Raw genomic sequence first — 144179 nt, forward strand, 5'->3', positions numbered from 1 at the left:
TCAATCAAAATTTGAATTGCCTTATAAGTATCGAAAGTAATATGTTGTACTTAAACGCTATAAACAATTTGAATTTTTTAAAATATATTTGAATATGTACAACTCATAACTTTCCGATATTAGATTTCGGGCTATTACGTAACGAAAAAAAATTCAAAACAAGATTTTGGATCATTTGAGAAATCAATAGTTGAATTGTAATAATTATTATCTCGGATATCTATATCAGCAACAATTTGGAAATATGGTATAATTGCAACTCATCTGAGAATGAAGTTACACAGAAGTTTATTAACTTATTTGGAATGTGTTACTAGATTGGAATTACAAGAGCTCGCTCTTCCTTTTAATAAAATTACGTCAAGCTCACGATAGATTATTATTCTATAATATTAACGTTGCTTAAAACTTTAATAATAATTACATTAATAAAAAATATGAAGATCCTGTTAATATTGTTGCAGACTAATGTTGAAATTAGTATTTTTAATAGAAATTAACATTTTTTATTATAAGTACTAGATATATTTTTGTTTTAGCAATGATCATTGTATATTAAATATAAAAAAGCTCATTATTCTTAACAAAACACCATACATTATTGCATTTATTTTTATTTTAAATTAACATCTTCGTTAATAATGAAAGTGGCATATCCGTTAATATTCAAAACTCCTGGTATACAATTTCAGCAGCCCCAAACAATGACTTTTACATATGCGTTATGGGCGCCAAAGATCCCGATTTCACTGAATTCTGCGACAAAATGAAACGCTGCCTTTCTATAGATTGGGACAGAATGTGATAATCAATTCACTTATATAAAATTGCTCCAGTTCAGATTATGTACTGTATCCCGACTAAATTGACTGCGTCATTCCATATGGCGATTCTTGAGGGAAAGCCGTAGAGGCGCAAATATGCCCCACGTTTGACGGTCCGGTCTCTTGCATACCTGATGACGAACCTTAAGGAATAGAGGACGTGACACAAATACGCTCCACGTTTGATGGCCCGGTGGGCTGTATACCAGATGGCGATACTTCAGGGAAAGTGATGGTGCCGCAAGCCCCACAACCACCCTTAATATATGGCTGTTGCATCGTATCACAACGAGCGTAAAATACACCGCCATATTTATGCTGATAGGGGCTGGGAACGACTATCGTGTTTCTGTTGGAACTAAGTTCAAAAGTCGATGTCGCTCTATCAGAATGACTAGCCGACAATATACGCGACATTTCCAGTTGTCTTGCTTTTTTGCGCCTCGGTCTGTATTTATCATTCGGGTTTTCCCTCAAATGTATAACCCACAATCGTTTCGCTTCATCGATAAATAGTTTTTTCTCAATTTGACTAAATGATTTCCACTTGGCACCGAGCTTTTTTTCTATAAGATCTTCCTTCGTTCTCCCGTGGACCAAATCATAAAAGTGTTCATAGGTCTCTTAGAACGCTCTATATTTTTGGGTTTATAATTGGTCATCATATTTTGATTCTGAGACAGCTGGTACATAGGTTCTTGGCCCAGATTGTTACTCAGAAAACTGGTATAGGGAAGCCAATTGTTGGCTCTGATACCTTCGTAGTTCGATTCCATACAGAGGCAATACATATAAACTGATATTAGACCAAAAAGAGGACAAAAAGGTAATATTAATCATAAAAAATTAATTGTTGTTATAAAACGATATACCTGCAGCATAGGGTAGAAATTGAATATACAGGTAAATAAAGGTAGATATAATATTGGAAACAAAATAAAAATGTTATATTATATAACTGCAAATAATATATATGAATTTTATTTGTATTTTTATATTATTGTACATTATTAAGTAAAAGGTCTGTAATATATTTTAATACTATGTTTATAACTAGTTTAACAATTCCGGTTACTAAAATGATAATCTGAAATTTTCATAATTAAATAAGTAATACGTACTCGAGCACTTACATGAGTTTGGCCAAGTGTTCAATTTAAATAACAGTCCTGCCGAGACCCAAGAAGCATAAAATAAAAGCAGAGTTATTTGGAAACTTTTCTTGTCTATTTCTGTATATATTTTATGTTTTGCCTCATATATTTTATTAGAAAAACATAGATAATTGTATATAAAATCCGACAAGGAAAATATCCTAGTCATGCCAGTTACTAAGCTGGGTAAGACCGAAGATCTTTTAGAATAATTTCTAAGTTCACTTATCAATTGGCTTAATGCCTATGTGTAAAATATGGAAACAATTTTAGACTTAATCAAAAATGTTTGGATCTCTACACAGGACGCTATACAGGAATTGCTACAACGCGGGATACTTCCCCAAGGTATGGAAAAAGGCGAAACTATGCTGGTTAAACAAAAGCGACGGAGGGGAATGACCCATCCGCATCCTATCAACTCTAGGAAAAGTACTAGACAAAAACTAGACAAAATGCTTAACCACAGACTTCAGGCAATGGCGGAGAAAATGGAGTTACACGATACAAGGCAGTAAGGTTTCAGGAAAAACAGGTCAACCGTACAAGCCGTGAGTGATCTACTAGAATGGAGCAACACCGAATAAAATGGCAAGGTCCATAGCCAGCTTCATGACGGAAAGGACAGTAATCAACAACCAGGTGATGATGGAATTTGACAAGGGCTCTCCGCAAGGGTCAAGGTTGGGGCCGACGCTCTGGCTACTGGGTATGAACAGCTGGTTCCGCAAAGTCTCTAAATAGGAAGTAGGGGAGTGTGGAATAAGAATTCAGGCCTTCGCGGACAATCAAGAGATTGCTCTCAGCAATAAAAACATCAGAAATAGACTGGACCTTGCATAGAACAACTGTTGGGGAAATTGCCAAAGATGGGTAGACGAGGCAGGAGCAGAGTACAATAAGGAAAAGACTGAGGCCTGCTGGTTGAAGAGCAAGAAAAATAGCAGGCCACCAACGGTCAAACTCGGTGAAGATATCATCCATGTCAAAGATACAATAAACTATCTGGGTTTAACAATCGATAGGAAATAGCAGTATGTAAAGCACATACAGCTGTTAAGGAGGAAAACGGAAAAGGTGATGAGCCAGCTCTGGGGCACATTGCGTAGAGGAAGCAACCCCAGAGCGTCAGAGGTCATGCGTCAAATATGCGACAGTGTTATAAAATTATATGGCGTAGAAATATGGGGATACATGGCATCGATGGGAAGAGTCAGGCCGGCGCTCGCAGCAGCACAAACAACCGGATTACTATACTTACCTAGGCTTAGATAGGCCTAGTTTATTTAGGAGAGTCAAATATATTTTTAAGTGATCTTGGGTGTAAAACTATTTTTTTCTAAATCTTGTTCCAAGGTCTATAACATTTTTGCTAGAAGTATCCCTTGAATTGGATTCCGTAGAGCTAAAGGGGTAATTGATTTATACAACAATATCTAATTGTCTAAATATCATTTCGATTTGCGTTTTACGAGCCAATACATTTGGTTTAATTAATTCCATGTTGTTTTCGTTCAGCAGCTATGTGCTCCTGTAGAGTAAGCATTTGACCTAGATAAAACCCAAATTGTTTCGCATCCTCTGCCTAAGATACTACTTTTTAAAATCAACTATATGATATCTCAAGGGTAAATTTTACTTAGAGTAATTATTAACACTTTAGCAAAGACAATAAAATATCTCATTAAAGGTCCATTTAACATTTAAAAGTAGCTAATTTAGATTTCAAAAGTTTCTTGTCAGTACTTATCAAATTAATATTTAATAATCCAGTGAGTCACCAATACGGAGATCATTTTATATGCATTAATTCGTCTTTGACTATATTGTTGCTAAATTAATATTAATGGCATACCAAGAGTTGCTAAATAATTTAGATTAAAACAAATAAATGTATTTATTAACACTTTATTGTAAGAACAGTTATTTAATATAGAAAAGTCAAGCACAATAGGCCCTTTACAATACGTTGCTACAGACGAAATCAATTGACTTAAAAATTTATTGTCGAAATCAAGTTCATGACAACCATAGTTTCTTTCAGTTTAATTAATAACGAAACAACAAAAATAAATCAATGCTGAGAACCATTTTAAATATTGCTAATATGGTGAATTCGTTGTAAAAACTTTTTATAAACTTAAAATAAATCTAAATATAAGCTAGGTATTAATTAACGAATACACTATTTTAACACGTTTAGTATAAAAGCTTCCTTTTTTATATTATTTAAAGTATTCTATAGTTTAAATTTTTGTTTTCAAGTAGTTTTGTTTAAATTGTTTTTTAAATAGTGATGAATAATCTAATAATAATCATATTTACAATAGAGATGAGACAGATCTCTATTCTGTAGAAACATCCAATATCTGGTCTATCTGGCCTGCTGGTAAACCTAAGCAAATTATATCAATAAATTAAAGTTTTTTTTAATAAAATCATTCAATTTATCATTGCTCCAAGTAAATGTAATGTAAATGTAAAAATAGTTGTATGAACACTAGTTTCTCGACACTGACAAAACATTAGACAGTTGCTCATTTTTATAAACAATACCAACTTTTAGTAGTTTTTTTGTAGATGCTGCTACAAAGATCGGAATGGAAAATATGACATTTTGTTCAATATAGATATTGTTTCGTATCAATTAGCCACCAAATATCATAGTCACCATCATGTTGCAACTATCTTCACATAAATAATATTCACTTGCCTTTTATTTCGTTTTTCTTACTTCTAATAAAAACTATTTTCATTTACCATATCATTGGAACAGTACAGAAAGAATGACTTCCATAAATAACTGAAACCAAGGACTTGGGCTAAAACAACTTTCGGTGAATATATAATGTAATATGTGGTAAATCAAGTGTTCTTTGAGCTATTTCTTATTTTTTCGTTGCGTAATATAAATGCAGGTAAAACCGGATCCCAATGTTCGACCTAGAATCTTAATTAAATTACCCTACTCACTTCATCTCTAATTTACAACAATGTCGCTTTTATTATTTTATTTTATTTTAGGTTTTCTGTTAATTGTTAACCTTAAAATTGCACAGTTGTATAAATGAATACAACGTGAGTATCATCATTATTAATCTCAGCAATGATTATTTTCTAGAATTAACGTATATTTCTTTAAAACTTATTTTATTGGAAAACATTAGAGATGACCATTGTTTAGTCATGAGCATTTTACAATAATATCTATTGATTTCCTACACAAGTAAATACTTGGTTATATTTACATTTATTTAGCTAAACTTACATAGCAACCTACAAAATTAGAAAACAATTTAATGCCACAGAATAACCAGTTATAATTTATATAAAAATTGTACTATTTATTGGCAAATAAACCGGTTTCGTAATAATTATTTCGTTTCATCTAAAAAAGTATAACATCCCTGTACATGCATTATTTATCACAAATAACAAAGAAAGGATATTCCACGTTAAAAAAATACGTAAAAATGTTAAATGTATTGAAGTATCAAAGATCGCAGTCGAATTATCATCTTTTGCGTTTCTCTGGTGCTGCTGTTTGATAAATTGCATCATAAACTTTTTCTTGGACGTTTTTAATTTTAATCCGCATTTCATTAGTAAACGGATCAAAATTTAGCACACGTTTTTTCCTCCTAAAAATAAAATAATATTTCCATTAAATAACATGTATATTTTACAGTAATAAGCATTATATTATTAATTAAGATTCAGCAATAACGTCTTATAATGAAAGATAAAATATAAAATTACTACCTCTTATATAGTGCGATCGAATACGGCGTTGAATATTCTAATAAATGTGATGAGATATTTCTTTGCATTATATGGGTCTCGTTTACTTTAGATTATACTGTATATGTTGTCGTCAGTACTGTTTGTTCGGTAGCTCCAGTAATTCGCAACTTATTTCCGTAAAATAAAATTGACTTAAAGTAAATAGGTTTTAAAAGTGTTGGTTTAAACCCTATACGTTATGTCAACATGTTAGATTTTTTAGTGATTTTTTGCTTATTGTGATTTCCAAACCGGGACTACGTTAATCGAATCTGAAATGGTAATGCTTATCTCCTATATGCCTAGTAAAAGGTAACTGAGAAGTTGAATCTAAAAAGAAAAATGGCTCACGGAGAATTTACTTTAATTTAAGAATTTAATGAAGAATTTTAATTAAAGAATTTAATCCTCATATAGTCTGCATGACTTGTATCGTACAAAACTTTTTAAATCCACACAGATTCGATTAATTGCTGCGTCACCTCACTAAGCTGCATCCCATTTTTCACCTGGCCTTAAGCGACAGAGCGACGTGTCGCCTTAACCACTATGGCTACTCAACCGGCTAATTAATTATAGATAGTTAATCTATTAATTCTTTAAAAAGATACAGTAAATCGTACATGTTAAGTAAGTGATAAATCTACTGAATTACTTTTTAAAGTTTAAATATCACCATTGATTTTAAACAGAAAGTAACATAATCAAGAAATGTTTGATGAAAATGAATGATGAAAAAATATAGTCACTACTTGCTTGGAATAATAAAATATCGACACAATAGACTTAATATTAAAAAGTTTACTTATATTGAAAACTTCATAAACCTATGTCAAATTGTCTTTTATTCGGGCGTATATTTTCTTAAGTGTTGTCTAGTGGTGGGTACAGATATGAATAAAGCGAATGGTTCGAACTCTGCGCGAGACCAAATAATACAAGAGCTGGCAACGTTTTTGTGAGATAATTTTAGGTAAGCTGACCTTTTGACATATGATCTCTTTCACTCTCTCTAATATATTCAATTTTTAAATTAATTAAAAATGGATAATTTTTAATTATTTTTAATAGGATTAACTAAAATATCTCATTAATTGCCAGACATTATTAAACCAAAAATTGATGAAAAGAGAAAACCGCGAAAAACATGGCAACAAGTTAGAACAGCAGAAAATGAAAAAAAATTCAACAAGGCAGCAAAATAGCTGAAAGAGCTTATAAATATCGAACAAAATCAAGAAATTTAAAAATATTTAGAAACTTAACGCCAACTGATGCAACTAAATATTCTCGCTGGAAAATAACAAACAACATTAAAAATCCTCACAACATAATCCATCTATTAAAATTGATAACACTACCTTGGCTAGAAATAATAAAGATAAAGCGGAAGTTTTCTCTAAACACTTAAAAACAGTATTTAATCCGTACCCGTCTGAAATGTCCGCAACAGAAGAAAATAACATAGTTGACTTTCTTAAGAAATATTATTAGATTAGTCAACAACATTAATAAAAACCTAAAATGGTAAAAAATATTGCTCCGTTGCACTTCTCGATATATCTCAAACCTTCGACAAGGTGTGGCACACTGGACTGGATGATAACATGAAAAAGCTTTTGCCCCGTATGCACTTTCAACTACTGATCATAACTCACATTTCATTGAGTATTGGTGGCGAATACACTTACCTACATCCAATATATTCCTGCTTTCCACAGGGCAGTGATCTTGGCCCATTGTTAACTATATCTATTGAATACAGCTGACCAACCAACCTCAAGTAATAATACTGTTGCAACATATGCTAAGGATACAGCGGTTTTATCATCACACGAGGATCCAATACCAGCCACAAGAAACCTCCAACTTCATCTTAACAATGTCGAATTGTGGTTGAACACGTGGCGTATCAAAGCAAATGAGACAAAATGTACCCATGTGACATTCACCCTTTGTAGAAGAACTTGTCCCTCAGTAAAAATGAATAATTATAAACTCCCCCAGCAGACAACGTTAAATATCTGGGAATGCATTTTGATCGACGTTTAATATGGAAAGAACATATAGTGACAAAAGGCAAAGAACTTGGGCTTAAACTAAACCAAATGTATTAGATAACAAGGTATTGCTGTATAAGTCAATACTTAGACCCATTTGGACCTATGGTATTATACTGCAGGGTACTGATAACAAATCTAACATAGTTTTCCTTGAGAGGTTCCAGAAAAAAGTGTAGCGAGTCATCGCCGATGCCCCATATTACGTCTTCAACAAACTGATTCAGCGCGATATCCCCTTGGAAACCATAACGAGTGTAATTCGAAGTGTTAATGCGAAGTGCTCTGAAAAATTGTGAGTACATCCCACTGCACTCACCAAACAGTTAAATATGCGCGATGAAAGTGTGCGTAGGCTCAAACGCATACTACTATACGAACTGATTAATAGACAAATAGAATGAGATATAATTATCTGTAGAATAAGTTAGAATAGACTTTCGAATAAATTAGAATAGTATCTAGAGCAAGATTTAGAATATAAGTTTGTACAGCAGATCACTTACTGAAGCGATCTTCTACATATCAGGATAGATTGTGTAACGAAAATCATATAATAATACTTATTGCCCATGGGCAGATTGTTGAAGTCTTAAGAGATTAATTTTAAAAAATTGTCACATATTTTTATAATTTTTTATTTTTTAAAAGATATTTAAATTATTTCAGTATGGCAATAATTTTTATATGATATTATTAAGTATCAAAATGTCTAAAATTAATTTACCTTTCGGAAAGACTCGTTTCGTTTTCATCGTTTGGTTCGGAAGCACGTATTATTTAGTTTATACCCATAATTTTCAGGCACAATATACCGAAATACTATAATATATCAATAAGATTGAAATCCAATTCGATGAGGATTATGCTATAATATCTCATAAAACTTTTATATTTACACAACTTTAGTATTATATATATATATATATATATATATATATATATATATATATATATATATTATATAGATCTCTGAATAAATTTCAAACATCAAAAGATATATTCTGGTCAAAGGGAAAAGGATGTGAAATATATGTGGAAATTTCACCATGAGATAGACATAATAAAACCATAAATTAAAAATATTGCTTCTATTTGGTGGCACAAACTTTGTAAATGGAATCATCAAGTAATTTATCCACCAACAATAGAAGCAATTAATATAATACAAATTATACAGATAGTTACGAATTTATATTTTCTGCGTGATATATGGTTATATTCTGGTAATTTTATTACTATTTTGAAGATGAAATGTTTGTTAACAGTGTTGTGCAACAGTGAGCACAAAATGATTTTCATAAAGCAGTCACAGTCCTTCTAAGAAATTCTTATGCTTATTTTTCTAAGTATTTTTTAAAATAATAAACTAACAAATAAACTTGCTAACAAACACATTAGGACATATGTTGGAAAATATTGGAAAAAAGGAATAACGTCAATAACATCCGCAATAATATGACAACAAATGTCTCAAGATTAATTATAAATGTTAGTGACGCTTTTCTAAAATTACTGTATTTAATGGGTTTAACTCTACACTTTCGGTAGAAAATATGGTAGTCACGAAAAATCTTTTTGACTAAATACCTTTTATAACCAGAAAGAATGAGAAAGAAGCTGAAAACACAATTATCAAATACAGTGTGGTTATTTTTACATGTTGGTGTGTCTGATATATTTTAAACGTTAAATTACGTAAATGTTAAATGTTTTTCTATGAGTTAAATAAAATTAGTAGTAATATGATATTATTGTATTGTTATAAACTTTTTTCGATTACCTTTCTTGCATTTACACAACTTTCATGTATGCTCCGAACAATAATATATTGAAAAATAATATTCCAACAACCTTTGGTAACCTTAATTTTTTATGTTATTAATAATTATTTTATATGACATTATTATTGAACATCTTTTTTTTCAACAGTTGTGAAGAGTTTCAATATATATAAAGAATACAAAATTATTTTTCATAAATACAATTCCCTTTGATTCAATGAAAAGTAAGAAAAACATAATTCATATTTTTAAGACATTATTTTATTTTTATAATAGGTTTAATTTTGTTGATATCTTTTGCAAAATAAAAATCTATTAAGTTAAATATTATGTCATATTTCAGAAACAAGGGTCTTGCAAGGAATATATAAATAATTTAATTTTAATTTTGACCTATTCCATAAGTTTTTATTTAATTATATGTATTATTAATCGTTATCATTGGATATTAAGCCAATATTTTGCATTCATAAACATCTTTGTAACAATAACTATATTACAAAGAAAAAATTGTGTTTTTCGAAATCAAAACCTATGTCACTCATAATCCCTTCAGTTTTTCCCATTCCCCTTCTAATTTGTTAACCCGGTTCGCGGCTCCCTGGACAAGATTCCGTTTGTCGCCAAGCACTGAAAGTCATGGGGCAAACATTGGAACTAAGCAAAATACTTACGGCTTAAACTGTTCGTCTAATACAATTCTGCTCGTGGGTATTTTGAATTTTCTATGCTAACGTGACCGAATATTCAGGTCTGTACCCACCATTATAGAACGGCATGGTGATGCTGATCTGACATATCCACATTATCGGTTTCATTGTCAGGTTTAGTTTCATTTCAATTCATTTATATAGATAGCAAGATTTATTGGACAAAAACCAAGCTCAAACTCTTAAAGGGTATTCAGAAAGCTTATCAAGTAATGATTCAACCCTTTAGACTTTTACGTGCTATGAGAAAAATCTAAAAAAGAGAAATGCCAACAAGAAGTAACTGTCATTTGTAAACAATAAATAATTTGAAGTAACTGTAATTGTAAATGTCATTTCTAACTGCCTTGGTTTCATAGATTTCCAGGCAAAACAGAAGAGCTTTCCAGAGTGTGTGACTGTGTGATGAAAAAAATCTACGACATCCCAAACGCAAAACTGATTATTTCAGGAGAACCATCTACATTCAGGCCAGTGTCTCGCATATCGGCATATAATATTGCTATACATTGGTGGAATCAGCAAAATGGAGTGTATTGCGAGCTGTTAAAGCCGAATGAAGCTATTACTGCATTATGAAAGGTAACAGAGAGAAAGTCATTCTCTTTTATGACCCACTAAAAATAAAAAATTAATCAAACTTATATTTTAACACAAAAAAAAATATTTTAAAATAAAATATGTACATAATAATCGTTGTAAAAACTAAATAAAAATAAACAAAAGCCTTATTTAACCTATGTACTACACATATTTTATATTCTACTATATACACACAATTTAGCTTAATATCTACCTAAACCTAATTATCTATTTACTAAATTATTTTAACTACCCAAACAATACAAAAATAATAATATAATTTTGTGACATATACCAAATTAATATAACTAGGTTCGGTTGGGTTTTCAAAATTAAATTGTGAACAAAACAAATCTAAATTGTTGCTCGGCATCGACTTCAAAATGATCTTTTTAGATCATATTGTGTAGTAAAATAATATTGTAAATAGATAAATAGATTATGGTAGTTATAAAGCTAAGTTGTGTGTATATAGTGGGTTATAAATAAGGCTTTTGTTTTTTTTTATTAGAACGATCATTATGTATATATTTTTTATATTTTTTTGTGTTAAAAATCTCGGTTTAATTTTTTTTTATTTTTAGAGTTCTTTATTTAATTTTTGAAGTCGGTTCAATTTTTTTGTTAAAATTATTTTATAATACGCTATGGTCATATTGGCAGTATCCTTGCTTTTAACTAATTGTTAATTCAGCATTTCAAACAAACTGGACCGTTTACATACGGTTATATAAAATTATTACAATTTCAGCCATTTTCGGAAAAATTTAATTGATAACAGAAATGTAATTCAACAAAATACAATTTAGAAAACGTCTTTTTGCATTGCTTTTTCAATAGTATATAATCACAATAAAAATATGTAAATATTCATTGCATTATCATTGAACCCGAGCTAGCAATTACTCTGATAAATGCCTAAATTATACCATTTCAAACGAACATGGGAGTTTGTCATACTAAAATCAATATCTCTATACCATACACAACAGTGATCAAAAATAATATTACTGGCTGTATGATAAAAAAACAAACAGATTATTTATGTTTCCAAATTTATTTTCTCCCCTTCAAAATAATCCTCCTTGAATACAAATGTCTATTTTAGTGTTCGAACCGTTAGGGAATTTCACTTTCATTTTCTTATTATTATTATTTTCAATGTTTTTCCGTCGATGATGAACAAAATTAAAATGATGTCCTCAAAACAGTTATTAAGTTTAGAGAACGGCCAAAAATCTGGCGGTGCTAAATCAGGCAAATGATATAAGTTAAATTCATAATGAAAAAGTCGCAAAGAACCAATGATTGTGCATTATAATGATAAAAATGTAAATTAATCGCCAATAAATCTTAAAATTATAGCATTTTGTTGGGATATTAGGAACTATAATTTTTGAGGGAAAAATATCAAATAAGCTAAGAAATAACATTTTTATAATATTTGAAATGTATTTAAACTCGATTTACCTGTAGATTCCCTCCTTTCTTTCAATGGCACAATTGAATTTTTTAGTAGGCACGTAAACCCCTAAAAAATTTATCACAGATTTTAATGTATGTTCGGTATTATGAACCAGCTGTTCGTAAAAAATCACATGTGTTGATCCACTGAAATTATAGAGCCAGTCCATATTTAGTTGTTGCCAACCTCGGAGTTTGTCATCAACAAATTGTTGCCAATCTAAAATAAATTTATATTGAAATATTTCTTTCTAATGCTTGCTTAGTATAATGCTAAAATTCCATAATACTCTCAGAGTAAATGAGATTCAACTTTATAATCAACTTCGGAGAAATGTTTCGCGACGCCCAATATCTAGATGACACTAAGTACCTTTTCTGTCAATTTTGTTGATTAAGTTGAATGTCTATGAAAAGTCCCGCAAAATCATTTGGTGGGTTCATTTCATTTCTATGGGCCGTTTTTTCAATAAAGTGTTGTGATTTTTTCAATTTTCAGAAATACGTTTAGCATTTTTCTGCGATTTCGTCAAATAATAATGATTAAAATTAGTTTGTTATAATGCATATTCCTTATAAGTAGTATTAAGTACCGGATGTACAGAATGGAAAAAAATCAACATATTCCTTTCAAGAAGTTTCCAGCTCTATTAAAGAAATAGGTAGATGATCGTCCCAGATCGTATCTAGAGTAAACATATGTGTTGTATGATTCAGCATTGTGTTTACCTCGTATGTATATAATTATATACACCGAACTTTTGTATATAAATAAACATAAACTGCTTTTTTTATGAAATTAACCTATTTTTCACATAGGTCAGGTTGTATACTTACTGACCAGAGCATGAGTATAACCCAAAGTGTGTTCAAAAGGAACAATGTAAAAATTATAAGTATAAATAACACTACACTATAAAAATATTTTATTCTAATTTTGATGTAGTCAATATTCGTATAGTGTCAAATTTTATTAGCCTTTTAAAAATATTTATTAAAATAGCATCAAATTTTTAATGTGGTAATATATTTAAGAAAATATGTTTTAGCAGACTATTCAAATAATTATGACATAATTATGAGGAATTTATATTCAATGTAATGAAACGAAAATAATTGAACCTCAATAGGTCCTATGGAATTCAAGGCACTCAAGACATGTGAAATCAATTGATAAAGAAGGGTTAATCATGTGATGATAACGGTAATATGATGGTAACGGATTTACGCACCTTTATGTCAAATATGTTTATAGCAAATAACTAAATATTTTTTTATAGGTGCTGATAATGAAAATTGAAACTAACCAATCAAATTACTCGCATAGCTGTAATTGTAATACCATCATTTACGAAACTTTTCTCTAAAGACACCTTTTGAATTGTCTCTCTATTGATGTATAATAAAAGGTTTTTTAATAAGGACGAATCGATATTGAAATGGTACAAAATAAGTGTGCGAGGTATTCATCGACTATCTGATAATCGATAAAACGCGCTATTCGTATCGAGCACAAAAATATTGTACAACTTACTATATCTATATACATACATTTTCCATTAGTTCTTCTATATCGATCTGGTGATGCAAAACCGATATGACCACCACTTTGCCTGTTAAATTCTGCATGAATTGCTTTTTCGGGCTCACGAACCAAAAGAATAGCTTTGGAAAACATTTTTCTGGCATTTACACCCCATTCATGAGTTTTCACAACCAAAACAGAAGCATTGGTGATACTTTCAGCGGGAAATCCATTTTTTAAAAGTCCATAGTCTTTATACACTGAACCAGTGTAATAACCTAAAATTATATTGAATAAATTATTTGTATAATTATTTTAAATAAATATATATATATATATATATATAGGTATACAGATGAAGGAAATACGCATGTATTTATCAATACCTATATATTAGACTTAGCGAAAACTTTTTTGATGGAAACATGGAAGCAAAGTCGGCTCTGCTAAGACTTAGACGGAGGAATAATTTATGGGCCTAACATTTTTGTGTAATATGCGTTAGAAGTAAGTAAATTCCAGTAAAACTAAAGTCGCACAAATTAAGCAGCCAGGAAACTGTCAGATCGGTGATACAAAACATATAAACAAATATTTTAGGCTCTAATTTAAATCGACCTGGCTGACGCCCTGCCATCTCCAGCTCTTACGCGGTGGATTATTCGCCGTTTCTGTTATACGTAAATCGGCCACTGATATGTAATTTTACATTACAACCTCAAATCTGATAGCGATGTACTGCAAAGTGCCGGCAGAGCAATTATAAATCGGACATTAAGACAAATATGCAGTATTGTTTAAGACTTTGTGTTACTTTTGGTTATTCCCTTTTTATTGAAACTATTATATATAGCTATAATCAGTTTGTATAAAAAATAAATAAGAATGGTATGATCATATTATTAATTTTACATTTTTGTATTCAGCTGTGAAAAAAAACATTCCATTTTGAATTTTAAAAAATGTCGATTACTTTGATATCTGGTGAATACAGAACAGCTAAGGAAAATGTTCCTGCTTAAGAAATTATCCTAATTGATATGGTACTGGAGACATAGTATCATTGTACCAAAGGTTATTTTAATAGTTATTAAGATTTTCCTATAAATTTTATTGGTATTAAATTATAATCATTTGTAAGCTTTATCAGAAAATGGATTTCGTAATAAAACACTAACCATGCAATTTTATTTAAAAATTTTGGCAAAGAAATTATTCTTTATCAAATGAACTTATTATAATTATTGTTTTTCAATGTATATTTTAAATAAGAAATATGGGCTTTATGATAAATGAATGAAGTTACTAAAATATGCAGAAACTACAAGCATACTATGTAATTTCCATATTGACAATAATTTGATCAATATTTTAAACATTATATACATTTTAATTACATAATTTATAGACCTAAGTTTTGAAAAGTTATAGTTGATTTATAAATTGATAGTCATAGTTGAGAGAGATTATTGGTTGTAGTACCTAATTGAGTTCTTTATTGTGATATACATGCTAGAGTAATGCAACGAGTAATTTTAAAATTGTATTATTTATGTATTAAGAAAAAATAATAATTTAAAATTAAACATGATGCTGATTAACCAAATTGTATTAAATATATTAGTTAACACAATGAATTATACAGCTATTTTATATATGTCATTTTACTCTGTTAACTTTTTTAATTATTTATTAATAAATTATAGACAATTTAATGGTCGCCTTCTTTTGATTTTTATATTAATTATAGACAAGACTACTAATTATATTTTTAGTGAAAACTCGGACTGGAGTGGAAAAAGTTTGATAGGAAAACCTGTGGTTCTTGAAAAACTGTATTAATCTCTATTAAGATTTCTACACTCCTGGTATATGTAATACTTATATGGTATGTTAGTGTATATTATTTATCATTTCTAGCGTTGATATTCTTGGGTTGTTTTTCGATATCAATAGCTTCTCTTATAATCCTTTTTTATGCATCATATTAGCTATTATTTTTGTATTGTACAATTCAATCCTACGTGAAGTAATTCTTACATGTTGTGTAAGAATCGATGTTTTCTCATTTTTAATAAGCTGCATTGCAATTTTCCTCTCTTGGTGCGCCTATATTTTTAAGTGTTTGTCCTATGTAGACATTTCCACAGTCGTAATAGGTAATAATAACCTTTGTTTTTGGGGTTGGTAGAATTTCAGTAATCTTTTTATTGATTTAGCACCAAACTAAACAAATATTTCAGTATATATATTAAGCTATTTATTAAAATAACTTAATTGTAATCTTTTTTTGTAAAACTATGTTCGCTGTAATACTTTTATTTATTCCCTTAATCAGTCAATATTTATAATCAATTAGATATGTCAAATTAGTAAGTGATATGTAATGATGTATATGTCAAATATGTCAAAACTATATGCTAGCAGTAATTTCTATTCTTATACTAATTGTGATCGACTTATGGTAAAGTATATTTTGTAAATGTATTTCACATATATTATTATTTAGTCACAAATTTAATGCTCGAAAACTTTCTTTACTTTTAATATAGACATCAATGTCAACTAGAAGACTTAGATCGTCGAATTCAGTCAAATTTACAATCAGCCACCTCAAGTGCTAATCGCACTGATAACCCGCGAAAGACAAAAAAAATATCATTGGTGTATGACAATTGCAAGCAACAAGAGCAAACAAGAGCACGACACAATGAGGAAAAGTAACATTGGCATAATTGGTCCTAGATCTACAAACCAGAATATCAACATGTTTATAAGAAAACATGATCAAACAAAATATCTATTCAATAAGAAAACAGGATTAACTCCAAAAAGAAGACGAAATAATACGACATGTTATGTGATACATTGTTATGTTAATACTGAAAAATATTTAAGGCCGACATTGTAAATAAAAATATTTAGTTCTTAACTTTAAATTTTATATCGTTTACTATATTGTGTATAAACATAATGATAAATATATTATAAACAATTTAATATAAAAATAATTATATTATAAATCTATAAATAATGTTCCTGTTTAAAAAAAATTACTGTTTAAAAAATAATTATATACATGTTGTAACATATATATTACATTTATGATATTTATGATAGGTTGACTTACGTTTTTTGTTTTTTCGTATACAATACAAAAGTCATGTTTCTAAAACAAAAGTACAAAAGTAATCCTGGATTTGATGTTTTTTTAAGGGAACCTTCACTATCAATAATAACGAATAGATATGAACTTAAATGTAAATATTTATGACTAAAAAATAATTGTATTGTAACGTGTTTTTAAATATTTTTTATAGTTATTATCTATAGTTACATATTAATAAATGTTAATGTTTTTTAAGCAATGAGAAGTATTAATTAATTAATAATTAATAATACGCAACAATAATTATTATGCACTTCGGCAACATATAGATACAAAACATGGAATAATTCTTACCTGTAGCTTGCTGCAAGAGATATCGTAACCATGTATTTCCACTACCCGGAAAACTAACTAAAGCTACTGGTTTCTTGTCAAGCTGTAAATCATCATCAGAGTGTATGTATTTGAGCTCAGAACACCATTGGATTTTAGATTTCTTAAGAACTGGACGAAATGCGCCAGCACTGTAATCGAAGTTATATCTGGAATCGCGTCCAGCTATTGGTTTGGTTTGGTGGTTTATTGATCTTTCAAATCCAGACTAAAACAGTTTATTTTAACAGTTATAAATAAGCATATTTTTCACAAATAGCTTGACTATACTATTTCGAAGGGCTTCTGTCTCTTCAGCATCCGAATAAGACCTCTATTGTTAAATAGTAGTAGGGTTTCGATGTTTATGTTCATGAAATCTCACCTCTTTGTAGATTTTTGCTATACTATACAGCATTGACAATGTTCCGAGGAATTTTATTTTGATAAGTTGGGATTAAAACATTTAACACAAAATTTACAGAAAGGATTAAAGGATTTTTGTTAGATTTTAAATTATCCTTTTTAATGACCACGGTTTATCTGGGTTGGACCTATTGTTGGTTAACGTGGATTCCAAACCACAGTCAATCCTTCGATAATTCCAGAAAACATCCGGTCTTACCGCGCCTGGTTACTGGTGTGACTGTTATAATTTTTCTTTTCATATTTTGCACCTTTATCTTTTGGACAATCACAATTAGAACTAATCACAAACATAAATGTACGCCCATGCCCCAGTAGGATTCGAACAGCAACTATCGCAGCAGTAGGAGGACAGTTCTATCGCTTCAACTTTGAATGAAAACTGTGAAATATATTTTCTATATGTTGAATGAAAAGAAAAAAACAAAGGATGTAAATTTTCTTATAAAAATTGATATAATAGGAGAGACCTAGATACAAAACTAGATAAAGAATAACTAGATAGCCATAAAGCCAAATTAAACGGATTTATTGTAATTTGGTAAAATCATAACAAACACTACGAGCGACAAATAATAACAAGTTATAGGCATAACAAGTTGTTAAAATATGCTTAGAAGGGTTATAAAGACTATATTCCACATATTTTATGTACAGGTTATTCAGTTCTGTCTGAAAGATTACTTTTCTATGAAAAGTATCAAATTTTAAGTTTAAGTAAATGGGTCTTCCAAGAAACATAATTCCGCCTAAAGAAATTTCTTAAATTCATTACTGTAAAATGGGCGAAGAGTATAACTTCAAATGTCATAAGATTTCTAAAGATCTGATGAATACTAAATTAAAATTGAGAAAAATAATTATTTAAGATTTAATAGAATTACACTGCTTAAGATGTTTAGGGTATTTTACGAGAAAATGTAATAATAGATCGTATATAATATACAAATATAAACAACATAATAATAAATATGCACTAAATATGGTTTAATATTTACCTTGATTCCTTGACCATAATTCGTCTTTTTAAAACCATGTAAAGAAACAGCTGATAATATTACAATTCCAACTATATAGCATAACAATAAACTTGCCAAGAGCCAAAATTTAAATCTTGTAATAAGGAGCATTTGGCCATGTTCTTACATTTATTATATCTTTTTTATGATTCACATTGTACCAATTGAAAATCTGCAATTAAAAATATTTATTAAATGAATTATCAATAATATCAAAATAAAAATAGTGTATAGTTTATAAAATTAAAACATTCTAGTATAAGATTCATGTTTAAGCACATACTAAAAACTGTATCGATTAACATGGACTTCAATGCATGCTAAGGATGCTTACAAAGTGCTGCCCAACACTATATTTTTATTTGGCTAGATTGCATATTTCCCAAAATTCCCTCAATTGCTCCCTTATCCCTAAAAATATATTTCATCAACGTAGTATATTTAATGTAGTTTAAAATAGTAAATATTAGTGGATGAACTGTTAAAATACATATAAAATACAATTTCGGAAATTAAGCAACCATGAAATCAAAGAAAAATATAAAAATAAGTATAAATATTATAACTACTTATATAAATATAATAACTTATAAATGAACGGTTAACAATATTTAATACTGATTAACTACATTATTTACTAAGATTCATTTCAAATTGCAAATCAAAAGAATCGAGAAAATCTTACTAGACTCACTCTTTGGATATTACAAATACTCACAAAAATGTTTTGTTAAACTCTTTTTAACAGTAGTTTTTTTACACTTTAGGGAGAAATAGCACTATATAAATTAACGAAACTCGTATAAATTAAACAATTATAGTATTCATATTAATCCCTAATTATAAGTTAAAACACAATATGTAAAAACAAATAATAATAAATAACCTATTCGCAAAAATAGTATTTCATATACCAAATATAGACAAATGAAAATTATTTTTAATCATAATTTAATCAGTTTCCGGATATTAACTGTTCAGAAAGTTGACACAAAAAAGTTCTATAATAGAAATAATGTTTTAATTTTAATAACACATACATTATTTATAGCTTAAAAATATTTTACAAAAAAGTAAATTTTGTCAAAAATTAAATAAAATGGAAAAACTTAGTAATTTGTTAGTTTCTGAAGTGAACCAAAATGTATGTATATATAACTAAATACAAAAAAATCTAATAATACGTTAATAGTTTACATCAACCAAAATGCTCTTACTAAAATATTTTCTTTGCTATTTATTGGTATGCCTAAATAACCTATATTATATTAATTTATTGCACTTAATGTATAATACATTCACTTTTTGAGTGTTTGTTAAAACACCTTTGTAAACACGTATTATATAGTAGTTTGTAGGATCATCTCACATTAATCGTACCTTCAAAGCAAACTAGCTAAATCGAATCTGGGTTACGGGTGTGCGAGATATGCGCCGGTCCATTGCGACGCCCGACGTCGATGGCCAGTGGCGTAGATGATTTCGAATGAATCAGTGATTGTATTTTTAGTTTATTTTGTCTATTATGATTTTAATTATGAATCAAAAATGTAAAACAGATAATTCTATAATTTTTTACTCTTAATATATTATTACTAATTGTTGCTGACTATCACACAATTTGTCTCTGCAGCGATATAAAACTAAGTAATTATCTAAGAGTATTTTCTAAGTATTATCTCATTAACTTAATCTCTATTGAAATGAAATAAAATCAAAGTTAGCAGCATTTTTAGTACCTTTACCATTTAGTGCTCACTATACAACTACACAAGATCACAAGTTAGGCACAGTTTAGTCTGCGTTCTAATTTTATTCAAGATTATTCAAATGTAACAATATACAAGAGTTGTAGCATTTTAATATTAATATGTGTAATATAAATGAAGCCTTTCCTCATGCATTGTGGCCAATTTTTAATTTCCTTTATGACATTTGGAATAGGAATATCTCGGTGTAAGTAATTGTTCCTATAGTATCTGGGCTTTATTCTGAAATACTTGTATTATGTCGGTATAACTCCTTGTGGAACACCCTATAACTGAATGCTATAGATCCAGCGACTTATTATATACGGATAATGTATTACGAATATATTGGATACTGGATATTGATACGGATAATTTATTACGGATTATCTTTGCCAATAACCTATAATTTTTTTATATTCCATTTTAAATTCTTTTTTTTTAATATACCCCTTTCAACAAAGTTTTGTATCAATATTCATCCCAAAGCACTTAGTGTTGTTATTGTATGGGATAATAGTACTATTCGTATTTATTGATATATGAACTGCATGGTTGTAGGTGAACTCAATATATATTGTTTTATTACTAGACCTTTATTCTCCATGTCTTGGTGCAACTATTTGTCCAGTTATTACTTGCGTATTGCACTTTACAGGTTGGTTTTTTGCTAATGTCCCCAATAACAAGTATCGCTATGCCATCAGAAAATGTAGCTATGGTAACATATATTCTATTTGTGGAGAGCAACCTACAAGTTGTATTTACAATATTTTAAATCTAGTTATATATCTAGGAGGGCCCATAGATCCTAACGTAGGAAATAATCAGTTCTAGAATATAGTGGGTTATTATGACTCTTAGGACTTTGTTCTGAGAAAATTAACAAAACATATGATATTTTGCTTTTCATAGAAAAGCCTTAATAGAATTCCGTAGGTTTATACGGGTTTAAATATCTGCTTATATAATAGCATTTTATTATATACTAATAATTATAATATAATAATAATAAAAATAATTATAATAAAATAACTATAATTAAAAAAAATTATAATAAAAAAATATTTTGAATTAGTGCCTTACTATCAATGGGATTACTAGATTCTAGGTACTAAAATTCTAGATTGGGAGTCCATTAAATTCTACATATTCAAATAGATTACTAAGTTTAACATATAATTCTACTAAATTATTGATCCAAAATAAATGCCAAAACATGTTAGCGTCAGTTTCTTTAAATGCTAAAGGAATTATATTCTTGCATTACCTCCAAACTAGCAAACAAATAAAATAAGTTTGTTATTTAACCTTTTTAATTTGAATTCGTAAATTGCTTAATTTATAGTTGATCATAAATTGAATTTTTAAATTGATTGAAAAGAAAAAATAACTTTCAATCAAAATCCTTACAGCCATTTTTAAAATCAGTGAATATATGTACAAATTGGTTCAACATTCAGCTTATTGGCAAGATTTAGCTCTCTAGTTTGTGACTCTCCTCATAAATAACAAATATTAAGTAATTTTCATCAAAGGAAAAGGTGATACAGTCATCAAACAGTATTTCGATAGCCTTTCAGATTTTCAGAGCTTCTGAATTACAATTTGTGGGGCAGCCATTTTCGCTCCTTTTAGAATTTTCCCATTTCATGTAAATGCCTGAAGAGTTAATTCATCATTTACTAAGCTGTATGAAACATCTTTGATTTATTAAGTTTGATTTAATTAGCCTTACAATTCATTGTCTTCTTCTTGTTTTCCTGAATAACTCAATAATACTAACTAGAAAACTATTATTTTATCTAGAGAAACATCAAAACCGTTGAATTTAATAGTAATGTTAGGTAACTGTAGCTGTAATAAATTTATTATACCTTGTAATAATAATAATCTCATCAGGCCTATTTTTTGCCTACTTAACACTTATACATTATAGAAGTTCGTGTGATTTGATTCGGTTCAATCTTCTGATTTCCTGAGTGTTATACAGTGGCTGTATGGCTTTCACGTTGCTGTGATTTAGTAACTTTATTTAAGATGTTAATTTTAATCAATAGTAGAACCCATATTTACTACCCATAGGTCCAAATTGGCTTTATGATTGACTAATAAACCAATCTCTTTTTTGAGACTGGTTTTCTTTGTTTTGTATTTTGTTGTATCTTCTACAAACCAGTACAATTTTGAGTATGATCTGCTTAAAATTCAGTTGTTATCTAACATTATGTTTCCAATTTAGACTACCATCAAGATGGATGCCGAGGTATTATCTCATTCTGCTTGAGGAATCGCGTATCCTTCGAGTGACTTAATAAGGTTTTTCTTATTACGTTAGTTGACAATAGTTCCGCTGTAACAATTTGCTCAACTTGATATGGGATTAATCTAATCCCATATCTCGTGAAAAGTTTGTGAGACGTTCAAAAATATGACAGGACAAGAATTATTTGATTAAAATGTCTTCTTAACGACCGCGTTACTTTATGTACTTGGTTGATTGTTGAATAGTGATTTTGAAATTCAAACTGGAAATCTGGCATTTACATAAATTTTAACAGCAGCTCGTAATATTCAACTTGTTCCGTCGGTTTGTCAAATTTTATCAATCTTAAAACATTCGGGAACATGTTTCAGTTTCAAACAAGCATTAAATATATTTGTCAACATTATGAATGTTTTTTGTCGTATCTCCCTCAATAACCTAAGTGAAAAAATATCATCAGTTCCAATGGTCTCTTCTGGATTGTGGTTATTACATTTCCGTGTTAACTCCACTAGAGAAATCACATTTATAGCTATATCGAGCTGGCTAACAGGAGTTGTATCTATTATAAATTATCAGTAATTCTGGTATATCATTTGGTTGAAATACATTAGTTAAATGTTATGTGAATAATTGATCTATTTCGTCGTCTTATCGAACCTATTTCATTAATTTCGATAGGCACGATTAGAGTGAAATGACACTTGCCCTCTAATAATTGGTCTTTTAATCTTAGTAATCTAAGTAATCTTAATCTGCTTCCATGTTTCATTCACTTATATATTTTTCAAAGCAATTCTGTTAATATTCTTTAATCTTTTGATTTGTCTGATCATTAATTCTATTAATTATTGTTTTGTCTACAGCATTTCTAGTTCTATGATATAGTCTTCTAGCTCTTCGTCATTCTTCGTCGCTCTTTCATCAATTCCTTAATTTCGAGGGGCTAATTTACCTCATATTCCGATTTATCTCTTTATAAAGACTTTTGAAGCTACCTCAAACTTACTTTGTAGTTGAACGAATGTATTCGATTATAATTCGGGTTTCTTAAGTTCATTTGTACTTTTGAGTCTTACATTTAAACTGATTTGTTTCTATATTATTAGTATAGACTTGTCCAAGTTAGTAAATTTATTAATAAGATTAGGCCTTTTTGTTCTTTGCAATATTATCGCGTTCGGTGTTAACAATACTGGAGTAGTCTACTGGTACTAGTAGTTTACTGGAGTAGGTTCAGTAGTCTTTATTGTTATCGGTGCGTTCGCACTTTGAAGCATAATTATAAATTGTATATTAATTGCTATGGGTAATTCATTTTCTTTTCCAGGTGTTATTAATTGTGAATTCCAAACAGTCCGATTAACATTAAAGCATCCTCCAGTAATAAACCTTGAAACTAATTTTGAAAATAATTATTTTCTCATTTTGTGTTTTGATGGACAGTATATAGACGAAAATTATTTCACAGCAAGCATTCTTTTGATATCTGAGAACAGGAAATGGTCTCTGGGGGCCAGATTTGGAGAATACGGGGGATGAGGAAGCAACTCGAAGCCCAATCCGTGGATTTTTGACACGGTGTATTGTCTTTGTGAAGCAGCACTTTCTATTTCTTCTAATGCGGCCATTTCTCTACGATTTCGTCCTTCAAACGGTCCAATAACGCTATGTAATAGTCGCTGTTGATGGTCCTTCTTTTTTCAAAATACAGACGCCATTTGCCAGTCGACTGTTGCGTTTTCCCACGCTTTGGAGCGGGTTCATAGAGTGCAGTCCACTCGGATGACTGTCGATTGGACTTCGGAGTGAAATGATGCTCCGAATCATCAACTCCTCGTTGTTTGTAGTCAAAAGTGAGCAGGCGCGGCACCCACTTTGCACAGAGCTTTCTCATACCCAAATATTCGTGAATGATATGATGTACGCGTTCAGTTGATATATTTATAGCATCTGCTATTTCATTCTGTTTCAATTTACGGTCATTCGAAATCATTTTGAGGATTATTTTAATGTTTTTGTCTGTTTATGTCTTCGGTGCTCATTTCACCACGTCTAAACTTAACATACCAATCCTTGATGGTTGATTTTCCTGGGGCAGTATCCGGAAACTCAGCATCAAGCCAAATTTTTGTATCAACTGTATTTTTTCCCTTCAAAAAGCGATATTTTATCAACAGGCGAAATTCCTTTTTATCTATTTTTTCACAATAACAAAAGTTGCTTCACTCAAAATGCAATAATTTACAAAGTAATGATCCGACAGCTTTCAAATTTATACACGCATCTTTTGAGGGTTAGGACAAACTAAAATACATATGGATTTAATTCCATTAGCGCCATCTATATATTAGGCCTGTGACTTTTCAATTGATCTGTTAGTATTTCTTCTTTTTAATCTCGTCTTGTTGGAAATGCTGTATATTTTCTTTTAAATTAAGACTATTCCGCTGGGGCGTAGTGTCCAGTAGGCATCATAATCCCGTATTTTAAGGTAATTTTTTTTTAATGTGTCTCAGTATGAGAGCTAACACTATGTGATTTGTTGCCAAAATAGTTCTAGTTTCTAGAGCAACAGATTTAGTCCATTTGTTTTTCATGTTATAATTTTTAAAAGCGAATTATTCATTTTTCTTTTTCTTTTTCTTGTTTTAGGAAGTTCCGTATTTTCCCAATTTTTTTGCCCATTTTGCTAACTGATTGAAATTGTGTCGCATTTCGGTCTGAATATGCATATAAAGTTGTTTTAAGTGGTTAACGAAATATGATATTTACCACTTGTTGGACGGTTATGAAAACCATATGATTAGTTAAATCAAATGAGGTTAAATCATATGATTGTAGACACTTACAAGGCTCTCATTTAGTCATAATATATTAAGAAATAAAACCCTAATTTCTGTGTTATTTATTTTTAATTCCATTAGTAATGCTAAATGTGTTATGTTCTGCATAATACATAATACATTAACACCAAGAAATGAAGTAATATTATATTTCATTCAATATTACATTAGCAAAAAAGTCATGAAGACTCTCACTTAAGCGATGTTTAAGTGGTGTTATATTCAAAAGATAAAAATCTATTTTATAAACTTTCTTTAAAAAACACTTCTTTTTTACATATTATTTAACGATTTAATAATTAAGCATCCTGTTTGGTAGCCAGATAAGTGTTTTATATTTGTCGTCGTAATTGTGATTGTAAATTAACAAAAATATAACATTCAACAAGGACCAACCATCCTAATAATATCTATCATATCAATTATATCAACTATCCTATATTATATTAAAATGTTCATATATTTAATCAAATATGGAACATAACATCATTAAAATATCCGCCACAACTTGGAGAATCCGAATGGACTAATTTTCAATAAATCTGTGGCTTGGTAGTAGTTTTTTCTGGCAAAGTTCAATTGTTTTTTGTTTCTCTAATTATATATTTGTATTGGTAAATGAATAATATATACTTCTTCGTTTCAAGTGGTTTTCAAATAATATAGATTAACATACTAATAGAATGAACCATGTATTGGACACTACACTACACTTTGTTCCGACAGTCAATAGGTCAGGTCAGCAATTAATTCAGAAACATATGCACCATTAATAAAACAAAAGTTATTTGATCATAAGATATGATTACATAAGTTTTAAAATATTATTTGTTTTTGTCCTGGTCCAACATTTTGGCGAATAAGCAGAACAGATATTGATATTTAATTTTGTTTTTGTTCAAAATTTGCTTGCTCAAAAGGACCAAGAATTATAATACCATAATATAGGGTGGGGCAAAAGTTCCGCTACCATTTTCTCAGCTCAGTTTCGCTTTAACCATTATGTTGTGAAGACATCTAAATTGTATTATGTATAAATATACGACATAAGAACGAGCAGAAATAGTGACAATATTTATTGAAAATAATCGTTCCATTATTGCCATTCAGCGGAAATTGCGTCAATAGTAGCGGGACTTTTAGCTCACGTATTTAATTTCAGAATATGGCAAAAATTGTATTGTTATAACATTTATATACCTCTATAGTAAATTTCTATTTGTAGTCCACGACTTTCAGCAGAAGATTCCTTCTATCGAATTAGACAGGAAAGTCTGTGACATTTAAAGTTCTTGTAATCCAATATGAACGAGGCTGAGAAAGAAATAACCAACCTGTTTATAAATATTCTTTCTTTACGATTGATTCTGTAGCTTTTCCTAAGAAATTATCTTTTGTTAGAACATTATTATGTGAAAATATACTGACAAGAGTTTTTGCAGTAAGTTTTTTACGAAGTAATAGCTTGTTTTATCGCGCCATTCTTGCAGCAGTTACGATAAAAATTATATATCTAATGGTAAAAACGAAAAAATCATGTTTTATTCCAAGGTTATATCGAAATATTTTTTATATACCGTTATTTTTCTTGGCGCTCAACACCCCTAGTGACCTGGAGATGTCGGCCGCGGAGAATAATATTCATAGATCGTATAATAGATTATAGATTTTCAAAAAATATCAATTTATTGTAGAATTAAATATTTTGATACTTCTTTTTAAACAAATCGATATATTTTTAAATAAAATTGGAAAACAAATATATTAATATATCGGCTATTGATTAATAAAAGAATTTTTTTTCATTTTTAAATTTCTTGAATATGTCATTTTTTTTTCGTAAATAATAAAACAAAATTATCGATATTTTTTGAAAATAAATATTCATCCATCGATATATTTCGACATTCCTACTATGGACATAGAAAATTTGAATAAGCTAGGTTAGAGATAGGTAATTTGATTTAATAGGTTATGGCACAAAAGATAGAGATTCTCAATGTTTTGTGGGTTATGGTTCTAAAATATATAGGTTTTAAAAAATAAAGCATCTTAACATGAGCGCTGCGTTAGTTAAACAAGCTTTAGAAGTTGTCGATCCAGATTTCAAAACAAAAGGTAACTTATTATAGCATTGAGTTTATCATATGAATTAAATAATTTAGGTTCCAAGAATAAGAAGAAATCAGATGTTTTGGCGTTGTTACCTCAACATCATAAAACTATTGGAAAGTCATATAAGAAAGGAAAAAAAGGTAATAAAATGCTCATTTTAATTGAAGAAGTTAATTAATTTAGGTGTATTATATTTTATTAGAGAAAGTAGGACTAGCTTTTAAAAAAAAGCAAACTGTACAAGAGGCTAAGAAAGAATTAAAAACAAAAGGTCAAATTTTAAAAGAAAACTTGAGAAAATTGGAGTTAATTAAGAGGAATAGCATTATTATTTTAGACAAGAAACACACTCAAAATGTAAGTTACTTGAATTTCATTCAACTGCAAGTTTTCAAAAATAACATCTTTAGATTATTGAGAGGGGTAGGACAAAAAGACCTATAGAAAGAACCGAAGAGAAACGAAAAAAATCAAAAACTGTATTTACAGATGAAGATTTTGAAAAATTTGAGAAGGAATACTTTAGCTAATATGTGGACTGACCAGCATGTTGGCATCATAAAATTATCATTAAGTATTGTTTTATTGTTATATACCTTTTTTTTATTATTTATTTTGCCCTTATCACCTCTTGAAAACACTCTAATTATTGAACAAATTACTCCACCATCAAATATACTTCTGTTTTTTGGTTTGTTTGGATCAATTTTTATAGGTTTACTCCTTATATTTACACTATATATAATGTTTGAAAAATAAAAGATACATATTAATAGATTATAATTTTAATGTTCAATACTTCCAAATTATATATTTAAAAATAAGGGTTTCTTGTTAATGGGGCACCCCACCATGGTCTAAAATAAAGAAAAATTAATATAAGTATATTGTGTTTTTTAATGGTCTACCTACATTTGCCTATTATACTGCATGCTTCGTTCAGAGGTAACAAAGGCTCTTCCTCTGGATCCTCTTGCCATACGTGTAGAAGCTAATATCTCTCTACTTATTTTATTGTAACCTAGTAAAATAACTAACCTAGTTATAGTTATACATCATATATTTGAAAAATATCTATTTTCTAATACCTGTTGGTCCAGTTGGTTGAGCTCCACATGTTTCTAATGCAACAAAATCATCAACATGCAGTGATGGAGGCCTAGAAGTATTTGGTGGACGCGATCTAAATAAATCAGGCCTTTGTGGTGTGGTTCTAGGAAACCCTCGAGGACGCATCGGAGTAACTAAAATTAAATTCATGTCCTTGCAAGATTATTGATGTTAAAACGCTTATGTAAAAAAGGTGTTTGAATGTGTTATTATAAGGAGTGTGAATATTATGAGGAAGAATGTCAAGACACAGTTAAATAATAAATGAAATGAATGTTTTTCACAAAATCAGAAATATATGAATGTACTTACTAAATGGCTTTCTCGTTTTGGCTCGTTGTTCTTCATTTTGCTTATTAGTGACATCAGTGTTAGGGGTTTCTGTTCGTGAAATTCGACACAATTTCTCTACTTCTTTAATTAAATTAAATTCTGGTGGAAGCTGTCGGCATATTTCAAAGAGATCACATGGAACCTACAAAAAGTATTCATTTCATATAACTGAAGTAAAATAGATAGCATTACTTACTGTTTCTAGTTCACCTTCTCCTTCATCAGCTGGTATTGTTAACCAATAACGGTCCGTCAATCGTTCATCACACGCATCCGAAGAACTATATTGACATAAAATTGTTTGTAATAAAATCATATCTGAATAAAACTACAAAATTTACCTGCATATAATTCTACTCGCATATTGAGTTAAAAGTGATTCTGGTGGAGGTAAAAGAACTTCCTGCGGTATTTCGTTTTCAGATTCTTGATCCAAAGTTTGTAATTGTTTCAAAAAAAGAGATAATCCTTCTAGTATAGTTTCAAAACTTGTATTTTCTTCGGTCTCTTTCTAAAAATAATATTTCAATTGATCCTTCACCATGAAGTATTTAAATAACAATAACTCGAAAGATTGAATTTATAAAACGGAATATACCTTAAGTACCTCCTCAAGTTGCAAAAAAGGATGATTATTTCCTTCGCCGTCCACACTAGCATCTTCCCAACCCATTAAATTCTTCACTTCTTGAACTGTGAGTTTAATTGTCCTCGAAGAATACAGAAGTGTGGCATCATTTTCTTCAGTAATTAAGCATACTCTCAAAAATTCGACCAAAGTATTTAATGTCGACAAGCACTCTGCACTTGTCTTTGAAAAATTTTGAGACAATTTATTTAAGACTGTTAAAAACAACTTTTCTCTTTTTAACAAACGCTCTCTTAAATGGTAAAATCCATAATTATGTTCGGTTAATAACAGAAGAGTTCGTACAATGGGTAAATAAGTGACATAGGAATTGTCTGAAGTTAAATGATCCAATATCATATCAATGAATGTAAGCAAATGTTCTTTAATCGGCATAGCATTAGCTAAATACGTTTCCGAATTAATAGCTAATGTACCCTCGATGGGATTTTGCATTAAAGTAATCTCGACGTCGCAGAAACTTTGCAGTATACTAAGAATGCACTCTTGGGCCTGTATATGACTGGTTGAAGTTACATCACTTCTTTTTAGAATATTTGAAAAAGCTAATATTAAAGAAGAATACTTATTTTCTTGATTTCCTGTTACATTTGAATTCGTGTGCATTAAATGTAATACAGCACATTTAACAGTATTATGTGTCACTAAACATGCAAGAAAATTAAGCAATCGAGCAACATGGCTGGTGCAAGGGCCATCATCTTTAGTTAATAATGCTTTATATACAGCATCCAACATACCTCTGGCAATTATTAAAGCCGAATTTGCTGCTAAATCGGATATCTGAACACATATTCGACGAAGCAAATTAAGCAATTGCGGTTGTGTCGATATACAAATCCGGTTAACCATTTCTTGAATCGCATTGTTGTAGGGATATAAATGAGCCGACCAAAGTTTGCGTAAATTAATGGCCCATGTAATTTCACTTTTCGTCAATTCATCACGAGTTTGAATAGGTAATGGTAAGGGTAACAATTCTGATAAAATTAACAACCCGGAAACAAAAGTATAAGGTGCTGTAGTAATAAATTTTATCACTTCTCCACACATTTGAGACCACAATGTTTTATTCAAACTATCTTTTTCGTGTATTTCATCAGAAAGGGGTTGTGTATATACTAATAAAGTATCAATTATGGCTATTTGGCTCTTATTTGCTAATTCAGCGCCTATTGCTGTTATTGGATAACTGTTTAAAAAGTTATAAGTTTGAAGCAAAACCGGTATTGTAGTTAAATCTCTAAAATTAGTATTTCTACACTGCACAACATAAGCCAACATTTGTTTTAACAAAACAATACAAGGGTAAATAACACTGACAAGCAATAATCCATGATTAGATGCTAGTATTGAACTATGTAATCCGGGTTGTTCATAATGATTACAAATTTTTTGAAGAATTTTCACGAGTACAATTGTTCCATCTAATGAATATAATTGCAAAATAACATGCTTATATTTCAACTCAACATAATTAGTTAATGGATTTTCTAATAATATTATATCTTTATTTTGATAATTGGAAATTCCTAGATATTGAACTATTCTTAAAGCTGTAATCAATGGACCAGGATGAGAAATTACATTCTCCATTTGTTTTTCCATAATTTCAACAAAAGTAGAAATATTATCATAATTCAAAGAAACAGCCTGTTCTAGTGGGGTTAAATGCAACCTTATTTCATTAATCTTAAATGCATATTGATCATCATAAATAAGATTTAGAATATAATTTATGGTTTTGGTATTTTTTTCCAAAAATTTAATATTTGGAACCACAACGATAGTATAGTATAGTAAATCTAAAACATACCCAGTTCCAGATGACTTTTTGAGTTTTTGCAAATAAGATTCTGATTTCGGAACATTATCAAAGAATTGCAATAAACACCGTGCATTTTCGTTCATTCCTAGCATTTCACTGACGGAAATTTTACCGACTGGTGAAAAAGTTAAACAAAATAGACCATGTAATTGATCAATTATATCAAAGGCATCAATATCAAAAGAATTACTTTTGGCACTATCTAGTAAACACTCAATATGATATAAACATTGCAGTTTATAGGCAATTCTTAAACCTAAATTATGAGATTTCACTTCAATACAATCACTAAGGCTATATTGCATTTCTTCATCTGTTCTAAGAAGACACTTTAATAAAACATTGACAGTTGAACTATTTTCAGATAGATACTGCAAACCTTCTGTGTTGTCCAAAAGAGCTGACACGATTTCAAATATAGGCGTTTTTATTGGAGGTAAGTTCAAAGTGCTGGGATAAGTTAGTAATAATAAAAAGCATTGAAGAAGATTGAACATACCAAAATAATGAACTAATACATTCCTTGAATCTGCTCGCATAATTTCAAATTGCGCTGATACAGGAAGAAATCTTTTAGGCTGAGACATAGTAAAAGGACCACTATTACAATAACTCAAAATCTGGTTTAGAGACTTAGTAATCAAATTAATTTCTTCTGCTGATATATCATGTGATACATTTCTCAATTTAATAAGAATATTGTATATTTTGAATAAAACTTCATATAAATTGAGTTTTTTTAAAATAGAGCTTAAAGCAAATTTTATACGAACTAGAGGATTTTTATCAAGAGCTTCAATAATTATTTTATAACCATTACTCTGATTTGGCAACACAGTATCTGTATATCCATTCTGTACTGAATTACTTACAGAATTACTAATAAGAAATTTTTCAATAGCAAATTTATGTAAGAGATATGTGTCAAGAGCTTTAAGTATCATAAGTTTTATAGAAAGAGCCATAAATTCTTGACGATAAAGATCAAGAAGTTCTCTATGAAGATTATAATTTTTATTCCATATATACTGAATATATTCTTCGCTGTGGCATAACCAATCAGCCAACCTAAAAATTTAAATCGTTAGTAATTAATTTTTTCATTTGCTCATTACATTAGACACGTGAAAAAGTACGTGCATTATTAAACATCCAAAAACATATTTTGTTGCTTTCCTAATTACCTATTTATTTTGTATTGTAAATGTCTTTTTGAAAAACCAAAAATTTGACGATATTTTCATAAGAACCCAAGTTTCATGATTAAATTTACACTCTATTGGCTAAAGTTCTTTCGTGGCTATGGATGAAACTTGAAATAAGAGGCGAAATTAATATTCAGAAAGAAAAATCAGAAGAATTCGTCCAAGAATGTATTTTCGTAATATATTTTAACATATTAAATCAATTAGATGCGATAATATGTGAAAAACATCTTTGAGACTTTGAGCGAAAAGATGCGAATCATAGAAAGCGATCGCCAATAAATTTAGTGAAAAATATTGGCCTGCGGCACTAACAGCAACATATTGGTTGAGAAACAGATATTCCACGCGCGCCGACTCTGGTTGACGATGACAACTAACCAAATTAATAATCCGTCGTTCTGCTTTAAAAAATGCTTGAATCAAAGTTTGTCGGAAATATTAAAGGAAAGTTAATAATGAGGTCAAAAGCACGCAGGCCATTGGGTTGTATCTGTAATGATGGAAAAAAAAGATCTGTCCAATGCGTGCAAAGTGCGCACTTACCTTTGAATGACAAATGAAAGATTATCCCAATAGGTATTACATTAAATAACCTAACAACAAAAAAACAATTCACCTTACAATTGTGAATGTTTGGTTAGTAAGCAACAAATTAACTCTTTACTAACTGTTATAAAAATGTGGCAGACTCTCGAAGTTCCAAGGCAGAAGAGATTCTGCTTCTAACAAAATTGAAAGTTTATGTAATACAAATTGTTACCTCTTATAAACCACTACAATTAGAATATTGGTAAAAAGTTGTTATTTTCAGTGATGACTGCATTCTTGAACAAAAGTTATTTTGAAGTTATTAGTGTTTTATATTTAAATGTCAATAACATGGATTACTATTTCAAAGTCCTAACATTTTAGATCTTATAAATATCTAAAATATATTAATTGTAATTTACCTGACGCCACACTTGATATGTCGAATTTTATAAGCAGGCTGATCTTGCGCATTGGCCATATCATAATTTAAAGATATTTTTAACCAATCTGTAATTGTTTCGATAATAAAGTTTGTTTGATTGGCTAATTCTCGATCTTCGACACTCATTTTAGGTGTAATAAGAGATCTGACAACATTATGAACTTTCATTATATCAACAAATATTGGTGGTTCTCCAATCTATAATGAAAAAAATTACATAATTTATCTTAATATTTTAATTGCTAAAAAAATCTAAAAAGTAAAATTCTAAAACTTACTGTACAAATAAGTTTTTCGCACAAATGAACAAACTCTTCCTTGATTTCCGTGTTGTGCTTATTAAAATTATCCAGAACATATTTAGTTATGCTAGATTTCAAATAATCATCTGCTATTCCTATAATAGTTTTCAAACCCTCTTCAAGTTCAATTGAATTATCCCTGATAACATATTTTTTAGATTTAGAATATTTTTTAAGCTCAGTCACTCCTGCATAAATAGTAGTTTTAGTTTGGTATAAAATTAATAAAACTTATCAAACCTGGTATAAATAGCCTAATTATGTCATCATTATTTGTATATGCTGAATAATCATAATCTGAATCCTGGTAGTGCTCACCATCATCAACTATGTCTTCATCACTCAATATTGGTTCAAATTCTTCTACATCCATATGAGTAATTTCTTCATTAATTGGTGATTTAACCTACATAAAAAAGTATAAAAACAATATGTTACACATAGTAAATACAATATGAAGATATTAAAGAATCATAAACATATTGGGTTAAAAGTCCACAGATATATATGATTGCTCGCCTCTTTTGAATTGTCTATTTCCTCTTGAACATTTTCATCCTTTTTTATTATCTCTTCTTCACGTACATTAATATCTGTATGCCCATTTGGAGATAAAATATCTTTACTCTGTTCAATATGTGGTGGAGAATGTGGTTTTTTTGGGCTCATTTGCATAGGTGGTGTCCGTGGCCTTTTCCTTTCTTCGCGATCATCCCGATACCTTCAACGGTAGATATTTTTATAAATCATAAGAATTAAAATATTTCAAACCTTTCAGATCTCCGGTATCCGTCATCATGTCTTCTATCTCTTGTCCTTTCTCTATCATGTGTTCTATCCCTGTCTCTTTCAGACTCTTGCCATTCATGATCTATTCGGTCTCGCTCAGTTCTAAAATACTAAATATAAATAATTGATAAACAGCAAAAAGAAAACAAATTGCCTATAATCTGTTCTTTCATGCTCTCGATCATACCCATCTCTTTCTCTTGCAACTTCATGATAGTCCTTAATAGGCCTATCCCGATCTCTGCTTTCAGAACGGGAGTATCGTCTATCCCTTCGTTCATGATCCCTATCCTTGTTGAAAATTGAGTTAAAATAGTATTTAAAAAGATTATCATATAATATACTTGATACATGTCTCTGTTTCTCTCTCTATCACTGTCTCTATTTCTTCCTTTGTCCCACTCAGTCTCTGGAGTGTGATGATAACTTCTAGGGTCTTTGGGAACATCGTTATAGTATTCAGAAAATTCTTGGTGTTGATATGACTCTGGCTGATTATATTGTTGATAGTTTGTTGCCGCTTGATTAGGATATTCTGAAATTAAGGTAAACATAAAACAGATTTTTTAAACTAAAACATACCTAATGGTTGCGTTGAAATATTATCTTGAGACTATTCAGCATCAACTGAAGAACCAGATATTATCTGTTGAGCATCAGCAATTGTATTAGGTGGATTTGGAAGTGCTGGATTAACTACAGGTTGAACAAGCTGCTCAGCAATATTATTTGTTAATGTACCATATACAGCTAATGTAATGGTGGTATACAGCCCTAAACAAACATTTCTTCATAACATACCTTGTAAAATGTATTTAATTTGCACCTTTTAAAACTAATCCATCAGTTGGTATTTTTCTCACTGAATCATCAGGAGTACATTCAAGATTAATTTTACCATTTTGATCATATTCAAATGCTCCTAATGTCTCAAATGTGCTAGCCCCAGGTTTACCTAAATCATTAACAAAAAATTCAATTTGAAACTGACTAGGATTTGTAGCTCCTAATCTAACTCCACCGGGAAAATCAGCTTGTACTCTAGCACCTAATGGTATTATTCGAACCTCAGTAACATACACTGGTTTAGGAAATTGTACCAAGTCTAAATTAATTTCCTAAAACATTCGTAATAACAAATTTAACTTAAAACTATATTTCAAGATGTTACCTCAGTATTATCATGGGCAAAAGTATCAAAGAATAAAAGTTCTACAATATTTTCAGTCATTCTCTAAGATATTTAACACCAATAATCCTTGTACATTTGGAAATCAGAATGATGATTCAATCAATATATACTATTAAATAAAACTTTTATTTGTTCGTAGGGTACGTAATAAACAACGAATATATACAAAAATTCTAGGTTAATTTCTGTTTTTGGCTATAAGTTTTTCTATAGCTATACAAATAGATCTATGGAATGCCAAAAATGTTAGTTTCCATGTCATTCTCCAGGTGTCACTTTTGAGTTTCAGATTTTACTGATAAAATAGTATTTTATAATACCGACGTTGGATTGGATTGTTTTCCTTGTGTCATTTTTGTCACCTTGTTCTTCTGTCTCAAAATGTCTGAAAAAACGGCGAAAGCAGAAAAAACTTTACCGGAAAAATCGGATATTAACAGTAAATTGGATGGCAATTTACCTAATCATGTTCAAAGCAAAAGGTAAAGAAAATATAACACGTTATAACTGATAGCTTAGTAGCCTATGAAAAATAATTATAGAAAAAAATAGATCAAAGGTGTAACCTTCATTTTTAAAACGAATTAAATTAACCCTAATCGATATTTTATTAGAAGTCTATATAAAGAGTAATTTTAGAATAATCAAGTCTGGATAATTCATACTAAAACACTTAGCATTTTATTTAAATGACTTTGCACAACTATTCTAACCTCATTTGTAGAATTAGTTTAAGATATGTTAATTTATTTCTAGTTAATTTAAAGTATGCCATTATTTAATATTGTTTATTTCATACTCTACCTAGTGCCAAAAAAAGACATCGCAATAAAAAGGGAAAAAATGAAGATAATCAGAATTTGAATAATGAGCAAAATTCAGATGAGTCTTTTGGTTTCTCTAATCCATTAAATACAATATCTATAAAAGATCTTAAAGCTGCAATGGAAGTATTTACATTATCTCAGAAACCAGCAAAAACTCCAGAGGAAGCCCTTAAAAAGTCCTATCAATTTTGGAGTACACAACCAGTTCCTAAAATGGGTATTTTGATCAACTATATAATTAGTATTATGTGTAATTTTTTTTTACTGTATAGATGAGAAGATTACTGTTAATGAAGCAATTGAGCCAGATAGATCAGTTAATGAAATTAGGGCTGAACCCTATTCGTTACCTGATGGATTTACTTGGGATACATTAAAACTTGATGAACCTTTAGTTTTAAAAGAACTGTACACCTTATTAAATGAAAATTATGTTGAAGATGACGATTCCATGTTCAGATTTGATTATCAACCTGAATTTTTAAAATGGTAATAATGTGTATATGTACAGGTATTCTTAATAAAGATAATAATTCCAGGGCTCTTCAGCCACCTGGATGGAAAAAAGAATGGCATTGTGGTGTTAGAGTAGTTAAAAGTGGTCGTTTAGTTGGTTTTATATCAGCAATTCCAGCAACTTTAAATATATATAAGAAGTAAGCAGATAAATCTAATATATTAATTTATATTTATATATTATTATGCTTAGGAGTCAAAAAATGGTGGAAATAAATTTCCTTTGCGTTCATAAAAAATTACGTTCAAAAAGAGTAGCTCCAGTTCTGATTAGAGAAATAACTAGACGTGTACATCTTACTGGTTTATTTCAAGCAGTGTATACAGCAGGAATTGTATTGCCAAAACCAGTTTCAACATGTACCTATTGGCATCGATCATTAAATCCAAAGAAATTAATAGAGGTTTGTATTTGTATTTATGTGAGACAGCTTAATTAATTTTTTATCAATTAATATTCTGTAGGTAAAATTTTCTCATTTATCTCGCAATATGACAATGCAAAGAACATTAAAACTCTACAAATTGCCTGAACATGCAAAAACCCCAGGTTTTAGAAAAATGAGACCAGGAGATATTGATGGTGCACATAAATTATTAATAGAGGTATAATCTTCAATAAATAAAAAAACAGGTTTAATCTTATTGATTTAATTTTTAGTATTTAAGTCGATTTGACTTAGCGCCATATTTCACCAAAGAGGACTTTATTCATTGGTTTGTACCACGTCCAAATATTATTGATAGTTTTGTGGTAGAAAATGGAGGAAACATTACAGATTTTGTCAGTTACTATACACTGCCAAGTAGTGTAATGCATCATCCAGTGCATAAAAGTTTGAAGGTATGAAATGCCTATTGTGTGTGTCCAATTTTAATAATATTTTATTTTAATTTAACACTAATATATTGTATTTTCATTTTAGGCCGCATATAGTTTTTATAATGTTAGTACAACAACTTCTTGGGTTGATCTCATGCAAGATGCTCTTATATCTGCTAAGCGATTGGGTTTTGATGTTTTTAATGCTTTGGACTTAATGGATAACTCTGAATTTCTTGAATCATTGAAATTTGGAATAGGAGATGGGAAGCTTCAATATTACCTTTATAATTGGAAGTGTCCATCTATGGGATGTAACAGAATTGGACTTGTCCTGCAGTAGACATTTGCACATCAAAATTGTATCAACAAAATTAGAATATTTTTGAAATTAATAATCTGAAATTTAGCTGAAAAAAAACAGTTGGTTGAATTATACTAATCTGTACTTTACTGACTATAGGTATTTATATTTGTCATAAATTGCCCCTGCATTATATGCATACATGTGTGTATAAAATGTGGTGCTGTAACATAATACTGAGTATGACTACAATATCACGAGATCTTTTTATAGCATGAAATAATTTATTATGAAACAATAAATTATTTGATGACTACTCTTACTTTATATTATATATATTTCTATACAGTTTTGTGGAACTTTATTACATAAAGCTAAATTTCAGATTATTCCCTTATTGACCTTATTTTAAAGTTAACTATATAACAGTTAATATTTGTTTTAATTAATGTCTCTAGTATAATATATATTCAACAAAAACCCAAAGACCACACCTTTTTTTCGAATCTAAAATATATAGAGTGCAAATTCTTTAATATATTATTCTTAGTAAGTGAAATGGTTTATTTAATTGTTTCTAATATTTCCGTTGATATTGGGGATGGGTATAAAAATGTATATTTGTTAATTATGATATACATTTCAATAGTATAAATAGTTTTAACATCAGTATAATTCTTGCATCAAATGTTATGTGTAATAAATCGACGTTGTGTTTTGTAATAGAATAAAATAGATCATAAAGGTATTAGGGAATAAAATATTCAAGCAGAAACACCAAACTACCTTATACAATAGAAAGTGTCTGTTATAAGCGCACTGTTGTGTGGAATTGGAAAATAACTTTATTATTTAAACATGTTCAGTTGTGTATCTTGTGAATAATAAATGTTAATTTTAAAACTATTATATATATACTATAATATTAATTATATGACTAAGCTAACCTCATCGTTTCTCTGTACCTACTTAATTGACGTTGAATAGCGTTATTCTAAAATGCTTAATAAATGAGAGGCCAAAGACAGCACAAAGTTCAATTTAATAGATATACATATATTTATTCTTAGTATCCTCATTTCTAGAAGTATTTTAACAAATGTATTATTCTTTGATTGAAAAAACTTTACTCTATGGTTATTGTTGCACTTAAATGGCAACAGAAACACATGTTAACTATTTCATAGAGGTTACGTATGTCTGGTGGTAGGATAGATAGGAATGTTCATTTAGTGGGTCGGTCGGTCGGAATATGTGGCTGTCGATCGGATTGTTTGTTCGAACACTCACTACGATTTTGCGGAAGGAATTTTCACGAGAACTGAAAACACTGGTAGCGCTGTTGAAATGATACTGTTACAAGGGGGTAGAGAAAAGAAAAGAGAGCGAAACCATGGCGCTTTCAGAGTTTGCCTGAAAAGTTTATTTTGGATTACCTGAAGCTTTTCCACTAGTTCCGGCCTGATAAACCGATACCAAGTTTTAGATCCATATAACATGACGGGTCTGATAAGTAGCTTGTAAAGCAAAACTTTAGTCATCGGGAACAATTTACTTTTTCTGCAGATGAGAGGGTTAAGCACTTGCGACACCGTAGCCTTTGGAGAGAGCCTTTTTAGATTTTAGATAAAAATAAATTATATATATATATATATATATATATATATAATACTGTATTATAAAATATATAAATTACATGATAATATTATAATATATATAATATAATAATAATAGATGAGTGTTACAAATGTTGTAGTAGGTCTGCGGTCTTTAGGCAATCAATCAGCAGGTTTATCTGCTCAGGTTTGGCCAATTGCTCCAATGTTCTCGGCATCTTCAGTTGTCTCCTCAGATCATCATACTTTTGACGCTAAGCTGAATCTGACATAGATCACACAAGGGTGGGCTCCGTCCCTTCAACAAATATTCATAAGTTAATTTACAGTACCCTATTTGTAGTCGTGCGAGGATGCGTGCCTTATGTCTACTGATATTATAATGTATGGGTTGATAGAAGATCCTCCTAATTTCCCTCAATTTGTTGTTTTTTTGTGAGAAGGTGCCAATCCAGTTGGGTCAACTGCCTATTGAGGTCCTTCATATAAACTTTGGCATCCGTTTTACTAAACAGATCGTTTAACCTGATTGACTCCTCTTCCCTACTTGCCAGGTGGTCGACTCTTTCATTACCGGATATTCCCTTATGAGAGAGGACCTAAAGGTATGTTATTCTTACAGCCCTATATTGTAGCTTTGTAGCTCTCTGATGTATGTGACCAGAGGGTGGGCTGTCCTTACCGATCTTAGGCTTTCTAGGGAACTCATATAATCCGATACTATTATTATCGATTCGCTGATAGGTGATTTTTCAGAGATGGAAGCCAAAGGTGACTCTCAAGTAGGCTAGACGTGTAAGTGGCACCCACAAAGTTCTTTCGTTTTGAACCATCTGTGTAGCTGACAAAATGGTTCGGATAGTTCTCTTTAATTATCTCTCTAAAAAGTCTTTTTATTGTAGAAGGACTAGCTGTTTCCTTATGCAGAGCCTTCATAGAGAGGTCTGTATGTATTTTTGAGAACTACCATGGTGGTATTGTAGTGATTCTACTGTTCGCATCTGGGATCGCAATCATTATTCGATTGCATATCCTCTGGAAAACTGATGAAGGGCTCAAGTGCCTCTTCTTTATATTGATCCAGTCTGTTTTCGGTGGGAAAAAGATAGGAAACTGGTTCAATTCTGGACGGAATTTGAGGGAACTTGCATAGTTTAGTAGCACAAGCTCTCGCCGTGACTCGAGTGATGAAATCTGTGCTTCACACTGTAAGATTTCAACTGTACTAGTGCGTAATGCTCCCAGTATGATTCTCATAGCGGCGTTTTGGACGGGATCCACGTTCTTCACGTATGAAGGGGGTGCGGTAATATAGCACTGGCTTCCATAGTCTAATTTGCTTCTGATCAGCGCCTGATAAGCCTATGTCTGCCAAACATTTATCCTTGATATAATTTGTGTGGGAGCCAATTGAGCCTATGATCAAATAGCAAGCCAAGGAAAATTCCTTGTTCACAAATGTGTTCTGGCTTATTTATCAGGTTCTTAACCTCCATCATTAGTGTTGCTATTCGCGAGCAGCTCCTCCGTCTACAGAAAGGAACACTCACGGATTTCTCTGCTGAGAACTTCAACCCATTACGTCCTGCCCACGTAGGCAATTCTGTAATAGGGATTGGCTATAGTTATGGTCTGTATGTTTGTGGTAAATAACCACGTCATCCGCATAGATTCGGGCTTTGATATAAGTGGGGATGACTTTGTTAATGGAGTTCATGGCAATAATGAATAGTAATGGGCTAATACATGAGCCCTCAGGTACACCGTTAGTTTGATAATATGTTGTTGATAGTACTCCATTAACCTTGACCCCAAAGTTTCTGTTAGCCATGAAGGAGGCAATGAAAAGGAACATTCCGCCCCCTATTTCCCAGTTAGATAGTTGTTTCAGGATGCTATCAATATTGATGGAGTCAAGGGCCTTTTCTAAATCAAGAAAAACCGCCGTTAAAGGCCTCACAAAGGTCCTCCTGAAACCCGATCAAGTGATCGAGTATAGAGTATCCTCTTATGAAGCCTTCCTGACGATTATTTAGTAGTCTCTGTTTTTCAATTATATATATCAGCCTATAGTAGATCATGCGCTCAAGTACTTTACATAGGTGGCTGGTTAGCGCGATGGGCCTGTATCTGGATACTGAATGCCGTGGTTTACCTGGCTTATATATAGGGACTAATAGCGACTGTTTCCACGACAAAGGCAGATGTCCCCTCATCCAAACTTCATTGTAGATATTAAGCAGATGGTAGTGTTGCGATTGGGTTAGATTTTTGATTAATGGGAAGCAAATGTTGTCTAGTCCGGATGATGTGTTTCTACCCCTGCTCATGGCCTTATTAAGCTCTTCATTTGTGAATGAAGTATTCAAAAAGTCATGTGCATTTTTGCTTGTCCCATCATTACTGTTGATCTCTTTCTCCTTATGTTTGTTTAGTATGGAATAATAGTGCGCTGTAAACATCTCAGTCATCTCACAGGGGTCTTCAATACGTCGACTTCCATCAACCATTACTGGTATTTTGGATTTTGGGGTGCCTTTTAGTATGCATATTTTCCTCCATATAGTATGGGATGAGGTTTGCGGGGTAAGGCTACTTGTAAATTTTCTCCAAGAGCTTAATCTTGCTTGCCGTATAGTTCTTCTCGAAATTGCCTTTAATCTTTTATAATTTTGGAAAAGTTCGGACGTTGAGTTTAATTTGAATCTATTAATGACCCTTTTCCTATCCTTTATCACCCTAGCACAGTCTTTATTCCACCACGGTACAGGTAATTTGTTTATTTTTGTGCCGTTGATGGGAGTGGATCTTCTAGCTGCATTGATAATGGAGTCTGTGAATTCTTTTACAACTGTGTCTGTATTTTCAGTGATTGGGGTGGTTTCAATCAGCGACCTGTATTGCTCCCAATCAATGCCTCTAATATTAAGTCGAATCGCTGTACGTGATATGCCAGATGAGTCAACCAGTGAATTCAACCAGAGTGGGAAAGTGATCGCTGTCATGCATATCAGCTATAGTTATCCATCTGGCCTGTCCAACCAATGAGGAAGAGCACAGGCTCAGGTCCAAGTGTGATAAAGTGCCTGACAAGGCCGATACAAATGTAGAAGATCCATCATTCATAAAACACGGACTGTGGCATTTAATCGAATTTGAAGTTTTCTCTGAGCGGCATGTACAGAATGAGAACTGGTGAAGAAAGCTATGTCATCCGCGTATTGGGCGGTTTCAACATTTTTCTTCATAAGACCGCGCAGAGCTTGTGCTTTTTCTTCATGGCGAAGTGAATTTCTGCGGCCAATCTAGTAGCCTGATGTGCACATGAATGTTTGGCTCTGAACCCGTGTTGTTCCTCCTGTATGATATGGTTCTGCTTAGTGAACCAGTTGAGTGCAAAAAGGATCGCTCTTTCATCAATCTTTAACATTGAACTAAGCAGGCTGATGGGCCTGTAGTCTGAAGGCGAAGAATCTGCTCCTTTTTTCTTTTTTTTTTTGGTCTGGTCTAAAACCAGGCGGTGGAATGCATGACGCATACCTGGTCGCGGAGACTTGCCTTGGAGTGACAAGTTGGACCGGTTTATGTGGGACTGCCTCTGGGCTTACCAATACACTAAACCGAAACCGCCTCACAGTTGACCCCTGTGGATCGCTACTGCTACTTTTTTTTGATACTTCATGAAGTCTGTAATTGTAGCAGTGAGAATTTCGATTCTTGATTGATTTTCTCCTTTAAGATCTTCGGAAGCCTTTTCGCTCTTTTCCGTCTGCTTGTTCAGGGCGTCTGTCTGTGCTTGAGCGAACATTTTCACTTCGGCTATCTGCTTTCGCAGGTCTTCATTCTGTTTTCTTAAATCTTCTATGAGCAAATCTCGGCTGTCTTCGGAAGATGGTCCATTAGAATTAGGAAAGCTGGGATAATGGTCAGGAGGCAACGTCGGCTCTGATGTACATGACGCCATTGCCTTGTCTGTAAATGCGCCTTTTCGGCGCTTACACGATCATATCAGCTATAGTTGTCCATCTGGCCTGTCCAACCAATGAGGAAGAGCATAGGCTCTGGTCCAAGTGTGATAAAGTGCCTGACAAGGCCGATACAAATGTAGAAGATCCATCATTCATAATACACGGGCTGTGGCATTTAATTGAATTTGAAGTTTTCTCTGAGCGGCATGTACAGAATGAGAACTGGTGAAGAAAGCTGTGTCATCCGCGTATTAGGCGGTTTCAACATTTTTCTTCATAAGACCGCGCAGAGCTTGTGCTTTTTCTTCATGGCGAAGTGAATTTCTGCGGCCAATCTAGTAGTCTGATGTGCACATGAATGTTTGGCTCTGAACCCGAGTTGTTTCTCTTGTATGATATGGTTCTGTTTAGTGAACCAGTTGAGTGCAAAAAGGATCGCTCTTTCATCAATCTTGGACATTGAACTAATCAGGCTCGGTCACGACCGTTCTCTTTGAGAGCTAGCACGGAACTGCCCCTTTTTTCGAAATCACGACTATGTGTGCATGTTTCGAAATTTTTGGGAAGTGTTACAGCCGCACGATGGAATTTATGATGTTGGTTAATTCCGAGAGCTGCTTGTGTGGGAGCTTTTTGAGTTGGAATACTGAAATTTCATCCTATCTAAGTGCCTTTTTGGGTTTAAGATTACTGATGATTTTTTGTAGAACCTTTGGTGAAACTAGATGGTTTTGGAGATAGTTTGAAGGCGCTACTTTCCCTAGATTGTGGGCCTCGCTGATGACTTTTTTGTTACGAGTGGCGCCACTTCCCTTTTTAAAAGGTAGGCATTCCATTTGTTTTTCGAACGATTCGGCCAAGAGATCGGCTTTTTTGCTGTCCGGGACTGCGAAGTTACCTGACCCTTCAGATTTCAGGTGGGAGATGTGTCTTTTTTGACTTTCCCAGAAAGCTTGTGCGATCTAACATCTGATCACACTCCAGTATTGTTAACACTGGGAGCGACAATCCTAAGAAAAGCAAAAAAGCCTAATTTTACCAACAAATATACTGACTGGGACAAATTCAGATTAATACTGCAGGAACAAATAAGTTTAAAAGTAGGACTTAAAACTATAGATGATCTAGAGCAACAAACCAAACATATAACTGAACAAATTCAGCTGCAAAAGATACTACCCCAATGGCAAGAGAGAAATCAAAATATGAAGTACTTTACCCCCTCGAAATTAGAGAAATGATAAAAGAAAGGCGAAAAGCTAGAAGAGTATGGCACAGAACCAGAAATGCTGCTCACAAAACTACTTTTAATAGAATTAGTAATCAGACGAATCAAAAGATCAAAGAATATAAACAGAATTGCTTTCAAAAGTATTGTAAATGAATTAAACCCACAAGCAGACAAAGATTATTCGCTATGGAAATCAACTCGAAGTTTTAAAAGACCAATTATTCGAGTACCGCCAATTAAAAATGATCGAAATGAATGGGTTCGACTTCGACAATGAAAAAGCTGAATTGTTCGCACTATACTTAGCTAACATATTTCGACCTAATGATATAGAATCTACCATGGATACATCTCCTGTTTCTCAACCCTATATAGATCTAAATCTAATTTCTCCACTGGAAGTTGGCACTGAAATTGATAACCTCAATCCTAAAAAGGCACCTGGTATAGATGACATTTCACCTGGATTATTGAAAGAACTGCCACGAAAAGCAATCATCATGTTGACATATATATTTAATGCCTGTTTAAGACTGAAGCATGTCCCGGAATGCTTTAAAGTTGCACAAATTATGCTCAAAATACCTGACAAACCTGCAGAACAAGTCGAATTTTACAGGCCTATTTCGCTACTACCTGCAATATCAAAGCTATTTGAGAAACTGATATTTAAACGTGTTAAACATTTGGTAACAATACCAGATTTCCAGTTTGGTTTTCGAAATCACCATTCAACAATCGATCAAGTGCACATAGTAACTGCGGCTATTGAAAGAGCGTTTGACGAAAATAAATACTACCCTGCAATATTCCTGGATGTCTCACAAGCTTTTGATCGGGTTTGGCATTTGGGATTAATCTGTAAAATGAGCAAATTGTTACCGCGTAACTATTGTCAATTGCTGGAGTCATATTTATTCGGAAGAAAATTTAGAGTATCGCACGAAATGGCGTTCTCGACATTTAAAAATATCTCGGCTGGAGCTCCAAGGTAACGTCTTAGGACCTCTCCTGTATCTGCTCTACACTGCTGACATTCCAAGAACAAAAGAAACACTTCTTGGAACCTTTGCTGACAACACAATTATTATGGCAAAAGATATATCTCTGCCTAGGGCAATAGAAAAATTACAAGTGGCAGTCAACGAAATCTACGAAACGAAAGAACTGGACGAAAGATTGGAAAATTCAACTTAATAGCTCAAAATCTATCCACGTTAATTTTGCATTGAGGCGAAATAATAAAAACTTAATTATATCACTCAATGGATGCCCGATTGCTCAAGCAGAATCAGCTAATTACCTTGGAATCCATCTTGACGGTAGATTAAATTGGAAGCATCACGTTAGACAAAAAGCAAAACATATTAGAACCAAAATAAAACGACTATATTGGTTAGTCGGAAGATACTCCCAACTTGAACTAAAATCAAAGAGGTTGATCTATAATATAATTATAAAGCCAATTTGGACCTATGGGGTGCAAATATGGGGTTGCACTAAAAATTCAAATCAACTAGTCATACAACGCTGTCAAAACAAGGTTCTTCGATTGATTACCAATGCCTATCGCTATGTAACCAATGAAGAACTGCACGATGACCTGGAAATCAAATGGATTTGCGAAGTTATCCAAGATTTCGCCTTGAAACACGAAAGAAGATTACTAAATCATACTAACGTGGAAGCAATACAACTGCTGGACAGCGCGCAGGATGTCAGGAGATTGAACTGAACAAAACCATACGAACTTATATAAAGTGTATACATTTAGTGTAAACTATAGTTATAAGTTAATAATTAATAAATAATTATAATTTTATAGTTGAGGAATACATACTGATGTATTTTCTCGCAGTCGTCTTGCTTGTTAATTAATCCAAGTACATAGGAAAAGTAAATAAGTGTAAATTAAAATTGTACTGAGCGTATCTAATAAAGATGTTAAAATAAAATAAAAATTTTCGTTGAAATTTAATTATTAGAAGCTCAATTGTAGCATAATGATAATATTTCCTATAAACACTATGTATTTTTGGGTAATATCAATACATTTTAATTAGTATGATACATACTGAGATTTTCAAAATAAACATTCAAAAAGCAGTTTTTCAAAGAACAGATTTTTTACCCTCAGATGAAAGAAATGTTACAAAGAGCAATAATATTCTTAACATAATTTTAAAGTTGTTATTACTTTAATTCAATATTGTCCAAAGTGACAGACCGTACAAATGTTTGAATAAATGAACATAAATAAAACCTAAAAATGTATAGTTTAGCTCAGTAAATTTAGAATATTTTGGGAATAATTCAAAATGGTAGTCCAATGTGATAATAATCTTGAAGGTAGTACTATTTATATTGAAAGTACAGTAACTGTATAGTTTATATTTTGTTACAAATATATAAAATAGCAAATGATAAAAATCAAATATTTTCTTCTTCTTCTCTTTCTTAAGTATCTTCACATTTCATTTGTCCAATTATCGATGAATTAATTAAATTAGTTAAATAATTGAGAATTAAACAAAACAAAAAGTTTTTATAACTTGAATTTTATCTAAGGTAAGCTGTTCCAAATTCTTTTAATATTGGTAATTTCCTGGAATGGAATATTATATAATTAATATAAAAAAGATAGCAGAACAATCTTCTTAAATCTAATGAATGTGCCAATTGTAGTTGTATGAATTTTGTATTCAGATATGGCTTGAGATTATTATCAGTTTAAAGGTTGTATCTTTGAAATATCTGATGCATGATTTTAACCTGAATTAACAACTTTGTGTTCGAGAAATCACGTACATTCGTCAATAATTCTCTAGGCATGGATATAATCACAAGTAAACGCTTACACTAGGTAAAATTTTGGAATTGTAAATTTAAAAATTGTAGTATATACATTCATTCTTCGTATATACATACATTCAATATAATTCGGTAACATTTATGATCGAAACGGAGGTAACATAACAATAACTTACAAAACTTTTGTTAAAAAGCAGTTAACTATTAAGAACATAGTGATGAAGAACAATAGTCATATGAAATCACACAAGTAAATAAGTAGATATATACAATTTAATTAAAAGGCAATAAGTATATATATATATATATATATATATATATATATATATATAATAATGTTGGATATATAAATAATTGGGTGGATGCGCCTACATGTCACGTCCACATGTATATATGTGTCGATATTAAAGTAGTTTCCTGTAAATTATAATGAACGCTACGACGCATGCTCCTATTAAAGCCACCCAGGCGGAATGGCTTTGACCGAGTTTCTTGTCGAAATAAATAGAGAGCGACTCTGGAATCCAGTATGTGGCGACCGCCACGACCCTTTAGGCCACCACCAATTCACCATCAACAACTACAAAGGTTGGCAACGCCGGTGGATTGGTACCATGCAAGTTCCAGGGTATAAAAGACCATCACGACGACGTCTCGCTCTCTTTCTTATTACCGTCCCCCTGTAACAGTACCACTTCCACAGCGCTACCGTACTTCCTTCACCTTAACCTAATATCCTGTCAATTATCCCATCGACCACATGTATCAATTAAAATTATCATATTATCAAGTTAAAATAAACAACTTTGATTCAACCAGTGTTTTTAGTTCCCGTGCAAATTCCTTCCAAAAATAGTAGTGAGTGTTCTGACAAATAATCGCAGCGGCAGTCACACATTTCGACCGATTGACCGACCCGACGAACATTCCTACAATTGGTGACCCCGACGTGATCAAAGTGCCTAACAGGTAAATCAACTCAACATAAGCCACTCGACAGGTGCTTGACACGTGCATGGAAGGATAGCACGAGGAACGGAACCCATCAACATCACGTGGTCGATGACATCCCACGAGACTAGCCTGATGGACGAAAACCACAGAAGCCCATCATGTATACCAGCAACACATGAGCACCCTCGCATCACGAAACGGGACACGTAACACATTTACAGGTACCTTCAAACAAAGCTAAACGCCTCAAGACGAACGACGTCCTGCTACAGCTCCGATGGCAGCTGATCCCGTAAAACTCCTCGCTCAGGTTGGGATCCCCATCTTATCAGCAGTCCCCGGGCGTTTGTTTGCGTGATTGCGGGTGCATTCCGGAACTTGCACCACATATAGGTACGTTCCATGGCTGTTCCACTAGGAGGGGAGTTATGTGGCGACCGCCACGACCCTTTAGGCCACCACCAATTCACCATCAACAACTACAAAGGTTGGCAACGCCAGTGGATTGGTACCATGCAAGTTCCAGGGTATAAAAGACCATCACGACGACGTCTCGCTCTCTTTCTTATCACCGTCCCCCTGTAACAGTACCACTTCCACAGCGCTACCGTACTTCCTTCACCTTAACCTAATATCCTGTCAATTATCCCATCGACCACATGTATCAATCGTAAGTTAAAATAAACAACTTTGATTCAACCAGTGTTTTTAGTTCCCGTGCAAATTCCTTCCAAAAATAGTAGTGAGTGTTCTGACAAATAATCGCAGCGGCAGTCACACATTCCGACCGATTGACCGACCCGACGAACATTCCTACAAGTATTTTAATTGCCCAAACACCTTCACCAAATCGATTGTACAAAATCGGTTCTAACAATTTATATTTTATAGATATATTTATTTTTCTATTATATTTATATTTTGTAGATAAATTTATACTAATTGTTATAGATTATATTTATATTTATCTATTTTTACAGATTATATTTATATTTATGTATTTTCAAATATATTTCTATTTAATTGAATTTTATTTAATAAATTTATTTCAGGAAAAAATGGTTTTTTGTTTGAATTTCATTGGTCCATTAAACATGACGTTAAGACTGTCACGTGCTAAACATTATTAATGAGACAATCAAATGTCTTCATAGTAAGATATTTTTCTTACAGGTGCCTATAATGGAGATTTAAATTGACCAATCAAATTACCTGAATGGCCTTTTATGGCGCCCTCTGGATGTTGGGCAAAGCAAAACTTTGCGCCAGAGTCCCCTATTGAGTTGCATCTATCGTATCAGCTGACGGCAAATGTGTATATCCCCCACTGTACTATTTTTCCCTATATGTAAATACTAATTTAACATGTCGGCAACGTAGCAGTCTATCTGACGTCATTTAAATTTATATATATATATATATATATATATATATATATATATATATATATATATATATATTTTTTTTTATCTGGGTTTATCTGGACTGGACCTACAGCTTAACTTGGGCCCGAATCACGGTGGTCCTCAGCATTAAGCAAACCTACCGACTGGCGAGTGATCAATTTATTAAATCATCCCAGAAGACATCCGGTCTTACCCAGCCTGATATTACTGGCGTGACTGCCATCGTTTCCCTTGTCGGATTTTATTAAACTCTTCTCGCATAAGAACAATCAAAAATTTTAAACAATCACAAACATAAATTTACACGTCCATGCCCTAGCAGGATTGGAACCCGCGGCTATCGCAACGGTAGGAGGACCGTCCTATCACCTTTACCACTGCGCCACCAAGCCGCCTTTTTAAAATTTTTAGTGAGTATTATTTATTTTTTGTCGTCGGTTCAATGTTTTGTTAAAAATATTTCATATTATATTATTTATATTATGTATATGAAATGTTTGTTATTATTTTTCTAATTTAACCGTTATTTAATAGTTGTATGAATAATATTAATGTTTATAGTCAAATTTACTATTAACCTAAGTTTTATTTTGTATATAAAAATATGATGTTAAAGGTAATTCCCATGATACTATAATCCGTAGAAAAATAGCAGAAACTGTTTTATGCTATTAATATATCAGGCATATAATAAAATATCAGCTAAAACACGAATATGTCACGTCTCGCTTTAAATATTCTTATTAAAACCCATTCATATAGTTCGATAAAATCTTTTTTCTTTTAGCCCTGTAATATAAATTTAGACTAATCAATCAAACACTACCACCTTTAATTACCAGATTTCAGTATCTCCTTCCAAAATTTAACCAAATTCTCTAATGTTATCTATCGAGATTTACTCTATGTTTATAGTACTGTTTCATTTAGTTTAACACTGTATTTTATGTGAATCATTCTCTGTTATGTGAAGAAATAAATGGGAGTTGGTACCATTCTCTTACTAGTTTATAATGAAAAACTGAAAAAACTGTCAAAAATCGTAACAAATGAATAGCGCCTATTTTTTCTTTAATTAGTCTTTAAAAATAAAAATTGGTAGTGATTCTAGTGTTATCTAAGACGTGATGGCCTAAGAAATTGTTTATGTACGAATCCGACACTGTTCTTTACTAGCAATTTCACATGATTTCTGATTAAAATTGGTCCATGTATATTTATTATTTCAATGTATTTTGGCTTGCATATGTTTACAAAAGTTCGACTATTGCGCAAAAGAGACCGCCTAACTCGTGCTTTGACAATAAACATCAGTTTCGGCCATATTGATTGACACAAGGTCAATTTATGTGTGTTATCTTATAGTGACTGAGTGGCATATTTATATTTATTATCTATCTTTATTATCTCATATAGTAGAAAATGAGTTTATCTCCATAAACAGTTTTTCCATAAAATTTAACATTAAAAAAAAATTAAAGTAAGTATAAATTTGACCACCACTTTCACCTATTGAATTTGACATTTCTATTGAATACATCCATCAAAAAATATTAAGTCTCCAGTACTTTGTTTCTGAATTCCATCTATTTTTATTATCTCTTACTTAGTAAATTTATCTAGATACTTATTTCGATTTGTATCTTTATGTCCTTTACGAATATATATATATATATATATATATATATATATATATATATATATATACATATATATATATATATATACATATATATATATATATATATATATATATATATATATATATATATACATATATATATATATATATATATATATATATATATATATATACATATACATATACATATACATATGCTAAATAGCTTTATCCTTGTCCCACTCTAATATGTAGTAAACATTTTTATTCAAAATATAATTTTACTAATTATTTAGCATATTCTATTTTGAAAAGATTATATATTTATTGTCAATCTAAAAAATTTTAATAATGATATATGTGTCTATTCAGAGTGAAATATAGATTTAAACAAACAAGGTAAACACATGAATTGCATTTTATTTGTTATGATTTTGATTTTGTGCCAAATCCGGCTTTGCCAAAAATTCAATACAATCAGTAACAGGGCAAGTTTTCCTTGCATTTGTAAAACTATGTTCTAAAACCTAAATTTTTATTGTTTATCATGTCTATAACCCCATTGTATATTTATTTTTTCTATTAATTACAGGAAAATGCACTCTGGTTATCTAATACATTATTTAATTTTCAATAAGCCTTTTCAAAGATATATATTGAACTTTAAACTTGTGTCACTGACCAGTAAATATTTTTCAATTAACTTTTCAATCTTTTTACTTTATTTTGGAAATGTCAACTGATTAAGAATAGAGCTATTTTTGTATTATTCTTTGTAAAATGGTACAGTTGAACTTAACATTTTAAATAGTTTATTTTGATATATTGGTTTTTATTTAGTGATGAGTATACAAATACCTTTACTAACCATTCATATTGACCATTCAACTTTTTATTTCAGAAAATGGACCCAACAGATCAGCCAAACTCAATATGTCACATACAATCTATTCACATGTATACTCTTCAGCCACATGATCCACAGAAAATTCCTCCTTTTATTTTATTAGATGGTGAAATGGTACTTCATATGGGCAGTTCAGTTGATGGGATTATAGTTATTACAAATTATAGACTATACATACAATGTGGAGAAAATCAATTTTATATTCCACTTGGATTAATTGAAATTGTTGAAATTAGAGAATTATTCTTTTTGCAGTTATTCTGTAAAGATGCAAGGACATATCGGTAAGTATATATATATGTATATATATATATATATATAGAGTTGTTATTTTGCTAGATGTACATTTGAAAATAATGAAAGTGCTCTTGAATGGTATGATAGAATATCTAAAGCTACAGAAATTAAACAAGGACAAATTCAACAAGTTTTTGCCTTTTATCATTGCATTTGGTCTAAAGAGAAAGGCGGTGCAGAGGTAGCGTTAAAAATAGAAAAACAAAGATGTTACACATTTGACAAGAATATATTTGAAAGTGAAGTAAGTATATGCAATACTGTTGCTTTTATATATTTGAATAATAGTTGCTTTGAAAAGTTACTATAAAAAATGTTTTTCTATATACTTTAGAAGTAATTTATCTTATATCCTAAATGTCATTTTATGGTATTTTTATGCTGTATATAATTGAACATATTAAAAATGTTTTTTAATTTTATATATGTTATTCTAATATTAATAACATTGATCTAGATGATTAGAATGCAGTTTCAAGGAGATTCATGGAGAATTAGCAAGGCTAATGAAAACTATAAATTATGTCCCACCTACCCACCTTATCTTTTAGTGCCCTCTTGCATTAATGATGAGATGTTAGAGAGTGTAGCGAAGTTTAGAAGTTCACGTAGAATACCTGCTGCTGTGTGGAGGTAAATAATATGACTTTATTATGTTAAATTTTTTGTATTTATTTAAATGAATGAAATCTTATGAACATCAACATATATTTTCCTAAATATTATTATAGGCATACAAAAAATGGAGCTATTATAGCAAGATGCAGCCAACCAGAAGTTGGTTGGCTTGGATGGAGATCAAGTGATGATGAAGATCTTTTAAAAGCTATATCTGAGGCATGTAATTTTGATAGAAATCCGCCTACAAATAGTTGTAGTGACAAAGATTCAGTTCTGTCGCATTCTCCTGGTTCATTACATTCTGATGAATCATTGCAGATAACTGGTGTAGTTGAAAAACATGAAAATAAGGTATATTTTATGATTTATTATTATATAAATTACTTATTTTTCCTTGAATTAGCTACTTATTATGGATGCAAGGTCATACACAACGGCTGTGGCTAATAGAGCTAGAGGAGGAGGATGTGAATATGATGAATATTATCCAAATTGTGAAATTACATTTATGAACTTGGCCAATATACATTCCATTAGAAAAAGCTTTCATGCACTCAGGCAACTATGCATGTCGTCGGCCGACCAACCCAAGTATGAATTATACATATATATGTAATGTATGTTTGTATTTGTATATTATATATGTTGCAGCTGGTACAGCCTTTTGGAAGGTACTCGTTGGCTGTTGCATATGTCAGGTCTTATTAAAGCGGCTGTAACATTAGCTACAGCAATAGAAAGAGATGGACGCCCGGTTTTGGTCCATTGTTCCGATGGCTGGGATAGAACACCTCAGATTGTAGCTTTGGGAGAGCTTTTATTAGATCCCTATTACCGTACAATGGATGGATTTAGGTTGTTTGTTTATTAATACATATTTACATATATACCTATTCTTTCTATTTTTTTAGAGTTTTAATTGAAAGAGAATGGTTGGCATTTGGTCATAAATTTGCAGATAGATGTGGCCATTCAGGTGGTAGCTATGATTTGAATGAAAGATGCCCTGTATTTCTTCAGGTAAATTTCTTCAGGTAAATTAATGTCTGCATACTGACTTTGAATGGTTATTCTATTACAGTGGTTAGACTGTATTCATCAACTTATGATACAATTTCCAGTGGCTTTTGAGTTTTCTCAAAATTATCTGGTAAAACTTGTTCAACATACATATTCGAACTTGTTTGGTACCTTTTTATGTAATACCCAAAACGAAAGAAGTGAAGTTGTGTTGGGGAGAACATTTTCAGCATGGGAATTTTTGAATTCACCATCATTTAAAAATCATCTCTACGCGCCACCGTCTGCTACTGGAACTAGCAAAGTGAGTTTAAATACGCTGTAGTATTGATGTAAATGTACTGTTACTATTATATTAAAGGTTCTATGGCCTAAAACAAACGTTCGTGAGCTTCACCTGTGGACCGAAGTGTATCTCGGATCAATGGAAGCAAATTTTACTCCAGGCGAAGGATCAGGAGGAGCTTGTCCAGGTCCTCCTGAGTTAAATGGTCATACCAGCATGCCTAAAACTCGTTCTTATGGAGACTTGAGGAATGCAGAAGTTTGTCATGAACATTATGGTGGCAGAAGAAGTAGTGATCCAAGCATAAATAGAGATCTGTAAGTAATTACAAATATTTTTACATTATTTTATATATTTATTGGGAGTACAAATAAGTCCACTCCATTTAATAAAATAAATTATATTATACCAGCAATTTATGTGTATTGGGAGATGGCCGTAGAGTTCTGTTATTGAGCTAACACAATTGTTTATTGAGTATTATAGGTTAATTCAATGCAGCAGTTTTCTTACTGGAAACAAACAACTTCAGAGCCTTGAAGATAAGTCTAGAGTAGCATAGATTTTTCTACGATTTCGGAATTCCTGCTAATTATTTTTGACAGCTCTATATTCTAAACAATTATGCACAAATTGTTCACACTACACTAGGATTTTCTACAGTTATCCGATATTAATTATAAATTCACATTAAGTTGTTTCCACTCTCAACGCCTTGTCTTAGTAATTATCAATATCGTATCATGATCTCACATTCCAAAAGTTTCATTCAGTCACGTGCCACTATTCAAGCCAATAACTAAACTGTTAAGTTCCAATCTATCTAATACATGTCCACGATTCCACCATTTGTCAATTTCTTCTTCTGTGAATTTAATTTATTCAGACTGAAGGTGTTATTGTAGACAATGCTTCTTTTTACATATTCACACAGTGTTTGCTTGTATGTTCTTCTGTACCTGCATGTCTCTTGTAGTAATTCTTTGCCACACCCCATATTGATTTGAATCGTTTTAATATGCCGTGATAGGGAGGAAGACAGTACTCTGTAGCTATATTGTTCAGGCATCCGTTCCACCGCGTTATTTCAGGCCCTTTTCTAAAAAGTTAATTACATAAAACGCAATTAAACATTTCATTTATATTTACCTTTGTCGATCCACCTGTTGGGATATTTTCCACCATTCTGCTATGATATGGTGCATTTTCTATAACAATAACTAATAGTTCCTCTAAGTTCTCTCAGTTTAACAGGTTAATTTTTCCATGGTTGTCACCTTGACCTTGAAAGAAAACAGTAACTCTGCTCTAGGAATAAAACCATTCATGTTTCTAGTAGGAAGAATGATATATCTGCAATGAATTATTATATATAAAATATTATGATTAACAAAACCTAAACCAAGTTCCAACATTTATCTTTTTTCATCAGCTTTTGTTGCCTTTACATACATTTTGATTAGCGTCTTGCCAAGAATGATGCACTGTCGAATAGATACACAAATCCAAATTAACAAATCTTCCGTATCAAAATCGTATTCTTTTAAAATAAATGCCTGGATGTTCCATTAGGCTTCTTTGTGGGCTATCTTTACATCATTTAAGTCCTGTTTTTTAACGGTGTATCAAGGGATGAAATTCATCCCTCAAAGAGCTGCATACTTCTTAAGTTTTTTGTAGATAGTTTTCATTAATAGTAACAGTTTTTTTAAATAATTGTATTAAATTATTTTTATGTCAAAAAATTATTTTTTTAGATTCGAATTTGATTTCGAATAGAGCTCTCTAACTCATTTTACTGACAAGAAAGGGCCCTACTATCATATTCCTGTTCGCATGGTTATGTTTTCACTTTATTGTTAATTTCTCCTATATAGTCGTGAACATTTACTGAAATTAAAAAAGAATAATAAAACGTTAGTTTGTTATTGGTAATCGAAAAATTAACAAATTATAATGAAGCTGATGCGACAAATTGAGGTTATAAATTTATATTAATCCCAGTAAGTATCTATTAATATACTGTATATATTACTGGAACAAAATTAATTCGAAAACAACTAAAACTAAACTATGCATGAAAACTATAGCCCGTTCAATAAATTAGTGAACTAACGTTATCTGAATTGATGACGTCAAAATGTCGCAATGTTGCCCCATCAATTCTGAGTTTTAGTTTATTTTGGCTTTGACATACAACAATATTCTAATTTAAATAAAATAATGAAACCAAAATACTATTGTCAAATACAATTTATTTTAAAAGAGCATAAATGTATGTATATTCTTGTATCCTTCGTTGCTGTTTCCTTGTCAAGTCATTTTGATATCATTGTATTTTTATTTCTTCTGTTACTACCTGTGTACACTGTCTTGGATAAAATTAATCACTGAATTATTCCTAATGCATTTACCATATCTACAAAACAGTTAGTATTCATCCTCTCCTCATACATTCTAACTTAATGCTCATGTATAATTCTGAACAATTACACACATATCTATGCAAATAAATCATTCACACTCTACAATACAACTTCCTACAATTATCGTATATTAATTATATATTTCCTATTCAAGTTTTTTTGTACATACGTCATCAAGGTGTTCCAGGTATTGCCTGTCGCAATTTCTAAATTCGTTTTAGAATCTGACAATATTTTGCTTCTCATTCTTTTCCAGTTAAAAAAGATACAGTGCTGTCTGATTAGTTCGAACACGTAAACGATGAGTCTGTCAAAGTCGTCCGATTGTCAGACGTATGCAAAATTCTTGCAAAAAATGCAAAAAAGCAATAGTGATAATAGAGTATAACTCTAACCTATAGTCCACTCAAAGTTTATTTGTATATGCGTTATAGAAATTTGTGACGTCAAAACGTCGCAATGTTGCCATCAACTCTGAGTTTTAGTTCAGTTTGACTTTGACATATAACAAAACTCTAATCTATATAAAATAATTAAACAAAAATACTGTTATCAAATATAATTTATTTTAACATTGTAGTACAACTCATGCATATACACAGGTATAATAGTTGGTAGGGTTAGAATTGTTTTATTATATTTACATTGAACTCTTTTCCACACCACCCATGAGGTAGAAGTTCTATGCGCTTTTTTATGTAGTGGTATCCCCACTGAATTCTGCCTAATGCATTTACCATATCTACAAAATAGTTAGTATTCATCCTCTCTTCATACATTATAACCTAATGCTCATGTTTAATTCCGAACAATTACAATCATATCTGTGCACACAAATCTTTCACGCCCTACAATATCATTTTCTACAGTTATATTCTACTAATTATGTGCATACCTTTAGTTGTTTCCACTCCCATCACTCTGTCTCTGGAATTTCAGCATTATCATATATCCTATCAAGTTTGCTTTAGTCACTTCCACTTTCCGAGTCACTGTCGAAGTCAATCGTTGAACTGTTAATTTCCAATCTGTCTAAAATATGTTCACGATCCACCATTTATCAATTACTTCTCGAGTTCATCCAAACCGAGGGTGTTATGGTTGACAATGCTTCCTTCCACATATCCCTAAACAGTTCTTGATGGAATATCCTTCGAGACCAGATGTCTATTATAATAAGTCTTTGCTACCCGTCATATCAACCCACAACAATTTGAAATAGTTCAGTTTTTAGCATAGTCTCTTCAAAACTCTATTCATGTTTTGAAAGCCATTCCATCACTATAGCCTTTGTTAATGTTGTTGTGCTAGGATATGTCCAAAATAATAACTGATGATTCTTCCAGATTTTTTAGCAATTGATTTTCAAACCATAACTTATTCTTATTCCCTGCATGAATATATCTGCAATTAATTATTAATAAATATGATCAACAAAACCTAATCAAATGCTATTGTAACTTTTACCTTTTTCCATCAATTTTTGTTATCTTTACACTTTTTTTTGTGACTGTCTTGCCAAGAGTGCTGCAATGAACCATTTTAAAATATCCAAGTTTCATCAAGTTACATAAATTCAAATAATTTATCTTCCTTGATTATATTGTACGCCTTTAAAAACTGAATTATTTTTAAGGCAATGTCTGGAAGTGTCATTAGACCTTGCATTCCTCAAAAAACTGCATGTCCCTAACTCTTTTATGTATACTTTCCAGACTAACAATTTTCTTTGAAATAATTTTTTTTTATCTTGTTTATGTCGATAAAATAGTTTGTGTACTCACTGTTCTTATACATTTCGTATATTTGATCTTGAATAGAGCCAATATCAAGATGGTCAAGTTTCGTTACCCACTTCAAGACGGGTTTTCTTGGTTGAATCTAACGCATAGTTCTTCATTTTGTAAGCGATGTTATTCACAGTGGCGACACTAATATTTAGCGCAGCAGCAACACGCTGAAAACATTTTCAATAAAATTGCAGCAACTATCCGTAAGCCGCAATCAATTTGTAATCCTAAAAGTGTTCCGGTTTATAACCTTTTGTAATTATAACTAATATTTCGAATAATTTTGGGTACGTCTGACAACCGGACTTTTACAGGCTAATTCGTTTACATGTTCGAACTAATCAGACAGCATTGTGCCTTTTTTTAACTAGAATAAAATGAGAAGGCAAGCAATACAATAAACATATTGATGACGCATATACAAATAAACTTTGAATAGACTATATAAAATATGGTGGCTGTATAATTAACTGTAGTTTTTAGATGTACTATAATGTTAAAGTAAATTATATTTAATAACATTTTTGTTGAATTATTTTATTTAGATTAGAATTTTGTTGTATGTCAAAACCAAACTGAACTAAAACTCAGAGTTAATGCGGCAACCTTTAATTACCTCACCTTTAATTATTTCAACTGTCACCACTCTGTCTTGAAAATTATCAGCATTGAGTCATAATCCCACATTCAGAAAGTTTAATTCAAGAAATAACTAAGCTGTTAATTTCCAAACCATCTAACATTTGATTCCACCAGTGGTCAATTCTTCTTCAATGTGTCTGATCGAGTTCATCCGAACCGAAGGGGTTATTAACCATTCCAGTTGCCAGTGTGAAGAACAATATATCTGCAATGAATTATTAATTAACGTTGTGACTAATAAAACCTAATCAATTATTATTCCAACATTTAATTTTTTCGATCAACTTTTGTTGTCGTAACACTATTTTTATTATCATCTTGCCATGAGTGACCATTGGATATATTGGGTCCCATTCTCAAACATTCACGTCTCATCTAAATACACATATTGAAATAATAAGTCTTCCTTGATTTTATTATATTTTTGAAAATTGTTTTGTTTTAGAAGCAATTCCTGGAAGTTTCATTAGACCTCTTTGTGAGTTATCTTTACACCTTTTAAATCCTATATTACTTAACAGTTTATAAAAGGATGCTCTGTATCCCTCAAAGAGCTGCATATCTCTAAGCTTTCTAATGGATACATTTCAGATTAACAAAATTTCCCCCGAAATTTTTTTTTTTTTTTTATTATTACTCTTCGTGAGTCCACAATCTGCCCTATTGGCAATAAGTATTTCTTCTGTTTATATTATATATACATGGCATGTAGAAAATCACTTCATTAAGCAATCTTCTGTATAAAATATTATCTTAATTAATTAGTCTTATTCTAATGCTTATTCTAAACTCTACATATGTCCAGTAATCAGATCAGATGGTGTTAAACGTTTTAGTCTACGCACTTCACTATCACGTCGCATATTTAGCTGATTAGCGAGTACATTGGGATGCACTGACACTCTTTCGAAGTACTTCACACAAACACGTTGGATTACACTCGTTATAGGTTCTAGAGGAATATCGCGTTGTATCACTTTATTTGAAATATAGTACGGAGCATCAACAATGGCACGCAACACCTTATTTTGGAACCGTTGAATGATGGATATATTGGATTTCCTAGCGGTACCCCATAGTTGAATTCCATATGTCCAAATGGGCTTGAGTATAGACTCATACAGCAATACCTTGTTATCTAATGATAACTTGGATTTGCGCCCAATGAGCCAATACATTTGATATAATTTTAGTCCTAGTTGTTTCCGTTTAGAGAGTATGTGCTTCTTCCAGGTTAGGCGTCGATCTAAATGCATACCAAGATATTTAACATGGTCTGCTTGGGGGAGTTGGCGATGATTGATATTTACTGGTGGACATGTTCTTCTACGCAGGGTAAACGTTATATGCGTGGATTTTGATTCATTGGCTTTAATGCGCCAGGTCCTCAACCATAATTGTATTTGCTCCAGGTGGGTCTGTAGGTTTATTGATGCTGTGACTGGATCTTCATGGGATGCTAAGATTGCTGTATCGTCTGCATATGTTGCCACAGTAGTTATTTTTGTGGTGGGCAGATCAGCCGTATACAGAAGATACAGTACTGGACCCAGTACACTACCTTGCGGAACTCCTGAATATATGGGATTTAATTCGGTATGTTCATCGCCTTGATTTACAATAAAATGTCTGTCAATGAGATACGATTTTAGTAGCTGATAGTCCGGATGAGGGAGAAGTTTCTTTAGTTTAACCTGCAAGCCCGTATGCCATACTTTGTCAAAAGCCTGAGATATGTCTAGGAAAGCAGCCGAACAATATCTTTTGGCATTTAGGTCAGCGTTTATTTGGTTTACAAGTCTATGCACTTGTTCTATAGTCCCATGCTTATTGCGAAAGCCAAACTGATGTTCTGGAATAATTTTTCTTTTTTCTATTATATAGTTTAGTTTTTTTATGTATAACTTCTCGAAAACTTTCGAGATTATTGGTAATAAACTTATAGGTCGGTAGGAGGTCACATCTTCTGGTATTTTTCCTGGTTTAAGTATCATTAATATTTTAGCTACTTTCCAGATACTAGGGAAGTAATTAATTCGTAGCATAGCATTAAATATATATGTTAATAGTTTTATAGCCTTTTCTGATAGTTCTTTTAAAATTTTGCCAGTAATTAAGTCATAACCAGGAGCTTTTTTAATATTAATCTCTCTCATTATTGTATGTTTAACTTTTTTGACCGTTAATTTCTCGTGCGGTAAATCCATTTGAAATGGCGAATCTAGAAAGCTAGTAATTTTATTTTCGTCATCTTTATGTAGCTGAGACTGGAAAGGTTTAAAAACATTTTTTAAGTGTTTTGAGAAAATGTCGGCCTTCTCTTTATTGCTTCTCGCCCAATTATTTTCGCTTGTTTTAATAGGTGGGTTATGCTGCTGGGATCTCCTAAGCTTTTTTGTTGCTTTCCACAACGAATAGTCTGTAGCCTCAGTTGATGTCAAGTTTTCTAGGTATTCTTGAATGCCTTGGTTCTGTTCGATTTGGATTAGATCTCTCAGCTCTTTTATGGCCCTATTAAATTTTCTTTTATTCTCTTCAGTCCTTTGCTGTTGCCAATTTCGTCGTAACCTTCTTTTTTCTGCTATCTTTTTCTGTATTGTACATGATATATGTGTATTTTTTCTTGGAAATGTTTCAATGTTGGGAGTCGCGGAATATGCTGCCTCCTGTATATTTTTTGTAAGATTTATTGCTGCTATTTCTATATCCATTTCAGTTTGTAACGGTAAGTTTAGAGAGATATTTTGGTCTAAGTTTTCTCTAAATGAGGGCCAGTTAGTTCTATTATTGCACAGAGAAGGGGGTTTATCTTTGATGGTAATTTTTGAAGAAATTGTTACTATTATTGGTGAATGATCAGAAGACAGGTCGAAACATGATTCTGCCTGACACTTTTTTGGATCAATATTTTTTGTAATACAGAAATCTATTGTATCTGGTTTTTTATTTCTGTCTGAAGGCCAATATGTTGGTTCACCAGTAGAGATATGTTGTAAGTTATCTATCCTTATGGCTTTGAGCAGTTCTCTACCTTTTGAGGTTATTATTCTTGAACCCCACATTAAATGTTTTGCATTATAATCTCCTCCTGCTATAAATCTATTACCTAGCGTACGGAAGAATTCTTGAAATTGTTCTGCCTTGTTGTTATGTTTGGGTGGGCAATAAATCGCAGAAATTGTTAATGGTCCATGGGCTTCCTCTATGGTTATACTGGTGGCTTGCAGGTAGTCTTTGCGGAATTTTTCTTTTTCGAAATGCTTTATATCATCTCGAATTATTATGGCTGTACCTCCATGTGCTTTATCATCAGGGTGATTTGTATGATAAAGCTTATATTTAGGAACTTTCAAATAATTTTTGTCCGTAAAGTGTGTTTCGGAAACCATCATAACGTCAATATTTTGTTCAATTACGAACATTTTTAGTTCCCTGGCATGTTGTTGGAGCCCATTGGCATTCCAGACGGCGATTTTGTAGCTATTGGTTTCAGGCATTAGGCAAGTTTGCTTACGACGGTTGTGAGTAGACCAAGCATCGTACTCATTTGATCCATTAGTTTGGCCATCATATTTTCTAATCTTGAGATGTTGCTAGTTTCAGTAGGTTGAGATATTGTCTCTCGTTTTTGTGCTGAACCATTTTCAACTATTTGGGCATAAGTTATGTCTGGTTGACTTGTTCTGGTGGGTAGTGGTAGATTGGTAGTAGTGGATTGTTTTTGTTGATGCCTTTTTTCCCTTAAGGCAGGATAGAGTTTCTGCTGTAGTTGCTTGTGAACTGCGCAACCCTTGTAGTTCGCTGGATGATTTCCGTTACAGTTGACACATTTCACTTTTTCATCGCGAACTTTACGAGTACAATCTCCTGTCTTATGTTCTCCTGCACATTTTACGCATCTATATGATTTGCGACAGTAAGTCTTTGTGTGCCCGTGCGCTTGACACCTTGTGCATTGTGGTATAATTCTTTTTATATGTGGTGGTTCGCATTTAATAATATTATTTTCCAATTTGGTGATTTCATACACCGCCTTATTGTTTCCATTAGGTTTTATGTCTATATAAAACATAGGCAGAGGTTTTTTTGTCGTGTGATGTCGTATATTGTGAATATTTACGACCTCGTGGCCTTTTTCAGCTAGTGCTACCTTGATGGTGTTAAAGTCCGTCCCGTGATGTAATCCTTTTAATACGAATTTAAATGTTCTCTCGGATTTTGGCCTGAATGTATGGTATTGGGTGTTTCTTTCATCTAATTCTTTTATAAGAACTTTAAAGTGATCCGCTTCGAACAATTGGATTTTAATTGTTTCATAGCTCACTGTTTTAATTGTGTAGTTCGTAGTAATGGTTTTTAATAAATCATGGATGTTTTTTATTATTCCTACCTTATAGACTGTTATTGGTGGTGGTTTGGGAACAACTTTTTCAGGGCTTGGTTGTATGTTCTCTTCAATTTCTTCCGACAGGTTGCTAAAACTGTTTTTTGTCTCTATCGGTTTCTGCAACCAATAGTCACTGATTCTTGTTTGTTTCCTCGCGATTTCTTCTTCTGGACTTCTCAATCGTTTTTTGTTAACGACTGTAGTCCATTCTGATGGTGGAGTTTGCGTTATTGCTGTTTGTTCTAATCTTATATCAAAGTGTGCAGGTGATTTGGTTGAATCGCTATTGTTTGCCATTTTTTAATTTTTAATATTTTATTTAATTTACTTCCAGAGGATAAAAAAAATAAAATAAATACATTGTTTATTTCACGCACTTCATTTTTCACTTACGTTATTTTAGCACTAGTTTTTTACTATAAATACAATAAATGAATTTCAAAAGGACTGTTGTAAAATAAGATGAAATTATTTTAAACACTAATAAAAATGAGATGCAGTCCTTTTGTCTGGTCACGTAAACACGTATTCACTACACTTTAGGTCCACTGAGAGACGGATAGCCGCATCTGTTATGCGTTTTTAACACTCAATTAAATAACCGTAATAAAATACTGGGTTTTTTTAAAGAAAGGTATCTTTTTATAGCTTGGACCGTATTGAAAATACGTCTTCACCCTACGAAGGTTGGAACTGAACTCCCCCCGAAATAATTACCTTAAATTATGTTTATATTGAAAACACTACTCACTGTTTTTATACATTTCATATATTTGATCTCCGATAGAGCTAACATCAAGCTGATCTTGATTCGTCACCCCCTTCGTATAAAAACGGTCTCCTTTGGGTTAATCCAACGTTATATTTCAAATTTTTCTAAGATATTCCAGGGACCGCGTCAATACTTACATTAAGTGCAGCTGCAACACGCTAAAAATATTTTTAATAAAAATCACAGCAAATTAATATTTAAGGGTAAAATTGCTTACCACTCTAACGAATTTTACCGGCTTGGTGGCGCAGTGGTAAAGGCGACAGGGCGGTCTTCCTACTGTTGCGATAATCGCAGGTTCGAATCCTGCTGTGACATGGTCGTAAAATTTATGTTTATGATTGGGAATCTGTTCTGTCTGGCTTCGGCACTTTCAATCAGATAATAATAAGCCGAAATTTATAATAACAAGCAAAGCGTTAAAACAACGTTTGTCGGTTTATAACCTGTAGTTATTATAATTAATATTTTGAAGAATTTTACAGATGTTTGACAAGCGGACGACTTTTATAGACTGATTAGGTTAGATGTTCAAACTGATCAGGCAGCATTCTATCTCCTTTTAGGTAGATTATAAAATGAGTAGAAAAATATTGTCGACTCTAAAACGAATTTACAATTTGCGGCAGACAAAGCATTAAACATATTGATGACTATATTGTTCACCGTTATTTTGAATAGATTTATATATTCTATATGTGACAATAGTAACAAAATTACCAGGATTGAGTTATCTCAAAGTCTACAATTATGCCATTAGGCAGATAATGTATAATGTATCATATATGCCATATCCTGGTTCCTGTTGTTTATTATTAAATAATATGATATGTGAGCATGTAAATTTGATATGAATATATAAGAGATATATAAGTATAAGGTGATACTATTGCTGACAATATCGTATATGTTGGAGTAGTATATAGCTGAGAAATAAATTTACAAGAGAAGAATCCAGATATACGAGAATATCCAAAATACTATGTATTTGACATCAATCGTATTTAACATCAACGTTGTTAACCGACTTCAAAAAAGGAGGAGGTTCTATGTTCAACTGTGTATTTTTTATGTATATTCACCGATTTATCCGTCAATTGTGGACCGCTTTTCAAAATTATTTTTTTATTCGAAAGAGTGCAGTTCTGAGGAGGTCCCATTGGAACCAAATTAAGATCTGATGGTGGAATCCGGGAAATCAAGGGAAATCTTCAAATTTCAAGAGCACGTACAATGTTTTCACATATTTTCTTGTCTAAAATTCTAAATTTGTGTATAATGTTATTGCTGAGATGGAAGACACAACTTCTCAACGGTTAGGAGTTAGTTGTATACTTTGAGTTGTATACTTTGAAGTTACTTAGTTTTTTTTTCTGGTCTAAAACCAGGCGGTGGAATGCATGATGCATATCTGATTGCGGAGACTTGTCATGGAGTAACAAGATGGACCGGGTTGTGTGGGACTGCATCTGGGCTTACCAATACACTAAACGGAAACCGCCTCACAGTTGACCCCTGTGAGTCGCTATTGCTACTGCATTAAATTTGGGGATATGGCATTCGCTAATCGGTAATCCTTATTCGGTCTGAGGACCCGGAGGAAAAACAGACTGAAACTAACTAGAGATTCGCGAACTTGAGTTAAGACATGGCTGGATGCGGTCGTATGGGGCAAAAGTTATGACTGCAGCGACGGATGAGGTCGTTTCAGCCTGGAAAAGGGGAGGTTAACGGTGACGTTTGTGGAAGGATTGAGATACGAAGTGCTTGATTTCTGACTTTAAGATTCTCCTGAGGAGCTTATTTTGGAAAACTTGAAGCCGTTTCACCTGGTTGTGTGTAACAAACTTGAGGTAGACATTACATCCGTAGAGGAGTAAGGACCGAATTAACATCTTGTAAAATAAGAATTTGATGGAGATGAGAAGTCTGCTAGAAGGGCAAATCAGAGAAGATAGCAGGTTTGCTATCCCCGAACCTTTCTGGATTTGGGAATGCGAACCGTACATCGGTCACGAAACACGCACAATGCATAACGTTTTTTATGGAAAATGATGGCCTGGGTTTTCAGGGAGATGATTTACAACCTTCAGAATTTCAACCACTTGACCGCATGATCGAGCTGCTTCTGCAAACGTTCTTGACTGGTAACCTCGAGCCTGGAGGCCATGAAGAAAGCAGTGTCGTCCGCCTAAAACGAGACGTCAATTTGCTCTTTTCTCGACAGATCTGAAATCAAGCCAAGAGGTTTAATGCCAGAATCGATTTGTTTTCGATTGGAAAGTGTTTTCCTGATCGTGACCTGGAAAGATCTGTCTGGTGGATAGGATTTGATGAGAGCGGTTAGGTCTTCTGGGAAGCGTAACTGCACGTATTTTGCGATCAAACCGTCGTACCAGACCTTGTCGAAAGCTTTGGTTAGGGTCAGGAGGATTGCTCCAAGTTTTTTAGGTTGGTCAAGAGCGTAATGGATGTGTGCGGCCAAGCGGGTGGCCTGATGGTCGGATGAATCAAGAGGTTTAATAAGCCAGAATCGATTTGTTTTCGATTGGAAAGTGTTTTCTTGATCTTGACCTGGAAAGATCTGTCTGGTGGATAGGATTTGATGAGAGCGGTTAGGTCTTATGGGAGGCGTAACTGCACGTATTTTGCGATCAAACCGTCGTGCCAGACCTTTTCGAAAGCTTTGGTTAGGGTCAGAAGGATTGCTCCAAGTTTTTTAGGTTGGTCAAGAGCGTAATGGATGTATGCGGCCAAGCGGGTGGCCTGATGGTCGGATGAATGGTGATTGCGAAAGCCGAATTATTCGTCAGGAATGATGTTGAAAGAGTTGGGAACGTAGAGTATTACCCTCTCGGCAAGCTTCGAGAAGGCATGACCCTGTAGTCTGATGGAGATGATTTTGTTCCTTTCTTGCCATAACCGCTATATGTGCCTGTTTCCAAGACGCCGGGAAATGTTACAGCTTCATGTTGGAGTTAATTATGTTTGCCAGTTCCGCGAGCTGCCTATGTGGGAGCTTTTTTAATTGGGTAATCGATATTCGGTCGAAACCCGGAGATTTTTTGGTTTGAAGTTTTCCGATCTTAGTCTGTAGAGACTTTGGTGACACGAGATGGTTGACAAGAAAGGCTGGGGTGACTGGCCTTTTAATGTAGTTGGATTCGTTGATAACAGTGTCGTTATCTTTAGGTTTGATGTTTTCTGCGGGAGGGAGGCATTTCATATGGGCCTCGTAGGTCTCTGCGAGGAGCTCGACTTTTTCTTGGTCAGCGACTGCGAAATTTCCTGTAACTGCTGACTTCAGGAGGGGATGACATTATGCGTCTTCCCCACGAGGCATCTAGAAACACGTCAGAAAGAAGGGGGACCGTCCAGTATTTGGTCCGCGAGAAATGAGTTCCATTTCATCGCTCGCCAGGTTGAGACAACCTCCCTGTTCCCCTTGCATGCTCTGTTCGTCTGCCTAGTGTCTGTAGCATCGAGGGTGAATCGTGCTAATCTGCAGAGACCATTTTTTATGCGAATTTTACGTTTAATAGAATTGGGAACGTTGTTTCCCCATGGTTGGTGTTGTGATGAAATTTCTTAGGTCTTTTTCTTGAATATTGTGAGTGGAACTTGAGTGGTGGCGCAGTTCCCGAGTTTGAGAAAGAGCGGACGATGGTCAGAGTCTAGTTCGCCAAGGACAGGAACTTCGGAAGGGCGATTTACGTCTTGAAGAATATCGTCTTGAATAAGAGATCGAGGACTCTTGTTGTGCCTTGAGAAGCTGAGCTGGAGTGATGCGTGAGTTCATCTGACAGGACAAGACCAGTTCTGCATTTAGATCTACGATGGCGTTCGCTCTGGAGCTCCCCCAGGTGGGATGGTGGGCGTTAAAGTCGCCACCTATTATTTTTGGTATTCTATATAGTTGAATGCAGAAGATTTCTTATGCAGTGATGTAATCACGAAGGGACGTTCTTGAGTATCAATTTTAATGGAGGTTGTTTCGAAGTTGTTTGCTGATAACGAGGGTATGAGCTCATGTTTGACTCCTTTTTTGACGAGAATGGCGGTTCCATCGCCTCGACCCGGGGTTCTGTCGTTTTTGTAGATAAAGAAGTGTTTTAAAGAGAGACGATACGAAGGTTTCAGGAAATTTCCCTGGATAAGGGCGATGTCGATATCGTAGAATGTCGTGACGTTTTCCAAATCTGCTTGCTTCCTGCGTAAGCTGTTTGCATTAGATGTCATCAGTACAAGAAATGTTGTCGGCAATGCGAGCGGGAGTGCCCGAAAAGGTGGCAAGTTGAAGCACTGCACTGGCTGGCCGTTTCCCCTCTGGATCTCGGCCTTCACCGTGATGATACCGAGTTTGGTTATGTAGACGATCTGTCGCTCTTCGCGAGGGACAACTTTGCACGAATTTGAGATGGAAGCCTTAATTGAAGAGAAGTTCACGTACCTCGTCAATGGAGAGTGATTCTGGAGTTGAGTTTTCTTTTAAGTTGGAAAACAGTCACGGAAGTGGTTGGCACTGTTTTTGTTGTGGAGGTTAAAATTTGGTTAGTGACTTGGCTACTTACCTGCGCAGGCTGGGTTGATCTGGTGGTGATTTGTTTCGGTGATGGCTGACCATCCTAGTAATCAGCTTGGTTTGCACTAGTCTGGTGGCGAATTTCGTTATAGAAGGCTGTACGTTAGTCTCTCGATTGGATGGATTGGGCGGCTGGCTTGGGTTTTGGTTTGGTTTGGAAGCAGTTGCCTGTTTCATCCTGTTGGCTGCCTTCGGCAGCTGTCTTTGCTGAGGTGGGATGATGGGCCTTTTTTCCACCAAGGTGAAGCCATCATCTGAGTCTTCAGTTTCATCCGACTGTTGTGCGCGTTTAGCTGGTGTCATCTGGGTGTCTGTGACAGCGGCAGTCTTCATTTCCATGACTTCTTTTTGAGATGATCTCATGAAATCTGTTACGATGGCGGTGAGGATTTTTCCAGCTTTTCTGTCTGTTTATGCAGGGCGTCGGTGTGTGCTTGGGCAAATATTTCCATTTCGGATATCGCAAAGTATATCTATTTGATTTCGAGGTCATCCTGCAGCTTTTCGTTGGTTATGTAGCGATAAGCATTGGCTGCGTTGGATTACTTGTTGGTTTAATGTTTTAACCCGTAGGTCCAACTTGGCTTTATGTTTGACTGATAAGCCAATCTCTTTAATTTTAGGTCAAATTGAGAGTATCTTCCGGCTCATCAGTACAGTTGCTTGACTTGTATCCATCAAGTGATATAATTAGGTTTTTGTGATTTCGCCGCAACGCAAAATTACCATGGACAGATCTGGAGCTTTTAAGCTGTATTTGCCAGTCTCTAGTCCACTTTAGATATTATTGAATGCTACTTGTGCTTACCGAAATAGGTTTAACTGTTGAGATGTCCCTTCATGCGACTACTTCACCTAAACTCTACTTCTACTTCGACTCATTTTCTTTTGGAAAGATATAATTTTAGCAGTCAATAATTCCGCGTTAGCAACGTGCTCATTTTGTAGATTAATCCCAATACCCGGTCAAAAGCTTGTGAGACGTCCAGAAATATTACAGGTCAGTATTTCTTTTCTTTGAATGCCTTTTCAACTACCGCTATTCTCTGTGCACTTGATCGATTGTCGAGTGGTTATTTCGAAACCCAAACTGGAAATTGCTATTTTTATAAATAGCCTATTATGTTTTAACAGTATTTTCTCAAATAAGTTTTATATCGTAGGTAGCGGCGAAGTAGGTCTGTAAGATCCAACTTCTTCTGTCAGTTTATCAGGTTTTTTAAGCATAATTATTTCAGCAACCTTAAAATATTCTGATGAAATATGATCAAGACCAGAAGCCTTTTTAGGACTGAGGTTGTTGTCAATTTCTGTGGCAACTTTCATTGAAACAGGATTTGTATCTATTGTAGATTCTATATCATTCAATTGGAACAGGTTAGCCAAATGTTCTGCGAATAATTCAGCTCTTCCATCGTTGCGTCGAACCCATTAATTTCGATCATTTTTAAGGGGCGGTACTATAATAATTGGTCTTTTAAATCTCCGAGTTGCTTTCCATATCAAGTAATCTTGGCTATCGGGCTTAATTCACAACGGCTAAATAACTTTAAGAAAGTTAAGTAAACACCGAAAAAACAATATGGCCGCGACTCGTCCTAATTGAATAACTCTATAACACGTGCGTATATGCTGTGTGTAGTATAGTTTAACCGATAGCATATGCAAACATTATTATTTTAAATGGTTTCATTATATATTCTTTTATTTTTCTAGGAAACTTTTGCCGCATGATCCATCTTCAGCAGTTATGCCATCTAATCATAAAAATAGTAATACGTTAAATAGAGGTTCAGATGTTGTACCAGATTTTTTACCAAGCGATCTTGAAGATAATCCTGTTGACTGTAATCAAGACTGCATTTTTAACACGCACATACATCCAACACCCAACCTTACTGATGATCAAATAGATGGTTTAGATTTTGTTGCTAATAATTGTCGGCGAGTTGAAAATGACAGTAGTGGATCCGAAGATGATGCACCGACATTTCACACAAATAGTACATTGACCTCTGAGATCCAGGTAAAAGCGGATTTTGGTCCTGAACCAAAGACAGGAGAGGCTGACGTGAAGACTGATCGAAGTATTTCGAAAGCAGAGGGAATATTGGAAAACAATAATAATTCAAATCGTAGCGATATAAGTAGTGCTAGTTCTCGGAGTATACACAGGGAACAGATTGAACAATTGTTGGATCTACAGAAATCAGTTGAAACGAGTACAGATACTTTAGTGTCAGAAAAATTAGTTAGTAGGTATGGTAAATCACTGAATTTATTTAGTGTTTGAAACCATTTTCATTCGTATAGAATTAAGATATTGCTTAATATTTGTACAAAAAGTATTATTTAATATGCTAGATACTTAATTTAGTATGACTTAATTTTTACAAATTTTTCAGTAATTTTATTTTCGTTTTATAGCGTTTTGAACCGTTTTTGCGTTAAGGCGTGGTGTATTGACCAGAACAAATGATAGAGGTTGTTTGCTTCTTTGCCCAGCAGTTAACAGGTTATATTTGATCAATACATGTAGAATTCCGCTAATTTTTTGATTTTCTCCATTTGATACAAACATTCGGAAATAGTTATTTGGGTGAGCTCTAGTTTGCAGCAGTTTGCCGGTTGAGCTTTCATCCAGAGGTTCAATTCCGCATATTTTTGATTCTGATTTCGTACAAGACGCGCTAAAACCGAAATTGCCACTTTTTGTCGCTACTTCTTAATATCTATATCCATAATTGCAGGTAAATCTTGTTACTGTGATCTTGTTCCTTGTTGTGATAAGACACAACTTTGTCATCGAGAACACTACTAATTGCAAAATCGTTTATACCGTCATGTAACCCATGTACATTTTTTGTTTGGGATTACGAAATCTTGCGTAATGAAAAACGAAAATTGCGAAAATACCTATATTACAAATATATATATGCAAAATCCAAAAAAAATGCAAAAGTTAAGTCATAAACCTAGTATATAGAGGTTAGGATAGGAAATGTAAATTTTGCATACTTGAAAATTCAGTAAGTTTTTATGTTATATTGTATATATATTGCATAATATTTTTAGTTCATCTCCAAGAGAATATAACGGTTTTGAAAAAATCCAGAACCCAAATGAATCTATAGAAAAGGCTCAGTGTAAAGTATGTTCTCAAAATATAAGGATTTTCAAGGATAATTGTAGGTAAGTGTAAGGTGTAACCATTATTAGTGCACTTTTAACATTGCCATTTTAAACTGGACCATTTTTAGTTCTAATTTTAACACAGCTTCCATTTTAAATGGAAGAAATATTTATAATCATGACCATATTCATGTATATAGAGAGCGACCCAATCTTTGTCAATTAGGAGAAGATGGCCTAATGGTTCTTAAATCACCCGTTCAGGAGAGATTGGATCAGATATTAGAAGCTCATAAAGTAAGTGTTTTGAATTAACAAAGACAAATTCTGTATTTTTGTATTTTCTAGTGGAAAGTGGAATTGTTGGAAAAAGAACTGCATGCCTCTAGGCAAATCTTAATAAAACAAGCTTGCCATAAGTGCCACATTATCGATAGTGAAAAACAGGATGATAGCGTAAGTGTTACAATGGAAACGGGATTATTTATTCAAAGCAGTTTAAGTTAAATTATTAGAAAAATATTATAATTAAATTAAAGATAATATAGAATATGGCAGATATATATTTATGTTCTGTATAGAAATAAGTTTCCTTCATTATGAAGAAGCCATCATTAATAGTGCCTATTTCGAAATTCGAGGTTTGTCAGTTACATGAGTTTTGAAAGTTGTGTGGATCGACCCAGAGTCGTTTTCATGATTTTGAAGGAAGATATTTGTCGTACGGTCGGCCGTTTTTTTGTAGCATTTTTCAATTTTCCTTGATTGTTATAAATTTCTATCAAACACAGTCCCAGGATGGCAATTTCTAGCTATTGAAGCTTTTCATTATTTATTTGCGTTCGCATATGCAGTGCGAACGTTTTTTGTGATTTTTATCAGAATATTATATATATTTGTAAAGATATATAAAGTTATATTTTATACTGTTGTTTTTTATTTCCCTCCAATAAGCAGAATAAAAAAAACACATGGAAACTTATTTATGTACCTAACAACATAGTAGGGTTTATGATCATTTTAACCTTTTATTATAATGCATAGGTTCTTAGTCGAATTCTAGTATTTAGTTTTAATCAGAAAAAATATTTTCTATGTATTAATACTATTGATATATTAAAACTGCTTTGTTTAAATATAATTGGTTATATGTACTAAATATATTAATGAAAGTTGCTCCATGAGTTGCTCTTCTTATAGATAATTATTTTTGTTTAGTGTAGTAGTTCAGTTACATCATCTTCAAGTAGGAGTTCATATTCTTCAAAACGTTCGCATCGAATTTTCATCCCCAGCCGAGCCGTAAGATCTAATTTTTTTTTCCCATCAACTAAAACGACAGCTTTTGGGTTTTAGGATTTTACTAATTCGTGTCGGCTTATATATTTTGACATTCTACTAATATGAAGTGTCATTTCTTTTTACGTAGTGCAGTAACTTATAAATGGTGCATGTTTGTAACTCCACATAAAATTTATATTCGAGAAAGAATGTAATTGTTAAATGTTGGTGGTCTGGAAGATTTTTGTCGTACCTACAAAGTGACAATATTTTCTGTCAAATTGCCATCGATGGTAGATATCCCAAAGAGTATGTTTTATAACAAAATCGTTTCAATTTAAAGTAAAAATTAATTCTATACAAACTAAATAATAAATCATGTAGTTGCCTTTTTCATTACAGAAATGTTGTTTATTTTGTTATCATTTAGCGTTGTTTAATGAGAGTGAGTTTTGTTTTACTGTTACTCCATAATTATTTATATTTATTATTATTAGTTAGTAATATTTTAATATATCATATATTAAAAAGCCAATAGTCTATTATTATTTCTGATTTAAAACATAATTCAAATATTTTTAATATACTCACTATGTTTCATTAAAAATTTAAATTGTACCTGTACAAAAAGAAATTTTTATTTTTATTCAGAACTTATTTACGTTATTTCTCCTTGATTTTATTATTGAATAAAAGTAGGAATAATGGAAAAAATGGGAAAGAGAGTAGCTTATTTAATAAGATATTTGTTACCTACTTTAGACGACACTCAACCTTATTTTCTATGTATTATACAAACAAGGAGATTCTACTTTTATACGTTTTCCAGTGTTCTGTAGTGGAATCGATAAATAGTGCAAGTGAAGGTCAAGCCTCGGGGGGCGAATCTCTTCGATCAGATTTATCTTGGGTAGAAGTAAAAGATGGCATATTAGCAGAATGTCAAGGTACGTTATGGGTACCTGATCATGCGGTGAGCAGATGTACAGGATGTGGAATTGAATTTTGGTTAGGAAAACGACGGCATCACTGCAGGTAATAATAATAAATAAATTTCTTACTTTTAATATTAGGGCCGACTTTCACTGTTATTTGTTGCAATAAATATGTAGATTAATAAAAAATTTTGACAGTCTAAATTTCATACTCAGTTGAATTATTATTTATTATGGTTATTACTTATTTATTGCTTGAATGAAAATTAAATTTAGAAGGTTAGATACAAAAAGTTAAGTAAAACCAAGTATTATTTTGTTTTGTATTCTGAATTTATTGTTTCAGGAAATGCGGCAAGATTTTCTGCGCAGATTGCTCCGAACACGCAACTCCGTTACCATCAGAACAGTTATATAATCCCGTTCGTGTGTGCAGTGGTTGCTACTCAGAATTAAGGCGGTCAGACCGTCCTTCTCCACCCAGTCATACCACCGAATCCCCCCCTGATCGGTGTAAACGTTTACCACAGGGTCCGCAAAGCAGTCAGCGCATCAACACTGAAATAACCGCCTCCAGCAATTAAAGCTTTTGATTATTGAGTTATGACCGTATAGGCGGACGTGCACTTGTGATTTTGAGTATTGAAGATGGTGTACCACCGAGAACATCATAGACTACAAGTATTATCAATAGAATTAGTGCACGGAAGTCGTTTGCTTGAGGGATTATTCACGAAATTTAAATAGATGTTACAAATGCAAAATTATCAAGGAAATAATTTAGTTTGCACTTAATAAATACATTTTTATGTTTTATGTGGGTGATGTTTTTTGTTTCAAGTCATAATTTATTATAGATATCTATATGGCTGTTAATTTTAAGTTATCTCAATTTACGAAATTAACACTTTATTTTATCAACATGTTTGAAAGTCCGTCCCCTATATACAATAATAGATTATAAGTAATCCAACTGAAATAATTATCTTTTCACATAATAAAATAGTGTATTCCAATATAGATTCTACAGTAATACAATCAGTTACTTCAATAGCGGAGTTATATATAATTTTGTAATATCGAGTTATTACACTTTATTGTAATATTGTCAAATGATTATTTAGCATTCATTATTCTGTTACTACAATATATTTATTTACGATGATTTGAATTTAAAAAAATCACCCAAAGCAATTTTTTACTAATTATTGTTTTAATGGCTTTGGCAAAATTGGCTACTAATATATACTGTATAGGCAAAACCATACTCTTCAGAGGTAAATAGGAAAACTTTAGGAATGGTTTAAAGTATACAAAAACTACACAAATCAGTTTTGGTGGATATGTGCCTTTATATGTAAGGAAACAAAATAAAAAGGGAAATTACAATAAACTTACATTTATATCTGAAAGATTGGTTACCAAAATGATTGTTGTATAAATATGGTTTATTATATTGTGAAAATATTAATTATTTTATAAACAGAAACAGCCCTCAGCAAAACATGTACACTGTGATTGAATGAGATTTTGAATAAAATCTAAAAAAATTATACATTATTTTTAATAATTAATTTGCAAATAAACTTTACGAATTTGTTTTATTATTATCAATAAAAACATAATATGTACAATTACCAATCTGATTATGTATATATATATATATATATATATATATATATATATATATATATATATATACATATATAATATATATATATATAGTTTGATTTTTAAAAGAACTTTTGATATGTTGATGACGTTGAGTTCAGCTTGTGTAACCCAAAGATTACACAAGCTGAACATGACATTGACATCAACGCATCAAAAGTTCTTTTAAAAATCAAACGCGGATGAAAGTCCATTGTAATATACCATTTGTAATTTGTAGATTGGTTGTAATATAAAGGAAGGATGGAAAATACAAAAATACTGTATCCAACACAGTGCTGTTTTTTTAAAATCTTATAACAGTTCCTTCAGCAGTTGTACATTTAAAAAAGGCTTATTAGATATGTTTTAATGAAAACCTTTCGCATTATTAGATCGTTTAGTTACTTTGTAAAAAATATCGGACAATATTTTATAATTATAGAATAGGCCCAATGGAAAGTGCGAAAGGATTTATCAAAAGCTATTCAATGATATGAATTTGTTTTATTTTTTTAGCAAATAAAAAAATAACAGTACACTTTGTTAACATCTAATTAGTGCATTTAAAATTTAAGCTATTCATAGGGTTATAATAATGATTGTACTTTATTTTAGTTGCAAAATAAAAAATATCTTTAATTAATGCGTAGTTTATTTAATCTCCTTAAACACATTTACTTGTTGAAAAATGTTTAGCAATATGTACATTATAAATAAACTTTCAAAAAGTCTTCACTAAATTCTAAAATTAAGCTTATCTAAAGTTGTCACTTTTTAGTGGATAATTTTTATTAGAAATACTTGTAAATTTGATTAAAAGAGGTACAATTATATAAATGCTAATATCAGTATTTCCTCATAAAAATAAATTTTAAAAATTGAATGATTACTTTTAGATTATATGTATGAATATGGTAAATATAAATAATAACACTTAAATAGTAGTCTATTCTTTAAAATAGTAACAACTGTTCAATGTTGTTAATTGAGCAGAAATATGTTATATTTTTATTTCTAGCTTTTTCTCTCTTCTGGTTCATTATTAGGTGACATCCATGATAATCTCTCTTCATAAAATTTTATAACAACTTGTGGACATTTAATTTGCTTGCTTAGCTGGCACTAAATCAGCTTCATCTGTACCAACCCATTTCATTAAAAACATAAGAGGACCTAAAAATAAGTTAGTTTGAATTATTGACGTATTTTTCATTTTGATTTTGAAGAAATACCTGATGTATCAGTAGCGCCAATAATTTTTTCAGGTTCTAAACCCCTATCAAAACCATGTGACTTTTTATCGTCTAATTTAAATTTTTTACTGCTTTTGGAATCAAGAGTTGGAGTACCTGTGCTTTTCCTTTTCTTACTTCGTTCAGCTTCTTTTGCTGCTCTATCTGCTTCAAAGGCCTTAATAAGACTAGGACAATCCAAATTACCTGAAAGAAATAGTTTTACATAAAATAATAACTACTATTTAATATAAAATCTATTGTTGGGTAATTTTTGTATATTACTTTCAGGCTCCCAGGTATTATCCTTATCATCATAACCTATCCATTTCAATAAATATTCCTTTACTCCACTTTTTATGCGACAATCAATTATTTTTTCCACAACATACTCTTCTGCAGGTTCATCTGGTTCAGAACTAGAAGAAGTCTTCTTTGAGGTCATATTTTTCAATTTGTTTACAATATTCAATCACTCTTCAGATTTAAAATCGCGGGAAAATCAATATAACCTTAAATTGGAGGTGTATGGTGGATTTTTAAATATATAGTAAAATGCTCATGCTATTTATAATAAAAATGCAATTATACTTCATAAATGATTTATTTCATAAAACTAGAAAATTTTGTTAAAATAATATATAACACATACATATCTTATTCGGTCCGCTGAAATTAATTCATTCTCTAGGTATGTCAATCTAGTGAAATTGCAGTAATAATTGTAAATACATGTTAATGAGCTCACATAATAAAATAGCAATGATTTTTAGAAATAATTATTTTCAATTTAAAAAGTTCCTGTTAATATAATTTTCCTTATGCATTAAATACTACAAGAATAGCAACATTTTCATATATAAATAAGATATTACACTATTACAAAATTGCTTTATTACCTTTCATATAAAAAAAAACTTTGGAGTACCAATCTATCCAAATAACACTAAATTAAAAATCCTTAGAAAAATAACTACACGGTACTTAAGAAACAGCTGGAACGTTAATTTTCCTTATTTTCATTGGTATTTTGTATTGGTGGGTGCCACCGAAGTCTACCTTCATAAAATTTTATAACTACTTGAGGACATTTTATGTTTGCCTGTTTAGCCGGTACTAGATCTGCTTCATCTGTACCATGCCATTTCATTAAAAACATTAATTGTCCTAAAACAAAATAAAATAAATGTTTAACAATAACTATACGGGAACTTCTTACCTGGACTATCAGTAGCTCCAATAATTGTATCGGGTTCAAGGCCTCTATCAAATCCTACACACTTTTTCTCATCTGCTTTCTTTTTTTTTGGTAATTTGCTATCATTTTCTTGAGTGGTTGAGTTCTGTCTCTTTCTTGATTCATTTTCTTTTTGTTTTTTTGCCTTTTTGGCTTCGTAAGCTGCTATTAACCCAGGACAGTCTAAATTTTCTTCTGGCTCCCAAGTATTATCTTTATCGTCATAACCAATCCATTTCAGATAGTATTCTTTCACACCATGTTCATTAATTCTACTGTCTATAATTTTTTCAACAACATACTCTTCTGGAGCGGTAGGTTCTGTTGGTGTTGGAGTTGGACTGCTTCTCTTACTCATAATTGCTAAACAATACAAATGCGATTTATTTTTATTCAGTTTGAATATACTTCATTCGTATTTTGGAAATGGATTTTATTTAATAACTTATTTGTTTGGTTTAACCCACCTTAAATATAAAGTTTTCATGCAAATACGAGAGTAACAAAAGCTTTCTCAAGTCAAGCTGCTGATAGTGGTTTAACACGCTTCCTAGAGATGGCACTTATCTGAATGGAATTTGTATAACTGATTTTTTTCTAGGCTAGGAAGGTATTCTACCAACAAATTATTATTTAAAAATTTAGAAATGCAACATTATTTAATCTAATTATTTAATTTTTAAATCGTATAATGTTATTATACATGATTATTATTGTTATTTTATTATGCAATTCTTTCATATAAATTAATTATTTATAATTATAATATAAACATTTTTGGTAGATAGCGGTCACTGTTATATCTTGACTTTATAGTCGATTTTTAATAGCGTTGGGAACTATCGACTGGAAACGACTATAGACTATTTAGTGATTGACTACTCTTGACTATCAACTGCTTCTTTAGCTATTTTTGGTTCGACTGATTTTATTATTTTTTACTATCGACTGTTTCAAACTGTACTTTTAGTTACTTTCGATCTAACTCTCTCGATTATTATTCAATTATCAAAAGTTCTTTCGTAAGATCTTAAAAACTAAATTTAAATTTGAAAGGTTCCATAAATTATACCGATTCCAAACGATTTGAAAAGTTGAAAATTTGAAAGTCTTTACAGTAGCAGTTGCTAAATTTTGTAAACAATATTAACGGTAAACAGTATTCATACTAAATATTTCTAATAAATTAATTTTCTGATAGAAAAACTCTTCTTTAACATACAACAATTTATTTCCATGGGCATTAAAAATAAAGAAGAAATACGTATAATGATATATCCCTGTAACTTATCGTACGGTTGGAACAAATATGCCCACAGAATACAGAAATAGAAGACTCTATATCCTATGAAATATGCCCATTCTAATAAAATATAACAGTCCTTAGTTTTTGAACTATCGACTGTTTCGACTATTTTCAGTCGATAGTTCCCAACGTTAATTTATAATAAAATTAAGTTGGTAACACAATACAAAGGATTATGAAAGATTTTTACAATATTTTGTGGTTGGGAATATAGAAAAAGTTGGCAAGTTCTTTTATGAAAAGACGCTTGTCTCTAGCTGCACGGAGTAGATATTTAAACACCTAAAATGACAAAACAAGGTGGAGTTATAGCTTTTGTTAAAGGGCTGTACTATGACGAATTTAAGTGGTACGCCTGAATATTATAACTAAGTAAGGTTAAGTGAAGTTTTTTTTTTGCGTAGGGCTTTAGTAAAAAGCATTGGAATATTCGCTCTTGGTATAAGAATAGCTCAAGAATGTCAGGGAATTGAACTAGTGCCGTCCCAGGTTTAAGAGATATATATATTATTATTTAATTGTAAATTGCATATGTAGTTTAAATTAAAGTGTTTTATCAATATGGAAAAAGGTGTTTTTGTTAAAACATTAATTATTTCATTTGCTTTAAATTGCTGTCTTTGTGATCGCATATCCCCAAATTTTGTTTATATTTTAACCGACGACCAAGACTTGATGCTAAATGGCTTGGTAAGTTTTTTTGTGCAATTGAACTTATCACCATTATGACTGTTTTAGATGTCCATGAAAAAATCTTTAAGCCTTATAGCTGATAGGGGGAAATTTTTCTTGAATGCGGTAAGGATGTATTTCTAAATAGTTGGTTTAATTTTTTTATTATCCAGTAAACATGTAGTTTTGATCTTATTTTTTGTTTCTAAAAAAATTTCTAAAGGTTTCTTTTTTAAACATGTTTATGACGAAAAGTGCAACATAATTAGCTACAAATTTTAATTATCATGTATTAACATGATTAGGTTAATATTTATGCAGTATGCTTTTTGCAGTTTGTAAATACACCACTTTGTTGTCCAAGCCGAAGTACAATCTTAACTGGGAAGTTTGCTCATAATTTAGGGGTTGTCAATAACTCAGTATCAGGAAATTGCAACAGTGAACAATGGCAAATAAATCATGAGCCTTATTCTATAGCAGCTCTCCTTCAAAGTCATGCCAATTACACTACATTTTATGCTGGAAAATATTTAAATCAGGTAGGTGGTATATTTACTTAGATCAAATATTTCTTAATTTTTAAATATTTCATGTTTCAGTATGGATCAAAATTTTCAGGTGGTACTAGTCATGTACCCAAAGGGTATGATTGGTGGATTGGTCTAAAAGGGAATTCAAAATATTACAATTACACGTTATCAGTAAATGGTACTGCTGTCAAAATACATAATCTTTATTTAACTGATTTGCTGGTAAGTATCATATAATGAGGAGGATTAAAGTAACTTTTTCTTGAATATATCCTCTAAATGTATTATCTTAGCATATTCATTATTTGTTCTAGAAGCAATTGTTTATATCTGAAAATTATTTTAGTATCTCTATACTTGAATTTGTGCAATTTTTGAAATTCTCCTATCTTTACATCATACTGAGTGCATTTAAGCTTCAACAAACTGTGGCATTAACACTAAATATTAAGGACTATATAGGCTATTGTGCATTATCATAAGGTCACAATAATTCTTTAAGTTTTTTTGACTTTTTTCCATACTATACTTGATAATACATATAAAAGTACTGAGATCACAACTGATTTTTTATCAATATGATATGTTAATCTTTAATAAATTAATAATTTCAACTGGATTTGATGTCTATTTTAAAATTAAACAAGAAAATTAATAGGCATGATGGCAGTAACAAAGAATTACTGAAACTTGTGATTGATATTTGACCACAATTTATTAAGTTAATCATGTTTCTCTCATAACTTAGTAAGGGAATACTATAAAAATGATGCATTACTGAAACTAGTTTTTACAGTAAAACTTTTACAACATAAGATCAGCAATGTATATTATTATTACATTACATTCAATTACTACACCAGTGAATGTTATAACAAAGTATTATAAGTTAGTTTTCTGTATATATATATAAAAATATATATAAATATATACTCTGTTTTAACATAAAAACATATTATGTTATATATATATATGTACAGTCGAACATAGAGCCTCCGCCTTTTTTGAAGTCGATTAACAATTTCGAAATTGTTATTAATTGTTAATAAGGAAGTCAAATAGGTAAATTATTTTTTACTATTTAGAGTTGTATGTATATTAAAGGAATGTACTTACAATTAATCAATTAACTATTGATTTTTCAAAATTTACATCTATAAAGTAATAATTACTGGTTGCTTGGTTTGGGCGTATTTTATTTTATTAGAATTTATTTGTAGCGCCTATTATATGAACACTTTAGATTTAAAAAATAAAATTTAAGTGTGCCAATTTTAAGGCCGCCACGTGCCCCAGTTTTCCTCAAAAAGGGGGACAAATTTGTCGCTAAGCCGATTAATATATAGAAGAGAGGATATATAGGTTAAAATAATTACTTGTGTTTAGATTACAAGTGCCATTATATTTATACCAAAGTTCCCATCAAAGGCCATCAGGTATCTATATATACCAAAATGTTCTTAACACAAGGGCTGAAAAATTCCGGACGTAACAAAGAAAACGTTTTTGTTTGTTCAAAATTGGCATTATTCATCAATGCAAAACCCCATCAAGAGCCATACAATAATTCCAGCGCCGCTCTAAAATTTTAATACCACTTTTGTAGAACGATGTATCTTTTGCCTCAAAATAAGCTTGTCACCAGTTGCTGCCTACTCACATGACGATGGTTTTGATTCTGGAGTGAAGTGATGGATCCATGTTTCATCCATTCTTACATATCGACGCAAAAATTCCGGTTTGTTACGGTTAAACATAACCAAACACAGAATCATCAACACGTTCTTATTTTCGGCCAATTGCGAGTAAACGCGGCACCCACTTTAAATATAGCTTTCTCATAGTCAAATGCTCATATAATATAAAACCAACACGCTCTTTTGATAACTTTACGATTTCGCTAATTCACGCAACTTCACTTTTCGATAATTCAAAACGATTTTGTTGATATTTTTGATGTTATCGGTATTACGACCTCATTTGGATGTCCACTGGGTTCTGCATCACTGGTGCCTCTACAACTACGTATGAAGTCAGTAAACCAAAGTTTTATAATTGTTTCTGATGGAGCGGAGTCCCTATAACACTTTTCAAGCCATTGCTTCGCTTGAGGGGCATTTTTTTCCATCAAGAAGCTGTGTAAAATTAAAACACGAAATTGTTTTTGATCCATTGTTTTCAAAATAACAAAAGTAGTGTCACTCTTAGCACAATAAAATAAAACAACAAACTTATGAGTAGAATATCATGAAATTTCTTTTGAAGGTTTTTACTAACTGAAAAAGCAGCGATTGCAATAAAACTAGCGCCATCTATGTGTTAGACCTGGGACTTTTCAGCCAATGTGCTAACAGAAATAAACTACCAATTTTTTTCTTTTTTTTCTTTATTAGAATTTTCTTCTTTAATTACAAATTTCTTCATTAGAATTTTTCTTTATCGATTTATTATTTCATAATTACTTCATAAATTTTGATGATCGTTCACAATACACAACTCTCAAGTATTTAGGAAATCACGATATTACACATATGTGTCATTCTTATTCTAGCGTTTTAAAAGTTTAAAAAAGTGTTACGCTATCTGTTGCAAAGGTACATTATATGGGAAGTCCTAGAAATATTCCAGGCAAGTGTTTCTATGGTGTAGTGGTAAAGTTTTGTGGGTGTTCATCTTGTTGACCTAACTGGTGATGCTCTCTCGATGATTCTGTTGTGGCCAGTCTTCATAAGGTTCGGCCTGGTATCGCTCCCCTTGATGGCGACTTAGTTACAGATAGTCATCGTAGTGGCTTCCTGGGTGATGCTCCCCCTGGTGATAGTTCGATGGTGGGCACTTATCGTAGTTTTCTGACTAGTACCCCCTTGTTGGTAATTGATCTTCTCAATGTTCCGTATTCTGAGACCAGTTCGAGGGTTCCTGTGCCGCAACCCAATGACATGTATCTTATAGAGGCTCTTGAGGCCTTATGCTGGGGTAGACTGGTCCGTTGGAGAGTCTCGGACTGCGATATGTGGCCGGATGGACGCCTACCCGGTCGCCTGGCCGACCGGCCTCGGGCGTCGATGTATCACCGACTGGAGCTCCTCGACCTGTCTGGTATGTGTCGTTGATTGGTAGACCTCGGGCTGCGGCCGCTGCGCTGGTTGGTTTCTTCTCAGCAGTCTTTTGAGTAATGGCGTACCTGTAATGGGTTGATTGGTCCCTGGTCGCAGTTGCTGCATCGCCTGGCATCTTTCGATCAACGATTGGCTGATTGGTACATCGCGGACTGGGGCCACGGTACCACATGGTGTTCTTCGATCGTCGGCGTACCTGGGATGGACTGATTTGTCTCCGGTTGCAGTAGCGGCATCATCTGGCGTCTCTCGATCGATGGCGTACCTGCGGGTTGGCACGTCGCGGACTGAGGCGATTGCATTACATGGCGTTCTGCAATTGTTGGCGTACCTGCTGGTGGGCACGCCACAGGCGGAGGTGGATTTTCTTCTTCCCCTTGTACCGCTAGCTAGTGTCCCCATTGGTGGCCTACCGGTTGGCGTCTTGTGCGTTTTCCGCCATCTTGGTTCACTAGTTGCACCGGTTAGCGTTCCTCAATTTGTTGGTTGACTTTATGACGACTCAACTCTTCTTGCTCTCTAGACTGCTGACCCGCTCGTCGGCGTCTCTCCTCCGTTCGCTCGTGCTGGCGACGTCTTGTTACTTCGTATTTTATTCTGCTTCCTTTCAGCTGATTTTCCCTGATCTTTTTCTCATCGGTTGAGAGTCACTGGGAGACCTCGACCTCGTGGTAGTTTTGCTACCTCGGCTACGCTACCGTCTTCTTTTGTCTTTCCTGGGTTTTTCTCGGATGGCTGGGCGTTTCATCGTGGTGTTCTTGAAATCCATTATGACGCGTTGTTCACTATCCTATTTCTGATTTGTTAGAAAAGGATTTTACAAACCTGGTTTGGTGAAGGTGATTGGATAATTAAAATGCTGGGTCCAATTGAGTCGCTCTGTATTTACACTTTTCAACCGACTTAGTCAAAGCCACAACACAGAATGAATCAAGACGGCGGGATCTCCATCCCGTCCGGGTGGCTTTGACACGAACATGCGCTTATAATTTTATATTTTTAGATAACTACACTAAAATCTACTTATGCAACCATATATACATGATGCCGTCACATGTAGGCGCTGCCACTTAATTGTTTATATATCCAACATACTATAAATAGTTAAATTATAAAATAATTAACTTTAAAAGTTATTTGTGGAATTTCTCTCCAAAAGAAATATTCCTTGTTGGAATGGAAAAAATGTCAGGGCAGTTTCATTTCTTAAACCCCTAGCTGCTTAACAGTAGTTGGTTTTTACAATTTTGGTTAATCTCAATAATATATTTATATCTGTTGTCACACAACATAAACATTATGTTTAATATTTCAGGCCAATTACAGTTTGAGTTTCCTGAATCAAAAATCTGTGATAGATAAGCCATTTTTTATGATGGTTGCTCCTCCAGCTAGCCATGCTCCTTTTATTCCACCCAAAAGATATATCAATAAATTTTCTTCCGTTGGTGTAGTGACAAACCCATCATTTAACTACACCTCAAATAATGTAGGAAATATTACAACAGTTTATAAATCATTTCCTTACTGAATGTATTTTTTAGAAACACTGGATAGTGCAAATGCCACCTGTCAGTTTACCAAAGAATATTACGATATTGGACAATATACAGAGGCGAAGACTTCAGACTTTACTAGCTGTTGATGATCTCGTGGAGAGAGTTGTACTTCAATTAAAAAAGCTCAAATTATTTCACAAAACTTATTTTATTATAAATTCGGATAACGGATATCATATAGGTTATTTATTTTTTTGATAAACTTAAATTTCGCCTTTTTTGTTTTGTTTTTCTTAATGTCACATTTTATATGTTGGGTCTGGGAAAAAGTTTGGTGAATTACTTTTGTTTAGGTGAATTACAATTTTATGATGGTGTGAAACTCATTTAGTTTCAATCAAACATGCCCCACTTTTGTCGACAAGTTACTGGAAAATAGTTTTTGTTGTTCTGGAAACTTCCAGGAACAAATTCTGCATAGATCAGGGTTGATAGATGATGCTATGCGGTAAATGCATCAAAAAATTGCCATGTAATTTAACGGAATTTTTGACGGGTCACCAAAAATTGTCATGATGTAAGATAACAAATAATCATCTCATATTATTTAATTGTAGTTGTCTTCTTTGAATTACCTGTGTAATTTCTCTAGTTGTCTATAATTGTGTTTTGGACCAACTAGAAGTAGCTAATGCTAGATGATTCTCATGCAGTCTCATTATACGCTATACACATAGCATCATCTTTATCGGTTTTTTCAGTGATAAACGCTCACCAACCATTATTGGTTACTGCAGGTGCTATAAACGCGATATAAAAACAACTCGATTTCATTCTGGTCTAGCAGGTGACTGTAGATATTCATGTATATAGGTTTCTTGCAATTAACTTAGATGTATGTATGTATGTAAATGTATGTATGTATGTATGTATCGAGGTTTCTTTTTGTATCCAGCATTGTGAAAGTGGTTCAACAATTTTGTGAATAACACCTATACTATAATTTAGCTACTACCGAAGGGAAATAGGTTCACCATGTACAGCACACATTTTTCGCAAGCCAGCACACAGCACAATATATATATATATATTTATATATATATAATCTTTATAATCCATTTCAATTCTAGGTCAGTTTGGTCAACCTTGGGATAAACGTCAGCCTTATGAGGCAGATACCAGAGTTCCGCTGTTAATAAGTGGACCTGGTGTCCCAAAAAGGATTCTGGAACCTTATCCTGTGTCTTCAGTGGATATTGCTCCTACTATTCTTCATTTAGCTGGTATTAAAACTGATCAAATTATGGATGGAAACAGTTTCAAAAAGCAGCTATTTAATAAACGAAATGTTGTTACCCTTAAGTATATATTTTTGGAATATTGGGGTGAAGGTGAAGATAAAATGGCAGAAAGAGGATGCCCGTGGAAATATGACTCTAATGTAACTGTAAGTTGAAGTTTTATTTAATATACTAAGTTATTTAATAAGTTTTGCCGTTCGATATGAGAGCTCGATAAGTTTTATTATAGAATGTATTTATTCTATTCCATGTAGACTCTACTCTAAACTTAATAGTAAAGCAATATATCAAGCAAATATTTTATTAAACATAAAACTTTTTGAATAGCCACCGTTGAAGGTGATTCGTATTCCTCCTTTTTCTTTTAATTTTGCTTTCTCAATTCTAGATATCTAAATAGTCGATGTGTTGTTTTTGGACCGGCGTAAATGAATTCAAAGGCAATTTAGGAATGCTTAATTGTTACAAAAAAGTATACAATATATAGATATATTTAAGGGGTCAACCACCTCATAGATTTCCGCTTTTCCAAAACTTTATTTTGGGCCTTTTTTATCTTTCCGGGAAATAAACTGCAGGTTTTGGGTAAACAAACCTCTCATTAGTTTACATGACAATCACCATAATGATTATCAAGTTACTTTTTGGTTTCAAAAATATTTTTCCCACTAATATAATATCTAACAGGTCAATTGAAGTCCCCGGCCTACCATAGTAAACCACAACTTTTGGCAAAATTAGTTTTTTTATTCAACATAATTCCCTTCAAGGGTGATACACTGATTATAGCGACCCTTCAACTTTTCGATACCATTTTTGTAATACGATGTGTCTTTTGCATCAAAATAGGCCTCAGTTTCGTCGATCACTTCTTCATTTGACGAAAATTTCTTCCCAGCGAGCATTCTCTTGAGATCTGAGAACAGGAAATAGTCGCTGGGGGCCAGATCTGGAGAGTACGGTGGATGAGGAAGCAATTCGAAGCCCATTTAATGGATTTTTGACACGGTGCATTGTCTTGGTGAAGTAGCACTTTGTTTTTCTTCAAATGCGGCCGTTTTCGGTCCACCCTTCAAACGGTCCAATAACGCTATGTAGTAGTCGCTGTTGATGGTCCTTCCTTTTTCAAGGTAGTCAGTGAAAATTATTCCATGCACATCTCAAAATACAGACGCCTTAACCTTGCCAGTCCACTGTCGCGTTTTCCACGCTTTGGAGCGGGTTCATCGTGTGCTGTCCACTTGGATGACTGTCGATTGGACTTCAGTGAAATGATGGAGCTATGTTTCATTCATTGTCACATATCGATGAAAAAACTCGGGTTTATTCCACTCGATTATCATCAAACATTGCTCCGAATCATGAACTCATCGTTGTTTTCGGTCAAAAGAGCTTGCGCGGCATCCATTTTGAACAGAGCTTTCTCATACCCAAATATTCATGAATGGTATGATGTACACATTCAGTTGATATATTTAGAGTGTCTGCTTTCTATTCAATTTCAATTTACGGCCATTCAAAATAATTTTGTGGATTTTTTAAATGTTTTCGTTGGTAACAATCTCTTTTGGGCGTCCACTACATTCACCGTCTTCGGTGCTCATTTTACCACGTCTAGATTTAGCATACCAATCCTTGATGGTAGATTTTCCTGGGGCAGTGTCCGGAAACTCGGCATCAAGCCAAGTTTTTGCTTCAACTGTATTTTTTCCCTTCAAAATGGAATATTTTATCAAGACGCAAAATTCCTCCATTTTTTCCACAATAACAAAAGTTGCGTCACTCAAAATGCTATAATTCACAAACTAATGATCCGACAGTTTTCAAATTTATACACGCATCTTTTGGGGGTTATCGCTAATTAAAAAACATATGGATTTAATTCTAGTAGCGCCATCTATGTCTGAGTCTGCGTATTTTTCAATTGACCTGTTAAGTCATTATTCTGGGTCATTAATTAATTGTTAACCAACTTTCAAATGATACATTGGATATAATTATATTTGTTGTAGATAGTGAATTAAATATTTTTTCATGTTATAGGGATGTACCATAAGCAGTTGGTGTAAATGTCAAGATAGCAGAAATAATACCTATACCTGTGTTATTGATTTTCGTGGAGAGTTAAGGTTTAAATTTTGTCGTTTTTTGGATAATCAGGTAAAACAATGTTTTTTTTATTATGAAATTTCAGATGTTAATTTTTCACTAATGTATTTTTAGAATTTTGTGGAAGCTTACAATTTGTCGTCGGATCCTTATGAATTGCGCAATGTTTATACATACCTGGATATAGATTTGATTAAATTTTATCACAATATTTTAAATAATTTCGAACATTGTGTGGGTAAATCTTGCAAGGCTTTGTGATATTGGTTGTCTTTCTTTATTATAGAAAGTTTCTTGTGACTAATAAGTGATATTTTTAGTCTGTATTTGTTATATTTCCTGCTTTTGTAATGAATGTAGCTAAATAGTAATATAATCTAATAGATTTAATATTAGATACTTAATTTGAAGATGTAATGGTTTTAAATTAATGGTTTTAATATAAAAAATCATGTTTATCTATATGTTTATGTGATCTCATAATTCTTATAAGAATAATTTTATTATTTTTAGATATAAATATAAGCAATGCATGTTAATTACTGTTAGAGCCAATTTTGTAGAATCGATTTCTTGAAGGTGTTTGGACAATTAAAACATTGGATTCAACTGAATTGCTCTCTATTTATTTTTACAAACTCGGTTAAAGCCACAGCACCGAATGAATCGAGATGGCAGTATCTCGTTTTACGAATCACTTATGATTCGGGACGGGAGGGAATTAATACACCACTTATGGCCTTGGAACAAAAGAGAAACTTTATTTTGATCCCTGGTAATTTATACCCACTCGATACAAGTCATAGCGCCCTCTATTAAATTTCCTTCCTCTTTTCTATACTGGCTCTTGTATCGAGACTGGTCATATATTTAACACTTCCCTTCAATTTAAATGTACTAAATAACTTAACCTAATTAAGATTGTAAACAAAAATTACAAAAGTACATTTAAATTGCCAGAACAAAACTATTACATTGTACATACAAATTTGTTTTAACTTAGGACTATTCTATTTTTACATGGTTAGAATTTAATTTTAATTAATAATTTAATCAAATAAATCTACACAATTATGTGATAAACAAAGGTAACAGTCAGTTTTCTACTTAAAAACAATTTTCTCTTTGAACAATCATAGAAATAGTCGACAAAACACTGTCCAATTTAATATCGATTATATAGTTTGTTCTTGAGCTGTCAAACATACACATGTATTTCTCTTCGAATGAATTTCTTCCATGCCTTTGGGTTGTTTTTATCAAATGGCATGAATCCATTAAAACTTCCTAGTTGGTTACCATACCAGTCTTCATAACTTGCTCCTTCAAGTCCACTTCCGCCTTACATTAGTTCATGGTCTTCTGGCATCATTGAGGTATCATACTAATTGGTCATCACTGCAGTCATGAGCTTTCTTCTGTTCTTTATCTCTATACTCCAAATCAATTATTAATGGATGTTCACTTTTGTTTTTTCTTTTCTTTTAACATTCTTCACAGTTCCCTTTGTTTTATTCTTATTTTCGTCTAGACCATCAGAATCAAATCCTAATATGTTTGTTATTTCCATTACTATCAGATTCATTAACACTCTATTTCCAACTCGAAATCAGAATCTTTTTAATATAACCCAGAACTATCTAAGTGCTCTTGAATGCTTTTTTTTCATCATCACTCAAGTTCTTGTTTTCTTCTTCTTGTTGGAAAACTATATGCATCGGTTTACTCACAGATTCTTCTTAATTTTTTATATTCGCCTTATATTACTCTATATATTTTCTAAACGGTATATCTTTAATTATTTGTTCACTATTATCCATATTGAAGTTGACTTCCATTGGCGTACCAAATTGATCTGTTTAGATGCGATCTTCTACGTAGAATTCCTCAAGCAGTCGTTAAATTATATGTTTTTGATGAATCTTCATCTTTTCTATCGCGCTCTTTTTCCATTCCAATAAATTGTTTAGCATCATAAAGACTTTCCATTAAATCCACTATACGCTCTTCATGTCATTTTATTAATGCATCATCATTGAGTACTACTGAATAATTACTACCTTTCGTGACTAGACAAGAGTCATTATCTTATCTCTGCAAATGTAGTGTACCCGAACAATGTTTGATTTAATTGTTGGTATCTTGTTTAGTTCGTATACAGAACTAAATTTAATTATTTAGTAATGTCCTATTTAATCTTTCCGCTTTTCCATTACTTTGCGTTGAATGGGCTATTGCTATATTCTAAATGAATCCCCTTTTTCCTACAATAATAGCTTTACTCCATGTTGTCTTTCTAATTCATTAATATATTGTTTGAAATTCTCTTCAGCTTCATTTTCTGTCTTAAGGATTTTTACTCTGGTAAAATGGGACAAATCATCTAGTATTTTCTATCCTTCCTATTATAAATATCTTCCTCCATCTTCAGATATTGGGTTTATTAGCCTATAAATATCCGAATGAATTAACTCTTCGATTGCACTTGTTCTCGTCTCCTTACAGTAGAAAGGGCTCTGGTTGCTTTAGCTTCTACACACATAGAACAAGGTTTATCCATCTTCTTAAGTCCCAATTGAATGGATATTTATATCAAAATTCTAATGCTTTCTAACTGAACTCTTCTTCATTGGGTTCAATAGCCTTTCATTTTACCTGTAATTCTGTTGGACCCCTTTTTCTAGTTTTCAATACTTCTCTGGTCTTTGCAACTGACACATGGTTGATTTTCTAAACTCTTCTCCATTACTAATTGCTACATTGATTGCAATGTTTCTTTATCCTACCGATAATTATGTTGGACCCCATGTTACTCGTTTACTAGTGTTTCACTGATTGTTATAAATTATACACGTGGTTGATTTTCTTAACTGTTGATTATTTCATTACTAATTACTACATTGATTACAATGTTTCCTTCTATCCTACTGATAATTCTGTTCGATCCCATGTTACTAGTTTACTAGTGCTTCACTGATCCTTGTATATTACACACGTGATTGATTTTCCAAACTCTTGATTACTCCATAAATATTTACTAGATTGATTACAATCTTTCCTCCTATCCTACTGATAATTCTGTTGGATCTCATGTTACTAGTTTACTAGTGCTTCACTGATAGATGTATATTATACACGTGATTGATTTTCCAACCTCTTGATTACTCCATTACTATTTACTACATTGATTACAATCTTTCCTTCTACCATACTGATAACTCAAGATCACATGTTTCTAGTTTTTTGGTGTTCCTTCTGATGGTCATTGATCTTTGAGTGCTCTAGTGCTCTGAAATTCATTTCCGGCTGTTGCATACAGCCATCTTGTTACTTCCATTTTCCTTCGTGTATATATAATTATATACTCGATACAAGTCACAGCGCCCTGTATTAACTTTCCTTCCTCTTTTCTATACTGGCTCTTGTATCGACACAGGTCATATATTTAACATCTCGATCCCGTCCGGCTTTGAAGGAGTAGGACAGATTATGCGCATGCGGCAATTCCATCATTACATTCAGTTGTACGTATTCTAGGAATACCTGCCAAGAAAAAGAGGACGGAGTAGGACCGATTATGCGTATGCGGCAATTCCATCATTACAGTCAGTTGAACGTGTTCTCTTTGACACGGGCATACGCCGTGGCCCCTAATACATTTTTGTTTTTAGATAACTACGCTAACATCTACTTTTGCAACCATATGAGGTCGTTACATGTCGTAACAACATGAGGCCGTTACATACAATTCTTTTAGTTTCCATGTGTTCTTGTTCTTCCATGTAGTTTATTTTATAACTTCTGTGAAGTCAATTTTGTACGTTTTGTCTAAATTGCAGTTAATGCCTTCGGTGAAGTCCAACCGCTAGAATTCATTTTAATTTCTCTGAATGGCCTAGTGCATTCTATGCTTCTGTTATTTTTCTTACGAACCTGATAATTTACGTCTTGCTCCGATAGCTCGAACAGAAGTTCAGAGGTATTATATACTTGACTTCTCTATATATTTTGATCAGACACAGCTCGAACAATAGTTCAGAGGTGCTATGTACTTAACTTCTCTATATATTTTGATCAGATAAAACTAAAGTTCAAACAGTTAAAACAGAAGTTCAGAGGTATGATGTACTTAAATTTTCTTTACACTATGAAACTTTATTACCAATACAACTTTATATATTATCCTTTTCAATGTTTATCTCAATTGAACAATCAAACTCATTTTTGCCTTGTATACTTATTATTTTCTTTACCCAACTATCAACGATTTATCCTTATTGTTTTTCTGCAAACCTTTGTTGCCTTCATTTCGATCATAAATGTTACAATATATACTATAATTTTTAAATTTACAATTCCAAAATTTTAACTTTTTCCCTGGTGTAAACATATCTAAGTGTGTTTATGTCTAGAGAATTGTTGACGAAAGTAAGTGATTTCTCAAAACGAAAAGTTGTAAATTCGGGTTAAAATCGTGCATACATTCTTTCAAAGCTAGAACCTTTAACTGATAGTAATCTGAAGCTAGATCTAAATACAATATTCATGCAACTACAATTGGCACTTTCATTTCAGATTTAAGACGGTTGTTCTGCTAACTTTTTTATGTTAATTATATAATATTCCATTCCAGGAAATCATCAATATTAAAAGAATTTGGATCAGCTTACATTAATAAAATCAAAATTTAAAAATAAAAACTTTTTGTTTTGTTTAATGCTCGATTGTTTAACTAATTTAATTATTAATTCATAGATAATTCCACAAATGAAATGTGAGTGTCTTCCCTTAAAGAACATATTTTATTTAAATCATTTGCTATATTATATATTTATAACAAAATATGAAGTGTACAATTACTGTATTTTAAATATCAGTAGTAATATTTTCAATATTATTATCAATTTAGACTACCGTTTTGATTTACTCCCAAAATATTTTAAATATACTGAACTAAACTACCCAATTTAAGGTTTTGTTTTATGTTCATTTATTCAAATTATTCACACATTTATATTGTCTGTTGTCTTAGGTGTAAAGTTGAATTAAAATTCATTAACTTAATAGTATATTACACCACAACGACCGAAAGTTGAATTTTCGGCCCTGCTCGTCATGATTCCCGAGGCAAAGCCCGAGACCGAGGACCGAGATTTTAACTTTTGGCCGGTGTACTGTATACGATTTTTTTCATAGCCGGTCGAAAGTACCTTATTAATTTAACTTTAAATTTTGATGAGTATGTTTTTGATGCCTGCCCCCGACATCAATAGACTTCTTCGGCAACGTATCTATATTTATTATCAATCGCGCTTTTGCATCAAAATTTCGTATAACATCTTCCTCGTCCGTGGATTCATTAGATGATAACGTATTGTTTATTTTTCTGGATTATTGAATTGAGTGACGACAAAACAATATTGATGATTATTTTTAAGGTTAGAGCATAGAAAGGTTAGAGGTAGCAACGTTAATGACAGTGGTAAATAATTTGTTGTAACTACAGAATAAATAGTTCCTAATTATGAGTATAAATACGCATAAGAAATTCTTTCTTCCCGCCTTTATAGAGGGCGCAGGTGTACTTCTTACAGGGAGTAAATGTTTAACTTTTTTCCCTGTTCTTAGGGACGAAAGTACGTATTTTCGACGGTGGCATGAAAAAAAATTTTCAAGAATGTTATTACTGCAGTTCAATGTTGAATGAAAATTTTGCAATCTTGCTCTTTATAACATTTCCGTCGTTTGAAGGTAAATCTGCTCTTTGAAAAACTGCTATTTGGACGTTTATTATTTCAGTATTTATATTCAAAATGTATCATGCTAATTAAAAATGCATTGACATTAACCAAAAATACATAATGTTCACGGGGAATATTATCATTATGCAACAATTGGGCTTCATTTAATTAAATTTAAACCTTTGACCCTCTCCTTCGCCTATTTTTCGGAAATTTATAATACTTAATTTGAAATATATATTATATAGCAATTAAATTATTACTTAATTTTGCTGAAATTATTTAGCGACTAATCACACTATTCTGTTAATTACGTACTTTAATGAATTATGTTTTATTTTTAAATTGAGTCGTCATAATTGATATTTCTGTTGATTGCATATTATTTAAGGTATATTAACATATTACTAAAGTCTCTTCTTTCTAATTTTGACATGAGATTTAAAATAGTAATCTTGGATGTTAAAGATATCTCAATTCCTAATTTTTGCCTTATTTTATACTAATTTTGGCTGATTTAATAACAATGGTTGCTTCACCCCTACCTGCATCTTTATCATGGAAGATCTTCAAAATATTCTTCCAATATGTCTGCTTATGTGTGAACTCTGTTGGTTCTTCCTTCTTCTTGTGTCTATGTAAATTTGTATAACAGTTGATGTGATAATTTAGTACCTCTATAGTTTTTCTATTTTCTATTCTTTTCTATTTCTATACTCGAAACAAAATACTAATTAGTTTTAATCCAAACTCATGTGGATTCACTATTTATATCACCAAACCAATGTTGTCTAGTATTCTCTCGCCTTACTAATTTTTGTACATCCGTAGGGATGTCCATCTTACTTGTGTCAATCATGTGTAATTTTGTTGATGACGTTGATGTAATATTAATGCTTGTTCTTGCTACTGCCATTGTTGACGTCTTATATAGTGACTACATGATTGATTTTGTAACTACTTGATTTTGTTTATGAACAGCTTGTTTGTTTATGTGGCCCGTTTGAGTTTTGCTTATTGATAGCCTCTTTGTTGACATTCGCTATATTGGCATCATGTGTAATTCTTTTGTTAATTCTGATTGTTAATATATATATTGGTGTAGCCTATTTGTGGATTTCTTGTACGCTATGCAACATATTTGTGGCATAGTTGTCTAGTTGGCGACCAAGTTACTGGTCTCCGCTAGTGGTGGCACTCTGATTGCAGACGCCCATTAGGTTGGCATGGCTGTTTCTGCTGTTCTCGGTGTTAATGGTCTAATTGTAGACATCCATCTTGTCGGCCCGGAAGTTATTACTCATTCTAATTTTTTATATTTTTATTTATAATTTTTTATTATTTAATTAATACATTGTTACTAGTCGTTTCCGTTAATCTACAATTTGTCTTTATAAGAACTTAAATCTAGGTATATAACTAAAAGGACCCATCTGCCCTACCTCAGTCTCTGGTGAAATAATGTTTATTCATGTCACTGCTGAATTTTTTTAATATATTGTTAGAACCGATTGTGTAGAATCGATTTGGTGAAGGTGTTTGGGCAATTAAAACACTGGATTCAACTGAGTCACTCTTCATTTATTTCTACAAACATATCGGTCAAAGCCCCAAGACAGAATGAATCAAGATGGTGGGATCTTCATCCTGTTCGGATTGCATTAGTACGAGCATGCGCCGTAGCGTTTATTATAATTTACAGGAAACTACTTAATATCGACTATGCAACCATATATACATCATCAGAGGATGTCAGATGTAGGCGCACTCACCCAATTATTTATATATCCAACAATATGCACCTCACTACACAACACTATACAAAATCAGTTGGTTTGATTCTTTTGAGTCTGTATCCTGTTCTGGTGGTATCCAAAAGTTGTAATATTGCAATATTCGTATGAGAATGAAGTCTTTCCTCATGTCCCCTTGCAATTCTCTTGATTTCTTGGCTGACTGTGGGTATCCGAAGGTCTCGATGTAGGTAATTAGTCCTATAGTATTTGGGTGTACCCACAATACCTCTCAGGACTTTGTTCTGAAAAATGTGTATTTTATTTATGTTACTCTTTGCAGAACATCCCCATAATTGAACCCCGTTTGCCCATATGGGTTTCAGTGTTTGCTTATATAATAGCAATTTATTATGTACTGATAATTGTGATTTTCTTCCAATTAGCCAGTACATTTTCCTCTCCTCTCCTCTTCCTCTCCTTTCAATTCCAGTTCTTTTATTTTATTCTTTATACGTTTCTTCCAGCGAAGTTTTGCATCGAGATTCATTCCGAGATATTTAGCGCTGTTGCTATATGGAATGATAGTATTATTTAATGTTATTGCTGCTTGTATGGTCTGTTTATAGGTAAACTGCACATGTACAGATTTACTTTCATTAATTCTTATTTTCCAAGTTTGTGTCCAATTATTTATATTGTCACTTGCCTGTTATAATTTTCGTGAGGCTTCTTCACTATTGTCTCCGACAGCTATACTCGCCGTATCATCAGCAAATGTAGCTATCGTAATATTTTCCATTTGTGATATATCAAAAATGTAGAGTAGATAAAGCATTGGTCCCAGTACACTTCCTTGTGGTACACCTGCTTTAGCTTCTTTTATTGTAGAGTAAGCTTCTTCTTGTTTGACTCGAAATGTTCTGGTTGTATTCTGATGTATTCTGTAGTTTATGAAAAAGGCTTCCATGTCAAACCTTATCGCTTAGGCTTCTGCTACATCTAAGAATATAGCTGAGCATACTTTTTTACTTTCGTAAGATTTTTCAATAACATCTGTTATTCTGTGGATCTGGTCAATTGTTGAGTGTTTGTTAATAAACCCAAACTGGTGTGTTGGTATTAGGTTTTTTCTCTCTATGATCGGTTTTATTCTTTTCAACAGGAGTTTTTCAAAAACCTTAGATATTGCTAGCATCAGTGATATAGGTCTATAGGCTTTTATTTCTTTTGCTGACTTTCCAGGTTTTGGGATCATTATAATTTCCGTAATCTTCCAAATGTCTGGGACATGTTTTAATGTAAATGCTGCATTGATCAAGTTGGTGAGTTGTATAATTCCCTTTCTTGGTAGATTTCTAGGTTTCAAGATTTAATTGTTCAGCTGTCTTGAGGGGTACATTTAGTTGAATTCGTTTGTTCAATTCTTCAGCAAATCCTTCCCAGTCTGTTCTCTTGTTTGTTAACGTTGGGCTTCTTTCCATTCTTATTATATTTTCGCTCAACGTCAGAATCACTGGCGTATGATCTGAACTTAGCTCAAAATTTTCTTCGACTTTTGTATAGTTGGATGTTATGTTTCTTACTATGAAGAAATCTAACAGGTCTCGGGTTTTCTCTTGATCAGTCGGCCAATAAGTTGGTTTTCCAGTTAACACGTAACTACATCTTAGTTCAGCAGCTGCTTTATGCAGTTCATTGTCTTTAGTTGTTGTCATATTGTAACCTTGTATCGGCTTGATTTAATAGTTACTGCTGTTACCTGATTTTCTGCTGTACTGAGCCCGGGTTCTTGATGGTGGGAAATGTTCTTTTTTTATTATTATTACACTTCCTCCTCTTGCGGTGTTAGCTGGATGTATGGTATGATAAAATGTATATCCTCTACATTTTATAAAGGATTCTTTTGTTAAATAGGTTTCTGATATTAGGCAAATATCTATTTTTTGTATATCTAGGAATACCCGTAGGGTAGCGTGATGTTGCTGGATTCCATTAGCATTCCAAATTGCTATTCGGATATCTTTATTTGCCATTTCGGGTTTTTGGGGCCACATGCCTAATGTTTTTCATTTCTAGTTTTTCAATCTTTTCGGAAAAATATTCGATCATTTTTTCTTGTCTGTCCAGCTTTCCTATTAGTTTAAGTAGTAATTCGTTGGTGGTTGTTTTATATTCCTTTGTGTATCTTTGGCTATTTTGACTGATATTTTGGGCATAAGTCATTTCAACATTAACGTTGTTATATTTTTTCGGTTGTTTCTTTTCACTTATTGTCTCTTGAAGTTTAACATGAGCTACTCTATTTCTCCTCTCTTGTAGTGTTTTAGCAACTACACATCCTCTATAACTTGCCGAATACGTTTTATTGCAGTTTGCACATTTCGGCTTAGATTCTTTGAGTTTTCTGCACTCTGGTATATTTACCTGAACATTTTACACATCTAGGTACTCTTCTGCAGAATTTCTGTGTGTGTCCATGCAATTGGCATCTTTTGCATTGCGGTATTAAGTTCGATTTTTTTTCCGACCCCTAAAATTCTTTTAATACCAAAAATGTTTTTTCTTGTGGACTAAAATTTCTCCTTTGTTATTTTTGGTCTTTTCTTTTTAAATTTTTTTTTTAATACTTCGCATTTAAGCATTTAAGCCCATTTTGTTTTAGTTCTGCGATAATTTTTCCAGTTTTAGCTGTTGATGGAAGCCCTCTTGCCATAACTTTGATGTATCTGGTTTGTCTGTCTTCATAAGAGTGCCATTGCAATTTTAGCAACTCTATACAATCTATTATTTTTGTGAATATTGTACGACATTCGGCGTTCAGTTTTATTTGTCCATTGTTTAGTACCGTTGCTTTGAATACTATACAGTTGGGCCTCAGTATTTCGTAAAGTAAGTTAAAGTTAGTAACATTAGTTACGATAATTGGGGGTGGCCTGGGCATTCTAATTTCTTTATTTTGTTCATTATATTGTTTTATTTTTATTTTCTGTGGTGAAGATCCTGGGGAATTATTTGCTTTTCTTTTTTTATTTTAACCGTTATCCAGCTTACTTTTTCTGCAATTCTTCTTCATCTGTTTCATATGTAACAATTGGACTACTTTTGTTAACTTACTGGTTTATCGTTGTTTAATCCTTGACCTCAGAGCTTTGTTTATTTAGTTGTAGCTGGAGGGCATTTATTTGTTTTTGCATATTGGTTAATGCAATTTCAAGACGCTCCCGCGCCGACTTTTTGTTCATTTACGCATTGTAGAGTGCCTGTTCGTTCTGGGTTCTAGTTGTATTGACTAGATTCAAAACTGCTGATACGCCTGATGTCCATATTTCCATTTTATCTGTTTTTTGTGCAGTGTTCTTCTCCATATTTTTTTACGTATTGTTGAAATAATATTGTTATTTTTATGTTTCAAATTATCCTACTTTGTATTTGTGGTCCAGATGTTGAGTTTTCGACCCTTAACGTTTTATGGCATTTTGCATTTATTTTCTACTGTACTGACCTTTTTTCCTATCGCACCTTCATTTTTTTACCAGTCTTTAAAATGTTATTATTAGACTTTTTTTAACGCCGCATTTGTGACACAGATGTTGCACTTTTGTTTCGTTTCACTGACCGTCTCTCCGAACACGTTTTTACTCCGTGAAGTCAAACGTCGACTACTCACTCTAATAATGCCCTGATTTCAAAAGTCTATCTGATTGCCATGCATGCTGTTGCCCTCGTGTTGGTAGACTGACTGCATACATTTATCTGGTTGCAATGAATGCTGCTGTCCCCATGTTACTGGCCTGCCTGCAGATATTCACCTGGTTAGTTTGGCTGTGGGTGTTCGCTGGAGCGCTTAATGGCAGATGTTCGTCTTGTCAACTTATGTGTTAATACTCACTTTAATCGTCGGCTGATAGACTATCTATATTGGTTGTGGTTGCCTCTGTGATGGTGACCTGACTGTAGATCCTCTATCTGATTATATCTGATATCTACTATCGGCTATGTTGAAGGCCCGATGGCGGACAAACTTTTTGTTCACCTGACTCCATGTATCCTCTGTGATGGAGGATTGGCTGCCGGCATTCATGTGAATGTAGTGACTGATACTGTCGTCCGTAGAGGAAACCTGGCTGTCGACGTTCCGCCTCTCTTGTGGTGGCCACCGGTTGGTTGACTGCTCTTGCTGACTGCCTCTTTTACTGGCAGCCTTATTGTAGACGTTCTGTGAACGCTACAATGCACGCTAGTTAGGTAGGCGGCATACTTGTTGTGGACCTTTAGATTGGCGGCACGCTGGTTACGGCCCTAGGTTGGCGAGACTTATGTTGTGGATCTCTTAGGTTGGCCCCTCGAATATGCTGGATGGTGATTGCGTACCCCAGGTAGGCGGCGCGCTGGTTGCACACCCGTGAGATAAGCGGCATACTTATTGTGGAACCTTTTGGATTGGCGCTACGCATGTAACGAACCCCCCAAATTGGTTGGACTCTTGTATGAATTCCCCAAGTGGGCGGCAGACTTATTGTGGTCTTCCAGGTTGGCAGGACGGGACCCTTCAAATAGACGGCTCGCGTGTTATGGCTTCTAGGTTGGCGAGGCTCATGTCGTGGAACAATCAGGTTGGCGGGTAGTTTGTCGTGGCCTCCCAGATCCCAGGATGTCTATCTTGTTTACATATCTGATACTGAGTCTACATACTCGTAGTGAACTGACAGTGGCACCCCTCTTTTTGGTATACTTCGGACTGTCTCTCATCATGTTGGCCTAGTTGGCGCCCTTTTTGTTGACATAGCCCTTGGTTTCCCTCTTCATGCAGGACTGTTAGGTGGCGTCAATCTTTTCGGCATACCTGATGTTGTCTCTCATCATTATGAACTTGTGTAGTTCACCATGTCTGTGGCCTGCTAGTTGCGAGTTGTGGTATCCCATGTTGTTGCTCCTTATGTAGACAGCTAATTCGCTGCTGTTCCACATTATGCCGACTTGCTGGTGTACCTCATTGTCATGTCTATTGATTTGCGTAAGAAAACTTGGGGAAAACCGATGAATCAAAGAAAATATAATTTTCAAATTTATCTACTTCCTGTTATAAATGGAAGGTATATTTGTTGCACTTGAAAACGTACTATTGTCGCTTGTAAAAAAATAAAAAAAAAACAAATCCGCCTCTGTACCATTGTTCACCCTTGAATCAATCTGCGAATAGAACCAATTGCGCTACGCCGAATTTTTATTCACCATTTTTCAGAATTTAACGAAAGGTCTCTTTTCATGCCGCAGTGTAATTAAAATGTTTTAAATTTATACCTGCATCCTTTGTTTACATTTCATTCATTTCGCTGCCATTTTGTGGCTTGGGTATGCGCCGATGTCTGTTTGTTTACATTATTTTATTTTCGTATATATGGCTAATTACTAATTAATAATGAAACTGCCCTTGTGGCGATTGATTTAAAATAATAGTGTTTTAATAATATTCGGCCGTATCACCTTGTTAGCCTCACAGATTATATTATGCGTCGGTTTCCACACTAAACATTACTTGTAAACAACATATAAACAGTCATTATAATTCACTGTGAAAGCGTTTGACAATTAAATACTTGATTCAACTGAGGCGCCGCCTTTTTATGATTTATAAACAACTCGGTTAAAGCCAAAACATAGAATGAAACAAGATGGCGGGATCTCTATCCAGCTCGGGTGGCTTTAACACAAGCATGTGCCGCAGAGTTCATATAATTTTATATCTCAAAGCAACTACTCATTTATTTATGTAACTATATATACATGGGCGCATTCACGCAATTATTTATATGTCCAACCTTCGGCTATCCTGAAGTTGCAGCGTCCACGCAAGACTTCACTCCGACCTTATCGCGGAACATTGTCTTTGGTGGTTCTGGTCTTTGTATAATAGAAAAATACTCTTTACTATTTGCTCTTTTAAACTACCTTACTTTGATGATTTGTTTCTTCATTATCCAGTTTCATTTTAGAGCTTCTATGCGGTTTAATTTATAACTTATGTGAGGTCAGTTTTGTATCTTTTGGGTGAAATGCAGTTAATGCCTTAAGTGAAGTTCAAGTGCTAGGGTCAATTTTAACTTCTCCGGTGGCGCTGATATATTCTATGATTCTTCTGCTGTTTTTTCTTGGAAATATTATACCTTATATCTTGCTGCAAAAACTCCGAAATAATTAATTCAACATCCTCCTATATTATTTTTTTATTTTATATCTTTTGGCACTTGATATTTAGAATATTACATCTAACAATAGGCAACATTGAATTATTATTTTGCCAATTTCACTTTCTTATTTTGTAGCAAAGGAACTTTATAACCAATATAACTTTATACAATATCCTTCTCAATGTTCACTTCAATTTAACTATCAAAGATCTGTTATGTCTGTCTTGTATACTTATTATATTACATTTCTTAAATATAAATTATTTATTCTTATTGTTTTTCTACAATCATTTGTTGTATACACCTTTTATACTATTCTTGTTCAGGAAACTCTAAAAAATAAAGTGAAATACTTGCTAGATTCGTTAATAGCTATAGGAAACCTATTTACACGAGTCCTTTATTTATTTTTGCGGCTTTTGTATTTAGGATACGGAAGCTATCCGAGCGTGTTCACATAATATATCTCGGTAACTATAAGAGATAAATTGAATTGTTTGCGAGATTCGTAAATAGACGGTCTTATATCCTATAGGGAACCGATAGTGTACTCAGAAATAATATTATATCACTGAAACAATAATTGATAAAATGAAACGCTTGCCAGATACTTAATTAGTGGGTATTGAACCTAGTGAACCGTCTATATGTTTTGTGGATTTTTTATTTGAGGTGTGGAAGTTATCTGATAGTAGACACAGAATATATATCGGAAACTATAAGAGATAAATAGAAAGGCTTGCCAGATTCGGAAATACCTGGTCTTATATGCTATATGTGTCTTAGTCTTACGCCTCCTGTATTTAGTTTCGCAGACTTAGTATATGCGCTGTGGGAGTTTTCGAGAGTGTGCGCAGAAAGGAAATCGATACTTATTTCTCGGAAACTATAAGAGATAAATTGGAATGCTTGCCAGATTCATAAGTGCTGCGGGAGTCCTCTATTTAGTTTTGCGTATTTTGTATCTGGGGTGTGGATATCGTAAATAGTGGGTCTTATATGCTGTAGGAATCCTATACAGACGAGTCATCTATTTAATATTACGGATTTTTTATTTAGGGTGTGGAAGAAATCCGAGCGTTGGCACAGAATATATCTCGGTAAATACAAGAGATAAATTGAAACCGTTACCAGAATCGTAAATAATGTTTTTCATACGTTATAGGGAACCTATTCGCATGATTCCTCTTATTAATTTTGCAGATCTTGTACTTGGGCTGAGGAAGATATCCGAGCGAGTTCACATAATGTATATAATAAGAGATAAATAGAAATGCTTGCCAGATTCAGTAAATAGCGGGTGGTATTACTATAGGAATTCTAGTCTTACAAGTTCTGTATTAAATGTCGTTGATGTATTTTGGCTGTTGGAGTTATCCGAGAATGTAGGCAGAGAGGAATCTGACTACTTATATTTCGGAAACTATAAGAGATCTATTAAAATATGTTTTATATATGGATATTTGCTTTAGGGAAACTATTCACATCAGGCCTCTATTCAGTTTTGTGGATTTTGCATTTGGGGTGAGGTAGAACAGAACAAGCGCAGACACAGAACATATGTCGGAAATAATAATAAATACATAGAAATGTTTTCTGGGTTCGTTAATAGCGAGTCTCCTGTGTTATAGGAAACTTAGTCTTATGAGTCATGTACTTAATTTCGCGGATTTAATATATGAGCTGTGGGAAATATTTTTGGATAAATTGAAATTCTTGCCAGTTTCGTGAATAGCGGGTATATATGCCTTAGGAAGCCTATTCAGATGAGTACTCTATTAAGTATTGCTGATTTTGTATTTGAGGTGTGGTAGAAATCCACATAGAAGTGTAGATATAGAATATATCTCGAAAACTATAAGAGATAAATTGAAATGCTTACTAGATTTGTGAATAATGGGTCATATATGGTAAAGAGAACCTATTCACACAAGTCCTATCAAGTTATGTGGATTTTGTATTTGGGGTGTGGTAGAAATCCAAGTCTGTACGCATAATATATCTCGGAAACTCTAAGATATAAATTGGAAGGCTTGCCAGATTCGTTCATAGCGAGTCTTATACGCTATAGGGAACATATTCATACGAGTCATCTATTTAGTCTTGCGGATTTTGTATTTGGAGTATGGGAGTATATCTTGGAAGTTATAAGAGATACATTGAAATGCTTGGCAGATTCGTAAACAATGAGTCTTGTATGGCATAGAGAAGCTATTCACATGAGTCCTCTATCAAGTTATGCGGATTTTGTATTTGGGGTGTGGTAGATATCCAAACGCATATATATATATATATATATATATATATATATATATATATATATATATATGTATATATATATAGGAAATCATAACAGATAAATTGAAATGCTTGCCAGATTCGTAAACAGCGTTATATGCTCTAGAGAACTTATTCACACAAGTCCACTATTTAGACTTGCGGATTTTGTATTTGGGGTGTCGATTAAACTTGAGGATAGGCACAGCATATATATCGGAAACTATAAGAGATAAATTGAAATACTCACCGGATTCGCAAATAGTGGGTTTTATATGCTAAAAAGAATTTAGTCACACGAGTCCTCTATTTATTCTTGCTCATTTTGTAATTGGGGTGTTGAAGAAATCCGAGCCTGTACACATAATTTTTCTTGAAAACTATAAGAGATAAATTGAAATGCTTGGCAGATTCGTAAATAGTGGGCCCGATCTGCTACAAGGAACCTATTCACACGAGCGCTCTATATAGTCTTGCGGATTTTATATTTGGAGTTTGGAAGTAATCCAATCTTGTACACATAATATATTTCGGAAACTATAAATATCAATGAAAATACTTGGAAGGTTCTCAAATAGTCGGTCTTATATGCTATAGGAATCCTATACGAGTCATTTATTTAATATTGCGGATTTTTTATTTAGGGTGTGAAAGAAATCCGAGCGTTGGTACAGAATATATCTCGGTAAATACAAGAGATAACTTAAAACACTTTCCAGGTTTGTATATAGTGTTTCTCGTACGTTATAGGGAATCTATTCGCATGAGTCATTTATTTAGTTTTGCAGATATGGTATTTGGTGTGTGAAAAAAAACCATGCCTAGACACAGAATATATCTCAGAAACCATAACAGATAAATTGAAGTGCTTGCGAGATTCGTTAATAGCGTGTCTTATATGCTATAGGGAACTTATTCACACGAGTCCTCTATTTAGACTTGCGGATTTTGTATTTGAGTTGAGGAAGATATCCGAGCGATTTCACATAATGTATCTCAGAAACAATAAACAAATAAATTGAAATTCTTGAAAGATTCGTAAACAGCCGGTCTTACATGCTATAGAGAACCTCAACTTAGCTTTGTGGATTTTGAATATGGGTGGAAGACATCCCAGCGTATACACAGAATATCTCTCGGAAACTATAAGAGATAAATAGAAATGCATACCATATTTAATAAATAGCGGGTGATATTGCTATAGGAATCCTAGTTTTACGAGTCCTGTATTTAATTTTGCTGATGTATTTGGGTCGTGGGAGTTATCCGAGCGTGTAGGCAGAAAATAATCCGACTAATTATATCTCGGAAACTATAAGAGATAAATTAAAATATGTTTTATGTATGCATATTTACTTTAGGGAAACTATTCATACAAGTTCGCTATTTAGTCTTGCGGATTTTGTATTTGGGGTGTGCATGAAATCCGAGCGTAGGCACAGCATATATATTGGAAACTATAACATATAAATTGAAATGCTTGCCAGATTCGTAAAGAGCGGGTTTTATAGGTTGAAGGAAGCGTATTCGGACACGAACCCTATTTAGTTTAGCGGATTTTATAATTAGGGCGAGGCAGAAATACGAACGTAAACAGAGAATGCATCTCGAAAACTATAAGAGATAAATTGAATTGCTCGCCAGATTGGTAAATAACGGGTCTGTTATGATATAGGTAGCCTATTGAGACGGGTCTCCATTTAGTTTTGTCAATTTGGTATTTGGTGTGTGGAAGGAATCAGTGTCTAGGAATAGATTATATCTCGGATACTATAAGAGATAAATAGATATGCTTGCCAAATTCGTAGATAGCGGACCTTATATGCTATAGGTTCAGACGAGTCTTATATTTAGTTTTGCGGTTGAGTATATGGGGTGTAGAGGAAATCCAAGAGGGTACACAGCATATATGTCAGAAACTAGTGGGTCATATATGCTATATATATCATAGTTTTGAGTCATGTACGTAATTTCGTGGTTTCCGTATATATGCACAGAAATGAATTCGACTACCAATATCACAGAAACTATAATTGATAAATTATATTTTTTCCAGTTTCGCAAATAGAGGTTTTTATATGTTATAGCAAGCTTATTAAGGCGTGATATCTAGATAATTTTGCACATTTAGTATATTTGTTGTGGTAGAAATCTAAGCGTGAACAGTTAATATATCTCGGAAATAATAAGCGATGAATAGAAATGCTTACCGGATTCATAAATAATATTCGGCATGCTAATTACGTTGCCGTTACGTATAGTTTTCGAGACATGGGCTATCGAAATTTTACACTTTAGGCTCTTTTTTTTAATATAGGCCAAAATTGTAAAATGGTCTTATGAATTAGGAATTTCCTTCCAAATCACATTCCAAGTAATATTCAGAATGCTAATTACATTGTCGATTGGCAAATTGTATTATCTCTTATAGTTTCCGAGATATGGGCTATCGAAATTTTACACTTCATTCTCTGTTTCTAACTTAGGCCAAAATTGTAAAATGGTCTTATGAATTAGGGATTTAGTTCCAAATCACATTTCAAGTAATATTCGGCATGCCAATTACGTTGTCGATTACCAAATTGAATTACCTCTTATAGTCACCGAGATATGGGCTGTCGAAATTTTACACTTTAATCTCTGTTTCTAACTTAGGCAAATGGATTACGGATTTCGTTCCAAATCATAATCAAAGTAATATTCAGCATGCTAATTACGTTGCCGTCTGCTGAATTGCATTATCTCTTATAGCTTCCGAGATATGGGCTATCGAAATATTACACTAGGCTCTTTTTTAATATATGCTAAAATTGTAAAATTGTCTTATTACGGATTTCGTTACAAATCACATTCCAATTTACGTTCGACATGCCAATTACGTTGTCGATTGCCAAATTGAATTACCTCTTATACTTTCCTAGATAAGGGCTATAGAAATTTTACACTTTAGGCTCTATTTCAAACTCACGCAAAAATTGTAAAATGGTCTTATGAATTACGGATTTCGTTCCAAATCATATTCTAAGTAATGTTCGACATGCTAATTACGTCGCCGTTTGCCAAATTGCACTAGTATAGTTTCCGAAATATGGGCTATCGAAATTTTACTCTTTAGGCTCTGTTTCTAACTTAGACCAAAATTGTAAAATGGTCTTATGAATTAAGGATTTCGTTCCAAATCATACTCCAAGTAATACTCGCCATGCTAATTACGTTGTCGATTGCCAAATTGCATTATGTCTTATAGTTTCCAAGATATGGGCTATCGCAATTTTACACATTAGGCTGGGTTTCCAAATTAAGCCAAAATTGTAAAATGACCTTGTGAATTACGGACTTTGTTCCAAATCACATGTCAAGTGATATTCGGCATGCTTATGACGTTGCCGTTTGCGATATTGTATTATCTATTATAGTTTCCCAGATATGAGCTTTCGTAAATTACACTTTAGGCTCGGTTTCCTACTAATGCCAAAATTGTAAAATGGCCTCATGAATTACGGATTTCAATCCAATTCACATTCCAAGTAATATTCGGCATGTTAATTACGTTGTCGATTACCAAATTGCTTTATCTCTTATGGTTTCCGATATATGGACTATCGAAATTTTACAATTTGGATCTGCTTCTAACAAGGGCCAAAATTGTAAAATGGTCTTATGAATTAGCGATTCCGTTCCAATTCACATTGCGAGCACTATTCGGCATGCTAATTACGTTGCCGATTGCCAAATTGCATTATCTCTTATAGTTTCCGAGATATGGGTAATCGAAATTTTATACCTTAGGCTGTATTTCTAACTCGGGCCAAAATTGTAAAATGGTCTTATGAATTAGCGATTTCGTTCCAATTCACATTTCAAACAATATTCGGCATGCTAATTACGTTGCCGATTGCCAAATTTCATTATCTCTTATAGTTTCCTAGATATGGGCAATCAAAATTTTACACCTTAGGCTTTGTTTCTAACATGGGCCAAAATTGTAAAATGGCCTTATGAATTAGCGATTTCGTTCTAAATCACACTCCAAGTAATATTCTGGATGCTAATTACGTTATCGATTACCAAATTGCATTATCTCTTATGGTTTCCGATATATGGACTATCGAAATTTTACAATTTGGCTCTGCTCCTAACATGGGCCAAAATTGTAAAATGGTCTTATGAATTAACGATTCCGTTCCAATTCACATTGCAAGCAATATTCGGCATGCTAATTACGTTGCCGATTGCCAAATTGCATTATCTCTTATAGTTTCCGAGATATGGGCAATCCAAATTTTACACCTTAGGCTCTGTTTCAAACTTGGGCCAAAATTGTAAAATGGTCTTATGAATTAGCGATTTCGTTCCAATTCACATTCCAAGTAATATTCGGCATGCTTATTACGTTGCCGATTGCCAAATTGCATTATCTCTTACAGTTTCCGAGATATGGGCAATCGAAATATTACACTTTAGGCTCTGTTTCTAACTTGGGCCAAAATTGTAAAATGGTCTTATGAATTAGCGATTTCTTTCTAAATCACATTCCAAGTAATATTCGGCATGCTAATTACGCTCTCGATTACCAAATTGTGTTATCTCTTATGGTTTCAGATATATCGACTATCGAAATTTTACAATTTGGCTCTGCTTCAACTTTTGCTAAAATTGTAAAATGGTCTTATCAATTAGCAATTTCGTTCCAATTCACATTCCAAGTAATATTCGGCATGCTTATTACGTTGCCGATTGCCAAATTGCATTATCACTTATAATTTCCAAGATATGGGCTATCGAAATTTTACACCTTAGGCTCTGTTTTCAATTTGGGCCAAAATTGTAAAATGGTATTATGAATTAGCGATTTCTTTCTAAATCACATTCCAAGTAATATTCAGCATGCTAATTACGCTGTCGATTGCCAAATTGCATTATCTCTTATAGTTCCCGAGATATGGGCAATCGAAATTTTACACCTTAGGCTCTGTTTCTAACATGGGCCAAAGTTGTAAAATGGTCTTATGAATTAGAGATTCCGTTCCAATTCACATTGCAAGCAATATTCGGCATGCTAATTACGTTGCCGATTGCCAAATTTCATTATCTCTTATAGTTTCTGAGATATGGGCAATCGAAATTTTACACCTTAGGCTGTGTTTCTAACTTGAGCCAAAATTGTAAAATGGTCTTATGAATTAGCGATTTCGTTCTAAATCACGTTCCAAGTTATATTTAGCATGCTAATTACATTGTCGATTGATAAACTGCATTATCTCTTATAGTTTCCAATATATGGACTATCGAAATTTTACACCTTAGGCTCTGTTTCAAACATGGGCCAAAATTGTGAAATGGTCTTATAAATTAGCGTTTTCGTTCTAAATCACATTCCAAGTAATATTCGGCATGTTAATTACGTTGTCGATTACCAAATTGCATTATATCTTATGGTTTCCGATATATGGACTATCGAAATTTTATACCTTAGGCTCTGTTTCCAACTTGGGTCAAAATTGTAAAATGGTCTAATGAATTAGCGATTTCTTTCTAAATCACATTCCAAGTAATATTCGGCATGCTAATTACGTTGCCGATTGCAAAATTGCATTATCTCTTATAGTTTCCGAGATATGGGCAGTCGAAATTTTACACTTTAGGCTCTGTTTCTAACTTGGGCCAAAATTGTAAAATGGTCTTATGAATTAGCGATTTCGTTCCAATTCACATTTCAAGCAATATTCGGCATGCTAATTACGTTGCCGATTGCAAAATTGCATTATCTCTTATAGTTTCCGAGATATGGGCTATCGAAATTTTACACCTTAGGCTCTGTTTCTAACATGGGCCAAAATTGTAAAATGGTATTATGAATTAGCGATTTCGTTCTAAATCACACTCCAAGTAATATTCTGGATGCTAATTACGTTGTCGATTACCAAATTGCATTATCTCTTATGGTTTCCGATATATGGACTATCGAAATTTTACAATTTGGCTCTGCTTCTAACATGGGCCAAAATTGTAAAATGGTCTTATGAATTAACGATTCCGTTCCAATTCACATTGCAAGCAATATTCGGCATGCTAATTACGTTGCCGATAGCCAAATTGCATTATCTCTTATAGTTTCCGAGATATGGGCAATCCAAATTTTACACCTTAGGCTCTGTTTCAAACTTAGGCCAAAATTGTAAAATGGTCTTATGAATTAGCGATTTCATTCCAATTCACATTCCAAGTAATATTCGGCATGCTAATTACGCTGTCGATTGCAAAATTGCATTATCTCTTATAGTTTCCGAGATATGGGCAATTGAAATTTTACACTTTAGGCTCTGTTTCTAACTTGGGTCAAAATTGTAAAATGGTCTTATGAATTAGCGATTTCTTTCTAAATCATATTCCAAGTAATATTCGGCATGCTAATTACGCTGTCGATTACCAAATTGCATTATCTCTTATGGTTTCCGATATATCGACTATCGAAATTTTACAATTTGGCTCTGCTTCAACTTTTGCCAAAATTGTAAAATGGTCTTATGAATTAGCGATTTCGTTCCAAATCACATTCCAAGTAATATTCGGCATGCTTATTACGTTGCCGATTGCCAAATTGCATTATCTCTTATAATTTCCGAAATACGGGCTATCGAAATTTTACACCTTAGTCTCTGTTTCCAATTTGGGCCAAAATTGTAAAATGGTATTATGAATTAGCGATTTCTTTCTAAATCACATTCCAAGTAATATTCGACATGCTAATTACGCTGCCAATTGCCAAATTGCATTATCTCTTATAGTTCCCGTGATATGGGCAATCGAAATTTTACACCTTAGGCTCTGTTTCTAACATGGGCCAAAGTTGTAAAATGGTCTTATGAATTAGCGATTCCCTTCCAATTCACGTTGCAAGCAATATTCGGCATGCTAATTACGTTGCCGATTGCCAAATTTCATTATCTCTTATAGTTTCCTAGATATGGGCAATCAAAATTTTACACCTTAGGCTTTGTTTCTAACATGGGCCAAAATTGTAAAATGGCCTTATGAATTAGCGATTTCGTTCTAAATCACACTCCAAGTAATATTCTGGATGCTAATTACGTTGTCGATTACCAAATTGCATTATCTCTTATGGTTTCCGATATATGGACTATCGAAATTTTACAATTTGGCTCTACTTCTAACATGGGCCAAAATTGTAAAATGGTCTTATGAATTAACGATTCCGTTCCAATTCACATTGCAAGCAATATTCGGCATGCTAATTACGTTGCCGATTGCCAAATTGCATTATCTCTTATAGTTTCCGAGATATGGGCAATCCAAATTTTACACCTTAGGCTCTGTTTCAAACTTGGGCCAAAATTGTAAAATGGTCTTATGAATTAGCGATTTCGTTCCAATTCACATTCCAAGTAATATTCGGCATGCTTATTACGTTGTCGATTGCCAAATTGCATTATCTCTTATAGTTTCCGAGATATGGGCAATCGAAATATTACACTTTAGGCTCTGTTTCTAACTTGGGCCAAAATTGTAAAATGGTCTTATGAATTAGCGATTTCTTTCTAAATCACATTCCAAGTAATATTCGGCATGCTAATTACGCTCTCGATTACCAAATTGTGTTATCTCTTATGGTTTCCGATATATCGACTATCGAAATTTTACAATTTGGCTCTGCTTCAACTTTTGCTAAAATTGTAAAATGGTCTTATGAATTAGCGATTTCGTTCCAATTCACATTCCAAGTAATATTCGGCATGCTTATTACGTTGCCGATTGCCAAATTGTATTATCTCTTATAATATCCAAGATATGGGCCATCGAAATTTTACACCTTAGGCTCTGTTTTCAATTTGGGCCAAAATTGTAAAATGGTATTATGAATTAGCGATTTCTTTCTAAATCACATTCCAAGTAATATTCAGCATGCTAATTACGCTGTCGATTGCCAAATTGCATTATCTCTTATAGTTCCCGAGATATGGGCAATCGAAATTTTTCACCTTAGGCTCTGTTTCTAACATGGGCCAAAGTTGTAAAATGGTCTTATGAATTAGAGATTCCGTTCCAATTCACATTGCAAGCAATATTCGGCATGCTAATTACGTTGCCGATTGCCAAATTTCATTATCTCTTATAGTTTCTGAGATATGGGCAATCGAAATTTTACACCTTAGGCTGTGTTTCTAACTTGAGCCAAAATTGTAAAATGGTCTTATGAATTAGCGATTTCGTTCTAAATCACGTTCCAAGTTATATTTAGCATGCTAATTACATTGTCGATTGATAAACTGCATTATCTCTTATAGTTTCCGATATATGGACTATCGAAATTTTACACCTTAGGCTCTGTTTCAAACATGGGCCAAAATTGTGAAATGGTCTTATAAATTAGCGTTTTCGTTCTAAATCACATTCCAAGTAATATTCGGCATGTTAATTACGTTGTCGATTACCAAATTGCATTATATCTTATGGTTTCCGATATATGGACTATCGAAATTTTATACCTTAGGCTCTGTTTCCAACTTGGGTCAAAATTGTAAAATGGTCTAATGAATTAGCGATTTCTTTCTAAATCACATTCCAAGTAATATTCGGCATGCTAATTACGTTGCCGATTGCAAAATTGCATTATCGCTTATAGTTTCCGAGATATGGGCAGTCGAAATTTTACACTTTAGGCTCTGTTTCTAACTTGGGCCAAAATTGTAAAATGGTCTTATGAATTAGCGTTTTCGTTCCAATTCACATTTCAAGCAATATTCGGCATGCTAATTACGTTGCCGATTGCAAAATTGCATTATCTCTTATAGTTTCCGAGATATGGGCTATCGACATTTTACACCTTAGGCTCTGTTTCTAACATGGGCCAAAATTGTAAAATGGTATTATGAATTAGCGATTTCGTTCTAAATCACACTCCAAGTAATATTCTGGATGCTAATTACGTTGTCGATTACCAAATTGCATTATCTCTTATGGTTTCCGATATATGGACTATCGAAATTTTACAATTTGGCTCTGCTTCTAACATGGGCCAAAATTGTAAAATGGTCTTATGAATTAACGATTCCGTTCCAATTCACATTGCAAGCAATATTCGGCATGCTAATTACGTTGCCGATAGCCAAATTGCATTATCTCTTATAGTTTCCGAGATATGGGCAATCCAAATTTTACACCTTAGGCTCTGTTTCAAACTTGGGCCAAAATTGTAAAATGGTCTTATGAATTAGCGATTTCATTCCAATTCACATTCCAAGTAATATTCGGCATGCTAATTACGCTGTCGATTGCAAAATTGCATTATCTCTTATAGTTTTCGAGATATGGGCAATTGAAATTTTACACTTTAGGCTCTGTTTCTAACTTGGGTCAAAATTGTAAAATGGTCTTATGAATTAGCGATTTCTTTCTAAATCATATTCCAAGTAATATTCGGCATGCTAATTACGCTGTCGATTACCAAATTGCATTATCTCTTATGGTTTCCGATATATCGACTATCGAAATTTTACAATTTGGCTCTGCTTCAACTTTTGCCAAAATTGTAAAATGGTCTAATGAATTAGCGATTTCGTTCCAAATCACATTCCAAGTAATATTCGGCATGCTAATTACGTTGCCGATTGCCAAATTGCATTATCTCTTATAATTTCCGAGATACGGGCTATCGAAATTTTACACCTTAGGCTCTGTTTCCAATTTGGGCCAAAATTGTAAAATGGTATTATGAATTAGCGATTTCTTTCTAAATCACATTCCAAGTAATATTCGACATGCTAATTACGCTGCCAATTGCCAAATTGCATTATCTCTTATAGTTCCCGAGATATGGCCAATCGAAATTTTACACCTTAGGCTCTGTTTCTAACATGGGCCAAAGTTGTAAAATGGTCTTATGAATTAGCGATTCCCTTCCAATTCACGTTGCAAGCAATATTCGGCATGCTAATTACGTTGCCGATTGCCAAATTTCATTATCTCTTATAGTTTCCGAGATATGGGCAATCGAAATTTTACACCTTAGGCTCTGTTTCTAACTTGAGCCATTATTGTAAAATGGTCTTATGAATTAGCGATTTCGTTCTAAATCACGTTCCAAGTTATATTCAGCATGCAAATTACATTGTCGATTGATAAACTGCATTATCTCTTATAGTTTCCGAGACATGGGCAATCGAAATTTTACACCTTAGGCTCTGTTTCTAACATGGGCCAAAATTGTAAAATGGTCTTATGAATTAGCGATTTCGTTCTAAATCACATTCCAAGTAATATTCGGCATGTTAATTACGTTGTCGATTACCAAATTGCATTATATCTTATGGTTTCCGGTATATGGACTATCGAAATTTTACAATATGGCTCTGCTTCTAACTTGGGCCAAAATGGTAAAATGGTCTTATGAATTAGCGATTTCGCTCTAAATCACATTCCAAGTAATATTCGGCATGTTAATTACGTTGTCGATTACCAAATTGCATTATATTTTATGGTTTCCGGTATATGGACTATCGAAATTTTACAATTTGGCTCTGCTTCAACTTTTGCCAAAATTGTAAAATGACCTTATGAATTAGCGATTTCGTTCCAATTCACATTCCAAGTAATATTTGGCATGCTTATTACGTTTTCGAGATATGGGTAATCGAAATTTTATACCTTATGTTGTATTTCTAACTCGGGCCAAAATTGTAAAATGGTCTTATGAATTAGCGATTTCGTTCCAATTCACATTTCAAGCAATATTCCGCATGCTAATTACGTTGCCGATTGCCAAATTTCATTATCTCTTATAGTTTCCGAGATATGAGCAATCAAAATTTTACACCTTAGGCTCTGTTTCTAACTTGGGCCAAAATTGTAAAATGGTCTTATGAATTAGCGATTTCGTTCTAAATCATATTCCAAGTAATATTCGGCATGCTAATTACGCTGTCGATTACCAAATTGAATTATCTCTTATGGTTTCCGATATATGGACTATCGAAATTTTACAATTTGGCTCTGCTTCAACTTTTTCCAAAATTTTAAAATGGCCTTATGAATTAGCGATTTCGTTCCAATTCACAGTCCGAGCAATATTCGGCATGCTAATTACGTTGCCGATTGCCAAATTGCATTATCTCTTATACTTTCCGAGATATGGGTAATCGAAATTTTATACCTTAGGCTGTATTTCTAACTAGGGCCAAAATTGTAAAATGGTCTTATGAATTAGCGATTTCGTTCCAATTCACATTTCAAGCAATATTCGGCATGCTAATTACGTTGCCGATTGCCAAATTGCATTGTCTCTTATAGTTTCCGAGATATGGGCAATCGAAATTTTATACCTTAGGCTGTATTTCTAACATGGGACAAAATTGTAAAATGGCCTTATGAATTAGCGATTTCGTTCTAAATCACATTCCAAGTAATATTCGGCACGTTAATTACGTTGTCGATTAACAAATTGCATTATCTCTTATGGTTTCCGATATATGGATTATGGAAATTTTACAATTTGGCTCTGCTTCTAACTTGGGCCAGAATTGTAAAATGGTCTTATGAATTAGCGATTTCGTTCCAATTCACAGTCCGAGCAATATTCGGCATGCTAATTACGTTGCCGATTGCCAAATTGCATTATCTCTTATAGTTTCCGAGATATGGGCTATCGAAATTTTACACCTTAGGCTCTGTTTCTAACATGGGCCAAAATTGTAAAATGGCCTTATGAATTAGCGATTTCGTTCTAAATCACACTCCAAGTAATATTCTGGATGCTAATTACGTTGTCGATTACCAAATTGCATTATCTCTTATGGTTTCCGATAAATGGACTATCGAAATTTTACAATTTGGCTCTGCTTCTAACATGGGCCAAAATTGTAAAATGTTCTTATTAATTAACGATTCCGTTCCAATTCACACTGCAAGCAATATTCGGCATGCTAATTACGTTGCCGATTGCTAAATTGCATTATCTCTTATAGTTTCTGAGATATGGGCAATCCAAATTCTACACCTTGGGCTCTGTTTCAAACTTGGGCCAAAATTGTAATATGGTCTTATGAATTAGCGATTTCACTTCAATTCACATTCCAAGTAATATTCGGCATGCTAATTACGCTGTCGATTGCAAAATTGCGTTATCTCTTATAGTTTCCGAGATATGCAATCGAAATTTTACACTTTAGGCTCTGTTTCTAACTCACGCAAAAATTGTAAAATGGTCTTATGAATTAGCGATTTCGTTCTAAATCACATTCCAAGTAATATTCGGCACGTTAATTACGTTGTCGATTAACAAATTGCATTATCTCTTATGGTTGGTTTCCGATATATGGATTATCAAAATTTTACAATTTGGCTCTGCTTCTAACTTGGGCCAGAATTGTAAAATGGTCTTATGAATTAGCGATTTCGTTCCAATTCACAGTCCAAGCAATATTCGACATGCTAATTACGTTGCCGATTGCCAAATTGCATTATCTCTTATAGTTTCCGAGATATGGGCTATCGAAATTTTACACCTTAGGCTCTGTTTCTAACATGGGCCAAAATTGTAAAATGGCCTTATGAATTAGCGATTTCGTTCTAAATCACACTCCAGGTAATATTCTGGATGCTAATTACGTTGTCGATTACCAAATTGCATTATCTCTTATGGTTTCCGATAAATGGACTATCGAAATTTTACAATTTGGCTCTGCTTCTAACATGGGCCAAAATTGTAAAATTGTCTTATGAATTAACGATTCCGTTCCAATTCACATTGCAAGCAATATTCGGCATGCTAATTACGTTGCCGATTGCCAAATTGCATTGTCTCTTATAGTTTCCGAGATATGGGTAATCGAAATTTTATACCATAGGCTGTATTTCTAACTAGGGCCAAAATTGTAAAATGGTCTTATGAATTAACGATCTCGTTCCAATTCACATTTCAAGCAATATTCGGCATGCTAATTACGTTGCCGATTGCCAAATTTCATTATCTCTTATAGTTTCCGAGATATGGGCAATCAAAATTTTACACCTTAGGCTCTGTTTCTAACTTGGGCCAAAATTGTAAAATGGTCTTATGAATTAGCGATTTCTTTCTAAATCACATTCCAAGTAATATTCGGTACGTTAATTACGTTGTCGATTAACAAATTGCATTATCTCTTATGGTTTCCGATATATGGATTATCGAAATTTTACAATTTGGCTCTGCTTCTAACTTGGGCCAGAATTGTAAAATGGTCTTATGAATTAGCGATTTCGTTCCAATTAACAGTCCAAGCAATATTCGGCATGCTAATTACGTTGCCGATTGCCAAATTGCATTATCTCTTATAGTTTCCGAGATATGGGCTATCGAAATTTTACACCTTAGGCTCTGTTTCTAACATGGGACAAAATTGTAAAATGGCCTTATGAATTAACGATCCCGTTCCAATTCACATTGCAAGCAATATTCGGCATGCTAATTACGTTGCCGATTGCCAAATTGCATTATCTCTTATAGTTTCCGAGATATGGGCAATCCAAATTTTACACCTTAGGCTGTGTTTTAAACTAGGGCCAAAATTGTAAAATGGTCTTATGAATTAGCGATTTCATTCCAATTCACATTCCAAGTAATATTCGGCATGCTAATTACGCTGTCGATTACCAAATTGCATTATCTCTTATGGTTTCCGATATATGGACTATCGAAATTTTACAATTTGGCTCTGCTTCTAACATGGGCCAAAATTGTAAAATGGTCTTATGAATTAACGATTCCGTTCCAATTCACATTGCAAGCAATATTCGGCATGCTAATTACGTTGCCGATTGCCAAATTGCATTATCTCTTATAGTTTCCGAGATATGGGCAATCCAAATTTTACACCTTAGGCTCTGTTTTAAACTAGGGCCAAAATTGTAAAATGGTCTTATGAATTAGCGATTTCATTCCAATTCACATTCCAAGTAATATTCGGCATGCTAATTACGCTGTCGATTGCAAAATTGCATTATCTCTTATAGTTTCCGAGATATGGGCAATTGAAATTTTACACTTTAGGCTCTGTTTCTAACTTGGGTCAAAATTGTAAAATGGTCTTATGAATTAGCGATTTCTTTCTAAATCATGTTCCAAGTAATATTCGGCATGCTAATTACGCTGTCGATTACCAAATTGCATTATCTCTTATGGTTTCCGATCTATCGACTATCGAAATTTTACAATTTGGCTCTGCTTCAACTTTTGCCAAAATTGTAAAATGGTATTATGAATTAGCGATTTCTTTCTAAATCACATTCCAAGTAATATTCGACATGCTAATTACGCTGCCGATTGCCAAATTGCATTATCTCTTATAGTTCCCGAGATATGGGCAATCGAAATTTTACACCTTAGGCTCTGTTTCTAACATGGGCCAAAGTTGTAAAATGGTCTTATGAATTAACGATTCCCTTCCAATTCACGTTGCAAGCAATAATCGGCATGCTAATTACATTGCCGATTGCCAAATTTCATTATCTCTTATAGTTTCCGAGATATGGGCAATCGAAATTTTACACCTTAGGCTCTATTTCTAACTTGAGCCATTATTGTAAAATGGTCTTATGAATTAGCGATTTCGTTCTAAATCACGTTCCAAGTTATATTCAGCATGCAAATTACATTGTCGATTGATAAACTGCATTATCTCTTATAGTTTCCGAGATATGGGCTATCGAAATTTTACACCTTAGGCTCTGTTTCTAACATGGGCCAAAATTGTAAAATGGTATTATGAATTAGCGATTTCGTTCTAAATCACATTCCAAGTAATATTCTGGATGCTAATTACGTTGTCGATTACCAAATTGCATTATATCTTATGGTTTCCGGTATATGGACTATCGAAATTTTACAATTTTTCTCTGCTTCTAACTTGGGCCAAAATGGTAAAATGGTCTTATGAATTAGCGATTTCGCTCTAAATCACATTCCAAGTAATATTCGGCATGTTAATTACGTTGTCGATTACCAAATTGCATTATATTTTATGGTTTCCGGTATATGGACTATCGAAATTTTACAATTTGGCTCTGCTTCAACTTTTGCCAAAATTGTAAAATGACCTTATGAATTAGCGATTTCGTTCCAATTCACATTCCAAGTAATATTTGGCATGCTTATTACGTTGCCTATTGCCAAATTGCATTATCTCTTATAGTTTCCGAGATATGGGTAATCGAAATATGGGTAATCGGTATACCTTATGTTGTATTTCTAACTCGGGCCAAAATTGTAAAATGGTCTTATGAATTAGCGATTTCGTTCCAATTCACATTTCAAGCAATATTCCGCATGCTAATTACGTTGCCGATTGCCAAATTTCATTATCTCTTATAGTTTCCGAGATATGAGCAATCAAAATTTTACACCTTAGGCTCTGTTTCTAACATGGGACAAAATTGTAAAATGGCCTTATGAATTAACGATCCCGTTCCAATTCACATTGCAAGCAATATTCGGCATGCTAATTACGTTGCCGATTGCCAAATTGCATTATCTCTTATAGTTTCCGAGATATGGGCAATCCAAATTTTACACCTTAGGCTGTGTTTTAAACTAGGGCCAAAATTGTAAAATGGTCTTATGAATTAGCGATTTCATTCCAATTCACATTCCAAGTAATATTCGGCATGCTAATTACGCTGTCGATTACCAAATTGCATTATCTCTTATGGTTTCCGATATATGGACTATCGAAATTTTACAATTTGGCTCTGCTTCTAACATGGGCCAAAATTGTAAAATGGTCTTATGAATTAACGATTCCGTTCCAATTCACATTGCAAGCAATATTCGGCATGCTAACGTTGCCGATTGCCAAATTGCATTATCTCTTATAGTTTCCGAGATATGGGCAATCCAAATTTTACACCTTAGGCTCTGTTTTAAACTAGGGCCAAAATTGTAAAATGGTCTTATGAATTAGCGATTTCATTCCAATTCACATTCCAAGTAGTATTCGGCATGCTAATTACGCTGTCGATTGCAAAATTGCATTATCTCTTATAGTTTCCGAGATATGGGCAATTGAAATTTTACACTTTAGGCTCTGTTTCTAACTTGGGTCAAAATTGTAAAATGGTCTTATGAATTAGCGATTTCTTTCTAAATCATGTTCCAAGTAATATTCGGCATGCTAATTACGCTGTCGATTACCAAATTGCATTATCTCTTATGGTTTCCGATCTATCGACTATCGAAATTTTACAATTTGGCTCTGCTTCAACTTTTGCCAAAATTGTAAAATGGTATTATGAATTAGCGATTTCTTTCTAAATCACATTCCAAGTAATATTCGACATGCTAATTACGCTGCCGATTGCCAAATTGCATTATCTCTTATAGTTCCCGAGATATGGGCAATCGAAATTTTACACCTTAGGCTCTGTTTCTAACATGGGCCAAAGTTGTAAAATGGTCTTATGAATTAACGATTCCCTTCCAATTCACGTTGCAAGCAATATTCGGCATGCTAATTACATTGCCGATTGCCAAATTTCATTATCTCTTATAGTTTCCGAGATATGGGCAATCGAAATTTTACACCTTAGGCTCTATTTCTAACTTGAGCCATTATTGTAAAATGGTCTTATGAATTAGCGATTTCGTTCTAAATCACGTTCCAAGTTATATTCAGCATGCAAATTACATTGTCGATTGATAAACTGCATTATCTCTTATAGTTTCCGAGATATGGGCTATCGAAATTTTACACCTTAGGCTCTGTTTCTAACATGGGCCAAAATTGTAAAATGGTATTATGAATTAGCGATTTCGTTCTAAATCACACTCCAAGTAATATTCTGGATGCTAATTACGTTGTCGATTACCAAATTGCATTATATCTTATGGTTTCCGGTATATGGACTATCGAAATTTTACAATTTTTCTCTGCTTCTAACTTGGGCCAAAATGGTAAAATGGTCTTATGAATTAGCGATTTCGCTCTAAATCACATTCCAAGTAATATTCGGCATGTTAATTACGTTGTCGATTACCAAATTGCATTATATTTTATGGTTTCCGGTATATGGACTATCGAAATTTTACAATTTGGCTCTGCTTCAACTTTTGCCAAAATTGTAAAATGACCTTATGAATTAGCGATTTCGTTCCAATTCACATTCCAAGTAATATTTGGCATGCTTATTACGTTGCCTATTGCCAAATTGCATTATCTCTTATAGTTTCCGAGATATGGGTAATCGAAATATGGGTAATCGGTATACCTTATGTTGTATTTCTAACTCGGGCCAAAATTGTAAAATGACCTTATGAATTAGCGATTTCGTTCCAATTCACATTTCAAGCAATATTCCGCATGCTAATTACGTTGCCGATTGCCAAATTTCATTATCTCTTATAGTTTCCGAGATATGAGCAATCAAAATATTACACCTTAGGCTCTGTTTCTAACTTGGGCCAAAATTGTAAAATGGTCTTATGAAATAGCGATTTCGTTCTAAATCACATTCCAAGTAATATTCGGCACGTTAATTACGTTGTCGTTTAACAAATTGCATTATCTTTTATGGTTTCCGATATATGGATTATCGAAATTTTACAATTTGACTCTGCTTCTAACTTGGGCCAGAATTGTAAAATGGTCTTATGAATTAGCGATTTCGTTCCAATTCACAGTCCAAGCAATATTCGGCATGCTAATTACGTTGCCGATTGCCAAATTGCATTATCTCTTATAGTTTCCGAGATATGGGCTATCGAAATTTTACACCTTAGGCTCTGTTTCTAACATGGGCCAAAATTGTAAAATGGCCTTATGAATTAGCGATTTCGTGCTAAATCACACTCCAAGTAATATTCTGGATGCTAATTACGTTGTCGATTACCAAATTGCATTATCTCTTATGGTTTCCGATATATGGACTATCGATATTTTACAATTTGGCTCTGCTTCTAACATGGGCCAAAATTGTAAAATGGTCTTATGAATTAACGATTCCGTTCCAATTCACATTGCACGCAATATTCGGCATGCTAATTAGGTTGCCGATTACCAAATTGCATTATCTCTTATAGTTTCCGAGATATGGGCAATCGAAATTTTATACCTTAGGCTGTATTTCTAACTCGGGCCAAATATGTAAAATGGTCTTATGAATTAGCGATTTCGTTCTAAATCACATTCCAAGTAATATTCGGCACGTTAATTACATTGTCGATTACCAAATTGCATTATCTCTTATGGTTTTCGATATATGGACTATCGAAATTTTACAATTTGGCTCTGCTTCTAATTTGGGCCAGAATTATAAAATGGTCTTATGAATTAGCGATTTCGTTTCAATTCACAGTCCAAGTAATATTCGGCATGCTAATTACGTTGCCGAGTGCCAAATTGCATTATCTCTTATAGTTTCCGAGATATGGGCTATCGAAATTTTACATCTTAGGCTCTGTTTCCAACTTGGGCCATAATTGTAAAATGGTCTTATGAATTAGCGATTTCTTTCTAAATCACATTCCAAGTAATATTCGGCATGCTAATTATGCTGTCGATTGCAAAATTGCATTATCTCTTATAGTTTCCGAGATATGGGCAATCGAAATTTTACACTTTAGGCTCTGTTTCTAACTTGGGCCAAAATTGTAAAATGGTCTTATGAATTGGCGATTTCTTTCTAAATCACATTCCAAGTAATATTCGGCATGCTAATTACGCTGTCGATTACCAAATTGAATTATCTCTTATGGTTTCCGATATATGGACTATCGAAATTTTACAATTTGGCTCTGCTTCAACTTTTGCCAAAATTGTAAAATGGCCTTATGAATTAGCGATTTCGTTCCATTTCACAGTCCGAGCAATATTCGGCATGCTAATTACGTTGCCGATTGCCAAATTGCATTATCTCTTATACTTTCCGAAATATGGGTAATCGAAATTTTATACCTTAGGCTGTATTTCTAACTAGGGCCAAAATTGTAAAATGGTCTTATGAATTAGCGATTTCGTTCCAATTCACATTTCAAGCTATATTCGGCATGCTAATTACGTTGCCGATTGCCAAATTGCATTATCTCTTATAGTTTCCGAGATATGGGCAATCGAAATTTTATACCTTAGGCTGTATTTCTAACATGGGCCAAAATTGTAAAATGGCCTTATGAATTAGCGATTTCGTTCTAAATCACACTCCAAGTAATATTCTGGATGCTAATTACGTTGTCGATTACCAAACTGCATTATCTCTTATGGTTTCCGATAAATGGACTATCGAAATTTTACAATTTGGCTCTGCTTCTAACATGGGCCAAAATTGTAAAATGGTCTTATGAATTAGCGATTTCCTTCCAATTCACATTCCAAGTAATATTCGGCATGCTAATTACGCTGTCGATTGCAAAATTGCGTTATCTCTTATAGTTTCCGAGATATGGGCAATCGAAATTTTACACTTTAGGCTCTGTTTCTAACTCACGCAAAAATTGTAAAATGGTCTTATGAATTAGCGATTTCGTTCTAAATCACATTCCAAGTAATATTCGGCACGTTAATTACGTTGTCGATTAACAAATTGCATTATCTCTTATGGTTTCCGATATATGGACTATCGAAATTTTACAATTTGGCTCTGCTTCTAACATGGGCCAAAATTGTAAAATGGTCTTATGAATTAACGATTCCGTTCCAATTCACATTGCAAGCAATATCCGGCATGCTAATTACGTTGCCGACTGCCAAATTGCATTATTTCTTATAGTTTCCGAGATATGGGCAATCCAAATTTTACACCTTAGGCTCTGTTTCAAACTAGGGCCAAAATTGTAAAATGGTCTTATGAATTAGCGATTTCGTTCCAATTCACAGTCCAAGCAATATTCGGCATGCTAATTACGTTGCCGATTGCCAAATTGCATTATCTCTTATGGTTTCCGATATATGGACTATCGAAATTTTACAATTTGGCTCTGCTTCTAACATGGGCCAAAATTGTAAAATGTTCTTATTAATTAACGATTCCGTTCCAATTCACACTGCAAGCAATATTCGGCATGCTAATTACGTTACCGATTGCTAAATTGCATTATCTCTTATAGTTTCCGAGATATGGGCAATCCAAATTCTACACCTTGGGCTCTGTTTCAAACTTGGGTCAAAATTGTAAAATGGTCTAATGAATTAGCGATTTCTTTCTAAATCACATTCCAAGTAATATTCGGCATGCTAATTACGCCGTCGATTGCAAAATTGCATTATCTCTTATAGTTTCCGAGATATGGGCAATCGAAATTTTACACTTTAGGCTCTGTTTCTAACTTGGGCCAAAATTGCAAAATGGTCTTATGAATTAGCGATTTCGTTCCAATTCACATTTCAAGCAATATTCGGCATGCTAATTACGTTGCCGATTGCAAAATTGCATTATCTCTTATAGTTTCCGAGATATGGGCAGTCGAAATTTTACACTTTAGGCTCTCTTTCTAACTTGGGCCAAAATTGTAAAATGGCCTTATGAATTAGCGATTTCGTTCCAATTCACATTTCAAGCAATATTCGGCATGCTAATTACGTTGCCGATTGCAAAATTGCATTATCTCTTATAGTTTCCGAGATATGGGCTATCGAAATTTTACACCTTAGGCTCTGTTTCTAACACGGGCCAAAATTGTAAAATGGTCTTATGAATTAGCGATTTCGTTCTAAATCACACTCCAAGTAATATTCTGGATGCTAATTACGTTGTCGATTACCAAATTGCATTATCTCTTATGGTTTCCGATATATGGACTATCGAAATTTTACAATTTGGCTCTGCTCCTAACATGGGCCAAAATTGTAAAATGGTCTTATGAATTAACGATTCCGTTTCAATTCACATTGCAAGCAATATTCGGCATGCTAATTACGTTGCCGATAGCCAAACTGCATTATCTCTTATAGTTTCCGAGATATGGGCAATCCAAATTTTACACCTTAGGCTCTGTTTCCAACTTGGGCCATAATTGTAAAATGGTCTTATGAATTAGCGATTTCTTTCTAAATCACATTCCAAGTAATATTCGGCATGCTAATTATGCTGTCGATTGCAAAATTGCATTATCTCTTATAGTTTCCGAGATATGGGCAATCGAAATTTTACACTTTAGGCTCTGTTTCTAACTTGGGCCAAAATTGTAAAATGGTCTTATGAATTGGCGATTTCTTTCTAAATCACATTCCAAGTAATATTCGGCATGCTAATTACGCTGTCGATTACCAAATTGAATTATCTCTTATGGTTTCCGATATATGGACTATCGAAATTTTACAATTTGGCTCTGCTTCAACTTTTGCCAAAATTGTAAAATGGCCTTATGAATTAGCGATTTCGTTCCAATTCACAGTCCGAGCAATATTCGGCATGCTAATTACGTTGCCGATTGCCAAATTGCATTATCTCTTATACTTTCCGAGATATGGGTAATCGAAATTTTATACCTTAGGCTGTATTTCTAACTAGGGCCAAAATTGTAAAATGGTCTTATGAATTAGCGATTTCGTTCCAATTCACATTTCAAGCAATATTCGGCATGCTAATTACGTTGCCGATTGCCAAATTGCATTATCTCTTATAGTTTCCGAGATATGGGCTATCGAAATTTTACACCTTAGGCTCTGTTTCTAACACGGGCCAAAATTGTAAAATGGTATTATGAATTAGCGATTTCGTTCTAAATCACACTCCAAGTAATATTCTGGATGCTAATTACGTTGTCGATTACCAAATTGCATTATCTCTTATGGTTTCCGATATATGGACTATCGAAATTTTACAATTTGGCTCTGCTTCTAACATGGGCCAAAATTGTAAAATGGTCTTATGAATTAACGATTCCGTTTCAATTCACATTGCAAGCAATATTCGGCATGCTAATTACGTTGCCGATAGCCAAACTGCATTATCTCTTATAGTTTCCGAGATATGGGCAATCCAAATTTTACACCTTAGGCTCTGTTTCCAACTTGGGCCATAATTGTAAAATGGTCTTATGAATTAGCGATTTCTTTCTAAATCACATTCCAAGTAATATTCGGCATGCTAATTATGCTGTCGATTGCAAAATTGCATTATCTCTTATAGTTTCCGAGGTATCGTCCATCGAAATTTTACACTTTAGGCTCTGTTTCTAACTTGGGCCAAAATTGTAAAATGGTCTTATGAATTGGCGATTTCTTTCTAAATCATATTCCAAGTAATATTCGGCATGCTAATTACGCTGTCGATTACCAAATTGAATTATCTCTTATGGTTTCCGATATATGGACTATCGAAATTTTACAATTTGGCTCTGCTTCAACTTTTGCCAAAATTGTAAAATGGCCTTATGAATTAGCGATTTCGTTCCAATTCACAGTCCGAGCAATATTCGGCATGCTAATTACGTTGCCGATTGCCAAATTGCATTATCTCTTATACTTTCCGAGATATGGGTAATCGAAATTTTATACCTTAGGCTGTATTTCTAACTAGGGCCAAAATTGTAAAATGGTCTTATGAATTAGCGATTTCGTTCCAATTCACATTTCAAGCAATATTCGGCATGCTAATTACGTTGCCGATTGCCAAATTGCATTATCTCTTATAGTTTCCGAGATATGGGCAATCAAAATTTTATACCTTAGGCTGTATTTCTAACATGGGACAAAATTGTAAAATGGCCTTATGAATTAGCGATTTCGTTCTAAATCACATTCCAAGTAATATTCGGCACGTTAATTACGTTGTCGATTAACAAATTGCATTATCTCTTATGGTTTCCGATATATGGATTATCGAAATTTTACAATTTGGCTCTGCTTCTAAATTGGTCCAGAATTGTAAAATGGTCTTATGAATTAGCGATTTCGTTCCAATTCACAGTCCAAGCAATATTCGGCATGCTAATTACGTTGCCGATTGCCAAATTGCATTATCTCTTATAGTTTCCGAGATATGGGCTATCGAAATTTTACACCTTAGGCTCTGTTTCTAACATGGGCCAAAATTGTAAAATGGCCTTATGAATTAGCGATTTCGTTCTAAATCACACTCCAAGTAATATTCTGGATGCTAATTACGTTGTCGATTACCAAACTGCATTATCTCTTATGGTTTCCGATAAATGGACTATCGAAATTTTACCATTTGGCTCTGCTTCTAACATGGGCCAAAATTGTAAAATGTTCTTATTAATTAACGATTCCGTTCCAATTCACACTGCAAGCAATATTCGGCATGCTAATTACGTTGCCGATTGCTAAATTGCATTATCTCTTATAGTTTCCGAGATATGGGCAATCCAAATTCTACACCTTGGGCTCTGTTTCAAACTTGGGCCAAAATTGTAAAATGGTCTTATGAATTAGCGATTTCACTTCAATTCACATTCCAAGTAATATTCGGCATGCTAATTACGCTGTCGATTGCAAAATTGCGTTATCTCTTATAGTTTCCGAGATATGGGCAATCGAAATTTTACAGTTTAGGCTCTGTTTCTAACTCACGCAAAAATTGTAAAATGGTCTTATGAATTAGCGATTTCGTTCTAAATCACATTCCAAGTAATATTCGGCACGTTAATTACGTTGTCGATTAACAAATTGCATTATCTCTTATGGTTTCCGATATATGGATTATCGAAATTTTACAATTTGGCTCCGCTTCTAACTTGGGCCAGAATTGTAAAATGGTCTTATGAATTAGCGATTTCGTTCCAATTCACAGTCCAAGCAATATTCGGCATGCTAATTACGTTGCCGATTGCCAAATTGCATTATCTCTTATAGTTTCCGAGATATGGGCTATCGAAATTTTACACCTTAGGCTCTGTTTCTAACATGGGCCAAAATTGTAAAATGGTCTTATGAATTAGCGATTTCATTCCAATTCACATTCCAAGTAATATTCGGCATGCTAATTACGCTGTCGATTACCAAATTGCATTATCTCCTATGGTTTCCGATATATTGACCATCGAAATTTTACAATTTGGCTCTGCTTCAACTTTTGCCAAAATTGTAAAATGGTCTTATGAATTAGCGATTTCGTTCCAATTCACAGTCCAAGCAATACTTGGCATGCTAATTACGTTGCCGATTGCCAAATTGCATTATCTCTTATGGTTTCCGATATATGGACTCTCGAAATTTTACAATTTGGCTCTGCTTCTAACATGGGCCAAAATTGTAAAATGTTCTTATTAATTAACGATTCCGTTCCAATTCACACTGCAAGCAATATTCGGCATGCTAATTACGTTGCCGATTGCTAAATTGCATTATCTCTTATAGTTTCCGAGATATGGGCAATCCAAATTCTACACCTTGGGCTCTGTTTCAAACTTGGGCCAAAATTGTAAAATGGTCTTATGAATTAGCGATTTCACTTCAATTCACATTCCAAGTAATATTCGGCATGCTAATTACGCTGTCGATTGCAAAATTGCGTTATCTCTTATAGTTTCCGAGATATGGGCAATCGAAATTTTACACTTTAGGCTCTGTTTCTAACTCACGCAAAAATTGTAAAATGGTCTTATGAATTACGGATTTCGTTCCAAAACATGTTCTAAGTAATATTCGACATGCTAATTACGTCGCGGTTTGCCAAATTGCACTAGTATAGTTTCCGAAATATGGGCTATAGAAATTTTGCTCTTTAGGCTCTGTTTCTAACTTAGGCCAACATTTTAAAATGGTCTTATGAATTACGGATTTCGTTCCAAATCATATTCCAAGTAATATTCGTCATGCTAATTACGTCGCCATTTGCCAAATTGCACTATCTCTTATAGTTTCCGAAATATGGGCTATCGAAATTTTACTCTTTAGGCTCTGTTTCTAACTTAGACCAAAATTGTAAAATGGTCTTATGAATTAAGGATTTCGTTCCAAATCATACTCCAAGTAATACTCGCCATGCTAATTACGTTGTCGATTGCCAAATTGCATTATCTCTTATAGTTTCCAAGATATGGGCTATCGCAATTAGGGCATACATTAGGCTGGGTTTCTAAATTAAGCTAAAATTTTAAAATGACCTTGTGAATTACGGACTTTTGTTCCAAATCACATGTCAAGTAATATTCGGCATGCTTGTGACGTTGTCGTTTGCCAAATTGCATTATCTCTTATAGTTCCCGTATATGGGCTATCCAAATTTTACATCTTAGACTCTGTTTCTAACATGGGCCAAAATTGTAAAATGTTCTTATGAATTAGCGATTCCGTTCCAATTCACATTGCGAGCAATATTCGGCATGCCAATTACGTTGCCGATTGCCAAATTGCATTATCTCTTATAGTTTCCGAGATATGGGTAATCGAAATTTTATACCTTAGGCTGTGTTACTAACTCGGGTCAAAATTCTAAAACGGTCTTATGAATTACCGATTGCGTTCCAATTCACATTCCAAGCAATATTCGGCATGCTAATTACGTTGCCGATTGCCAAATTTCGTTATCTCTTATAGTTTCCGAGATATGGGCAATCAAAATTTTACACCTTAGGCTCTGTTTCTAACTTGGGCCAAAATTGTAAAATGGTCTTATGAATTAGCGATTTCTTTCTAAATCACATTCCAAGCAATATTCGGCATGCTAATTACGCTGACGATTGCCAAATTGCAATATCTCTTGTAGTTCCCGAGATATGGGCAATCGAAATTTTACACCTTAGGCTCTGTTTCTAACATGGGCCAAAGTTGTAAAATGGTCTTATGAATTAGCGATTCCGTTCCAATTCACGTTGCAAGCAATATTCGGCATGCTAATTACGTTACCGATTGCCAAATTTCATTATCTCTTATAGTTTCCGAGATATGGGCAATCGAAATTTTACACCGTAGGCTCTGTTTCTATCTTGAGGCAAAATTGAAAAATGTTCTTATGAATTAGCGATTTCGTTCTAAATCACATTCCAAGTAATATTCGGCATGTTAATTACGTTGTCGATTACCAAATTGCATTATATCTTATGGTTTCAGATATATGGACTATCGAAATTTTACAATTTGGCTCTGCTTCTAACTTGGGCCAAAATGGTAAAATGGTCTTATGAATTAGCGATTTCGTTCTAAATCACATTCCAGGTAATATTCGGCATGTTAATTACGTTGTCGATTACCAAATTGTATTATCTCTTATGGTTTCCGATATATGGACTATCGAAATTTTACACCTTAGGCTCTGTTTGTAACATGGGCCAAAATTTTAAAATGGTCTTATGAATTAGCGATTTCGTTATAAATCACACTCCAAGTAATAATCGGCATGCTAATTACGTTGTCGATTACCAAATTGCATTATCTCTTATGATTTCCGATATATGGACTATCGAAATTTTACAATTTGGCTCTGCTTCTAACATGGGCCAAAATTGTAAAATGGTCTTATGAATTAGCGATTCCATTCCAATTCACATTGCAAGCAATATTCGGCCTGCTAATTAGGTTGCCGATTACCAAATTGCATTATCTCTTATAGTTTCCGAGATATGGACTATCGACATCTAACAATATTGGCTCTGCTTCTAACTTGGGCCAGAATTGTAAAATGGTCTTATGAATTAGCGATTTCGCTCCAATTCACATTCCAAGTAATATTCGGCATGCTAATTACGCTGCCGATTGCCAAATTGCATTATCTCTTATAGTTTCCGAGATATGGACTATCGACATCTAACAATATTGGCTCTGCTTCTAACTTGGGCCAGAATTGTAAAATGGTCTTATGAATTAGCGATTTCGCTCCAATTCACATTCCAAGTAATATTCGGCATGCTAATTACGTTGCCGATTGCCAAATTACATTATCTTTTATAGTTTCCGAGATATGGACTATCGACATCTAACAATATTGGCTCTGCTTCTAACTTGGGCCAGAATTGTAAAATGGTCTTATGAAATAGCGATTTCGTTCCAATTCACATTCCGAGTAATATTCGGCATGCTAATTACGTTGTCGATTGCCAAATTGCATTATCTCTTATAGTTTCCGAGATATGGACTATCGACATCTGACAATATTGGCTCTGCTTCTAACTTGGGCCAGAATTGTAAAATGGTCTTATGAATTAGCGATTTCGTTCCAATTCACATTCCAAGTAATACTCGGCATGCTAATTACGCTGCCGATTGCCAAATTGCATTATCTCTTATAGTTTCCGAGATATGGACAATCGAAATTTTACACCTTAGAGTCTGTTTCTAACTGGGGTCAAAATTGTAAAATGGTCTTACGAATTAGCGATTTCGTTCCAATTCACATTCCAAGTAATATTCGGCATGCTAATTACGCTACCGATTGCCAAATTGCATTATCTCTTATAGTTTCCGAGATATGGACTATCGACGTCTAACAATATTAGCTCTGCTTCTAACTTGGGCCAGAATTGTAAAATGGTCTTACGAATTAGCGATTTCGTTTCAATTCACATTCCAAGTAATATTCGGCATGCTAATTACGTTGCCGATTGCCAAATTGCATTATCTCTTATAGTTTCCGAGATATGGACTATCGACATCTGACAATATTGGCTCTGCTTCTAACTTGGGCCAGAATTGTAAAATGGTCTTATGAATTAGCGATTTCGCTCCAATTCACATTCCAAGTAATATACGGCATGCTAATTACGTTGCCGATTGCCAAATTGCATTATCTCTTATAGTTTCCGAGATATGGACTATCGACATCTGACAATATTGGCTCTGCTTCTAACTTGGGCCAGAATTGTAAAATGGTCTTATGAATTAGCGATTTCGTTTCAATTCACATTCCAACTAATATTCGGCATGCTAATTACGCTGTCGATTGCAAAATTGCATTATCTCTTATAGTTTCCGAGATATGGGCAATTGAAATTTTACACTTTAGGCTCTGTTTCTAACTGGGGTCAAAATTGTAAAATGGTCTTACGAATTAGCGATTTCGTTCTAAATCACACTCCAAGTAATATTCTGGATCCTAATTACGTTGTCGATTACCAAACTGCATTATCTCTTACGGTTTCCGATAAATGGACTATCGAAATTTTACAATTTGGCTCTGCTTCTAACATGGGCCAAAATTGTAAAATGTTTTTATTAATTAACGATTCCATTCCAATTCACACTGCAAGCAATATTCGGCATGCTAATTACGTTGCCGAATGCTAAATTGCATTATCTCTTATAGTTTCCGAGATATGGGCAATCCAAATTCTACACCTTGGGCTCTGTTTCAAACTTGGGCCAAAATTGTAAAATGGTCTTATGAATTAGCGATTTCACTTCAATTCACATTCCAAGTAATATTCGGCATGCTAATTACGCTGTCGATTGCAAAATTGCGTTATCTCTTATAGTTTCCGAGATATGGGCTATCGAAATTTTACACCTTAGGCTCTGTTTCTAACATGGGCCAAAATTGTAAAATGGCCTTATGAATTAGCGATTTCGTTCTAAATCACACTCCAAGTAATATTCTGGATGCTAATTACGTTGTCGATTACCAAACTGCATTATCTCTTATGGTTTCCGATAAATGGACTATCGAAATTTTACAATTTGGCTCTGCTTCTAACATGGGCCAAAATTGTAAAATGTTCTTATTAATTAACGATTCCGTTCCAATTCACACTGCAAGCAATATTCGGCATGCTAATTACGTTGCCGATTGCTAAATTGCATTATCTCTTATAGTTTCCGAGATATGGGCAATCCAAATTCTACACCTTGGGCTCTGTTTCAAACTTGGGCCAAAATTGTAAAATGGTCTTATGAATTAGCGATTTCACTTCAATTCACATTCCAAGTAATATTCGGCATGCTAATTACGCTGTCGATTGCAAAATTGCGTTATCTCTTATAGTTTCCGAGATATGGGCAATCGAAATTTTACACTTTAGGCTCTGTTTCTAACTCACGCAAAAATTGTAAAATGGTCTTATGAATTAGCGATTTCGTTCTAAATCACATTCCAAGTAATATTCGGCACGTTAATTACGTTGTCGATTAACAAATTGCATTATCTCTTATGGTTTCCGATATATGGATTATCGAAATTTTACAATTTGGCTCTGCTTCTAACTTGGGCCAGAATTGTAAAATGGTCTTATGAATTAGCGATTTCGTTCCAATTCACAGTCCAAGCAATATTCGGCATGCTAATTACGTTGCCGATTGCCAAATTGCATTATCTCTTATAGTTTCCGAGATATGGGCTATCGAAATTTTACACCTTAGGCTCTGTTTCTAACATGGGCCAAAATTGTAAAATGGCCTTATGAATTAGCGATTTCGTTCTAAATCACACTCCAAGTAATATTCTGGATGCTAATTACGTTGTCGATTACCAAATTGCATTATCTCTTATGGTTTCCGATAAATGGACTCTCGAAATTTTACAATTTGGCTCTGCTTCTAACATGGGCCAAAATTGTAAAATGGTCTTATGAATTAACGATTCCGTTCCAATTCACATTGCAAGCAATATTCGGCATGCTAATTACGTTGCCGATTGCCAAATTGCATTGTCTCTTATAGTTTCCGAGATATGGGTAATCGAAATTTTATACCTTAGGCTGCATTTCTAACTAGGGCCAAAATTGTAAAATGGTCTTATGAATTAGCGATTTCGTTCCAATTCACATTTCATGCAATATTCGGCATGCTAATTACGTTGCCGATTGCCAAATTGCATTATCTCTTATAGTTTCCGAGATATGGGCAATCAAAATTTTACACCTTAGGCTCTGTTTCTAACTTGGGCCAAAATTGTTAAATGGTCTTATGAATTAGCGATTTCGTTCTAAATCACATTCCAAGTAATATTCGGTACGTTAATTACGTTGTCGATTAACAAATTGCATTATCTCTTATGGTTTCCGATATATGGATTATCGAAATTTTACAATTTGGCTCTGCTTCTAACATGGGCCAAAATTGTAATATGGTCTTATGAATTAACGATTCCGTTCCAATTCACATTGCAAGCAATATTCGGCAAGCTAATTACGTTGCCGATTGCCAAATTGCATTATCTCTTATAGTTTCCGAGATATGGGCAATCCAAATTTTACACCTTAGGCTCTGTTTCAAACTAGGGCCAAAATTGTAAAATGGTCTTATGAATTAGCGATTTCATTCCAATTCACATTCCAAGTAATATTTGGCATGCTAATTACGCTGTCGATTACCAAATTGCATTATCTCTTATGGTTTCCGATATATCGACCATCGAAATTTTACAATTTGGCTGTGCTTCAACTTTTGCCAAAATTGTAAAATGGTCTTATGAATTAGCGATTTCGTTCCAATTCACAGTCCAAGCAATATTCGGCATGCTAATTACGTTGCCGATTGCCAAATTGCATTATCTCTTATGGTTTCCGATATATGGACTATCGAAATTTTACAATTTGGCTCTGCTTCTAACATGGGCCAAAATTGTAAAATGTCCTTATTAATTAACGATTCCGTTCCAATTCACACTGCAAGCAATATTCGACATGCTAATTACGTTGCCGATTGCCAAATTGCATTATCTCTTATAGTTTTCGAGATATGGGCAATCCAAATTTTACACCTTAGGCTCTGTTTCAAACTTGGGCCAAAATTGTAAAATGGTCTTATGAATTAGCGATTTCGTTCCAATTCACATTCCAAGTAATATTCGGCATGCTTATTACGTTGCCGATTGCCAAATTGTATTATCTCTTATAGTTTCCGAGATATGGGCAATCGAAATATTACACTTTAGGCTCTGTTTCTAACTTGGGCCAAAATTGTAAAATGGTCTTATGAATTAGCGATTTCTTTCTAAGTCACATTCCAAGTAATATTCGGCATGCTAATTACGCTCTCGATTACCAAATTGCGTTATCTCTTATGGTTTCCGATATATCGACTATCGAAATTTTACAATTTGGCTCTGCTTCAACTTTTGCTAAAATTGTAAAATGGTCTTATGAATTAGCGATTTCGTTCCAAATCACATTCCAAGTAATATTCGGCATGCTTATTACTTTGCCGATTGCCAAATTGCATTATCTCTTATAATTTCCAAGATATGGGCTATCGAAATTTTACACCTTAGGCTCTGTTTTCAATTTGGGCCAAAATTGTAAAATGGTATTATGAATTAGCGATTTCTTTCTAAATCACATTCCAAGTAATATTCAGCATGCTAATTACGCTGTCGATTGCCAAATTGCATTATCTCTTATAGTTCCCGTGATATGGGCAATCGAAATTTTACACCTTAGGCTCTGTTTCTAACATGGGCCAAAGTTGTAAAATGGTCTTATGAATTAGAGATTCCATTCCAATTCACATTGCAAGCAATATTCGGCATGCTAATTACGTTGCCGATTGCCAAATTTCATTATCTCTTATAGTTTCTGAGATATGGGCAATCGAAATTTTACACCTTAGGCTGTGTTTCTAACTTGAGCCAAAATTGTAAAATGGTCTTATGAATTAGCGATTTCGTTCTAAATCACGTTCCAAGTTATATTCAGCATGCTAATTACATTGTCGATTGATAAACTGCATTATCTCTTATAATTTCCGATATATGGACTATCGAAATTTTACACCTTAGGCTCTGTTTCAAACATGGGCCAAAATTGTGAAATGGTCTTATAAATTAGCGTTTTCGTTCTAAATCACATTCCAAGTAATATTCGGCATGTTAATTACGTTGTCGATTACCAAATTGCATTATATCTTATGGTTTCCGATATATGGACTATCGAAATTTTATACCTTAGGCTCTGTTTCCAACTTGAGTCAAAATTGTAAAATGGTCTAATGAATTAGCGATTTCTTTCTAAATCACATTCCAAGTAATATTCGGCATGCTAATTACGTTGCCGATTGCAAAATTGCATTATCTCTTATAGTTTCCGAGATATGGGCAGTCGAAATTTTACACTTTAGGCTCTGTTTCTAACTTGGGCCAAAATTGTAAAATGGTCTTATGAATTAGCGATTTCGTTCCAATTCACATTTCAAGCAATATTCGGCATGCTAATTACGCTGCCGATTGCAAAATTGCATTATCTCTTATAGTTTCCGAGAGATGGACTATCGAAATTTTACAATTTGGCTCTGCTTCTAACATGGGCCAAAATTGTAAAATGGTCTTATGAATTAACGATTCCGTTCCAATTCACATTGCAAGCAATATTCGGCATGCTAATTACGTTGCCGATAGCCAAATTGCATTATCTCTTATAGTTTCCGAGATATGGGCAATCCAAATTATACACCTTAGGCTCTGTTTCAAACTTGGGCCAGAATTGTAAAATGGTCTTATGAATTAGCGATTTCGTTTCAATTCACATTCATACTAATATTCGGCATGCTAATTACGTTTCCGATTGCCAAATTGCATTATCTCTTATAGTTTCCGAGATATGGACAATCGGAATTTTACACCTTAGAGTCTGTTTCTAACTGGGGTCAAAATTGTAAAATGGTCTTACGAATTAGCGATTTCGTTCTAAATCACACTCCAAGTAATATTCTGGATGCTAATTACGTTGTCGATTACCAAACTGCATTATCTCTTATGGTTTCCGATAAATGGACTATCGAAATTTTACAATTTGGCTCTGCTTCTAACATGGGCCAAAATTGTAAAATGTTCTTATTAATTAACGATTCCGTTCCAATTCACACTGCAAGCAATATTCGGCATGCTAATTACGTTGCCGATTGCTAAATTGCATTATCTCTTATAGTTTCCGAGATATGGGCAATCCAAATTCTACACCTTGGGCTCTGTTTCAAACTTGGGCCAAAATTGTAAAATGGTCTTATGAATTAGCGATTTCACTTCAATTCACATTCCAAGTAATATTCGGCATGCTAATTACGCTGTCGATTGCAAAATTGCGTTATCTCTTATAGTTTCCGAGATATGGGCTATCGAAATTTTACACCTTAGGCTCTGTTTCTAACATGGGCCAAAATTGTAAAATGGCCTTATGAATTAGCGATTTCGTTCTAAATCACACTCCAAGTAATATTTTGGATGCTAATTACGTTGTCGATTACCAAACTGCATTATCTCTTATGGTTTCCGATAAATGGACTATCGAAATTTTACAATTTGGCTCTGCTTCTAACATGGGCCAAAATTGTAAAATGTTCTTATTAATTAACGATTCCGTTCCAATTCACACTGCAAGCAATATTCGGCATGCTAATTACGTTGCCGATTGCTAAATTGCATTATCTCTTATAGTTTCCGAGATATGGGCAATCCAAACTCTACACCTTGGGCTCTGTTTCAAACTTGGGCCAAAATTGTAAAATGGTCTTATGAATTAGCGATTTCACTTCAATTCACATGCCAAGGAATATTCGGCATGCTAATTACGCCGTCGATTGCAAAATTGCGTTATCTCTTATAGTTTCCGAGATATGGGCTATCGAAATTTTACACCTTAGGCTCTGTTTCTAACATGGGCCAAAATTGTAAAATGGCCTTATGAATTAGCGATTTCGTTCTAAATCACACTCCAAGTAATATTCTGGATGCTAATTACGTTGTCGATTACCAAACTGCATTATCTCTTATGGTTTCCGATAAATGGACTATCGAAATTTTACAATTTGGCTCTGCTTCTAACATGGGCCAAAATTGTAAAATGTTCTTATTAATTAACGATTCCGTTCCAATTCACACTGCAAGCAATATTCGGCATGCTAATTAGGTTGCCGATTGCTAAATTGCATTATCTCTTATAGTTTCCGAGATATGGGCAATCCAAATTCTACACCTTGGGCTCTGTTTCAAACTTGGGCCAAAATTGTAAAATGGTCTTATGAATTAGCGATTTCACTTCAATTCACATGCCAAGTAATATTCGGCATGCTAATTACGCTGTCGATTGCAAAATTGCGTTATCTCTTATAGTTTCCGAGATATGGGCAATCGAGATTTTACACTTTAGGCTCTGTTTCTAACTCACGCAAAAATTGTAAAATGGTCTTATGAATTAGCGATTTCGTTCTAAATCACATTCCAAGTAATATTCGGCACGTTAATTACGTTGTCGATTAACAAATTGCATTATCTCTTATGGTTTCCGATATATGGATTATCGAAATTTTACAATTTGGCTCTGCTTCTAACTTGGGCCAGAATTGTAAAATGGTCTTATGAATTAGCAATTTCGTTCCAATTCACAGTCCAAGCAATATTCGGCATGCTAATTACGTTGCCGATTGCCAAATTTCATTATCTCTTATAGTTTCCGAGATATGGGCTATCGAAATTTTACACCTTAGGCTCTGTTTCTAACTTGGGCCAAAATTGTAAAATGGTCTTATGAATTAGCGATTTCGTTCTAAATCACATTCCAAGTAATAATCTGTACGTTAATTACGTTGTCGATTAACAAATTGCATTATCTCTTATGGTTTCCGTTATATGGATTATCGAAATTTTACAATTTGGCTCTGCTTCTAACATGGGCCAAAATTGTAAAATGGTCTTATGAATTAACGATTCCGTTCCAATTCACATTGCAAGCAATATTCGGCATGCTAATTACGTTGCCGATTGCCAAATTGCATTATCTCTTATAGTTTCCGAGATATGGGCAATCCAAATTTTACACCTTAGGCTCTGTTTCAAACTAGGGCCAAAATTGTAAAATGGTCTTATGAATTAGCGATTTCATTCCAATTCACATTCCAAGTAATATTCGGCATGCTAATTACGCTGTCGATTACCAAATTGCATTATCTCTTATGGTTTCCGATATATCGACCATCGAAATTTTACAATTTGGCTCTGCTTCAACTTTTGCCAAAATTGTAAAATGGTCTTATGAATTAGCGATTTCGTTCCAATTCACAGTCCAAGCAATATTCGGCATGCTAATTACGTTGCCGATTGCCAAATTGCATTATCTCTTATGGTTTCCGATATATGGACTATCGAAATTTTACAATTTGGCTCTGCTTCTAACATGGGCCAAAATTGTAAAATGTTCTTATTAATTAACGATTCCGTTCCAATTCACACTGCAAGCAATATTCGGCATGCTAATTACGTTGCCGATTGCTAAATTGCATTATCTCTTATAATTTCCGAGATATGGGCAATCGAAATTTTACACTTTAGGCTCTGTTTCTAACTCACGCAAAAATTGTAAAATGGTCTTATGAATTACGGATTTCGTTCCAAATCATATTCTAAGTAATATTCGACATGCTAATTACGTCGCCGTTTGCCAAATTGCACTAGTATAGTTTCCGAAATATGGGCTATAGAAATTTTGCTCTTTAGGCTCTGTTTCTAACTTAGGCCAACATTGTAAAATGGTCTTATGAATTACGGATTTCGTTCCAAATCATATTCCAAGTAATATTCGTCATGTTAATTACGTCGCCGTTTGCCGAATTGCACTATCTCTTATAGTTTCCGAAATATGGGCTATCGAAATTTTACTCTTTAGGCTCTGTTTCTAACTTAGACCAAAATTGTAAAATGGTCTTATGAATTAAGGATTTCTTTCCAAATCATACTCCAAGTAATACTCGCCATGCTAATTACGTTGTCGATTGCCAAATTGCATTATCTCTTATAGTTTCCAAGATATGGGCTATCGCAACTAGGGCACACATTAGGCTGGGTTTCTAAATTAAGCTAAAATTGTAAAATGACCTTGTGAATTACGGACTTTTGTTCCAAATCACATGTCATGTAATATTCGGCATGCTTGTGACGTTGTCGTTTGCCAAATTGCATTATCTCTTATAGTTCCCGTATATGGGCTATCCAAATTTTACATCTTAGGCTCTGTTTCTAACATGGGCCAAAATTGTAAAATGTTCTTATGAATTAGCGATTCCGTTCCAATTCACATTGCGAGCAATATTCGGCATGCCAATTACGTTGCCGATTGCCAAATTGCATTATCTCTTATAGTTTCCGAGATATGGGTAATCGAAATTTTATACCTTAGGCTGTGTTACTAACTCGGGTCAAAATTTTAAAACGGTCTTATGAATTACCGATTGGGTTCCAATTCACATTCCAAGCAATATTCGGCATGCTAATTACGTTGCCGATTACCAAATTTCGTTATCTCTTATAGTTTCCGAGATATGGGCAATCAAAATTTTACACCTTAGGCTCTGTTTCTAACTTGGGCCAAAATAGTAAAATGGTCTTATGAATTAGCGATTTCGTTCTAAATCACATTCCAAGTAATATTCGGCATGCTAATTACGCTGCCGATTGCCACATTTCGTTATCTCTTATAGCTTCCGAGATATGGGCAATCAAAATTTTACACCTTAGGCTCTGTTTCTAACTTGGGCCAAAATTGTAAAATGGTCTTATGAATTAGCGATTTCTTTCTAAATCACATTCCAAGTAATATTCGGCATGCTAATTACGCTGTCGATTGCCAAATTGCAATATCTCTTGTAGTTCCCGAGATATGGGCAATCGAAATTTTACACCTTAGGCTCTGTTTCTAACATGGGCCAAAGTTGTAAAATGGTCTTATGAATTAGCGATTCCGTTCCAATTCACGTTGCAAGCAATATTTGGCATGCTAATTACGTTACCGATTGCCAAATTTCATTATCTCTTATAGTTTCCGAGGTATGGGCAATCGAAATTTTACACCTTAGGCTCTGTTTCTAACTCGAGGCAAAATTGAAAAATGGTCTTATGAATTAGCGATTTCGTTCTAAATCACATTCCAAGTAATATTCGGCATGTTAATTACGTTGTCGATTACCAAATTGCATTATATCTTATGGTTTCATATATATGGACTATCGAAATTTTACAATTTGGCTCTGCTTCCAACTTGGGCCAAAATGGTAAAATGGTCTTATGAATTAGCGATTTCGTTCTAAATCACATTCCAGGTAATATTCGGCATGTTAATTACGTTGTCGATTACCAAATTGTATTATCTCTTATGGTTTCCGATATATGGACTATCGAAATTTTACACCTTAGGCTCTGTTTGTAACATGGGCCAAAATTTTAAAATGGTCTTATGAATTAGCGATTTCGTTATAAATCACACTCCAAGTAATATTCGGCATGCTAATTACGTTGTCGATCACCAAATTGCATTATTTCTTATGATTTCCGATATATGGACTATCGAAATTTTACAATTTGGCTCTGCTTCTAACATGGGCCAAAATTGTAAAATGGTCTTATGAAATAGCGATTTCGTTTCAATTCACATTCCAAGTAATATTCGGCATGCTAATTACGTTGCCGATTGCCAAATTGCATTATCTCTTATAGTTTCCGAGATATGGACTATCGACATCTGACAATATTGGCTCTGCTTCTAACTTGGGCCAAAATTGTAAAATGGTCTTATGAATTAACGATTCCGTTCCAATTCACATTGCAAGCAATATTCGGCATGCTAATTACGTTGCCGATTGCCAAATTGCATTATCTCTTATAGTTTCCGAGATATGGGCAATCCAAATTTTACACCTTAGGCTCTGTTTCAAACTATTGCCAAAATTGTAAAATGGTCTTATGAATTAGCGATTTCATTCCAATTCACATTCCAAGTAATATTCGGCATGCTAATTACGCTGTCGACTACCAAATTGCATTATCTCTTATGGTTTCCGATATATCGACCATCGAAATTTTACAATTTGGCTTTGCTTCAACTTTTGCCAAAATTGTAAAATGGTCTTATGAATTAGCGATTTCGTTCCAATTCACAGTCCAAGCAATATTCGGCATGCTAATTACGTTGCCGATTGCCAAATTGCATTATCTCTTATGGTTTCCGATATATGGACTATCGAAATTTTACAATTTGGCTCTGCTTCTAACATGGGCCAAAATTGTAAAATGTTCTTATTAATTAACGATTCCGTTCCAATTCACACTGCAAGCAATATTCGGCATGCTAATTACGTTGCCGATTGCCAAATTGCATTATCTCTTATGGTTTCCGATATATGGACTATCGAAATTTTACAATTTGGCTCTGCTTCTAACATGGGCCAAAATTGTAAAATGTTCTTATTAATTAACGATTCCGTTCCAATTCACACTGCAAGCAATATTCGGCATGCTAATTGCGCTGCCGATTGCCAAATTGCATTATCTCTTATAGTTTCCGAGATATGGACAATCGAAATTTTACACCATAGAGTCTGTTTCTAACTGGGGTCAAAATTGTAAAATGGTCTTACGAATTAGCGATTTCGTTCCAATTCACATTCCAATTAATAT

At 33.2% G+C, this 144179-nt stretch overlaps 8 protein-coding genes and 1 pseudogene across 24 annotated transcripts; 4 read left to right on the plus strand and 5 right to left on the minus strand.

Annotated features, from left to right (window-relative positions):
• Nucleotides 1–3870: 3870 nt before the first annotated feature.
• LOC143193540 (WSCD family member CG9164-like) lies at nucleotides 3871–20184 on the minus strand. Of its 3 annotated transcripts, none has more exons than XM_076399804.1 (6): nucleotides 20030–20184; nucleotides 18792–18984; nucleotides 17350–17596; nucleotides 13913–14164; nucleotides 12368–12581; nucleotides 3871–5619 (listed from the first exon to the last, which is right to left on the minus strand). In XM_076399804.1, exons 2-6 carry the CDS (start codon nucleotides 18921–18923, stop codon nucleotides 5493–5495), a joined length of 972 nt encoding a protein of 323 aa, XP_076255919.1. In that variant the 5' UTR covers nucleotides 18924–18984; nucleotides 20030–20184; the 3' UTR covers nucleotides 3871–5492. The 3 variants fall into 3 exon arrangements, with proteins under 3 accessions (XP_076255919.1, XP_076255920.1, XP_076255921.1); XM_076399805.1 differs by having other exon boundaries at nucleotides 20138–20156; XM_076399806.1 differs by lacking the exon at nucleotides 3871–5619 and adding an exon at nucleotides 10420–10568.
• Nucleotides 20185–27624: 7440 nt separating this feature from the next.
• Nucleotides 27625–28672, plus strand: LOC143193543 (uncharacterized). Its single transcript, XM_076399809.1, has 4 exons — nucleotides 27625–27790; nucleotides 27838–27927; nucleotides 27990–28144; nucleotides 28198–28672. Exons 1-4 carry the CDS (start codon nucleotides 27730–27732, stop codon nucleotides 28315–28317), a joined length of 426 nt encoding a protein of 141 aa, XP_076255924.1. The 5' UTR covers nucleotides 27625–27729; the 3' UTR covers nucleotides 28318–28672.
• LOC143193661 (protein virilizer) lies at nucleotides 28557–35533 on the minus strand. The gene is made up of 14 exons (XM_076399984.1): nucleotides 35324–35533; nucleotides 35134–35270; nucleotides 34962–35081; nucleotides 34710–34911; nucleotides 34431–34596; nucleotides 34167–34378; nucleotides 33866–34086; nucleotides 29829–32775; nucleotides 29572–29741; nucleotides 29427–29511; nucleotides 29210–29372; nucleotides 28876–29031; nucleotides 28700–28820; nucleotides 28557–28644 (listed from the first exon to the last, which is right to left on the minus strand). Exons 1-14 carry the CDS (start codon nucleotides 35531–35533, stop codon nucleotides 28602–28604), a joined length of 4953 nt encoding a protein of 1650 aa, XP_076256099.1. The 3' UTR covers nucleotides 28557–28601.
• Nucleotides 35376–36457, minus strand: LOC143193542 (protein virilizer-like). The gene is made up of 4 exons (XM_076399808.1): nucleotides 36151–36457; nucleotides 35806–36097; nucleotides 35562–35753; nucleotides 35376–35514 (listed from the first exon to the last, which is right to left on the minus strand). The coding sequence occupies exons 1-3, from the start codon at nucleotides 36208–36210 to the stop codon at nucleotides 35593–35595; spliced, it is 513 nt and encodes a 170-aa protein (XP_076255923.1). The 5' UTR covers nucleotides 36211–36457; the 3' UTR covers nucleotides 35376–35514; nucleotides 35562–35592.
• A 33-nt stretch (nucleotides 36458–36490) lies between these two features.
• Nucleotides 36491–39587, plus strand: LOC143193541 (glycylpeptide N-tetradecanoyltransferase 1). Its single transcript, XM_076399807.1, has 8 exons — nucleotides 36491–36653; nucleotides 36980–37215; nucleotides 37271–37487; nucleotides 37538–37654; nucleotides 37708–37918; nucleotides 37980–38120; nucleotides 38176–38358; nucleotides 38441–39587. Exons 1-8 carry the CDS (start codon nucleotides 36553–36555, stop codon nucleotides 38678–38680), a joined length of 1446 nt encoding a protein of 481 aa, XP_076255922.1. The 5' UTR covers nucleotides 36491–36552; the 3' UTR covers nucleotides 38681–39587.
• A 12342-nt stretch (nucleotides 39588–51929) lies between these two features.
• LOC143193559 (phosphatidylinositol-3,5-bisphosphate 3-phosphatase MTMR4) lies at nucleotides 51930–77622 on the plus strand. 13 transcript variants are annotated; one of them, XM_076399837.1, is made up of 17 exons: nucleotides 51930–52107; nucleotides 53150–53439; nucleotides 53495–53696; nucleotides 53910–54085; nucleotides 54184–54424; nucleotides 54477–54664; nucleotides 54725–54928; nucleotides 54985–55093; nucleotides 55155–55397; nucleotides 55455–55696; nucleotides 71695–72237; nucleotides 73054–73170; nucleotides 73239–73407; nucleotides 73459–73566; nucleotides 74329–74412; nucleotides 75221–75426; nucleotides 75673–77622. In XM_076399837.1, exons 2-17 carry the CDS (start codon nucleotides 53153–53155, stop codon nucleotides 75908–75910), a joined length of 3357 nt encoding a protein of 1118 aa, XP_076255952.1. In that variant the 5' UTR covers nucleotides 51930–52107; nucleotides 53150–53152; the 3' UTR covers nucleotides 75911–77622. The 13 variants fall into 13 exon arrangements, with proteins under 13 accessions (XP_076255952.1, XP_076255956.1, XP_076255959.1 ...); XM_076399841.1 differs by having other exon boundaries at nucleotides 73311–73407; XM_076399839.1 differs by lacking the exon at nucleotides 51930–52107 and adding an exon at nucleotides 52522–52647.
• Nucleotides 77623–77849: 227 nt separating this feature from the next.
• Nucleotides 77850–78740, minus strand: LOC143193561 (chromobox protein homolog 5-like; annotated as a pseudogene). Its single transcript, XR_013005055.1, has 3 exons — nucleotides 78497–78740; nucleotides 78212–78418; nucleotides 77850–78152 (listed from the first exon to the last, which is right to left on the minus strand). The product of XR_013005055.1 is annotated as a chromobox protein homolog 5-like (transcript).
• Nucleotides 78741–78796: 56 nt separating this feature from the next.
• Nucleotides 78797–80054, minus strand: LOC143193560 (chromobox protein homolog 3-like). The gene is made up of 3 exons (XM_076399851.1): nucleotides 79916–80054; nucleotides 79431–79811; nucleotides 78797–79378 (listed from the first exon to the last, which is right to left on the minus strand). Exons 2-3 carry the CDS (start codon nucleotides 79804–79806, stop codon nucleotides 79215–79217), a joined length of 540 nt encoding a protein of 179 aa, XP_076255966.1. The 5' UTR covers nucleotides 79807–79811; nucleotides 79916–80054; the 3' UTR covers nucleotides 78797–79214.
• An 875-nt stretch (nucleotides 80055–80929) lies between these two features.
• LOC143193919 (N-acetylglucosamine-6-sulfatase) lies at nucleotides 80930–90601 on the plus strand. Of its 2 annotated transcripts, XM_076400357.1 has the most exons (10): nucleotides 80930–81103; nucleotides 81159–81444; nucleotides 81493–81552; nucleotides 81762–81968; nucleotides 82029–82181; nucleotides 86394–86567; nucleotides 86623–86818; nucleotides 87708–88024; nucleotides 89922–90038; nucleotides 90102–90601. In XM_076400357.1, the coding sequence occupies exons 2-10, from the start codon at nucleotides 81316–81318 to the stop codon at nucleotides 90246–90248; spliced, it is 1500 nt and encodes a 499-aa protein (XP_076256472.1). In that variant the 5' UTR covers nucleotides 80930–81103; nucleotides 81159–81315; the 3' UTR covers nucleotides 90249–90601. The 2 variants fall into 2 exon arrangements, with proteins under 2 accessions (XP_076256472.1, XP_076256473.1); XM_076400358.1 differs by lacking the exon at nucleotides 86394–86567.
• Nucleotides 90602–144179: the final 53578 nt, after the last annotated feature.

Source organism: Rhynchophorus ferrugineus, unplaced genomic scaffold (assembly GCF_030347505.1).
Source record: "Rhynchophorus ferrugineus isolate W39M unplaced genomic scaffold, kcgeb_rfMv2 rfM3, whole genome shotgun sequence".
Taxonomy (NCBI): Eukaryota; Metazoa; Arthropoda; class Insecta; order Coleoptera; family Curculionidae; genus Rhynchophorus; species Rhynchophorus ferrugineus.

What these genes read in the sequence shown, in the direction of transcription:
- LOC143193540 (XM_076399804.1), bottom strand. Translation starts at nt 18,923, where the DNA reads ATGCTCCTTATTACAAGATTTAAATTTTGGCTCTTGGCAAGTTTATTG. An exon ending in TCTCTTGCAGCAAGCTACAG is followed by an intron (nt 14,165 to 17,349) that starts GTAAGAATTATT and finishes ATATAATTTTAG; the next exon opens with GTTATTACACTGGTTCAGTG. An exon ending in TAGAAGAACTAATGGAAAAT is followed by an intron (nt 12,582 to 13,912) that starts GTATGTATATAG and finishes AATTTATTTTAG; the next exon opens with ATTGGCAACAATTTGTTGAT.
- LOC143193543 (XM_076399809.1), top strand. Translation starts at nt 27,730, where the DNA reads ATGAGCGCTGCGTTAGTTAAACAAGCTTTAGAAGTTGTCGATCCAGAT. An exon ending in TCCAGATTTCAAAACAAAAG is followed by an intron (nt 27,791 to 27,837) that starts GTAACTTATTAT and finishes TAAATAATTTAG; the next exon opens with GTTCCAAGAATAAGAAGAAA. An exon ending in ATATAAGAAAGGAAAAAAAG is followed by an intron (nt 27,928 to 27,989) that starts GTAATAAAATGC and finishes ATATTTTATTAG; the next exon opens with AGAAAGTAGGACTAGCTTTT.
- LOC143193661 (XM_076399984.1), bottom strand. Translation starts at nt 35,533, where the DNA reads ATGTTTACCTTAATTTCAGAATATCCTAATCAAGCGGCAACAAACTAT. An exon ending in GCGAAAAACTTATTTGTACA is followed by an intron (nt 34,087 to 34,166) that starts GTAAGTTTTAGA and finishes TTTTCATTATAG; the next exon opens with ATTGGAGAACCACCAATATT. An exon ending in TCAACCAACTGGACCAACAG is followed by an intron (nt 28,821 to 28,875) that starts GTATTAGAAAAT and finishes TAACTAGGTTAG; the next exon opens with TTATTTTACTAGGTTACAAT.
- LOC143193542 (XM_076399808.1), bottom strand. Translation starts at nt 36,210, where the DNA reads ATGACTGAAAATATTGTAGAACTTTTATTCTTTGATACTTTTGCCCAT. An exon ending in TTGCCCATGATAATACTGAG is followed by an intron (nt 36,098 to 36,150) that starts GTAACATCTTGA and finishes CGAATGTTTTAG; the next exon opens with GAAATTAATTTAGACTTGGT. An exon ending in TGATGGATTAGTTTTAAAAG is followed by an intron (nt 35,754 to 35,805) that starts GTGCAAATTAAA and finishes ATGTTTGTTTAG; the next exon opens with GGCTGTATACCACCATTACA.
- LOC143193541 (XM_076399807.1), top strand. Translation starts at nt 36,553, where the DNA reads ATGTCTGAAAAAACGGCGAAAGCAGAAAAAACTTTACCGGAAAAATCG. An exon ending in AATCATGTTCAAAGCAAAAG is followed by an intron (nt 36,654 to 36,979) that starts GTAAAGAAAATA and finishes TACTCTACCTAG; the next exon opens with TGCCAAAAAAAGACATCGCA. An exon ending in ATCCAAAGAAATTAATAGAG is followed by an intron (nt 37,919 to 37,979) that starts GTTTGTATTTGT and finishes AATATTCTGTAG; the next exon opens with GTAAAATTTTCTCATTTATC.
- LOC143193559 (XM_076399835.1), top strand. An exon ending in CCAAGCATAAATAGAGATCT is followed by an intron (nt 55,697 to 71,694) that starts GTAAGTAATTAC and finishes TTATTTTTCTAG; the next exon opens with GAAACTTTTGCCGCATGATC. An exon ending in ATTTTCAAGGATAATTGTAG is followed by an intron (nt 73,171 to 73,238) that starts GTAAGTGTAAGG and finishes GACCATTTTTAG; the next exon opens with TTCTAATTTTAACACAGCTT.
- LOC143193560 (XM_076399851.1), bottom strand. Translation starts at nt 79,806, where the DNA reads ATGAGTAAGAGAAGCAGTCCAACTCCAACACCAACAGAACCTACCGCT. An exon ending in TGGAGCTACTGATAGTCCAG is followed by an intron (nt 79,379 to 79,430) that starts GTAAGAAGTTCC and finishes ATTTTGTTTTAG; the next exon opens with GACAATTAATGTTTTTAATG.
- LOC143193919 (XM_076400357.1), top strand. Translation starts at nt 81,316, where the DNA reads ATGGAAAAAGGTGTTTTTGTTAAAACATTAATTATTTCATTTGCTTTA. An exon ending in CTGGAAAATATTTAAATCAG is followed by an intron (nt 81,969 to 82,028) that starts GTAGGTGGTATA and finishes TTCATGTTTCAG; the next exon opens with TATGGATCAAAATTTTCAGG. An exon ending in AATATGACTCTAATGTAACT is followed by an intron (nt 88,025 to 89,921) that starts GTAAGTTGAAGT and finishes TTCATGTTATAG; the next exon opens with GGATGTACCATAAGCAGTTG.